This window comes from Felis catus, chromosome E2 (genome assembly GCF_018350175.1).
Source record: "Felis catus isolate Fca126 chromosome E2, F.catus_Fca126_mat1.0, whole genome shotgun sequence".
NCBI classification, from domain to species: Eukaryota; Metazoa; Chordata; class Mammalia; order Carnivora; family Felidae; genus Felis; species Felis catus.
Window position 1 is genome coordinate 7,053,839 of NC_058382.1, and position 140,431 is coordinate 7,194,269.

Below are 140,431 nucleotides of genomic sequence, written 5' to 3' on the forward strand. Positions count from 1 at the left end.
TCTCTCTCAAAATAAATAAACACTTTAAAAAATTGGCAAAAAGACTTGAACAAGCACTTCACACACACACACACACACACACACACACACACACACACAAGGAAATCTGCCAATCACGTAAAAAGAATACCCCACTCCTCCCAGACCTGACAGAATGAATGGATAATCATACTACTTGGCTATTGCCTCTATGCTCCAAAGCCATCCTTTATTACCCGTTCTGCAAAAATAGAGCTGCAACCTTTAAACATTCCCCCTTTGCGGTAAGCAGGTTGCTAAGCTTTGTCAGTAGAGGGAAACTGAGGGACCCTGCAGGAGGAACAGGGCTTCTGCCTTGTTCTGATTTTTCCTTGGGCTTCTTCTTGCTCTTACCGCGTGGTCACCAGTGACACGTGTGGGGTGCATTCAGTGGCGCTCACCTCCGTCAGGTTTCGGGGGTGCCCACGGCGATGGCGTCTCATCAAGTTTCAGTGCTGTCCCAGTTGATGGCTTCCCAGTGGGTCCTAGAAGCTGGCTTCCCAGCTTCACCCGCTGGCCCTTGGGTGGGGTGTTCTCTGCTTACTCAGTATCTGTGGACCAGCTCCGGTCTGGGCAAGCCAGCCAACTTTCCCGCAGTCCAAGGGTCCACACCCACATCTCTTGCAGTGTGGGCTCAACTCCAGCCTTGGCGGGGAGGGCCCTTTCCAGGCTCATTCCTTCCTCCGGCTTCCTCCCTGAGTCCCACAATATTCCTTTACCCTTTTAGAGATTATTACCTGTTATAGTTAATAACTCCTTATATTAAAATTTCCCTGTTCAAATTAGAAAAGAAAATGCTCGGTTGGACCACTTACTTTACAGTTTCTGTGCCTTAGTTGTGCCATCCGAAACACTGAGGGTAAGAATAATTTCTCCACGCCTTCCCCATCCGCCAGGGCTCCCTAGGGCTGCTGGAACAAATTGCCAAAAACATGGAAGCTTAGAACCACACATGCTGTTCCCTCCCGGTTTTGGAGACCAGCGGTCCGACACTGATGTCCCCCGGGGGCCAAAATCAAGATGTCGACAGGGCCATACTCCCTCCGGAGGCTTCTGGGGCTGGGTGGGGGAGAATCTGTCCCCTGCCTCTGTCAGCTTCTGGTCGCCACCTGCACGTTCCTTGGCTTGTGGCTGTGTGGCTCCAAGCTCCGCCCCTCACGTAAGGGTAACTGTGATTGTATTTAGGGCCCACTTGGATCATCCAGGATAATCCCCTCAGGATCCTTCATTCAATCACATCTGAAAAGACCATTTTTCCTTCGTAGAGTAGCGTCCATGGGTTCCAGGGATTAGGATCTGGTATCTTTGGGGGCCATTACTCGGCCTCACACTACATGTCCCCTCTATCCTCCACGCCCCTGGTCCATGCCTGGGAGGCTGACCTCTACTGACCACGTCAGCAAGCTCCCCTGCCCTTTGACCTCAAGGCAGGTTTGGCCAGAGAGAGGCATAGGCTGAACGCCGGAGGGTGGGTGGCCAGAGAATGCTGTCTTCCCTGCCTGCTAGCAGCCTTCCTTGGTTCTTGTCTGGTGGCCCCTGGGGGCCACAGCGCTGCTTCTCAGCGGTGGGGGGAAACACAGGCACCGGGGGCAACGGGTTGTCTCTGGGGACTGGGATGAGGCCAGGGTCTTGCTTTTTCGTTCTGTTCCCCTTTGTAACTTGCTCCCGCAAAACCTCTTTGAAAATGAGTAATTCATTAAAGCCCAAAGTTGGAAGTTCAAATAAAAGTATGTGGTCTTGGAAGGGGCCCACGCCTCGTGTTTGTGGGTTCTCAAGGGGCTCTTGGTTGGGTCCTGAGGGAACTGCAGCATCCTTCTGGAGATTTTTTTTAAGTTTATTTTGAGAGAGAGAGAGTGCACAAGGGGGGACGGCAGAGAGAGAGGGAGAGAAAGGATCCCAAGTAGGCTCCACGCTGTCAGCACAGAGCCCGATGTGGGGCTCGAACCCATGAATCATGAGATTATGACCTGAGCTGAAATCAAGAGTGGGATGCTTAACCCACACTGAGCCACCCAGGCCCCCCTCCCCCCCTTCTGGAGAATTCTGGCATTGGCTTTTTCCTCTCTGCAGACACACCAGGCACTCAGCCCCCAGGCCTTTGCTCACCTCTGTTCTCTGCCTGGATTCTCTTCTTCCAAGATCTTCACCTCCGAGAGGCCTTCCACGGCCACCCTTGGCCAAGCAGGGACACCCACTGTTTTCCCTATCTCCCTTACCTGTCATGCATCCTGCTTACTTATTCTAGTCTGCTTACCTTGCCCAGTCTTTCTCCCTTACCAGGCTCTAAGCTCCCCAAGGGAGCCCCCAAGGGACCATCTCTGTCTCATTCAGCACCACGTCCCCAGTCCCTTACACATAGCAGGCTCTCAATACACTTTTCGAAAGTTTTTAAATTTATTTTGAGAAAGAGCCTGAACGGGGGAGGGGCAGAGAGAGAGGGAGACGGAGGATCCCAAGCAGGCTCTGTGCTGACAGCAGAGAGCCTGATGTGGGGCTCGAACTCACGAACCATGCGATCATGACCTGAGCCGAAATCGAAAGTTGGATGCTTAACCGACTGAGCCACCCAGGAGCCCCTCTATACATTTTTTAAAAGAATAAATAACCCCTGGGGCTCCTGAATGGCTCAGTTGGCTAAGTATCCAACTCTTGGTTTCAGCTCAGGTCATGATCTCTCAGTTTATGGGTTCGAGCCCTGCATTGGGCTCTGTGCTGACAGTGTAGAGCCTGCTTGGGATTCTCTCTTTCTCAAAGGAAAAAAAAAAAAAAAAAAAGAATAACTCCTTACCCTCTTCACCAGCTTCCTCCCCACGAAAGGTCAGGTACGATCACCCACTTTGTAACTGCCACTGTCATGTCCCTGGAAATGTGCTGGGTGTTGTTAATATCAGTTGAAGATACTCACTGCCCCAGGCAGGGCGGGTAGGGGGTGTCCGAGCACTGGCTCCCATGTCTCTATCTGTGCTCATCAGGCAGGCTCCTTAACCTCTCTGAGTCTCGTTGTCCCTCCCTACAGCATGGAAATAATAATAGCATCCACCTCCCAGCACTGGGGTGGGGATCAAACGGTGGGGTCAGTTTTACGCGTGAACTTGGCTAGGGCCAGAGGTCCCCATCAGTCACACCTCCACCTAGTGTTGCCCGAAAGGTATTTCATGGGTGTGACTGACATCTTTAATCAGTCGAGATAATTCTCAATAATCTGGGTGGGCTTGATTCAATCAGTTGAAAGGTCTTCAGAGCAGATTGGATTCCCAGGAGACGAAATTCGGCTGGGGGACAATAGCTTCATAAGCCCGAGAGCCTCCTGGCCGCCTGCCCTCCGGATGTCAGGTGTGCCTAGCCAGTCCCACAGCCACATAAGCCAATTCCTTGCAATACATCTCTCTTTTTCTCAATGTTTGCTTATTTTTGAGAGAGAGAGAGAGAGAGAGAGACAGAGTGTGAGTGGGGGAGGGACAGAGAGAGAGAGGGAGACCCAGAATCCGAAGCAGGGTCCGGGCACAGAGCCCGATGCGGGGCTCGAACCCACCAACTGCCAGATCATGACCTGAGCCGAAGTCGGGCGCTCAACCAACGGAGCCACCCAGGCGCCCCACAATAAATCTCTTCATATGGACCGGCTACTGGTTGTTTCCTGGGCTGGACTCTGGTGGATACAAATGGGAGGATGTTGATGGGCTTAGAACAGGACCTGGAGCAAAGAGCTCAAACCGACGAGAGCTGCCAGCCGGGGCCCTCAACGTCCCGCGGTGCCAGGTAGCCGGGAACACGTTCTCCCCTCACAGCGACGCAGGAGGTTATGGTCCCATTCCGCAGATGAAGCTGGGGATAGGGCAGCGCTGGGGTCCCGGCACAGGTAGCCCAACCCCGGCGGCGCGCGGCGGCTGATCCCGAAGCTCCGTGCTCTCTCGGCCCTGCTGCAGTGACCGCGGGAGATCCCTCCGCTGGAGAGGCAGGGACAGTGGCAGCCCTGTCCTCCATCCTCCAAGCGCAGCTCGGTGCGGGCACACCAGGGGTTAACTGAGTCTGGAACCGGGCTGGGGGAGGGCGTGTGAGATGGATGGGGAGCCAGGGACTCTGGAGAAAGAGGTCGGCCCTGCAACCGCTCCTTGGCCGGGGATGCGTTTTCCAACCTCATCTTTGTTTGTGGAGCTGCTGCGGGCTCCCGCCCCCGCCACCCCCACCCTGCCACTCCCCCACGGGGACAGTCCGTTTTTCCTGAACTAGGTGTCGCCGTGTCTGGGAGTCCTTAACCCGCTGGCCGCTGAAGTTGAACTTGCCATGTGTGCCCTCCAAGCATCAGTCCCTCTAGCTTCTCTGGAGAGCGGGCTGGGTGACTCCTCGGGCCCAGCCGGTGGCGTTTTGCCCGGCTCCTTTCTCCCTGTCGTCGCCCCCTTGCGGGAGCGCTAGGGCTCCTGCCTCCTAGCTTCCCTCCTGTGGCTCCCCTGCCCCCAGCACGTCTGCCCAGCGCGACGGCAATGCTGCGGCTCCCAGCTGGGGCCACACGCTCTCTTCCCAGGGCTGGCCCCTGCCCCTCCCCCTTCCAGAGGCTCCCCCTATGCAGCCCTGGCTGCGCAGCACCTGGACCACACTCATCTGTGTCCCCAGCCCAGGGCCTGGCACACGGGGCCACTGCAGTCATTTGTGGCAGACGAGTGGACGAATTCCTGGAACGTCCTTCTCCACCCAAATAATTCTTCCTCATTCTTCCAGACCCGAGCCTCTTCCCAAGGTCTGGGGATTGTTTCCACTGGGCGAGGCGCTGGCATTCTGAATGACCACACCTCCTTTGGGCAGGAGGTGTGTTTAGAGAAAAGGTGTCTCCTCCAGGTCTATGCTTCTGATCAGACTTGCAAGTGATCGGTCCACACGGGGCTTTACATGGATCTATGCTGTCTTTTTTTTTTTTTTTTTTTTAAGTTTACTTGTTTTTGGAGAGAGAGTGTACGAGTGGGAAAGGACAGAGAGGGAGAGAGAGAATCCCAACACTGTCAGCACAGAGCCTGACGAACCATGAGATCACGACCTGAGCCAAAATCGAGTTGGATGCCTAAATGACTGAGCCACGCAGGCGCCCCAGGACCCATGGTGCTTTTTAAACACTGTTACTAACGTGTGCGAATCCAGAAATTTCACACTAGAATCTAAGTATCTGGATTCTTCTGAAAATACAGAGATAGATAGATAGAGGATGGATAGATGATAGATATAGATAGATAGATCGATAGACAGACAGACAGACAGAGGTAGATGACAGATACATTAAAACAAAACCAGAAGACCCAGCAGTTCAGATCTCATTCCTGCCGGGAGGTAAGGGTTGGAGCTGAGTTCGCTGTTGCTGGCACCCCCTTCAGGTGGGGAGCCTGCTCTCAAGATGGACCAGGTCCCCACCAGGCCAACGGCACCCATTTTGTTACCTGCGGGGCCAACGGGGGCTTTTGATTTTGCAACCTGTGCACTAGAATCTTAGTGCAGGAGAAAATGGCCAGGGACGGGGAGAGCTGCTCCAGGGATCAAAGGTCCTGGGATGGAGGGGTCCTGAGCAGTGCACAGCGTTGCTGAGTGGCCTGAGGCACTCTGAGGCTCGGTTTCCCCGTTTGCAATGTCGGGGTGTGGAGGACGGGCTTCATGATCCCCAGTGTCCCTGCAGAGAGGCCTCTGGGGCTTCTTTAGTGTTTCGGGCGCTTCCCTCCCACAGCTCCCCGTTTCTCTCTGCAGAACGCCGAGGGCGGATTTGCTTGGCAGTGCCCGAGGCCTCAGGAGGGTGACTGGTCACTCTGGGTCACAGTGCCCGCGTGGCCTCTGCCACAGCATTAGCCCATTTCCTAGTGCTGCCTCCCCCCAGGCTCCTCTGTCCATCCTCCGTGCTCCTGCACGTCCGGCTGCCGGCCCAGACCGTGTGGCTTAAGGGCAGGAAGCAGGTGAGTCCCTGGTGGGGGCTGACCAAGAGGCCCAGCACCCAGGAGTCTTTGGGGGGATGTCTGCCCAGGGAATGCGTGAGCTCCTAGCAGTGGTCTCCGGTCTTAGAGTCTCAGACAAAGTCGCTGCTCCTGCCCTGTAGGTCTGTGAGGTCTGGCTGGGCCGGTCGGTCTCCGCATCTTCGATCCATGCGTGTGTCTTGATCCGTCTGGGAGTCTGTCTGTCCATGGTCTGTCCTCTCTCGGGAGCCCTAGACTGTGAGAAAACCAGGTCCTGGTGTTCCCCCTGCCCTGGCCAAGCCCTTCCCCTTTCTGGGTCCCCATCAATAGAGGATACAAATAGCTGAATTGTGCCCGCCCACCGCCAAATTCATATGTTGAAGCCCTAATCCCCAGCACAAGGCGACTGCATTTGGAGACAGGGCCTTTAAAGAGATGATTAAGTTAACATGAGGCCATTAGGGTGGGCCCTAATCCATTATGACTGGTGTCCTCATACAAAGAGGAGATTAGGACACGGATGCACACAGGGAAGGCCATGTGAGGACGCAGGGAGAAGGTGGCCGTCTATAAGTCAGGGAGAGAGGCCTTCAAAGGAGCCAGCCCTGCGGACGCTTTGATCTTGGTCTTCTGGCCTCTGGCACTGTGAAGATAAACTTGTGTGGTTTAAGCTCCCCAGTCTGTGGTACTCTGTTGTGGCAGCTCCGAGCAGACTGAGAAGGCCCCACTCTCTGGTACTGACTGTTCTCTCCCAGCAGGGCAGCAGCCACTTGTGGCCAAGGCTGCCTCCCCAGGTGGGGCAGGGGCTGGGCCTGGAGCCCCTCAGGGTCCTTACCATCCATGGCATGGACTTGGCTTGAGGAACTAGACAGACACTCTGTTCAGGCCCAGCCCTGCCAGTGGCCACGACTCGCAATGCGCAGGAGAGATTGCCGCCCTCTGGGCTCTGACCCTGAGGGGCTGGGTTCACAGGTCCAGGGACCCCTGAGAATCCTTGTTTCTAACCAGTGTTCCCCAGTGGTGCTGCTAGGCAGTGGGTGAGTTCCGGCAGCTCGTGGAGATCAGCTGGCATCAGCTGTGCAGCAGCCTGGCTGGTGGCCCTGTCAAGCCCAGGGACTTACTTCCAATTGAGGCCCAGGAGTTTTGGCTTCAGACTCCATGGCTGTTTCTGGCTCTTCCGGCAGCTCTGGCTTCTGGATAATTGGGGTCTCTCTGGCCTTGGGAATGTGCCTGTCCTCCCACCATTTAAGAATCTTCATTCTAGGGCAACAAGCCTTGTGGTTAATACTGTGCTTAGTCTCCCCCCACCCCTTCCCCATTCCCTGGGCTGGGGGTCAGAAGACCAATTTTCCCTCCATTTGCTGGTTCTGTGACCAGCACTGCACTCCCCTCATCAAATGCAGATACAAATCCCTATTCTCTTGAGCTGGATCCTCTTCCTAGCCTCTTTCCTGGCCTCATGCCCCAGAGATGGCTTGCAACTCCCCTGCTCCTGGCCCTCCCATGGCTCCCCAGCACTCCCAGCACAAAGTCCCAGCCCTCCCGCTCAGTGGCCCTCCACAGCTGTGCCTCTCCTCAGCTTCTCTTCCAGCCCTCTAATGTCTCAATATGATTTTTTTTTCCTAGACAAATCTTTTTTGCACCTTTCCTCTTAGTATTTTTGGCATATGTGTGCATATTAGTACACAGAGAGCTTCCTTCGTCTTTTTTACAGCTGCATAGTGCTCTGTTGTTAAGACGTACCATTGATTACACGACTGGTCCCTTCCTTTCTTGCCCTGGCAATGGCAACCACCCTGCTCACTGGTTCCCCTGCTGTGCCCAGTCTGGCTCTTCCCAAGGAGTGGGCATGCACGTGGGATTTTGTTTGTATTCAGGTATGGTGAAGCCAACAAATTGAGGGATGACTGCCATTGAAGACACTTTGTTATTCAAAGTTTCTGAGAGGGGGCACCCTGTGCCACACAAGGCCACACGGGGAAGCACTGGGGTCAGTCAGGAAGGGGAAGGAGTGAGGGGGAAGCATGTGTAGGAGCTTTAATTATGGTTTCCATGGGACTGGAACAGCACAGTACACAGATTTAGGACTGGCCCACCAAAGTACTTTATCCACCTGGACAGGGCATTAGTTGAGGATGGGCCTGTGACTCAAGCAGGGACAATCAGAGTCTTCTCTGGGATTGATGTATCACCAAGAAGAGGACAAGTTCTATTTCAGCTAGAGTTGCTGAGATCAGAGAATATAATCATGGGGCTGCTTTGGCCATCTTGCCACTAGGTGGAAGGAAAGAGCCTCCAGAGGTCAAGTGAACACAGAAGGAAGCAGAACAAAGACACGGAGACAGCAGACTCTTTTTTAAAAAAAAAATTTTTTTTTTTTAACATTTATTTATTTTTGAGACAGAGAGAGACAAAGCATGAACGGGGGAGGGTCAGAGAGAGGGAGACACACAATCTGAAACAGGCTCCAGGCTCCCAGCGGTCAGCCCAGAGCCCGACGCGGGTCTCGAACTCACAGACCGCGAGATCATGACCTGAGCCGAAGTCGGCCGCCCAACGGACTGAGCCACCCAGGCGCCCCGACAGCAGACTCTTAATAACGTCACGTGTGGGGTGCCTGGGTGGCTCAGTTGGTTAAGCATCTAACTCTTGATTTTGGCTCAGGTCATGATCTCATGGTTGGTGAGACTGAGCCCCACATCAGGCTCTGTGCTGACAGTGCGGAGCCTGCTTGGGATTCTCTCTCTCCCTCCTCTCTCTCTGCTCCTCCCCTGCTTGCTCTCTGTCTCAAAATAAATAAATAAACATAAAACAATTAAAAGAAAAAAAGGTAACTGAGGTAAAATGAGCTCATATGGATGGGCCCTAATTGATAGGGCTGTATTTGGATAGGGCCTTCAATGAGGTGTAAGTTAAATTGAGGCACCCAATTTCAATTATGAGGCCCCCATAATCCAATATGACTGGTGTCCTTGTAAGAGGGACAGACAGGGGTGTGCTTGCACACAGGGATGACCAGGTGAAGAGGCAAGAGGGTGGCCATCTGCAAGCCAAGGAGAAGAGTCTCAGGAGAAACCAATCCTGCTGGCACTTTGATCTTGGACTTCCAGCCTCCAGAACCATGAGAAAATGAATCTCTGCTGTTGAAGTCTTCGACTTAACAGATGGTCAATATGTTCCTGTAGCAGATTACAGATGGCTGCAAGTTTCTGGCCCTCTTCCCATGGAGAAATGGGGTCTCAAGTTTTCTCTTCCCCTTGAATCTTGGCTAGGTTATGATTTGCTCAAAGAGAATATGATGGAAGTGACACTCTGTTAATTCCAGGCATAGCCTTAAAGAGGGCTGGTGACTTCTGCCTTGGAAGAGACCATGATAAAAGAGGCCCTGATACTCCATGGAAAGTGAGAGGGGCCCAGATGAGCCCAGCCTTCTGGCTGTCCCCAGAAAAATGTCAGACACATGAATGAAGGCACGTTGGACTTTCCAGCCCAGCCAGCCCAGCCGCTAGATAAATACCAAGTGACCTCTGTGGATATCACGGAAGCTGAAGAATCATTCAGGTGGGACCCCATTGTTTAAGGTCACTAAGTTTAGGGGACTGTGATATAGCAACAAATAACTGTTCTTCGTTCCTTGAGCTTGCTGAATTCAGCTCTCGTCACTCACAACTGGAAGAATCCTGACTAATGTGACTTATCTCCTTAAATCATTATCCCATATGCATCATCTGTTGAAACTTCCACCTATGACAGTTTAAACCATAATAACCCCATGCTCTGCCTAGTTCTGTTCTATTCAGCTTTCTTTTTAAGTTTATTTATTTTGAGAGAGAGTAGAAACGTGCACGTGAGCAGGGGAGGGGCAGAAAGTTGGGAGGGGGAAGAGAGAGAATCCCAAGTAAGCTCCACGCTGGCAGCACAGAGTCCAATGTGGGGCTCAGTCTCATGAACCATGAGATCATGACCTGAGCCGAAACCAAGAGTCAGACAACTGACTGAGCCACCCAGAATCCCCTATTCTGTTCAGCTTTCTTGGGCTCTTGTCTAGTCTTGTGTTTCTGTTTTTTGATCTCACAGATGGAGGCTTCAGATCCAAGACGCCACACTCTATGCTTGTGAAGGCCCTCCTGGTTTCTCTTCCTTATCGCCCACCCCACCGGGTACAACAGCTGTCCACTTGAGTGCCCTCTTCCTCCGGCTTCCACAGTCTCTTTGGTCTCCCATCCTGTCACCCTTCCATGGCACCCTGCCTGTAAAGACCCGAACCCAGATCAATGCTGCCATTCACCCCTTTTCTTCCAATGACAGCTGCTGGGAGGAAACATGACATAGCAATGATGCTTGGTGCTGCTAACAATGAGCAACCTGCAGTCACCACTGGGCCTCTGTTGCTGGTCACCAATTGTTTTCCTTGCTCTTGTGTGGATCCCACTCATTCTCTTCAGTGGCCATTCCAACCACCTCACCATCATTACCATTCTTCCTGATCCCTTCCCCCCACCCCTGCCCCCACCCATGTCATTTTCAGCAGACAGCCTCGCCATACTTCTTCGCTGTGAAAAAAAAAATACCCATGTGTAGGAGGGCCTTACCCCCACCCCAACCAGAATCATAAATGCCACCTAAAGTGAACAAGAAAGATACAGAACATCTGCCATTGGATCCTGAGAATAATTTTGAGAGCAAGGATAACTGGCTGCCTCAGACAGTGCCATTTCAGTGGCTTGGTGCTGGAGAGCAGACAGCAAGGGACTGAAGAATGTAAGAGTGAGGAGAATCAGGCAGCGGGTATAAGCTATTCTCTCTCAAAAAAATTGGATGGTACACAGGAGGAATTTGTGGGGCTGACGCAGGAGAGATTTGGGCATGTTTATATCTTTCAGAGAAAGAGCCAGTAAAGAAAGAATGACTGAAAATTTAAGAGACAGAAGGGATGATTAATGGAGTGTGGAGGAGATGGATTCCCAGGCAAAGGAGGTGAGGCTAACCTTGGACAGGAAGAGGGATGCCTCTTTCTCTGAAAAAGGCAAGGAGTAAATCACCAGTGCCAGTGGCAATAACTGTAGGTGTTGGGGAGTTGCTTTTTTTTTCCTATGAAGTAGGTAAAACTTATTGCTGAGAGTGAGGGGGAGGAGATAAGAGAGTTGGAGAAAGAAAGAAAACATCTGTGATACTGACAGAGTTGTCTGTTGGGGAAAGCTCCCCAAGGGTGGGTGGGAAGATTTCTAGCCGGTATGGATGCTACCCTCCCCTACAAAGATGGAGATTCTGAAGCAGTGGGGTCCTCTTGGTATCTCCCTTGTATGGACCTCTAACCTAGCACTTGTTCGCTTGTCTACGTCCCTGGAAAATACGGGACACAGGGTAAGAGGTAAAACAGAGAAAAAAAAAAGTCTGAGAAATATTAAATGAGAAGCCCACAGTGAAAGGAAAGGGTGGATGCAGTAATGTATGCAACAATGGCTGAAAAATTTCCAGAATTGATAAAATACACCAAATCACAGATGAAAAAGGCCAGATGTACACAACAACAAACAAACAAACAAACAAAAAAAAGATATCCACATTTAGTCACAATAGAGTATAACCATTAGCACTGACAATATCTGAAAGCCCAGTTGCCTGGGGGGAGGGGCTTGAAAACGCACCCAGTCCAGGTGCCAGGGAAAGTTTCCTGGAGTGCATGATGGGAGGGCTGTGAGCTGAGCCCTAAATGATGACTAAATTTCAGCCAGGTGAGAGAAAGGGGCAGGGATGCGAGGTGACGTGCAGAGAAGGGCACCGAGTAGAGGTCACAGTACAACTAGAGAAGATGTAAACATGATCAGTAAACCTGATTTAGAGGCTATATATCAATGGAACACTTCCTTCAACAAATATAGAATATACATTTCTTAAGCCTATGTGGAATATTTATAAAAACTACACAAAAATTATGCCACAAAGAAAATAAAGAATTGAAATCATGCATAGTATATTCTTTCCACTTACTGGATTTAAGGTAGAAATAAAGAAAAGAATTATTAGAGAATGCTGTTGTGCCTGAGGAAAAAACCCATGGGTCAAAAAATCGTAATGGAAATTAGAAATATTTACCCAAGTGATACTAAAATACTTCATATTAAAATTTGTGAGATGCAGCTATAGTTGTGCTTAGAGGGAAATTTATAGCCTTAAGGCAAATACTGGAGAAGAATGGAAGGGAATAAGGGACATAAATAAATGTAGTAGGTGTTGGAAAAGGCTTGATGATGAATTTCAACCTGATACTCACGCAAGGAGGACAAGGAAGAAGAAGAACAGTGCCGATGCAATGGATCCATACACAACGCCCTGGATCAGCCCCTTCGTGAACACACTGTAAACTGAACGTTTATCTGGAATCAGAGGGAAGTGAGAGTGTTTTTTCTTCTAAGGCTGTGAAGTCTGAGCTACTCCTCTTCCCTCTGGCCCTGTGCCCATCCTCATCTTGGTCCCCAGGTGCTGTCATTCTAGTTCAGTCAGTAGTCCCCTGTGTACTTACCTGGTAGGAGGAAGATGCTTGAAGTATGGGTTCCATACTGGTTCTTCCCCTCACAGCGGAGACTCATGACTATTTCTGGCTCCCCTATGAGGCTGATGGTGCTGTTGGTCCAGGGGCCAATTATGGTGGAAGTCACCTGGAAGATGTTGTCTGTGCTGTTCACATCCACAGGAACACCTTCCATCAACCACTGCACAGAGGGTGTAGGGATCCCATGGAAGGAACAGTTGCACTGTAGAGTCTTCTCCAAGGAACAAGATGAATAGAGCAGCCTAGTGGGTGCTACGGGAAGGGAAGGTCAGCAATCAGCAAGGTATCCTGACTTCCCTTTTCTACGTCCTTCAGGACCCAGCCTTTTCCTTATTCATGATTCTCAAGAGCTTTGGAAAGACTTTCTGGAAGCCCAGAGGAGTAGGACTTCACAGACCAGTTACCCTACATCCTCCTTCCTCATCTATCTCTGACTCTGGCTCAGCTCTTACCTCTGGCCTTCCAGCCATAGAAGCCCTGAGAAGATGTGACAGCTTCCCAGACTCCTCCCACCCAGCCCCACCCCAGGACTCAGGAATTTCTCTTGAGCCCACCAGTTCTCTCAGACTCTGCGTCTTCCTTTGCCCACCAGCACTTACAGACCGCCTGGAACATGACCATGCTACTTCTGGTCAACTTAGCTAGGGAGAAGTTCAAATAACATCTGAGAGTGGTGCCATAATCCTGAGGCTTTGGGGTGAAGTGCGGCACCAGGAGGAGGAGTTGCTGGAGCCGTCTGTGTTGGAGGAGAGAGCGGGCCAATTCCAGGAAAGGAAAAAGGCTTTGGTTTCTCTGCACAGGTGCCTTTGATGGTACAGGTCAAGGTCACAGGATCTCCAACCACAAGAATCTCTAGGTCGTGGAGCTCTGGTTTCTGGGTCTGGTCTGAAGGGAAAGACAGACTGGGACTGAAACAAGGGATCCTCATGGACATTTAACTGATGCACAGTATTTCCAAGTTACAAAGTGGTTTCTCACCCATTAGCTTACTTGGTACTCCTCCCCTCCACCCCAATAACCTCATGGAACCCGGGATTGTTGGATTTTCACAAGTATATTTCCCTTCTCTGCACTTTGTAGGTGAGCAAATGGAGGAGACTTGCTGAAGGAGGAAGAGCTTGAACCTGGACACTGCACTCTGAAGACTGAGGGTGAGTGCATTTTCTGAGGATCTACATTGCCTATGATTCCTTACCTGTCCCCCCATCCAGACCTCCTAGGGCCAGCTCCTATGCTGTCTTCCTTCCCAATCCAACTCTCCCTTCAAGCTCTGCCCCTTCCCAGCAGATCTGTGATCATTTCCCACCTCCACCTCTTATCTGCTGGATGTTGTTGGCTAAGTCACTTCCTTTCTCTTTGCTATTTCTACTTGCAAACATAAGTTATCAATTATACCTATGTCATTGTATTATTGTAAAAATGAAACACCTAAGGTTTAAAAAGCCCAGTGCCCTGTGAGGTAAAAACCACACAATTACCAAAATGTCTTCTTGGAGTTCTTCCTTTACAAACCACCCACTGCATGAGACTGAATATCACCTGATATGGAGAGTTCAATATCCTCTCACAGGAAGAACTCTTGTGTTCTATATCTGTACAGAATAAGTGTGTCATGATGTCCCTTTTAAGTACATTATGGATCAGCAGGGTACACGCTTGTGCTTCAAGATTCCAAATAGTGTGGAATGTGCCTTTGGTGTTATCATCTATGGTAGCACTGAGTTGATTTATAGCTATGGGGGACATGATATTTTTATTAAGCCAGTAGGCCACAGGCACAGAATTGCTTGGGGATTCCTTGGGAAGTTCAAATATTCAAAAGATTATACTTCTTCCACTGGTACCTTCTTGACTTCCACCAAAACACAGAATGTAACCCCGTAGGAGAGAGATTCAAGTTGAAAAACTGACGCTAGTGCCCTCCAATATCCGACGTGTACATTAAAGGATTAACCTTACCCTAGAAAGGTTTGGCCCTTGCCCAGCTCCAGGGAGGTAACCTCTAAGCCCTTGGGATGTCTTACCTAAGAGTGTCTATTTACTTAGGGGAATGGACCATGCCAGATAGTCTACGTGAACAGTGTGATTTTTGGTGGGGACCTTGGGTCACATGTGGTATCAGCTTGGCCTCTGAAGTAGCTGGAGACTAAGGTCACCCATGCCTGTGGGACCAGGCTCCCAATAAAAACCCTGGACACTAAAGCTAGGTGAGTTTCTCTGCTTGGCAATACTATGCATATCGCCAAGCATTACTGCCAAGAGAAGTAAATACTGTATGCACAACTCTACTGGGAAAAGACAACTGAAAGCTCATTCTTGGTCTCTCCTAGATACTGCCCTACATGCCTTTTCCCTTGCTGATTTCAATCTCCATTTGTTTGCTATAATAAGCCGTAACTAAATGTAACAGTTTTTGCTGAGTTCTGGGAGTCTTTCTTGTGAATCATTGAACCTGAGGGTGGTCTTGTGGACCCCTAACTGCACCACCCCAATTTGGTCTTCTGGGTTTTTTGTTGTTCTTATTGTTGGTAGTAATTGTATCTTGTGAAGTTGGCCATGTAGCCCCACTTCTGAATCTCGGTTTCTCAATCAGAAAAACAGGCACAACATTACCAGTGCTGCAATGTTGTGAGAATGAGATACATTAACCAGATGCACATGGTGCCTTATAATAACTGTAGATTGGAACTTAGCTGTTGGCTCTTAGGTCAACAATTATTCTCTTCCCTTCTTCATTTACCAGATGACAGCTCTCTCTTGTACAAAATGGATGGGTGGTGAACTTCATGGTTCTTGAGGCTACTTCTAGCAATGCCATCTTAAAATTACGGTAGTAATACTGACTTGTGTAAGTGTTCACAGATTTCTCAATACCTTCATAGAAATCAGCTTAAGCCATCCTCATGATGATTTTATTATAGTCCCTTAGACACACTGGGTAACTGGGGCTCAGAGAGGTTAAAGGCATTGGTCCAGGTTACAGAGAAAGGAGTCACAGCATCAGGCCTGGGACTGGCTTTTCACATGTTATTCACCATGCTATTTCTCTGCTCTAAGATGTGACTTAATGACACCCACCACACAGATGATGGTGTTGAGAGAGAAGATGTGTATACATTTATTATCACTAAAGTTCTAGAGTGGTGTGGCACTAAAATGGCACTAGGAGTCAGAACACCTGGGTACTCCAACAGAGAAATTTCTAGGCAAGTTGCTGAATCTCCCAGAGACTGCTTCTTCATCTGTGAAATGAGGACAATAATTCCTCATGGAGTTATTGGGTAGATGAAATAGGACCCACAGTGGGTCACAGAATATGCACATGGAAGATGTCTATTATTTATTATTTATAAAGTACTTAATTCTCTATGTCTAACCTCTTCACCTTACTTCAGCCCTGCCTGTCTTCCACCCCCACCCATACCCACCTCACCCCTACCCTTTCTTAGCTTCCTCAGACACTTCCCACCCTACCTCTCATTCCACTTACTGAACCATGACAGTGGCAATGCCATCAGCACTAACGGTCTCAGGGAAAAGAGAAGGCCAGGTCCTAGCCTGCTGCTAACTCTGGCCTCAGATCTGTATGTTGTGGAGGGCAAGATTTGGAATGGATGAGGAGAGAGTCAGCAGGAAGAGGCATGAGGTGGAGGTAGAGGTAAATTCATAGCCCACTAGGGGTTTTTGTCTCTTCAATCACTCCTAGGTTCCATTTGCCTAGAGAATCAGGAGTCTCATGGAAACAGAGGCTGAGGAGCTTCAAGGCTAGAGCAGTGTCTCCATGAGTCTCTCTAGAGTCCAAATACCATGTCTTTCTTCTTTCCCCTCCAGCTGTCACCTCTGAGTCCTCCCCCTTTGAAGGACCTCACATGCCAGGCTGAGAAGCTTGGCCTCTCTCCCAAGTTGATTAGGAAATCATGGGAACCACAGAAAGTTTTGAACCATGGGGGAACAGGTTTGAACCATGGGGTGTCATAAAGATCACTATGGATCTGCATCAAGGAGAAAGAAATAGTTTAAGAGAAAGATAATGCATCCTGAGCTGGAACCGTGGCTATGGAGGTGGAGAGGATGGGATATATTTAAGAGGTATTTGAACAATGGGGCACTAGGGTGGCTTAGTTGGTTAAGCATTTTGATTTCAGCTCAGGTCATGATCTCATTGTTTGTGAGATGGAGCCCCACATTGGGCTCTGCGCTAATAGCACAGAGCCTGCTTGGGATTCTCTTTCTCTTCCTCTCTCTCTGCCTCCACCCGACTCTCTTTCTCTCTCTCTCTCAAAATAAATAATAAATAAACTAAAAACAAAGGTATTTGAGCAATAAAAGACATTTCTATGGCTGACAGGATAAATTCCAAACCCCTTTGCCTTGCATTTGAGGCTGTCCATGATTTTGCCCCACACTTGGCCTATCTCCACTGCCCCCTTCCCTACGCTCTGCCATTCTTTGCCTGACAAAGAGGAAAGTATCTTTCCACATATGGTCCACACATTCCTGTCTCTGTATATTTACTCAGGCCACTCCCCTTTCCATGGCATCCTTCTGCAACTCTCCCTTCTGCCCACATTCAAATCCTGTCTCTCAGAATTTCTAAGTCCAGGTCAAATTTAACTTCTTTCAAGTAGCCTTCTAGGATCTCCAGAACCACAAAGAAGTCTCCCTTCCCAGACTCTCTTAAGCACCCCTATATGTCTATCTCTTTTGCGGCAATGTCTCAGACAAACTCTGAGAACTGTCCTCCCTGATAACCACTCTCCTGTGTATCCCTTTATTTCAAATTTGTTCAGGTGATTAATTCCCCAGTTAAAAAAAAACCCAACAACTATATTTCTGCCTCCTGTACATCCAGAGGTGGCTCTATGGCAAAGCTGTGGCCAGTGGGCCAAGTACAAGAAAAAGGCTATTAAAATATCGACAGCAAATAAAAGCCTATCCAGCCTTTACCACATTTTCTTTACCGTCACAATTGAGCTCCGAAGAACTGTTTTCTGCATATAATCCTAGCTAATGGAATTCCAGAGCCTGGTTTTAAAAAAATAAGTTTTCATAATAAAGGAAACAAGTCTCAGAAAGAATTGAAAAAGATGTTCACTTCCCCTGCAGCTATAAATCAAAAGATATTGTTCTGTGTTATAAAAGGGCTCAAGGAATCTGATTTGATATTGTACAAAACCGAGAATGTTTATAAGAATATAATTTATGTTCTCCTTTGCAATATACAGTTTTGTATGAATATTCATGACTGTTACTGACTTGTTCTGTTCTCTGTTGATACAAATCCGCCCTTGGAAGAACAATTTAAACAAAGTGGTCTTATGAGACTCTAAAGACATTAGAAATTATTCCATGTCTTATGAAAATGATATCCAAATAAAATGGAATTCTGACCAGTTGTCTTACTTGATAATTTCTTGCTCTGGTAACAATAACATTATAACTGACAACTCTGTTTTCTTAAATTGTATACCTATCTGTTAGGATTGTACTCTTCTCTTCTCCCAAATGTACGATGCAAAATAAAAACCTTGGACTCTGCTAGATTTATTATTAAGCAAATACTTTGAGAGACTTGTTTTCTTAAAGTATCAACCATGCTGAAGACTTTGGGGAGTTCTGCTTTTCTGATACTAACACCACTTTCTGCTTGTTGCTTTCTTCTCCTTCCCCTTCCCCTCTTGCTCCTCCTCCTCCTCCTCCTTCTCTTTCCCTGGAATATGGATGTGATGCTGGAGGTGGAGCAGCCATCTGGCAACCATGAGATAGCCATAAGGATCAAAACCACAGACTGAGGATGTTGTTGACAACAGCATGAGGGTTCTGGTTCCCTGCCAGCCTGATGGAGCCGCTACATTCACCGCACACAGCCTACTGTCATGCTTCCTCTTCATTTGGTTGTTTGTCTAGCTGGGAAATTGATGAAATATCCTACCAGGGGAACTATCCAAGAGTGAGATCCTTGAGAGAAAGCCCTACATCAAACAGATCTTTGTGTCCTCCACAGAGCTTAGAAAGGTTCTTGTCTGATAAATATTCACTGAAGAAAAATGTACAAGCACAAATCGTAATGATTTTCCAACTATTTGTTTCTAGTTTAATTCCACTGTGGTTAGAAAACATACTTTATACGACTTCAATTCATTTACATTTGTTGAGACTTGTTTTATAGCTCAGAACATAGTCTAAGTGTTCCATGAGCCCTTGACTAGAATATGTATTCTATTATTATTGGATGGAATATTCTATAAATGTCACTTAAGTCAATTTGGTTGATGGTATCTATATCCTTACTAATTTTTTCATCTGCTTGCTCAGTTACTGAAAGGGGAGATTTGCATTGTCTAGTTCTTTCTTCGGTTAGATTGGTTTTTTTTAATTTTTGAAATTAAAAATTCTAGTTATAAATTACTTCTCAGAATCTAATTGAATATAGTGATTTATTTACAACCTCAGGTGGAAGACTGAGGAGAGCTCTGTGGTGGTTCCACACTGGGCTTTGCAGGTTACTCGCTGGAAGTTTTAGGCAAGTGCTGTTCCCTTTCTGGTTTCCCTCCCATTTCTCCCATCTATAAAATGAGAAGGTGTTATAGCCCAGTGTGTAATGGTCCTTCTGACTTTAAAATTCCGATGTCTCCCAATTTCTCATTCCCTTCTCCAGGGCCTGGTGCAGCCACGGGTTGTCTCCACAGGAAACCTCTTTCCCCTCCCGCTAAATGATCATTTCCTTTTCCAGACTTACCCCCTTGTCTTGGGTTCCCACAGCGCCAACCAGGGCCCGCCTCAGCAGGTCTCTGCTAGGCTACTTTCCAGACAACTGAACGTCCTCCTCGAGTTTGGCCGAGTGCATCACGTGATCGATTGGCCGACTCACTATCTACGGGAACTTCCTGTTTCCATAAGGAACAAACTGATTGGCTGATTTAAAGCCTCCCGACCCGCCGGATCCACCCACTGATGCGTGGAATAAGCATGTGTACAACTACTGGATGACTCACCGTGAAGGGACGAAGGGAGAGGAAGGCTAACGCATCAGGCTGACTCATAACAAGTTCATTAGGCGGCCTGGGAGTCCCCAGCCTCACCAACTTCCGACCAACCAGAGGTCACGTGGGAAAGCCGCCCCGCGAAGTCCCGCCCCTCAGGCATGCCGTTAGCACACGTGAATCCGTCCGGAGCCAATCAGGGCCTAATGATGCACGCGGGGGCTGCTGGGACGGGGAGGGACCGTGCAGTAGAACCCTTGAGTCTCCCACGCCTGAGGCAGTCTGGAGCCAGCGGCAGTTCGTTTATCTTGAGCAGAAGGTTCTAAGACCCTACCAGCCCTGTGAACTGCAGGCCTAATCAGCCTTTAAGAGACACTCCTTCTTCAAGCCAGTACTGTGGGCGAGCAGGTGATAGGCGGCGAATTGAAAGCCATCGACCAAGGAACAAAAATGCCATGTGCTCGACCCTCAGGGCCGATGAGAAGGCATCTTGTGCCCCATTTCCCTTCCTGCAAGCAAGATCCCTATCACGAACAAAGCGAGACACGCGAGGAAGACCCAGCTCTTCGTTCTCTTGTCCAAACCCATCCCTGACCTGTTCCCAGCCCAGTTCCCATCCTCTCTCCCATTTCTCGTCTAGATGGCATTCTCCGCTCCTTAGGACCACACGTTCCGAAGTTACAGAGCACGTGAGGAAATAACCCTCTGTGAGTGAGGATAGAACTTAAAACTTCTCACCAGAGCCTTTGAGGCCCTGAAAGATCTGGTACGTCCGGAGCTCACCCTTCCACCTGAGCTCCGGGGCATAGACCTGGACTCTTAGACTCACTAAACTTCTCCCATCACAGAGCCTAGAATCTGCTGTCCCTCCGAGTAGCCCCTGATAATCCTTTTGGTCTCTCAGCCCAAATGTCACTCTCAGAGAGGCCTTCTCTGATTCTCTAATCCAAACTGGGTTCTTCCCCTTGTCCCTCATACTTTCTCATAGTATTATATCCTTTTTCTTCCTAGCACTTGTCAACATTGTAAGCTGCAGTTTTGTGTTTATTTCATTGTTGTTTGTGTACCTGTGTGGACCACGAGCTCCACGGAGGCAGGGCCAGTGTCTGTCTGGTTCACTCCACTACCCGGCACAAGGTGGATGCTTATATTTTTGTGGAATGTGTGAACTGCATGCCAAAGGAGTGCCCGTGCATGGGGGCTTATATAAACATCTGCTCTTGAGTACGGGATGACCATCACATTGGTGCTGGATGGAGAACCATTGGATTTATGCACAAATAATGCTTCAGGGAAGAGATGACCCTTTTTTGCAACCTCTGAAAATTACCAGCATCTGGCTCCAGAAGGGAGGATGTCATCCATTCAGCGGGGAACAATACACAGCCATCGTCCATCCTCTTGCCAGATCCCTGTTCTCATTTCTTGTATGCCTGTCTATCAGCCAAGAAATACTGCACTAACCTGTTAACTAGGCTCTTTGCCTCCAGTCTTGTATCTTCTGAGTTCCATAACTACTCCTAGTATGATTTCACTATGTATCATTCTTTGCTTCAAACCTTGCAACAGCTTATCATTCATTCATTCATTCATTCAGTTATTCGACAAACATCTTTGAGAGTCTTATATTTTAGGAACCATTCTAGGTGCTGGTGGTTCAAGTAGAAACCAAGACAGACAAGATACCTGTTCTTGTGGAACTCACATTCTAAGGGAGTCAAGATTAAGGCTCCAATGCCTTGTCTTGGCATTCAGGGATGGTCTTTGTGTCTTTTCTCCACCTGGACCTCTGGATACCACTTTTCACTCACTATCTACCTACATATGCCTCAGGTCAGGATACCGAAGTTCAAAGGGTGCAGTGGTGAAAAGGTTTCATCCAAAGACATATAGCCACTAAGCATTAAAGTTGGGATTCAATCCATATATGATGGCTCCAAAGCCTGGTGCTCTTGTATGTATATTCCAGGTTCTGGGCATACAGTAGGGGCTCCAAAGCTACTTCTGGACCATAGTCTCACATTTATTTTTCCTTTCGTTGATACCATCCTAGGCCAGAGCATACTTCTTCTGGTTAACCCGAACAACAGATTGTAGAGTTTGCTTGCAAAGATTCTAAGACCAGGTCCCAGAGTAACCCTACTCAATGGAGAACCAGTCAGTGTGAGGGACAGGTGGGGCTTGAGAGGGCTTTGTGAGCTGAGGAGGCTCCAGGGATCCGGGTTTGTTATAGACTCCAGGGTTTCTGGGGTGCCTAAGGATTCCGTGGACTTTGGTAATCCTGCAGATATTGGGACTCCAGGTAGGCACGTAGTTTTCATAGGCTTCATGAGCTCCACTTTATCTTGCTTTTTCTGGAAGTTTAAGGTAAGCGGTGCTATAGAGCAGGGCAAAGAAAGAAGAATATTGGAATAAGTCGAGAGGTGAGGTATCCAGTTCTTAAATGGACAGAATCCTGTCTCTCCCTATGAGCACAGAATTACAGCAATGTGGAGCAGACATTGGCTTCACCTTCTCTCAGAACCCCATAACTGGAGCCTGCAACCCGTCTTCTCTCAGTGCCCCTCCCTGTGCATTCCTAGCACTGGGAGCCACCCAATGTTCCCCAGACTCTTCTGGGGAGTTCTGCCTGACTTCCCCAGGGAGGGTCAATCCCTCCCTCCTCAACTATAACCCCTGTCCCAGCCATGTTGCTGCAAGGCTACCTTCCCACCAGCCTGCTTGCTCTCTGAGGACAGGGGCCTGGGTCTGACCCATTTCTGAGACCCCGGCATTACCCAGCATGGAGGTTGGGAGATACTGCAGGATATCTTGGTGGAATTTAACAGCTGCTTGGTTTATCCACCAGTTCCAATGCAGGGTTTAAGGAGGGCAGCAGGGCATTTCCAGTCCTCGAGGATTGTAAACGGTACATAACACTGAGGCCTGTCTCTTCCAAGCCCTGCTGAGGATATGGGGTGCAAGGTAAATGAAGACCTTGGCTTTGGTCTGGTCTCCAAGCACTTCAGGCTAACTTGGGCCTGTGGTATCTACGGACCGTGTTTTCTACAATCTGCCAAACACTCAGAGACCAAAGCCTTTGGCTTCCACTCTGATGCCACAAACACTGTTAGGGATTCTTTCAACCCCGTTCTCAATGGGGACTCAGTGTGAAGGGGTGTGTGTGTGTACATTGCTGATTCTAATGCCCTTTAAGTTATTTGTCTTAATTTTCATCCTTCTTCCCCTCTCTGGGCCTTGGCTTCACCATCTATAAGATGATCTGCAAGCACATTCTGGCATTCTAGGTGCCCCATAGGACTGATGATGGTAATTCCTTTAAACACTGTATGTGCCTCTCCTCGTGAGTCTTACTGCCATTATGCTGATAGTCTAGACTCCAGACGCAGTGGGTACCCACCAATACCTCACTCTCTGAGGATGGAGTGATTGTGGATTTTTCTGGCTCCTTAGGCTTCAGAGACAGCTTGGGTTCTTGGCATGCTCTGACTTTTGGGCTCTTTTCTGCTCTGACCGCTGCAATTTTCTTTGCCAGCTTCATTCTGATATGTTTCACCCTAAGGAAATGACCCCCCCCCCCCCCCCCCCCGCCCCGATCAGTTCCGGCTCTCTGCCCCCCACTGGGCTCTGGTCTTCACCAGAAGTTCTGGTTTAGAGTTTCAGCGACACCACTGGCTTGCTGTGTTATCTGGGGCAAGCCACACAGCCTCTCTGGGAATTGGTTCCATCCTCTGTACAATTGGGAAACCTTGCTTATTGGGCTGTGGGGCTCAGCTGAGGTCAGCCATGAAAGGGCTTTGCAAACTGTAAAGGATTGTTACTGGTCTTTAGGTGCAGCTGATTATACTTTAAAAATAGCTCCCCGGTTTGCCCTGCCACCTTGTGGCTCTTCTTTCTCACTCCTGATAGCCAGTCGATCCCAAGTGTCCCATCATCTCTCTGACTGCCCTTCATCACTTAAACCCAGCTCAAACTGGGCTCTTTATTATGTAGTCTTCCTGCCTGGCCTCATGCCTCTGGCTCTTGCCCTCTGGTCTGTGTACAGACACCTTGCACTAGGAGCTTTTCTTCCCTGCTTAACACTGTTCCTCGGCTCCCAACTGAGGATCAAGTCCAAGACGCTTGGACTGGCCAGAGCCCCCCTCCCCCCCCCCCCACCCCCTCTCCCCCCGCTGAAGTCTCTGGCCTGACCTCTGGCAGCTCTGCCCTTCTCACTCTGGGCTTCTAGCCAATACATTTAGCCAAGTTTCGAGAGTCTTTATGAACTAACACCAAGAAGCTTTCTCAACTTCATGTTCAGCCATTTCCCATCACTGTCAATGCATCTGACATTGCACACAGACACCGGCAATTCCTCAAATGTGTCTCTGGGGTCTGCGTATGCTACTTTCCACCCAGCAAATGAGCACTCAGCCCCTCAGGGCCGCTTTAGACAGCACCCCGGGGAGCTCCACTGGCTTCTCCGTGGCTGCCACTTCCTCCTTTGCTTTCTCCTTTATGAAATTCACTGAAAGCCTCTGTCCCTTGGGCCTTGTTTGTGGCTGAGCATAGTCCTGAGGGCCCTGGACTGTGGTGACCATGTTTGGTGCCTCCTTCCCTTACCAGACCCTGAGCTCCTTGGGGGCAGGGGTTCTGTCTTTCCCTTTCCCCGCCAGCACCCAGGCCAGGGCCTGCTGGGTACGGTTTTAGCCCTGGTACTCACATGAGTGGGATGAGGCAGAAAAACAGCAGTGAGGCTGCAATGGCTCCATAGACAACACCCTGGATCAGCCCTTTCATGAAAGTCTGGGGAAGAAAAGAACTCTTTCCTGGAAGGAGAGAGCATGTGAGAAAGTCTTCTGTCCTGAAAGCTTGGAGTTGGAGTCCGAGCTCTGCTCCCTCCCCAGCTCACTCCCTCACCCAGAGACCGGGCCCCCTCTACCCTCACTTGGCATCAGTAGGATGCTCAAAGCATGGGTTCCATTTTGGTTCTTCCCCTCACAGAGAAGGCTTGTGCTCATTTTTGGCTGCTCTGTCAGGCTGATGGTGCTGTTGGCCCAGGGGGCGATTATGGTGGAAGTCACGTGGACACTGCTATCCACACTGTTTGCACCCACGGGAGCCCCTCCCATCCACCACTGCACGGAGGGTGTGGGGGTGCCATAGAAGGAGCAGCTGCACAGAAGAGTCTTCTCCAAGGAACAAGAAGAATAGAGCAGCCTGGCAGGTGCTGTGGGGAGGGAGGATCAGCAATCAGCAAGCATCCTGACTTCCTTTCTCCACTTCCTCCAGGACCCAGCCTTCTCCTTATTTGTGACTCCCAAAGGAGCTTCCAAAAGACTTTCTGGAAGCCCAGAGGAGCTGGGCTTCACAGACAAGTTCCCCTTCATCCTTTCTCCTCACCTGGCCTCAAAGTGAACGCTGGACCTGACTAATGGCAAGGGAACTTTCTGAGGATCTGCATTGCCTCTGAGCTGTTACCTGACCCCCACCTCCACCCCCAGGCTCTTCCTCCCATCCCTCAGGCTCTGCTCCTTCCCAGTTCCATCTGTGATCAATTTCTTCCTCTCTCTCTCTTACTGTCCAGATGCTGTTGGGCAAGTCACTTCCCCTTTCTTTAGGCTTTCTCAGTTTGGAAAATAAGGGTATTTGCTGAACTGTATCATGCTATCATTGATGTAAGAATAAATGCCCTGGAGCACCTGGATGAATCAGTCGGTTAAGCATCTGACTCTTGATTTTGGCTCAGGTCATGATCTCACGGTTTCTGAGTTCGAGCCCTACACTGAGCTCTGTGCTGACGGTGTGGAGCCTGCTTGGGATTCTCTCACTCCCTCTTTCTCTCTCTCCCCCCAGTAAGTAAATAAACTTAAAAAAAAAAAAAAAAGAATGAATGCCCTATGGTTGGCAGTGTTCCTAGCTGAGTACATGGTAAAATGTTTGCCATTCAATAAATAGAGCACCTTTCTAGATTTTCTTCTTCCCAGTCCCAAGTGGACTTTGAGCACTCATCCTAAGCAGAGATTGCTATGGTGTTTTCTGAGTAAGAACATTCGAGCCTGCTTCACTCCACACAGAATGGGTGGGATATGTTATCCACTTGGTGACTTTCATCGGTTGATAAATAAGGAACAGTCACCCTCTTCAGGGTCTTCAACAAGGAATCAGTTCTTAGCGTTACTGACAAAGCATACGTTGTCACCGGGAGTCGTTTGAGATTACTGGAAGAAAGGGGTGATTTTCTCTTGAAGAGTACCCCTTGATCTTGGACTTTTCATCTGGGTCACATGGAGGCAGGGGGATGAGGAAGTTTCAGGGACTCTCCCCGACTGCTGTCCTCTGGATTATGTATTTTTACCATCTGGGAAGGCGTGCCTGTGGACAGTGACTGACAGACATGGGAACACTGACTACCCCTGGGTTTTTCAGCATTTTGTGCTTCTCGTACCTTCAACCTCCTTGGCTGAGCGCCCACCCTCACCCCTAACTCCGCTCCCCGACCCAGTCTGCTCTTTGCCCCAGACATCCCCAGCCCTGCCGGGACCCGACGCACAGATGTCTAATCCATGTTGGTTATTTGGTACCCTAACCCTTATGTCCTCTTCTCAGACCTCTGCAGCCTAGCCCCCACCCTGGTCCTGGCACCTCAGACACCTCCAGCACTGCCCCTCACCCCACTCACCCATCTGCAGCAGCAGTGGTCCTCAGGAAGAGGAGGGGCCCGGGGTCTTTGCCTCAGCTGGCTCTCGCGTCAGAGCCGTGTGGTTCAGAAGGGACGAGACGGCAGGTAACTGAAAGGATGTGGGTGGGAGAGCAGAAAGTATTCTTAGCAAGCTAGGGGCTTCTGTTTCTGGTCATCCTGGAGGTCTGTTCATCCTCAGAAGCAGGAATTACATGGGGTGAGACGTTCAAGAGCATCTAGGGACAGGAAGCACCCCGATGACCTCTGGGGGGGGGGTGCCCAATGCTGCATCTCCTTCTTTCTCCCCTGGTCTTTCCCTCCCAGACCCAGCCCACTTGGGAGAAACTCAGTTACCATGTCCCTTGGGTTCTCTCTCAAAGCAAATGGGGTTTCATGGAAGGGCTGTGTGCCTCAGAGGCACAGGACCAGTCCGGGTGTTTGGCATAACCCACAGGAACCATGAGAGGAATTGCCTAGAGCAGGAGCGACTCAGGCCAGGTGGCCAGGGAGGAGTGATGGTCCAGAAGGACAGGCTCTGCATCAACAGCAGCGAGCCGGATGCAGGGCTCTAACTCACGAACCATGAGATCACGACCTGAGCTGAAGTCAGATACTCAACTGACTGAGCCGCCAGGCGCCCCAAGGATGGGACAACCTTAACACATCCTTTGGGAAAATGGGAATGGACAAGAATTCCTACCGCTGATAGGAGAAGTTCCAAACTTCCTTGCTTTGCAAATGAGATTCTCCACAATTTTGCCTCACCTTTGCTGTTCCCCCCTGCGCCTTTCCCAACATTTTCCACACCAAAGGGAAAGTGCTGCCTTCTCCAATGTTCACCTTACACATCCTTCCCCCTTTCACAGCTTTTCCTCTGGCAACTCTGCTCCGCCCACCTTCAAATCCTACTCCAGTTTCAAAGCTGAGTTGAGTGCCACTTCCTGCATGCAGCCTCTCCTGATCTCCCTGCCCGGTCAAAAGTGCAGAAATCTCTCCCTTTTCCAGAAGGACCCAGTTATTTCCTTTGTTGTTTCTTGAGGAAAGAGTCAGTTTTTCCCTCCTAGTAGAGTTATTTGTTTTTATGCAGCCAAACAACAACTCCTTATCCTGCTCTTCATTACTAACAAACCCAACTTTGTTTAGCGGTGCGTTGTTGCAAGTTAAAGCACTACTTTGTCCTCCTTTGCAGGTAACTTGGGGCACGTGACATTGTTTTATTGGAAGTGGGCTGAGGATTCCCGGGAAAGTCTTCCTTTCCTGATATTGTCATTTCTTTCCTCCTTGTCGCTTTCTTCTCCTTCCTCCCTAGAATATGGATGTGATCCTGGAGGTAGAGCAGCCATTTGGCAGCCATGAGGTAACCACGAGGATGAACGCCACTCATGAAGGATATTCTAGCAGAATAGTTTGAGGAGCCCAATTCCTGATGGCCTTGTGTTACTGCTACACCAGCTCTGCACAGCCTATCTCTGTTCATCTCTTTGGATGAGGAAGACAAATTTTTATTTGGTTAGGTCATTCTAGTTGGGAAACTAACACAATATCTTAGTAAAGAATCTACCTGAGACTGAGCCCTTTAAGGGAAGGCCCTACATCAAACAGACCTTTGTGACCTCAGAAGAGCTTAGAAAATGACCTTGCTTAGGGTGCCTGGGTGGCTCAGTCTGTTAAGCATCTGACTCTTTTTCTGTTTTTTAAGTTTATTTATTTTGAAAGAGAGAGAGAGGGAGGGGCAGAGAGAGAGAGAGAGAGAATCCCAAGGAGGCTGCATGTGGGCAGCTTGGAGCCCAATGTGGGGCTCGCTCTGTGAGATTGTGACCTGTGAGATTGTGACCTGAGCTGAAATCAAGAGATGGACACTTAAACTGAGCCCCCCAGGCACCCCAAGGGTCTGACTTTTGATCTTGGCTCAGGTCATGATCTCACAGTTTGTGAGAGCGAGCCCTGTGTCAGGCTCTGTGCTGACAGTGCAGAGGCTACTTGGGATTCTCTCTCTCCCTCTCTATCTGCCCCTCCCCACTCAAAATAAATAAGTAAACATTAAAAAACAAAGAAAGAAAGTGACCTTGTTTGGTAGTCACTGACAACATGTTCAACTGTCAGTTTTATCTTTTGTGAAACTATCCCCCCCCCCTTTTTTTTTAAATAAAGCATTGACTTAAGAGCAGGGGCCCTGGATTTGAGTACTGATTATATAAGCTATGTCACTGATTCACTGGAGGACCAGACAAGTCTTTTCCCTCTTTGGGCCACGAGTCCTCCATTTCTGCACAAATTCCTGGAAAAGGCAGGATGAGGGGATGTGTCCCTAGTCTATAATACCTTGTGGCAGAACTTCTGGCTTCTGACACAACAGGTATCCCAGCACCATTATCCCTGTTGCCTCCACTACAGAGCCTTAAAATAACAAATATTAATGTTCCCAGGTTCCCTTACATGAATGTCCTGGTAGTCAGGTGACACAGTTTTGGTCAAGGAAAGAAAAAAACCTTTCCAACCATATTGATATTTTACTGTTCAGAAAGGTCACTTAAACCTAGAAGGGAAAAAGAAAGCAAAACCCTAAAATTGAACACAAACGAGATCTAGTAAACAAATGAAAACAATGATAACAGAACCATTCTGGAAGAATGTCTATTTCAAGTAACCTTTGAACACAGTGCTCTGACTCTACTGTCTTGAGGGAGACAAAGAGAGTTATCAATACAAACCCTTGGCTTTAAAGAACAAATGCTATTTCCATATTCTGTTCATTGAAAGAGCCTAGAAGCAACGACATATCCCTAGTGATAAACACGCCTAGCACCTATATCTTGGTTTCTAAACAATATCCATCATTGGGCTGGAGCCTGCATAAACCAGCTTTAAAAAGCTGATTATTAAATTTTCAAAAGTGTTACAAGCTGGTTGTCAAACATGGCCATTATTAAAAATTAAATTATATAAACTTATAAACAAATTGTATTAAAAGCAAAGATGATAATCACTCGAAACTGATTACTCGCTAATTTTTCTAGTGCATTTTACTGTTATCTGTGTCCTTGAGATTATTTGCATCTATTGTACCTGTATGATGGAAATGCCACATAACGGTGTGCTATTGTATCTCTTCCTAACTCTATATGATGAGTTGGTAGCTTGAGACTATCTCCAGTGAGAATGTCTACACAGCAGAGGTTGGTAATACTACAATTCAGGGCTTCTTTTTCCCTTCGGAGATCCGGCTAGTAAATATTTACTAGCATTCCATTGCTAGTATTTCCCACTCAAAGGAACGCCTTCATGTTGGAACAGCCTTCCATAAACCAAGCAGCTCTTTGTTGGTCAACTGAGAGCTATTCACTGTCACCACCCAAGTGGCAATAGGATCTGGCAGCTCCTCGGGTGGTAATAGGAGGGGAAAGAGGCCATCTGCTCCCTAATATGATGACTACCTCCTCACATTCCCCTGGTACCAGGTTCCCCTATAAACCATTTCCATTTTATTACAGAACTCTTCTGGGCACGGTCTTCCTTATTATCGTGTTTATCCAAATTACCAAAGATATCATGGATATTTCAGATTTCAGGATTATTGTACTTCCGTCCGTCCTGTGGGCATTTTCAATCAAAGCTCAATAGCCAGCTAGTTGTCTGTCTCAAATGGAAATTTCCTGATTAAAAAAAAAAAATCCCAGTGGTTGCCACTGGGTGGTGCTGGCTGGCTTTTGCCATAAACTGCAGTCTGCATAGACTCCCAAGACTTCGCTCTAGTGGTTTTATGGTTAGGAGCTGGCCATATTCCCAAATGTAGAATGTGTGCCATCCAAAATCCAAATCAACCAAACGCTGGGCTTCTGACATGTTTTTTTTTTTTTTCCTCACCAGATACCCTATATTCTTCAAATTAACAACCTGTGTGGGCCTGGGCAATTTTATTGGTTCCCATTTAGCATATACTGGCTGAAGGGAGGATTTACATGCCTCCTATTTCATAATACTAGGTAAGGGAGGTGTTTCCCAGTCAGACACGGTACGTACTTACATTCAGATAAAGGAGGAGACACAATGGCTTTACATAAAATCTGTTCAAGTATTCTATTTTTCATCTTAAACAAACCCTCACTTAACTCCTTCAATCCCTCTATTCCCATATCTTCCCAATCTAACTATAACTCCCACTAGCCTCCAGCTTAAGGAGTCCCAGAAACATCTCTTCTCCTGACCATTTCACCACTAATGTGCCTGTGGCTTTGAGTCTCCAGCTAGGCATGGAGCCAAAGAACTGAGGCCCTTTTATTTACTTTTTTAAAAATTAGGGGCGCCTGGGTGGCGCAGTCGGTTAAGCGTCCGACTTCAGCCAGGTCACGATCTCGCGGTCCGTGAGTTCGAGCCCCGCGTCGGGCTCTGGGCTGATGGCTCAGAGCCTGGAGCCTGTTTCCGATTCTGTGTCTCCCTCTCTCTCTGCCCCTCCCCCGTTCATGCTCTGTCTCTCTCTGTCCCAAAAATAAAAAATAAACGTTGAGAAAAAAAAAATTTTTTTTAATTAAAAAAAAAAGTTTTTATTTATTTTTGAGAGAGAGAGAGAGACAGACAGAGCACAAGCAGGGGAGGGGCAGAGAGAGAGGGAGACACAGAATCCAAAGCAGGCTCCAAGCTCCAAGCTGTCAGCACAGAGCCTGATGCGGGGCTCAAGCTCGTGAACTGTGATATTGTGACCTGAAATCAGAGGCTTAACCGATTAAACCACCCAGGTGCCCCAATTATCATCTTTTTTTAAAAGAATACTTATTTATTTTGAGAGAGCGAGCATGAGTTGGGGAGGGGCCACCCAAGAACCCCTGACCAATCATTACCTTGATTAGGTCATGGGACCATCACCTCAAGCCATTTGAAGTTCAGGTCCCATTGTCATATTTGCCTTTGGACTTTTGAAATTCCTCGAAACTAGGGTAACTGGAACAGATTTTATTAGGATCCTTCAAAGTTGGGGGGGAGGTATCTGAGGCTCCCCCTGGTCTACCCAAACTCCAAAAGCACTGCACTCAGACCTTTGTTTTGATCCCATCAATTTCCATTTTATTCATTTATTTTATTTTTTTAATGTTTATTTTTGAGAGAGAAAGAGACAGAGACAGAGCGCTAGTGGCGGAGGGGCAGAGAGAGAGAGACAGAGACAGAGAGAGAGAGAGACAGAATCTGAAGCAGGTTCCAGGCTCTGGGCTGTCAGCCCAGAGCCTGATGTGGGGCTCAAACCCACAAACTGAGAAATATTGACCTGAGCCGAAGTTGGACACTTAACTGACTGAGCCACCCAGGCGCCCCGATTCATAACTATTTAAAGATTTTTCTCTCTGTTGGGATGAGTCCCTTTGACACTCCCTTCATCTTTCTCCGTTCTCTTGTGAATCATTCACTCTAATTTTCTTTGCTACCTATTGTTCCAACATGACTTTTCCCTTTAGTAGCAGCCCTGAGGCCAGCAGCCATAGCTCAGACTGAACAGAACCCAAGCTTGGACCAGCGTTAGGATCCACTCCAGCTCTTTTCTTTCATTATAGCTCTTACAGATAAAAGCAACCAAGGGATTGTTATATTTGGCTGGTTTCTTGAGATTTTGAATTTCCTTATCCACCTAGTGAGTCAATTCCTTCAGAGTTGGATCCATAATTAAAAAAAAAAAAAAAGAAACATTGGTAACTTTAACTTCCTGTAACTAATTGCAGAACAGTTGCATTTTCATGCCCATGAGTGACTTTGGGGACATGTAGGAATCAAAGGTTCCTCATCCCCTGATTTCACATCTTTGTTCTTCCCAAACCATATGTTTCACTGAGTCAGGTTCTCGCAAATCTCATTTCTGAGGCCAACTGCAAAGTTAGGGAACAGTTCCAAAAAGATGGCCTCACTTCTGACACCAACTGCAGATTTCAGAGGTCTCTAAAACCACCCTCACTTCTAACACCAATTGCAAGTAGTCCCCATGACTACTCATAGGTTCGATAATTCACTAGAAATATTCACAGAATTCCTGAAAGCTGTTATACTCATGGTTATTATTTATTACAACTGAAGGATTCGTATTAAAATCTAGCCAGGGAAGAAGCACATAGGGCAGAGTCCAGGAAAGTTCCAACCAGAGTTCCCAGCTGTCCTCTCCCTGTGGAGTCATGGACAGTATAACTCATATTTCCTGGTAATGATGTGCGACAATATGCATGGAATATGACAACCTGAGAAGTTCACCCCAGCCTTGTGTCCACAGTTTTTATTGGGCCTTCATCACATGGGCCCGACTGACTGCTCCCAGTCAGTCCCATCACATGGGCTTGGGTCTCCGTCTCTAGGTCCTTCTGAAGTTGAGCTGGTACCACATGATCCAAAGACCTTAAATCACATTGTTACATGATCTGGTGTGGCCGGCCCCTGCCTTGAATCACATTTGCAGACTATTCAGTGTGATGCAAGGCCCCCAGGCAAACAAAGACACTCCTGTCAGGCATGGCATCCTAGGGGCTTAGATATTATTTCCCAGAAGCCAAGGGCGAAGGCCAGATCTTTCTTCAGGCTGGGTTAAATACCTTACCACAAAGAATGATAAATGCCAAATCCAGGGTAGCAGTAATTTCTAGGTTTGCGTGGGAAATGTTTCTGGGGAATGGGTGTATAAGAGGTATAACACACATTCCTTTTATACCATTTTCACACCTTTCAATATGTCTGAAATATTTCACAATATTTAAATGAAAATCTGATCATTTGTCATTTATGTAAAAGCTTTATGTACGCGTATTACATGAAAATATATATGTTCACATATAATAGTTATATGTTCGTATATAACACATTCATAAATGCACAAACATAAATGAAACAAAGATCTGGAAAGATACATAATAAGCTGGTACCAGTACTTACCTGTGGGGAGAGCAGTGATAAGAGGAAAGATGAAGTAGGATTTTCAGTTTTTATTCTATACACGTTGGCATTGTTTGACACGTAAGTTTGCATTCATGTATTACATTGGGGAACAAATTCTTTTCATAAACATGAATTAGTAAATGAAAACAAAGACAGGATTGCATAATTAGACCATAATGAAATGTTGAGAATCTTTGACTGAGATAAATATTTATTTATGTACTAATACCTGTCAATTCCACCTGTACATCATCTCATTTACTACTCCCAAGAACCTGAGAGACTGAATATACAATGTCCATACCATATATGGCCCTCAAAGCCTCAACTGTACGACATGACTCTGACCCTCACTTTGCAGCAACGAATACAAGAAGCCAAACCACAACCTCTGTGGCAATCGACCCAGTACAGTCAGAACTTGGTCAATGAATGCTAGCTTCCCTGTTTTTTGCCCCTGCTTCCAGCTCAGAACCAACCAAAGAAAGTGGACTCTGCTCCCCAATTCAACCACATAAGATACCCCCACTCTTTCTTTCTTTCTTTCTTTCTTTCTTTCTTTCTTTCTTTCTTTCTTTTTCTTTTGAGAGCAAGAGGGGCAGAGGAAGAGAGAGGGAGAGAATCTTAATCTTAAGCAGGTGTGGAGCCTGACGTGGGGCTTGATTCCATAACTCTGGGATCGTGACCAGAGCCGAAACCAAGAGTCAGACGCTCAACTGACTGAGCCACCCAAGTGCCCCTAAATTGCCCCCACTTCGAATTAGCTAACCTCCAGCTTCCCCATGATAACACTCTCCTGTCAGACCCTATCTGAAACTCTTTTTCCCACTGTGCTGCCTCCCTTTGAGTTGTTGCCACATGCAAGTGATGATGGCTGACTCTCCTGTTACAGCTCTGAATAAGCAACTTGTTTGTTCTCACTTCGGTAGTCTTCACTTATTTCCAGGAACCCTGAGGAATTAAGTCTTACAATGGCCTCCTTATGGAGGAGGAAACTGAAGCGCAAGGTTGTAAGTGATTTCCTTAAATAAGTTAGAGATGGATCTAAAAGTCAAGTTCCGGGGCGCCTGGGTGGCTCAGTCGGTTAAGCGTCCAACTTCGGCTCAGGTCATGATCTCAAGGTTTGCGAGTTTGGGCCCCGCGTTGGGCTGTGTGCTGACAGCTCAGAGCCTGGGTTCTGCTTCGGATTCTGTGTCTCCCTCTCTCTCTGCCCCTCCTCTGCTCATGCTCTGGCTCTCTCTGTCTCAAAAATAAATAAAACATTTTTAAAAAATAAAATAAAATAAAATTCAAGTTCCTCTTGCTCCACACCAACCTCCCAAGGAGCAGAAAAATGTTTATAAACTACCTACATTCTTTGGCCAACAGGCAACAGAGCAAGGGTAGAAAGTAATATTAAAAGTTTAAACATCCTTGCTCTCATCTCAGAAAAATAAAAATAAAAACCAATCACCTAAAAGTTAGGAAACATGTCTCTAAATCAAATGAACTAGCACCTAGGAAGAAATCAAGAGTCGAAAGCTCAGAGTCCTTTGTGACTACCCTCCTTTCTCTCATGGCCTGCAGCCATGTCGGAAAATCCTGTGGGCACTGATTTCAAAATACACTTCCAGTCACCTCCACTGCTGTCACCCTGGCCCAAGACACCAGGCTCACTCACCCAGATGGCTGCAGGAACCGACTCACTGGCCTTGCTGCTCTACCTTAGTCCCTGTCCATTTTATTCCCCGTGCTGTGGCCAGAGGGAACCTATCAACACTTCAGTAACATCCTGCCCCTTCTCTGCTCAAAATTCTCCAGTGCCTCTCATCTCACTCCAAGTATAAGCCAAAGTTCTGCATGAGGTAGGTAGCCCCTCTCCCTTTACCTCTCTGACCTCACCTCCTGCCACTCTACGGAGGCCCTGCTCTCTACTTCAAAGCACAGTCTGGGGGCGCCTGGGTGGTTCAGTCAGTTAAGCACCTGACTCTTGGTTTCAGCTCAGGTCACGATCCCACAATCTCACAGTTTGTGAGATTGAGCCTTGAGTCAGGCTCTGCGCTGACAGCTTGGAGCCTGTTTGGGATTCTCTCTCTGCCCCTCCCCTTCTCCTTCTCTCTCTTTCTCTCTCTCTCTAAAAACAAATAAATGGGGGCGCCTGGGTGGCTCAGCTGGTTAAGCGTCTGACTTCAGCTCAGGTCGTAAACTTGTGGTTCGTGAGTTCGAGCCCCGCGTCGGGCTCTGGGCTGATGGCTCAGAGCCTGGAGCCTGCTTCCGGTTCTGTGTCTCCCTCTCTCTCTGCCCCTCCCCCGTTCATGCTCTCTCTCTGTCTCAAAAATAAATAAAACGTTAAAAAAATTTTTTTAACAAATAAATAAACTAAAAAAAAAAAAAAAAGCACAGTCTGCTTCCTCTAATGAGTCTCAAGAAGCACATTCCTTAGTGGTGGCACTCTCACGCATTCTTTCTAGCAACCAACATTATGAGCACCTTGTTTACGCCAGGCACTGTTTTAGGGAAAGGGAATTAAATAATAAGAATCCCTGTCTTCATTCTAGTAGGGAGGGAAGGCAGACAATGAATGAGTTGGCAATCAAGATAATTTGATAGCTAGGAAGTACCATGAAGAAAAACAACGCAGGATAATAGGATAGCAGGTTATGGGATGGGGGGTGGGGGGCAATGGAGAAACAGCTTGGGTAGAGTGGTCAGAGAAAGCCTCTTTGAGGAAGTGACATTTGAGCAGATACCCGGAGGGAGGAAATCCATATCTGCTCCCCTTTTTGCATTGCCAATATATTCCCCCCTTCTCTGATTTAAAACCACATTTGGGGGCGCCTGGGTGGCTCAGTCAGTTAAGTGTCTGACTTCGGCTCAGGTCATGATCTCACAGTTCGTGGGTTCAAGCCCCGCGTCGGGCTCTGTGCTGACAGCTCAGAGCCTGGAGCCTGCTTCACATTCTGTGTCTCCCTCTCTCTCTACCCCTACCCGCCCCCCCCCCCAACACACACTCTGTTTCTGTCTCTCAAAAATAAATAAACATTAAAAAACAAACAAACCACATTTGGATGTTGGAATGAGCCCTGTCTGGGTCCAGGCCCAGGCTTTGCTAGTAAATCACTGAATAACCTTGGTCGAATATTTTCTCCTCTCTAGTTTTCCTTTGATTTCCTCATCTGTAACATGAGTGCATTTTCTGGTTTGAGGTGTAGTGAGCCGTCTAGCTCTAAAATTCTGATTTCTTCTTGCTTTTCTCCTGCAAGGCTTTAGAGATACAGGGATCGCTCTTCATGCACCCTCCTTTTTCCTCCCCCTTACACTTCCCTTTGCCCATCTTTCCTCCTCTGCATTTTACCTTTGGCTCTCGTTGCAAGGGCTCCAGGATATTTTTCCTCCTCAGCACGCTTCCGACCGTGTATGACCTTGGCAGAGTCTAAATGCTACAAACGGCTTTTCCGACTCGCTGCGGGAAGCACCCCACTTTTGGACGACTGGCCTACTTATGCTCACTGGAAAGCTGATTTTCTAGGGACACCAAGGACAAACAGTGAAACTGATTAACCCGCTTACACTCGGGATAACCGTGGGACTAATGACTGAACGCCTCACAGGGGGATTAATTTATTAAGAGACGGATTCGGAGGGAGCATAATTAACAGATGAGCAGGGCAGTCTACCAAGTGGGTGGATTATCAGATTCACTGATTAATTGGTTTGCAAGGGGACTACCTTTTTGACTCTTAAGGACGCTAATCTGATCCCTAATCAACAGACCGCTTGGTGGGCTTATTAGACTGGTGACCCCCTCCCCTGGCTGCCCTTGAGACCGACCCGGTAACCGACTTGGTGGCGGGCTGAATGCACACAGGCTCCTGGTGAACTGAGCCTCCCCAGACGAGCAACCCAGAAGTAGTCTCTGTCCCACCGACAGGCTCCAAGGGGCCTCTCAGGTTGGAGAGCCGTCCTGGCACCCAACAGACCCCCCCCCCCCCCCCCGCCCCAGTGACTGCCAAGCCCAGGGCCGTCTGACTGCCAGAGAAGCCCTGCGTTATGGAAGCCCAGTTGGCAGTTCCAACGCGCCAGGCCGCGCATTCAACGGTAGCCAGGAAAGAGAAGAGGCCAGGAGAGGGCGCCCGACGCCAGCCGGCTTCCGTCGGTGGCGCGGGGAAGGTCGGAGGGCAACAGGAGTCCCCCTGATCCCGCCTTCCAGCCTTGCATGGGGCGTGTCTACCCTGCAGCCAGTCACCGGCTGCATGGGCGTATCCCGCAGCCAATCAGCGGCTGCACGTGCCTTTCCGCCTCAGCCAATCAAGGAGGCCGCTGAAGCTCGGCAACCCCCAGAAACAGTCTTGAGGACTTGAACCGGTTGTGGTGGGAATGTGGGTGCCCGTGTTCCTTTTAGAGAGGCCTTTCTTCATGATGCTAATGAAAACTCTTCTACTTTTTTTTTTTTTTTTTTTCAGGACTGCCTGGGTGGCTCAGCCGGTTGAGCCTCCTACTCTTGATTTCTACTGGTCGTGATCTCACGGTTAGTGGGTGGGTTAGAGCCCTGTCTGTGGCTCTGTGTTGGCAAGGGGAGCCTGCTTGGGATTCTCTCTCTCCCTGTCTCTCTGCCCCTCACCTGCTTTCGTGCTGTCTCTGTCTCTCAAAAATAAATAAAAACATTAAAAATTTTTTTAAAAGAACTGGGGCGCCTGGGTGGCTCAGTCCGTCAAGTGTCCGACTTTGGCTCAGGTCATGATCTCACGGTGCGTGGGTTGGAGCCCCCATCCAGCTCTGTGCTGAACGCTTGCTCAGAGCCTGGGGCCTGCTTCAGATTATGTGTCTCCTCTCTCTGCCCCTCCTCCACTCATGCTCTGTCTCACTCTGTCTTTCAAAAATACATAAATGTAAAATTAAAAATAAATAAAAGTAAATAAATAGAGTTACCGTATTTGTTGTTGAGTTGCAGGACCTTCTTTTACTATCTGTTAATCCTTTATCAGATATCTGATTTGCAAATGTTTTTTTCCATTCTGTGGATTGCTTTTTCACAATGTCAAAAGTGTCATTAGATGCACGAAAATTTTCAATTCTCATGAAGTCCAATTTATCTACTTTGTTGCCTGAGTTTTGGTGCCATATCTAAAGGATATTGGTCTGTAGTTTCATTTTCTTGTAGTGTCTTTGTCTGGCTTTGGTATCAGGATAAAGTTCATCTCATAGAATGAGTTAGGAAGTGTTCCCTCCTCTTTGATTTTTTGGAAGAGTTTGAGAAAGGGTGGTATTAATTCTTTATTTATTATGTTTTTCTAAAGATTTTATTTTATTTATTTATTTTTTAATTTTTTTTTCAACGTTTATTTATTTTTGGGACAGAGAGAGACAGAGCATGAACGGGGGAGGGGCAGAGAGAGAGGGAGACACAGAATCGGAAACAGGCTCCAGGCTCTGAGCCATCAGCCCAGAGCCCGACGCGGGGCTCGAACTCACGGACCGCGAGATCGTGACCTGGCTGAAGTCGGCCGTTTAACCGACTGCACCACCCAGGCGCCTGGGTGGCGCCCCTAAAGATTTTATTTTTAAGTAATCTCTACAGCCAATGTAGGGCTTGAGCTTGCAACCCTGAGATCAAGAGCCACACACTCTACCAACTGAGCAAGCCAGGTGCCCCTAATTCTTCTTTAAATGTTTGTTAGAACTCACCCATGAAACCATGTGGTCCTGAGATTCTCTTTGTTGGAAGGTTTTTGATTCCTGATTCAATCTTACTAGTTATAGGTCTATCAGATTTTTTCTTTCTGATTGAGTCCTGCTAGATTGTGTGTTTCTAGGAACGTGTTCATTTACCTAGGTTACCCAATTTGTTGGCGTACAATTGATCATAGTACTCTCTTATAATCTTTTTAAAATATTTCTTAGTTGATCTAGCTAAAAGTTGGCCAATTTTGTTGATCTCTTCAAAGAACCAACTTTTGGTCTTGTTGATTTTCTTTATTGTTATTCTATTTCATCATCTCCATTATAATTTTTGTTATTTCGTTCCTTCTGCTAGCTTGGGGCTTAGTCCATTTTTCTTTGTCTTCCTTAATATGTGAAGTTAGGCAGTTTATTTGAAATCCTTCTTCCTTTTTAACATAAGCATTTACAGCTTTATATTTCTCTCTGAGCAGTGCTTTCACTGCATCCCATGAATTTTGGCAGGCTGTATTTTAGTTTTCATTTGTCTGCAGTATTTTCTGGTTTTCCTTGTGATTTCTTCATTGATCAAATGGTTGCTTAGGAGCATGTTGTTTTGATTTCCACATATTTGTGAGTTTTCCAGTTTTCCTTCTTATCATCAATTTCTAGTTTTGCTCCACCGTGATCAGAAAAGATGCTTTGCATCATTTCCATCTTTTCAGATTCATTCAGACTAGTTTTGTAGCAAGAGGAGTCCTTCCTCTTTTGCAACAGTCTCCTTTTCTTATGGCAATAATCCTTTTGAACAAAGTCTTGCTTTGTCTAAATCCAGGTTCATTTTTTTTTTTTTTTAATGTGGCAGACTGAAGGATGAAGTCCAGCCTCCTCAGCCTGGAGACAGGGCCCTTGGAGAGCAGCCTCCAGCCAGAGTTTTGGGGAGGAAATTAATCTTGTCTCTTTCACCCCAGGTTACAGCTAGTGCAGACTGTCTGCTCTTGCCCAAAAGCTACCAGGTCATCTCCCACTTCCTTGTGCCTGATGTTATCACTCCCCGGGCTGCTTTTCCTCTTCTCTGCTTGGCCAACTCCGGAGGGGGGGGGGGGAAGAGAGAGAGAGAGAGAGAGAGAGAGAGAGAGAGAGAGAGAAACAGAGAGAGAGAGAGACAGAGAGAGAATCCCAAGTAGGCTCTGCACCATCAGCGCAGAGCCCGATACAGGGCTTGAACCCATGAACTGTGAGATTATGACCTGAGCCAAAATTGAGAGTTGGACATTTAAATTTTTTTTTTCAACGTTTATTTATTTTTGGGACAGAGAGAGACAGAGCATGAACGGGGGAGGGGCAGAGAGAGAGGGAGACACAGAATCGGAAGCAGGCTCCAGGCTCTGAGCCATCAGCCCAGAGCCTGACGCGGGGCTCGAACTCACAGACCGCGAGATCGTGACCTGGCTGAAGTCGGACGCTTAACTGACTGCGCCACCCAGGCGCCCCTGCCACGTCCATCTTTATACGAGCCTCATCACACTGTGGTTTTTTTTTAAGTTTATTTATTCATTTTGAGAGAGAGTGTGTGTGCCTATAAGTGGGAGAGAGGCACACACACACACACACACACACACACACAGACGGACAGAGTCCCAAGCAGGCTCCACTCTGTCATTGCAGATGCTGATGTGGTGCTCAAACTCACAAGATCATGACCTAAGTCAAAGTTGGACACTGAAAACCTGAGCCACCCAGGAGCCCCCACACTGTGTTTTAATAGGTTGCATATTTCTGTCTCTTCCCCAAACCCTGAACTTGAGCTTTTCTGAGGCAGGAACTGTATGTATCTTCTTCCTCTTGGAAGAAGTGTTCCCATCATATAATGGGCATGCAGCAAAAGTGTAGAGAACCAAGAAATGGAGAGAAAAGCAAGGATTTCCCAAGGTTCCCTTTGTGAATGTGATGTAAAGCTGCAGAAATGTACTTAATTGCTTTGTAACTGGCCAGGAGTCAAGCAGTGTCTGCGGTCACCTTGAAAAGAAGAACTGGGGGGGCGCCTGGGTGGCACAGTCGGTTAGGCGTCCGACTTCAGCCAGGTCACGATCTCGCGGTCCGGGAGTTCCAGCCCCGTGTCAGGCTCTGGGCTGATGGCTCAGAGCCTGGAGCCTGTTTCCGATTCTGTGTCTCCCTCTCTCTCTGCCCCTCCCCCGTTCATGCTCTGTCTCTCTCTGTCCCAAAAATAAATAAACGTTGAAAAAAAATTAAAAAAAAAAAAGAAAAGAAAAGAAGAACTGGGGAAAGTTGTCGGTCATTCTGCATGTGTGAGTGCGTAGGAGCTCAACCCTAACCCAGTGGTTCTCAACTGAGCACATTTGTGCACCCTCACCGTGGACATTTTGAAATGTCTGGAGACATTTTTGGTTGTCAAAAATAGGTGTGGGAAGCCCCTGGCATCATGTGGGTAGAGACTAGGGCTGCTGCTTAACATCCTACAATGCACAGGACAGCCCCCTGCCCTCCCACACAACGAAGAATGATTCATCTCCTAATGCCCACATATCAGTAGTGCTGAGGTTGGTTAGCAATGCCCTAACCCAACCCATGGGAGAATGCAGGGTTGGGGGTGGGGCTCAGGTAGGAAATGCAGCTTGTCTGAGGAAGTGGTATTTGAGCCAGATCTCAAAGGGTAAGTGCGCACTGTGAAGATGGAGAAAGGGGACAATATCACAGTGAGGTGGAACCGTGTGAATAAAGCATGGAGAGCACAAGGGGCTGGGGATGTTCAGGAAGTGGCAAGGATGTGGCCAATATGTGTGAGGGGTGGTGGCTGAGGGAAAAGGGTGAGGCAGGTGACTGTGGGATTGTGGAAATTCTTGAGCAGCCCTCATTGGAGTGGACACCATCTGGAGGGAGAGGGGCAAGGAAGTTAGCAAGTTAGGGACAGATGTGCTGATGGGGAACCCAGAGGCTGGGGAACTGGCTGTTTCAATGGTCCGGGGGTTGGGGAGAGAAGTCAAGTGAGATCTGATCTGGGCATGCAGAGGAGGGGACAAACTGGGAACTTGGTGACTCATGGAAATGGTCACTGAGAGAGGTGGAAGTGAAACTAAATCCTGGCAATGAAGACTTGAAATAAGCCTTACACTTCTTCTTTGCTCACTTGCCTTTCTCTGGAACCACGGGGTTGCCTGCTGGATCCGGGTGTGGGCGGAGAATCTGACATCACATGTCTACACAGGTTGAAGCCTAGAGATGTGTAGCCAGTGGAATGATTACTGGGCAGCGTTTGGCCCTTGGCTGAGTGGACTTTGACCAGGCTCCCGAGGCTGCTCACCACACACTGGGCACAATGCCACCCTGTGCTCATTAATTGCCTGCATTCTCAAATGAGTGAGCTAGGGAGTATTGTTATCCTCACTTGATGGAGGAGCAAGGGGAAACAGCAAGAGGTCAAATGGTGAAGTGGGCATTCGAATCCCAGCAGAATGACTGAAGAACATAAACTATTTTTTTTTAGTCAAGGGGAAATTCATGTAACATAAAATTAACAAAATTTAAAATTAATTCATTTTAAAAATATCTCTTTTGAGAGAGACAGAGAGAGATCAGGGGAGGGGCAGACAAAGAGGGGGGCAGAGGATCCAAAGTGGACTCTGTGACAGCAGAGAGCCCAATGTGGGGCTTGATCTCACGAACCGTGAGATCATGACCTGAGCTGAATTTGGACACTTTACCGACAGAGCCACCCAGGAACCCCAAAATTAATGATTTTAAAGTGAATGATTCAGTGGCGTTTGGTACATTCACAATGTTGTGTAACCTCTGCCTCTATCTGGTTCCAGAACATTTTTATCACCCCAAAAAGAAACCCTTACACCCATTAAAGCAGTCATTCTCCCTTCCCCCCCTTCCACAGCCCCTGGCAGTCCCTCATCTGCTCTCTGTCTCTATGAATTTACCTATTTTGTATATTTCATATAAATGGAATAATATAATATGTGACCTTTGTGTCTGGTGTATTTCATTTAACGTATTTTTGAGGTTCGTGCATGTTGTATGTATCAGGGCTTCGGTCCTTTTTATGGCTGAATAAAATTCCATTACGTGGATAGACCACATTTTTTCACCCATTCATCCATTGATGGACATTTGGGTTGCTTCTACCTTTTGGCTATTATGAAGGGCCTTAAACATTCAACTGCTTTCCCCTACCACCTTCATAAAGACCACTTAGACGGTCTCTAGATCCTGTGATTAAACTACGGTGGAGAGATGAACAGGGTTTCTGGGGTTCCAGAGGAGGGAGTTCCAGAATCTTCTCCAAGATAGCAAGAAGGGGTGGAAGAAGGTTTCATGCTGGAAGTTGGGCCTTGAGTACTAGTGGGCCTTAGGGACACTTTATACCCTGGCCAAGGGGACCTCATAGCCTCCAATGCGGGAGGAGAGGATGTGGACTCACCAGATTCAAGAAGTAGTTCAGACAGTGGCCTCTTAAAGGAACAGGCAGAGAAGACCCTAGATTGGGGCCTGTGAGTGTGGAGAAGGGGAAGAGGTCTGTTTTGCAAGATCCCACTGAGGGCCAGATCAGAAGTTGTGCCCTGGTGGGAAGTTGCAGCTAATACAGGCACAGGGGTATGAGGCTCTCCTTGAAGAGATAGCAGGCACCATGCCAGTGGATGGACATTCTCACACCCTGGGTGGAGAATTGAAGGGAGAAGCCGACTTGAGGGAAGGCACGGAGCCAGTTTGGGATGCATTGAAAGTGAGGAGCCTGTGGTCCTTCAGGGAGAGATGTCCAGGAAAACATAGGGATTTAGAGTCTAGTTTCCTTGGGCTGGAAATACAAGTTGAAGGCCCTATGCACATCATCCCCTTGCACTCAAGTGCAAAGCATTTCAGAGGTTTCCTGAGCCCACTGCATGTGCTGTGGCCAAGGCTGGGCTCTGAAAACATAAGGCCAGACATAGTGCTGTCCTTGCCTTGGGGGAGCTTATAGTCTGGAGAAATCAGAGTTAGATATTTGCAAGGATAATCTTTTTAAAAAATGTGAACGTAGGGGCACCTGGGTGGCTCAGTCAGTTAAACATCTGATTCTTGGTTTCAGCTCAGGTCATGATCTTTTAGTTTCATGAGATCAAGCCCCACGTTGGGTTCTGGGCTGGCAGCACAGCACCTGCTTGGGATTCTCTCTCTCTCTCTCTCTCTCTCTCTCTCTCTCTTTCTCTCTTTCTCTCTCTCTCTCTCTCTCCCTTCCTCCCTCCCTCCCCCACTCACGTGTCTCTACCTCTCAAGAAAGAAAGAAAGAACGATGAATGCAAATTTTGTTAAAGAGTACTATTCATGTAGAAAAGGACACAAATCACAGTGTGTTACTCAAAAATGTTGCACAGAGTGACCACATCTGAGCAGTTAGGACCCAGATCAAGACACAGATCTTACCTGGAGCCCTCACGACACCCCCACTGCCCCCTTCCAGTCACTACCCACCCCCGCCCCCCAACAGTAGCCAGTATCTTGACTTCTAACAACAAAGATTAGTTTTGCCTGTTTCTGAACCTTATAACAAGGCTGTCACATAGTGGGGACTCTTGTGTCTGGGTTCTTCCACTCCACATTATGTTTCTAAGATTCTCCCTTGTTGTATGGGTTGCTCATTTCCTTCTTCCACTGCATGGATACTCTGTCGACTATCTACCTGTCTTAGTGCTGGTGGGCATTTAGACAGGTTCCATTTTTCAGCCATTACAACCACAGCTGCCATGAACTTTCTCACACGCATTTGGTGAAATGTTTGTGCGCCCCTCTGTCGGATACACACGTTGCAGTGAAATTGCTGGCTCCTGTGCTCAGTGTTAGTAGAGAGTGACAAACATTTTTCCAAATGGTTGTACCAATTGTCACTCCCTACCCTGGCCCAGCGATATATGAGAGTTTCAGTAACCGTCTCCACATCCTCACCGACACTTGCTATTCTTGTCCAGGGGCCATGCTAATAATCTTCTCTGGATCTTCCCAATTTTAGTATATGTGCTGCTGAAGCACACTTGGTATTCTTCAAGAAAAAAAAATTTTTAAGTTTATTTATTTATTTAGTAATCTCTACACCCAACGTAGAGCTCAAACTCACGATCCCGAGATCAAGAGCCGCATGTTCTTCAGACTGAGCCAGCCAGGTGCCCCAAGGGAAAAAAAAATGTTTATTGTGGTAAAGTATACTGTTTTAAAGGTACAATTAGTGGCATTAAGTACATTCACATTGTGCAACCATCCCCACCATCCATCCCTAGAATTTTTTAAAGTGAAATTCTGTGCCTATTAAATACTAACTGTCCACCCACTCTCCCAACCTCTCAGCTCTTTGGTAACCACTATGTACATCACTTATTTGTATTGTGGTAAAAAACCAAACCAAAACAACACAACATAAATGTCTACCATCTTCAACATTTTTTTAGAGAGAGAGAGAGAGAGAAAGCACACACATGCAAGAGGGGGAGGGGCAGAGAGAGAGAGAGAGAGAAAGACGGAGAGAGGGAGAGAGGGAGAGAGGGAGAGAATGTTAAGCAGGCTCCATGCTCAGCTAGGAACTGGGGCCCCATCGCACATCTGTGAGGTCATGACCTGAGCTGAAATCAAAAGTCAGACACTTAACCGTCTGAGCCACCCAGGCGCCCCACTCTTAAACATTTTTAAGTGTACTAGCTGCATGCACATCATTGATCCCTAGAAAATCTTCATCTTGCAGAACTAAAACTCTACCTATTACATAGCAGCTTCCTATTTCCCCCTCCCTGGGGGTTTCCCAAATTTCTAAGAATTGGATTACTTTAGATACTTTGTATAACTGGAATCATGCAGTATTTGTCTTTTGATGGTGGTTTATTTCCCTTAATGTAATGTCTCCAACACTTGATATTCTTGATATTGTTATTATTTTAGCCAATGCGGTCGTTGTGCTTGGGCACAGCATTGGGGGGTTTATTTGCATTTCCTTGGCAGCTACTGAAGTTAAACACCTTTCTATCTACTAATTGGCCTTTTGACTTTCTTTCCTTTTTATTGAGTTGTCTGCTTTTTTCTTACTGACTTTTGGAAGATCCCTATATATTCTTTTTATACTGTGGATGGATCCTTCATTAGATACATGTATTGGGAAATATCTTCTGTTAGTTACATGCAGAAAGAGATTTACTAGGGCACTTGGGTGGCTCTGTCAGTTAAAATCTAACTTCAGCTCAGATCATGATCTCACTGTTTGTGGGCCCATGTGGGGCTCTGTGCTGACAGCTCAGAACCTGGACCCTGCTTTGGATTCTGTGTCTCCCTCTCTCTCTGCCCCTCCGCTGCCCACGCTCTCTCTCTCTCCTTCAAAATTATTAAACATTAAAAAAATTTAGGGGCACCTGGGTGGCTCAATCGGTTGAGCATCTGACTTTGGCTCTGGTCATGATCTTGTGGTTCATGGGTTCGAGCCCCGCATCGGGCTCTGTGCTGACAGCTCAGACCCTGGAACCTGATTCAGATTCTGTGTCTCCCTCTCTCTATTCCCTTCCCCTGCTCACCTGTGCTCTCTCTCTCTGTCTCTCTCTCTGTCTCTCAATAAATAAATAAACATTAAAAAATTTTTAAAATAAAAATAAAAAACATCAGTGCCTGACACGCATTTCCTCAGAGATGCCCTGTCTGGGCTCCTGAGGGGGGCTGTGGGTGGGGTCGTCATTTCTGGGTCTTGATCTCTGCATACTCGGTGGTCTCCCGGTCTTGAAAGTTGTGTGGCCTCAGCCCGTGGAATGTGAGGGAGGCATAGTGGAGCTTCCCCTCTTTCTCTGAGGGGAAGGCAGCTGCAGCTGGGGAAAGGGGGTCTGACCGGCTGTCTGACTGGCTGTGATCCTGAGTGGGAGGAAAGAAAGGCATTTGAGCTGGCCTTTGGGTCTGGAGAAGGGAAGTAGGGGCTTGGGGAACACTTAACCATTTATCCACTTCATGCCCATTTCCTGAGCATTTATTCATTCACTCACTCACTCACTCACTCATTCATTTGTAGCTTTAACAAATTTTCATCATAATGGCATTGATTCCTTGCAAATCCCCCCACCACTCCCCTATGGATGATATAACTGTTGTCATTCCATTTTATAGAGTGTGCAAGGTCAAGAAACTCTTTAGGACACACCATCTCTGACCTCAGACAGCCTATCTGACCTCAGACAGACAATCCCAAGAGAGGACCTTGCCTATCAGAGCAAGGAGACAGTATCACATTGTCTCTCTCACACACACATGCAAATTATCTAATTGCACATTGTGATTTGGTGGGCAGAAGAAGGGTGCTAAGGGTGTGGGTGAGAATCACTGAGGCGTGTAGGAGCTCTGCCTCACCCCCCGCCCCCACCCAGAGGCTCACAGGGTGCTGGGGACAGGCCTGCGGTTATTACAGGGAGGCATGATGAGTTTCCCTGCATAAGGCAGGGCAATATTGAGACTGGAGTGTGAAAGGCGATTAGGGGTCTGGCTGGTACAAATGGGGAGGGACAGAGGAAATCATGCATGCAAACGCACAAAGTCACAGAGAATGAGTCCTGCCTGGGGATAGGGAGCTCCTTTTGAGGGCATGGGACAGATCACAGAACACCAGCCCAAGGAAATTGTGTAAAATACGGTCGCTCCTAGCCACATGTGGCTACTGAGTACGTGAATCATGGCGATTCCTCATGGAGGTGTGCCATGAGTGTGAAATAAACCTTGGATTTCAAAGACTGGGTACCAAAGGAAGGAGAAGAAGAATTAGAAGAAGAAGAAGAAGAAGAAGAAGAAGAAGAAGAAGAAGAAAGAATGCAAACTATCTCATTAATAACCTATACATTGATTATTGATGACGTGATGGTGAAGTAATATTTTGAATATACTGGGTTAAATAAACATATTAAGATAGATCTCATGCTTCTCTCTATTTAAAATTTTTTAGTGTTTATTTTTGAGAGAGAGAGAGAGAGAGAGAGAGAGAGAGAAACAGAGCACGAGGAGGGAAGGTCAGAGGGAGAGGGAGACACAGAATCTGAAGCAGGATCCAGGCTCTGAGCTGTCAGCACAAAGCCCGACATGAGACTCGAATGCAGGAACTGTGAGATCGTGGTCTGAGCCAAAGTTGGATGCTTAAATGACTGAGCCACCCAGGTGCCCCCTCTACCTTTTAAATGTGGCCATTAGTAACTTTTAAGCTACGCACATGGTTCACAGTATATTTTTGTTGGACTGTGCTGATCTAGACAGGGGGGCAGGCACAGGGGTGACAGCTGTTTGGGAATTTCTTGCCCAAAGCTTGGGAGGAGAGGTGGAGTTGTGGAGAGTGAGGCCAGTGCCCCAAGAGGGAGACAGTGGGGGCTCGGCAGGGAAGGGTCTAAATGGAGGAGAGGGGAGAGGAAAAGGTGTCTCTCCAGTCTTTGAGATGAGAGCAGCCAGAAATCCCAAGAGAGGACCAAATTTGGTGGGGGGGAGGGGTGGTCAGGGAGGGACTCATCTTTTGGCATGCCGAGTGAGCCACCTCGTGACCCAGCCCAGGACACTGGATAGAAAGATGCCCACGCCACTCACCTGGGAGACTGTATTCAATGTGGGATGGACGTCGTTCCTATGCACTCCTTTCCCGGTTGATTTCTGCCTGTAGGTCTTCACTCTGAGGAGAGAGATCAAGGCCTTTCAGCCTGGCTGGCTCACTGCTGGGACCCAGGAACTGTCTGGCTGCAGGGACCATAATGAGAACACATCTTCCCTCCTTGTAGACGGCAACCACCCACCCCATATGGGGAACAGACTACTGGCCCAGGGGTCAGGAGGCTGAATTCCTGATGCAGCTTCAACCCACTGTGCTCCTCCAGCTCTGGGCTTTGAGTCTGGGAGGTTTTTCTGCGTCCCCTCCCTGACCCAAACTTGCGAGGCCCTCGCCCAAACCGGGGCCACCACTCACGCGAAGAAGATGATGAGGCAGAGACACAGAGCAAGCAGGGCCGTGACACCAGCTCCCCCAATGGCCCCCTGAAGCACACCTGTCCTGGGCCCTGGTCTCCCTGCAGGTAAGAGGCACCTGGGGTGAACTCCAGCACCATGAAGCAGGCACCTAAGCCTCCAGCCTTCTGGAATCCATGACCCCGGGTTGTGCCCACTTCTATCCAGGACTGGCTCCTCTGTCCCCCCGTCCCTCTATGGGATCCCAGCCGCCTGTTCCCCCAGCCTCTCCCCCACCAACCTTCCGGTGACTTGGACCTCTGGCGCCCTTTGGCCCAGAGTCAGAAGCACTTCTCTGCTCAATCCTGCCTCGTGCACCTCCTTCCTCCAGGCATCACCCTCCCCTCACCCCGACACAGCCCCCTGACCTGGCAACAGCAGGATGGTGGCGCTCTGTTCCCCATGCACATTCCTGGCCTCGCAGCTGAGTCTGAGGCTGGAGCCCAGCGGCTCCATGAAGCTCAGGTTGCTGTTTGCCCAGGGCCCCTCGGAGCTGGAGGTGACGGTCAAGGAGGCATCGCTGTGGTTCCCCTCCAGCAGCCCCTCCCCCAGCCGCCAGTGCAGAGAGGGGGGCAGCTGGGATTGAGCAGAGCAGGTGCAGTGCAACCCCTCACCCTCCCAGGAGCAGGAGGGACCAAACAGCTTCGGGGGTTCTGCAGGACGACAGGAGAGGGATCAGAGGAGCCCCACCTCCCAGGACCCAGGCATCCTTCCCAGGTGTGCTCCAACTCACTCTTCACAAGGAGGCTCAGGGATGCTTCCAAGGAGCCCAGCGGGTGCTGAGCTCGGCAGACGTATATCCCATGGTCCCCCAGTTCCACCCGGGGCAGTTGCAGGATCCCGGGATTTGAGGGTTGTGAGGGCTTCAGGGTCAGGCTGCCCCGGGTCCAGCTCAACTTGGCAGGAGGGTTACTGTTGTGGTCACAGACCAGGTGTAGGGACTGGCCCTCCTGGACTGGGAGAGATGAACCGTTGCCCAGAGCCTCAGGTGCTGGCAAGACAGAGAACAAGTTAAGCCCCGGCCCTCACCAGGGGTATTCTGTCTCCGTCTCTGTCTGTGTCTGTGTCTCTCTCTGTCTCTTTCTTTTCCTCACATCATTAAAGTCTGTTTCTTCTCTTCCACAGCATGATGGGCTCTTACATTTGGGGTCAGCCCAAGGGGACAGAGCTGGGAGCGGGCACTACAGCCTTTCTAAGAATCCCTCTTGTATTCGTCTGAATTGCCTTGTTTCTCACCCACCTACCTCAGCCATCTGTGCCAACGCAGATCCCAGATTTGCCTCTAAGAACCTGGCCGTTCTGTCTTTCACTAAGTTCACAAAGACCCGTCTCATTTAGCCGGGTCTGAGAGTTCACAGTCTTGTGAGCGAGATGCCCCCAAATCACTGTGATGTGTTTTGTGACAGGGGTCCGGTGTGCGGAGGGAGCCCTGAGGATGGGAGTTCAGTGACACTGTCAGGGCAGGGAGGGCTTCCTGGAGGAGGAGAGGCTACAGCAGAGCAGAAGAGGGGCTGGGAGCTGGCTGGAGGATGATGCTGGTAAGGAAGAGCAATTGAGGGAGGCAGACACAGAAAATGCAGCTACAGCTGGGGCGTGAGAAGACCCTGCACGTCAGGGAAAATCAAATAGTCTTGTAAGGCTTGAGTGAATGTGTATGCTTGGGAGTGTTTACATATGAGGCTTCTGGAGGTTAAAAAAGTAATATTAGATGACAGAAAGGCAGAGGTTTGAAAGGAAATATTGGTACACACAACATTACTGGTAAATGGTTAACAACCAGCTCATTGGGGAGGGAGGAGGGGAGGGAAAAAAAAAAAAACCCAACCCTGACTTGTGACATTTTCCAATTTCCTTAGTGTAAACACATCCCTCCCGGCCAATTTCTAGCACCCAACTAGATGTCACTGAACCCAGAGTTGAGGAAGCATGGACACAATTGGCTCCCGCCTACCAGTGAAAGCCAACTCCAGGAAACCAATGAATGCAACACTTCCCCTCAAAAGAAAAAAAAAAACATGTTTTTGCCTAACAAAGTCACCACATGCTAAGTCAAAGAGGCCATTATTAGGCTGCAAATAAATCCTTTCAACTAACATACAACTGATTTCCTTCATATAAAAAGAGCTTCTTCAAATCACTAAGAAAAAGTCCACAAAGAAATACAAATGATTCTTAAATGTAACGAAACACACACAACGTTGTTTACAAAATGATCATTCAAATTAAAATGGCAGTGAGTTCACGTAAGATATCAGCAAGGATGAAATGAAAATGTTCAGCAGTTTGGGATTATAAACAGAACAACTTCCATACCAAATGATTTGGCAGTCTCTGTAGAAATTACAAACACACCCTTTGATCTGGGACTTTTCTTCTTGAGACAATTATCTTATAGACACATGTACACATACGGGGAATGTTTGTACGAGTTATTTGTTGCAGTATTATTTGTCTTATCAAAAGTCTGGAAACACCGTGGCTTTCCACCAATGGGGACTAATGAAGTACTTTACATTGTAATATACTTCGAATTAGAAGACCATGGAGTCGTCAGTAAGCATGAAGAAGGTTTCCTACGTACTCATAGACAGTCATGGACTAACATCACTTAGTTGGGACAAATGCATCATGGCGATGTAAGACTTTTAACAACAAGCAAAGCTAGGTGAGGGCTTTACGGAAACTCTGTGTACTATATAAACCTAAAATTATGCCACGGTGAAAAGTCTATGAAAAATAATAGCCAAGTGAAATAAGTCAGTTTGAGAAAGACAAATACCATGTGATTTCACTCATATGTGGAATTTCAGAAGCAAAACAAACGAGCTAAGGGGAAAAAGAGAGAGAGAAAGACAAACCAAGAAACAGATTCTTAGCTATAGAGAACAAACTGATGGTTACTGGAGGGGAGGAGGTGGGCAATGGGGAAATAGGTGATGGGGATTAAGGAGGGCACTTGTGAGCACCAGGCGATGTATGCAAGTGTTGAATCACTATTTCATACACTTGAAACTAATATTACGCTATACGTTAACTAACTGGAATTTGAATAAAAACCTTAAAAAAATAATAAAGATGTAGAGCAGCGTATACAATATGGTGTGTATGTATGTGTGTGTTTTTAAATGGAGATGCGTAGATTACGTTTAGAAAGATAACCAAGAGGGGAGATACACAGGTGCTGAACAGTATTTTATTCTTATTCAGTTTTGCCAGGGACTGGAATGGGTTCCCTTCAAGCTCAATGTCCAAGCCCTAACCCCCAATACGGTGGTATTTGGAGCCCTTTGGATGGGCCTTTGGGAGGTGATAGGGTTAGATGAGATCATGAGAGTAGGGCACTCAGGATGGGGTTAGTGCTCTTATAAGAAGAGACACCAGACAGCTTTCTTTCTTGCTTTTTTTTTTTTTAATAATTTTTTAATGTTTATTTATTTCTGAGAGAGAAAGGGAGAGAGAGAGAGAATGAGCAGGGAAAGGGCAGAGAGAGAGAGAGAGAGAGAGAGGAAGACATAGAATCCGAAGCAGGCTCCGGGCTCTGAGGTGTCAGCACAGATCCTAATGCAGGACTTGAACCCACGACTGCAAGATCATGACCTGAGCCGAAGTCGGACACCCAACCGACTGAACCACCCGGGTGCCCCAGAAAGCACTCTTTCTCTCAGGTGCGCTAGAGAAAACACGGCCGAAAAGCCACCCTCTCACCCGGAGTGAGCTCTCCCCTGGAACCATATTGGCTGGAACCTTGGAAGCTTGACCTTATATTTGCCAGTCTCCAGAAATGTGAGGAATAAATGTCTGATGCTGAAGTCCCTCAGTCTGTGGTATTTTGTTCTGGCTGCCTGAGCAGACCAACACACTTTACGCTTACTATTTTAAAGAATATCATGTGAATGTTGAAGGAAACTGCAGGAATAGGCAGGGTCCAGATCCTAAGGGAACAGGGCGAGATTTGGGAGGAGGACACAACCCTCGCACCAGGGAGCGGCACACCCATCAGGCATGGAGGTTGTGCAAAACCCCTTGGGAACAGGGTCAGGAGTGGGAGGAAGCCAGTTTGTAAGCTGAGGATCCAGTGGGGGGGCTGTCCCACCTCCGCTACCCCACACCTGGCCTGAGCCTTTCTCCCACCTGAGTTCTAAAACCCCAGCTCTGCTCTGAGGGTTGGAGACAGACTCCCCTTCCGCCAAAGCCTGAGAGAAGAGGTTGCGTCCTACCTGTGCCTTCTCTCGGGAAAACGCTGATGGTCAGGTTCTGGGGCGCATCTGGACAGATAGACATAATTGTTTTCAGAGACAGGAAGATGAGGGTTGGCCCTATTCTCCCAGAAACTACAGAAATAGGAAAAGGGTGGAGTTGCGTGTTTCCTTTCCTTCCTCCCCAGAATTCTAGACCCTGCCTCCCCCACCCCCAGCACCCACTGTCCTCAGGGACCCTGGCGTCCTGGCCTGGCACTCACAGGACACGTTGAGCTGGATGGTCCTCTCTGTGCTCACGTTAGCTCCAGGGAAGGTCACTCGGCAGGTGACGTTGGTGCCATGGTCCTGGGGCCCCGGGGTGAGGGTGAGCACCGAGGAGAAGTGTGTCCCATGGCCCAGGGAGGTGAGGGCATCCCCGATCCAAGAGAAGATCGGGGGTGTCCCCCTCTTACAGGCCCAGGGCACACTACAGGTAATGTTCTTGGGCTGGCCAGATTCTAGGGGCCCCTGGATGTGGATGTCAGGTGTCCGTGTGAGAGCTGAGGGAGAAAGAGAGACAGACACCCAGGCCCTGCGTGTGCCCCCAGAAGCAGCCTCTACACCAGGCTAGCCGTCTCCTCCCAGCCAGGATTGAAATCAGGGGGTCCCCTCCCGGGCCTGCCCTGGGGCCTTCAGGACCCATGCATGTCCTCTCTTTGACCCCACTCCTTACTTGTCACATGCAGGAAGAGCCGGTAGTTCTTGAAATGATATTTCCTCCCTATGTAATTGTATTTCACATAAGACCCTCTCTCCACCCTAAAGAAGTATGTCCCCGAGTCCCTTTTCTGTGTGTCTCTGATGTCCAGGGAGCAGTTGTAGTCCCCGAGGTCTTCAGGGAGGTGGAAACGGCCTTGGGTCTCCTGCTGCACTTCACGATTGGGGTTGTTTGTGGCCACTGGAGCACCCTGCTCTGTATTGGTCCCTTCCCGGAACCAGTAGCCGTGAGTTGGGTCCTCCTCAGTGTATTGGACTGGGGGGTAAGAGAAACTGCAGGGCACGAATGCACATAGACCCTCCTGCACCATCATGGGTGTCTGCACTTGCAGCTGAAATCTGGAATCTTGAGACTGGGACCCTGTGGGGAATCAAGGGTCAGTGGCAGCCCCTGCCCACCCGGTCCTCTTGCCTCCGGCCCTGTCCTCTCACCTTGGCCCACTCACCTGAACACAGCAGCAGCAGCAGCAAAGGTGGCATCTGTGGGGTAAGAGTCATGGTGCCTTGGTGTTACAGGACGGGGAGGAAGCCCCGATAGGAAGCCCAGGGCTGATGTCTGAAAAGTGACTGCCCATAGAAGAGGAACTTGTCTCCAGCATGCTTTCGGAGGTGGCGTGACCCTTAAAGATTAACCACTCCTACTTTCCAGATGGGGTTCCAGCAATCCACTGCCCCCCGCCCCGGTCCCTGTCCGTGGCCTGTCCCTCCTGCCCCTCTGTCCCCACCAGGAAGGCAGGCACTACCCGGCCAATGACAGCTTCTAGAAGCCCAGAGGGTCAGTCCTGCCAGTTGTGGGGCTCAGGAAGGGGTTTAACCGCTCTGCGCAGGGGAAGCTTGAGGCAAGAAGGACGGGGACAGGTCCCACCCCCCCCCACACACCCCAGGTGAGGGAGATGATGATTAATGAATGAATGAACGTGACAACTGCATCATCACCATCTCCTTTCAGGGGAGTGGAGTCAAAGGGGAGAGTGTCAGACTTTGTGTCTGGTCTTGAAAACTTCCCTAACACCCAAAAAGACGGAGACACTCCAGGCCACGCGAGATCCTATTGGTAGAGCGTGAGCTGGTAAGAACACAGGCAGGGTTTGTAGGAAACCCCATTGCTCTGTGCAGCTAGGAGGTGAGTTCCCAGGTCTGAATGGCCTGAGTGGACGGGACCAGGACTCCGAGGGGGATCTTGAGCTTCTTGATCAGCTCATAGCCCCCTGCCCCAGGCTTCCCTGGGGTTGCATGCACCAGGCCATGCCTGGGAATTGGGCGTTTGCTGCAAGATGATAGCACAGCATGATGTTGAGGGAGAATGCCCAGGTGTGCCTGGCCCTCCCAGCCTCCAAGCCTCAGTTTCCTCAGGAGTCCCATGGAAGGATCACAGTCAATACTTTGTCTGGGGGAGAATCCCACAGGAGGACAGGGGTGGGCATTTTCGGCAGATGCGGGTGTGGCCATCTTGTGTGTCAAATGCCTGGTCCTGTCCATTCCTCAGTGGTCATTCTGAGTCCTGCCTTTAGTAAGAAGCTCCTGGTGGTCAGCCCTGCCCTAAAGCTTCTTGGTGGTACTGTGTTGTGATAACCCTAGCAAACCAGTGCATGGGGTTTTTGAGAAGATGGATGTGTTCATACAAGAAAAGTGCTCCCAGCAGGCTGGTCTGGCCCACACTGGGCAAAGTCCGCACAGTGACCAGTGGCGGGCCTGTAGGAGAGGGCTGATCTGAAGACGGAGGAAAAGGGAAGGGACAGATTTGGTAACGGTCTCTTCTGTGCTCGGATCTCTGCCTCACTCTTACTTAACCCCAGCCACACTTCCCCTTCTCTCCCCAGGACAGGACAGGCTCTGTGGGCCTCTGTTCCAGCTGGTCCCTCTGCTGGCTGAGCTGCTCCTGAGCAGGGAGTCCTGGAGGCTGGGCTGAGTTAAGGCTGACCTTGGGGGAGCAACAGCCAGGGCCAGGATGGGGGAATCAGAGACACAGTCACAGCCTGGGGTGGACAGGGCTGACCCAGGAGGGAGGATGGGGCTGTCGGAGCCCGGAGGAGGGGGTGAGGATGTGCCTGGACGATGGGACAGCTGAGCCAGAGCTGGAGGGTGAGAAGGGTTTTCTGGGAGGCAGGCTTGTCTTATTCCAGAGAGCAGGTGGTGTGAGCAGACGGGGGTCTGCCTGCAGCTCTGGCTGTGTTCTGGTCAGCCCCTGTGCATGTCAGTCATCAGGCTCTCTGCTCCAGGGGCCAAAGAAATCCAGTCTGATCTGAACCACCACGTTCCCCCACCCCCTCCTCCGCCTCCCATCTTCCTCCCTCTCCTCCCCCTCCTCCGCTCCTCCCCCTCCTCTCCTCCTCCTCCTCCCCTCACCCCCTCCTTCTTCCCCCCTCCCATCCTTCCCCATCTTCCTCCTTCTCCTCCTCCCATCTTCTTCCCCCTCCTCCCCTTCTCTCCATATTCCTTCCCCTCCTCCCCATCTTACTCCTCCTCCCTAACTTCCTTCCCCTTCCTCTTCCCATCTTCCCCCTCCTCCCCCTCCTCCTAACTTCCTTCCCTCCTCCCCTTCTCCTCATCTTTCTCCTCCTCCTGTCTTCCTCCCTTTCCTCCTTCCCCACTCTTCCTCCTTCCCTCCTCCCCTTCTCCTCCCCATCTTCCTCCTCCTCCTCCTCCTTCTGTTTTGGGAAAGAGAACGGTAACTGAACCACCCGATGAGCTCTGCAGCCAATGAAGCTCATAGGTGTCCCAAGCAGGGGACCCTGGTTCCTCTGACCAGGTCTCTTCATCAACACCCAAGTTATCAGGAAGACACCCCAAGGGCTTCCTCAGGGAGCCTAGAGTCAGGGTAGAAGGTGCTGGAGTATCCAAAAAGATGTTCTATTGGGTTGGGATGGGCCCAGGACCATGGGAAGATCTTTCCAAGCACCCTTGGGGGGCTCCTAGTATGTCCCATGAACTCCTCTCACACCCCCATGGGGCCCTCAGAGAAGGATTGAGAGGGAACTCCAGGAACAGAGACACTTTGTAGTGCACCTGGGCCTCCCACATTGGCCCGTGACCCCAGAGCCCAGCCATTTTTGCCCCCTGCTCTTTCACTCCCCGCTCCCCTTAGGTGACTTCACTTTGCTTCTCACTGGTCCTGGCTTCGTGTCCATCTTCCAAAGGCCAAGAGATGTTTCCATCTTCCCTGTCCATTCCCTGGTGATTGGCCTCAGTTCTTCCAGACACAGGCCAGCAGCTGGGCTGGCGAGGTCTCTGGATCTGCCGATTCAAGGACAGCAGGGACAGGTGGATGGTGATGTTGGTGGGCAGGGGAGGTGCGTACGAGAACAAAAAGGTGGCCCACATGGCAGAAAGTGGCACAGAGTCACAGGGCACCTCGACCTTTCTCTTCTGCTGGGACATTGGATCTGTCTGGTCTGAGAACTAGGACCTCAGCCTTCCCAGAGCAAAGCTCCCTGCGTGAGGAGTCAGTGGCTAATGCCTCATCTTGTGTGGTTGTGGTGTTTGTGTATCTGTAGTGTATGTGTCTGTGTATATGCATGTGTACTTGTGTCTGTAGTCTCTGTGTGTGCCTCTGTTGTGTGTGTGTTTCTTTGGTTTGTGTATATATATGTGTGTGTCTGTGTTTGCTGTCTGTGTGTGCATGTCTGAGGTATGTGTGTCTGTGTATATTTGAAGTGTGTATGTGTCTGTGTATCTATGCGTGTCTGTGGTTTTTGTGTGTATTTCTGTATTGTGTCTGTATATATGTGTGTGTGATTTCTGTGTGTGTATTTTGAGCTGTGTCTGTGATCTCTGTATATGTATCTTTGAAGTACATGCGTGTCTGTATTTGTGTGTATGTGTGTCTGTGTCCTCTGTGTGTGCATATTTAAGTTGTGTGTATGTGTCTATATAAAGGCTTGTGGTGCGTGTGTGTATATGTGTGTGCACTCAAACGTCAGTTTCTCAATGATAACATCCACGGACAACATATTGAAGAGTATAATCCATTTCATATCCCTTATATATCTTTCTCTTTTGTTTTTCTTCAAACTCCTTATCATAAATCAATATAACACATAATCTGCTTAATTATTGTCTGTCTCTCTTGTCATTAAAATGTAAGCTTCACAAAGGAACTTGTATCTCCCATCTACTGCTGAATCCACTCTGACTATAAAGATGGTTGGCATAACATTAGGGGATCAATGAATACTTGCTTTGAGAATTGTAAGGATGTTGGGGTGCCTGGCTGGCTCGGTTGGTGGACCACGTGAATTTTCATCTTGGGGTTGTGGGTTCGAGCTCCATGTTGAGTGTAGAGATTACTTAAAAAAATAAAATCTTAAAAAAAAAAAGAATTGGGGCACCTCGGTGGCTTGGTTGGTCGAGTGTCTGACTTTGGCTCAGGTCATGATCTTGCAGTTCGTGGGTTCCAGCCCAGCGTCGGGCTCTGTGCTGACAGCTCCAGAGCCTGGTTCCGATTCTGTCTCCCTCTCTCTGCCCCTCCCCTGCTTTCTCTCTGTCTCTTTCTCTCAAAAATAAATAAACATTAAAAAAAAGAATTGTAAGAATATTTAGAATAAGTGAAATAAGATTGCTGGCTGTCTCCAATGAAAAAGTATGCATTCTTTTTTTTTAATTTTTTAATGTTTATTTTTGAGAGAGAGAGAGAGAGACAGTGCAAGTTGGGGGGGTGCAGAAAGAGAGGGAGACACAGAATCTGAAGCAGGCTCCAGGCTCCAAGCCATCAGCACAGAGTCCAATGTGGGGCTCAAACTCTCAAACCGGGAGATCATGACCTGAGCCAAAGTCAACACTTAACCGTCTGAGCCTCCCAGGTGCCCCAAAAAGTATGTATTCTTTAGAGCATACCCTTTTGGGGTTATCTGATTCTAACATTTTATTGCCTTTGAACTATTTTAATTTAATTTAATTTAATTTTAATTAAAATTTTTTTTAACGTTTATTCATTTTTGAGAGGGATAGAGAGAGCATGAGAGAGAGAGAGAGTGAGAGCATGAGCAGGGGAGGGGCAGAGAGAGAGAGGGAGACACAGAATCCGAAACAGGCTCCAGGCTCATGACCCATCAGCACAGATCCTGACGTGGGGCTCGAACTCAAAAACCGCGAGATCATGACCTGAGCCGAAGTCCAACACTTAACTGACTGAGCCACCCAGGTGCCCCAAAAAGTATGTATTCTTTAAAGCATACCCTTTTGGGGTTATCTGATTCTAGCATTTTATTGCCTTTGAACAATTTTATTTTAATTTAATTTTAATTTTAATTAAAAAACTTTTTAACGTTTATTCATTTTTGAGAGAGAGAGAGAGAGCATGAGAAAGAGAGAGACAGCATGAGCAGAGGGAGAGGCAGAAAGAGAGAGGGAGACACAGAATCCGAAGCAGGCTCCAGGCTCATGACCCATCAGCACAGAGCCCGACATGGTGCTCGAACTCAAAAACCGTGAGATCATGACCTGAGCTGAAGTCGGACACTTAACCAACGACTGAGCCACTCAGGTGCCCCAAATTTTATTTTATTTTTAATGTTTGTTTATTTTTGAGAAAGAGAGGCAGACAGCAAGCAGGGGAGGGGCAGACAGAGAGGGAGACACAGAATCCAAAGTAAGCTCCAGGCTCTGAGCTGTCAGGACAGAGTCCAACACTGGGCTCCAACTCATGGGAGCCATAAGTTGGATGCTTAACCAACTGAGCCACCAAAGCACCCCTCTCTGAACTATTTTAAATGCTATGATTTATAGATAACTAATAACAGTGCAAATAGTTCTTGTCCACAGACATGCATATACATTCTGTCTGGCTGGGGTGGGGGACCTGAATCTTCCTACCAAGCAAGTTTTACATGCTTCACAAATTCATTTCAATATTCCTTTACCCCATATAAATTTGTGCATCTTTAATTTCTGCCTGGTCCCCTCGTTCATAATGAATTAAATAAAATGCTGTTCAGTGGGTATAAAGTTTCAATCATGCAAGGTGAAAAAGTTCTACAACATAGTGACTACAATTAACACTAATGTACACTTAAAATTTTGTTAAGAGGTTAGATCTGATAGTGTATGTGGGGTTTTTTTTTGCCAAAATAAAAAAATATCTTTTTTTAAATTTAAATTTTAGTTAACACACAGTGCAATATGGGTTTCAGGCGTAGAATTTAGTGATTCATCACTTACATACAACACCTAGTGCTGAAAAAATCTTTAACACATGTTTATTTTATATCTGTGTGAGGGTCATGATGTTGCCTTTAAAAATGTTATTCTTTGGGGTGACTGGGTGGCTCAGTCGTTTGAGTGTCCAACTTCAGCTCAGGGCATGATCTCACAGTTCGTGGGTTCAAGCCTGCTGTCAGCCTGTCAGTGTGGGGCCCACTTCAGATCCTCTGTTCCCCTCTCTTCACCCCCCCCCAGCTTGCACTTTCCCCAAAATAAATAAATATTTTTAAAAAATTTTTATTCTTTGATAGAATAAATAAATTAGTCTGTGCTTCTGTGCATGTGTTGGTTGTTGGCTTATGGTGTGCTGTAGGCATTAGAAACTGGTCCCTGCCCGCCCTGAGCCAAGCAAGGTGGTCCATGTAACAGCTTGAGCTCATCTTAAAGGATTTTGCTATTTCCACTTGGGCAACTGGGAGGCAATGGAGGGTTAGAAGCTGGAAATGACACTTGGGCTTTTAGAATTCTCTCTGGCTTCTCTGTGGAGAACAGATTGGAGGTGGGCAGAAAGCAGGTGAGAAGATGAATTTCCTTGACTGTGTATTTCTGTTCCCAAGATAGAAAGTGAGTCCTTGGGAGCAAGAATGTGCATTTCTCACAAGCAATTGTAGACTTGGTTTGCACCCAGTAATGACAAATTCTATAGGAGGTGATAAATATGTGTCAAGTGGCAATATTTATATAAAGGTAAACACACAAGTAGTAGAATCTTGCATAAAGTATAGCTTCAATTTTGGTGAAGAAGATGACATATAAAATGACTTTCCTCTCCTTGCATCTACTCACTCACAACCATAGGGAATAGTTTGGGAGACCAGAAGTGACAGGTGAACAAAAGTTTATTCATTTGTGTGTGTTCAGGGGCAGAGAGAAATCAGCAAAGTGCCTCCTTATTGTGCAGAGGTGGGTGAGGGGTGGAGAGAAAGGTTTGGGAGACAATGATTACAGTGCCCCCATGTCTGGCCCCTCCTTTGGACTCCCATGTCCAGGACTTTACCTTATCCTAAGAGGCAAATAATCTCCAGTTCTTCTCATCTTTTCTTTTCTAGAAGTTTCCAACTCTGCCTGTGAAAACCTGAGTGTCCTGTAGAATGCTGGCTGTGTGGGTGAATAGTGGTGAACCTTGCTCTGGTGTTTGGGGGACTCAGATAAGGGGTTGCCTGGGTAGGAGCCTTATTGCCTGGTGTAGTAGACCCTGGAGGGGCCACAGGGGAGGAAGCCAGCTCCCATGTGGGCACTCCTGAGCAGAGTGAGGACCAGAAAGAGGAACATATGAGGGGATTTGGGCAGGCATGAAGTTCCTGTTTCCAACCCTATCAACAGGACCCAGGCTTCCTGCCACTTCCCAGCTCTGGGGCTCAAGACATCCTGGGCTAGTAACTGTAAGAGTTGCCGGGGCAGTAGTTGAGGTGCGAGCCTTGGAGTGGTTGAGACCACATAAGAGGGACAAGGAGGCTCCCAGACAGAAATGTGAGGAAACATGGAAAAAGGAAAAACCCACCCCAGACTGAAAGAGTGAAAACAATTTAAATGGAGAAAGAAAAAAAAAAGCATCTCTGAAGTTATTCAGGCTTGGTAGGAAACAGCTACAAAATTAAACAGAAACCTTATTTCTCCCAAGGTCTTACAACAGGTCTAAATACCATAAGGACCTCCTCTTTGAGTGGTTAATACTTTCTTGCCAGAAATTCCCAAGACTGGCTTTATTATTCCATCTAATTACTGGAGACACCCATGCCTAAACCTCACCTCAGGACAGCACCTCAGGACACCCATGCCTAAACCTCACCTCAGGACAGCACAATCCCCGGTTGACACCTTTTTGGGACAAAGCGCCCGAGTCTGAAGAGGGAAGCACACACTACGAGGTCCCAGATGCCTCACCAACATCATTGACCTAGGATGTCACCAGACCCTTCCCTGGGCTCCTCCCACTCTGCACTGGGGGCTGATAAATGGCTCTCCGGGAGGGCGCTCTCCGTCCACCAGGTGACGCTGACGCCTGGAGAGCCCTAGGCAGGGGAGCTGGTGCTGTCCGTGGTGCTGAAACAGGGTCGCACTTTGAGCTCCGGTACCTCCCAGCTCAGCAGAAGGGCTTGACCCAGATGCTTATGTTCCACTTTAAGGCCAGGAGGTCAAGTGGGTGGAGTTGGATGAAGCCAGAGGAGCAGTCAAGAGTGAGTGGTGCTGGCCTCTCTCTCCTTCATCTGCGACCTCTCCTGTTCACTCTCAGGCATTTTTGCTCCTGTGGATGACGTCTGTCTGCCCCATTTGGTTGAGACTTCTTGCTAAGACCCTCTGCTTACTGGCCTCTGTACTGCTCCTTTAATATAGCTTACTTCATCACACACACACACACACACACACACACACATACACACACACACACACACCTTCTGAAAGTGAGGAGGCTAGTCTTCACATTTGACAAAGGAGAACTTAGCATCAGGGTCAGAAGTATTAGACAGCATGCTTGGGTCTCTTTGTCCCTTTCTGCCCATCTGCCTCAGTGTTTCTAAGCAGGAGATATCTCAAGTCTGATGAGGAAGGTAAGCATTTTCTGGATACTTGTTTCCAGTTCTGATTCCCCTTGTGGTGGTGGCCCTGCCTGATTGTCAGAAGAGCTCCCCTTCCATCCAGGAGAGAAATGAGCCTACCTGGCTGCCTCCTGTTTCTCAGTCAGAACTTGGGAAACAATGGGTCTGAGTGTCTTTCCTCTGATAGGTGGGGGTGGGTGGGTGGGGACTGAGATGTTCTGCCTCTGTGTTGTTCCCCTAGTCCTGGGGTCCCAAGCCAATTCACCTTGTACTCACAATGTTTCAGAATCCTCTTTTGGTTCTTGCACAACTTACAGGATTTTTAGTTGTGAGTGGAGGGAGGAATGATGGGTTGATGATAACTTGTCTGGGTTGGAAATCTAACCATTAACTTTTAATGTTTTCAACAGATGGTTGGCTCATGTCACCCAGCTTGACATTAACATAAACAGAAGTCTGACTCAGCTGTCCCTCCTGGATGTAAGGCAGACAGAGTTAGGCCACAGACATTTTTTTCACACCACACCAAAATCCTCCATTTGTTTTTAGGTGTTACTTTATGATTTTATGGCATTATGCTTTATCCTTGACATGGTTTCGGTGCTACTGGGGGGTTTGGGACTGTTTTATTCAAGATGATTTTTATTTTAAGTAAAATATTCATTTTTTTTTAGGAGGAAGATTAAAAATTCCTGCTTGCCTTCACCATCTCAACCCTGACATCTATTTTTTTTTTAAGTTTATTTTGAGGATAAGAAGGTGCCAAATAGATGATGACCTAGTGATGGGTCTTCCTGGAGGAGAAATGTGGATGCAAGAAGATGCTGAGGAATGCGCAAGCATGGGAACACTTAGAGAATGATATGAAGGATCGCTGAGCTAGGATACGGAGATGCACAAATAGACTGGGAAAGATTAAAAACAACCTGGAATTGGGGCACCTGGGTGGCTCAGTCGGTTAAGCATCCGACTTCGGCTCAGGTCATGATCTCATGGTTTGTGAGTTCAAGCCCTGCATTGGGCTCTCTGCTGACAGCTCAGAGCCTGGAGCCTGCTTCGGATTCTGTGTCTCCTTCTCTCTCTGCCTCTCCCCTGCTCAAGCTCTGTCTCTGTATAGGACTCTGTCAAAAATAAATAAAAGTTAAAAAAAAACAACCTGTAATAGAGGTCAAAAACTATAGCTAGTGGGCTGCCTACTTTTGTAAATAAAATGTTGTTGGAACACATCCACTTTAATTCATTTCTAGCATGTCTATGGCTGCATTTGCACTATAAACACAGAGTTGGATAGTTGCTACAGAGACCATACAACTTGCAAAGCCTAAAATATATGCTCTCTGCCCCTCTGAAAAAAAAATTCCTGCCCCCTGGTCTGGAAAGTCAAATTAGAGGCTTGTAAATTAGTCTTTGGGGCTGAGGAGATGGAGATGTATTTTGACTGTGGTCAGCCCTGATTCTTAGGAGGTTCTGTAAATGTTAATATGTGATTTTGCCTCTAACAGGACTAGTAGAAAGCAGGCAGGATGGAAAGGGAGGACTCAGAAGGGGAGAGGGATGATGCTGGAGGCCAAGTCAGGGAAGAGATCCATGGGGAGGGTTTTCTTCGTCTGATAAATATTCAGTAATATTTACCATTAAGTACTATGTATGCATATAGAGTTTATTTTTTCCAGCTTTATTAAGATATAATTGACACATAACATTGTGTAATTTTATTTATTTATTTTTTAATGTTTACTTATTTTTGAGAGAGACAGTGCAAGCCATGGAGGGGCAGACACACACACACACACATACACACACACACACACACACACACACACACACAATCCGAAACAGTCCCAATCCGAAACAGGCTCCAGGCTCTGAGGTGTCAGCACAGAGCCCGATGTGGGGCTCAAACTCATGATCTGTGAGATCATGACCTGAGCCAAAGTCAGACGCTTAACTGACTGAGCCACCCAGGTGCCCCTACATTGTGTAAATTTAAAGTGTACAATGTAATGATTTGATATATGTGTACATTGCAAAATGATTGCCACATGGGAGGGTTTCGAGTACAGAGTGAGGCTGACTCATTGCTGATGTGGTGTCCGGGACAGAACATATCCAGCCTCTAAGTGAAATGTCACTGACACCTTTCTGTCCAAGGGGGAAAGAACCAATGTGCACCAAAGTCTCACAACGCAGCAGGATTTGTGCTGTGTGTTTTCCATATGCACTTTAATCCTCATGGAAGCCCTTACATCCATTTTGTAAAGCAGAAAACCGAGACATGGAGGAGTAAGGTGGCTTGCCTGACATCATAGTGCTAATAAATGAAAGAGCCTTGAATCCATGCCAGGCCTCTCTGATTGCAAAGCCTTAGTGCCAATACAGCAAGAAACTCACATATAGTAGTTTATAAGTCCATTGCCTTTGGGGATGTTAAGTCTCCAAGAACCAGCCTTTGGGTCCCCCTTCCTAGAGGATATGGACGCTCCCTCTGAGGCTGTTTGCTCCAGGTGGTTCGTCACTTTGTATTGACCTCTGAATATTCTGTGCAGGTGTTCTCCTTCATCTTGTGAAAGCTGATGGAGTCATAATGCAGCTCCTCCTCCATTTCCAAGGTGGGGGGCACCCCTGCAGAGCTTGTGGGCTCAGCAGGGAGTTCTGGCTCAGACTCCTGCTGGTAACCCTGTGTGGAGAGCAAAGAAGGGCTCAGAGCAGGGCTCTTGGGGTGTGTGTGTGTGGGGGGGGGTAAGGTGAGAAGGCAGAGAGGGTCCATGAAGTGAATTTGATTCGATAGGACATTGCTTTCTTCCACTCTTTTATCAAACATTTCTTATTTAGCAAATATAACACTATTGATTGTTTTCAAATTTTACTGAGCACTCACTCAGACCTATGCGGAAAACAGTTTACATAGAGAGAAACTAATTGTCAGAGAGGTTAGGTGCTACCCAAGGCCACACATCTGTTGATCATGAACTCAACCCTGGTCACTCTGGCACGGGACACGCAGGAGGGTGTTTATGAAAAGTTGACTTTTCTTCTGGGTATGTCTCCTTTGTTCTCACACTGTTACCTACATCCACAACACTTCTGACACCAGATTTGTCGGGTTTTCCCCACAGCAAGCAATTCTCCAACACCAGCTGAGTGGCCTGCAGTTCACTTCAATTCTGACACTCCCTACCCAGAGATAATGCCGGATCTCACACATTAAGGGCTCAGTCTTACAAGGCTAACCTCACCCCCAATTCACCTGCCAATAGGAAGTCGAGGTTGTAACCTGTGCTTCTGGCCAACTGGCTATAAATTCGTGGTTGCCATAACACCTATCTCAGGTTTCATTAATTTGCTAGAGTGGCTCATAGAACTCAGGAAAGCAGTTTGCTGTTTACCAGCTTATTATAAAAGGATGTGATAAAAGACACAGATGAACATCCAAATGGAAGAGGTGCCTAGGGTGAGGTGGGGTTGGGGAGTGGCAGGAGCTTCCACACCCTCTCCAGATGTACTGTTAGCATCTCCGTGTTGGAAGATTCCAACTTGGAACTTCCTTGAGCTCCATACTTTTGGGATGTTAATGGAGACTTCATCATATAGACATGATGGATCACTAATTTCATTTCTAACATCTCTCCCCTCTCTGGATAGTGGGGAGTGGGGATGAAAATACTGAGCTTCTAATCATGGCTTGATCTTTCTTGTGATCTGCTCATCCAGAAGCCCACCCAGAGTCACCTTGTTAGAACAAAAGATGCTCCTATCACCCAGAAGGTTCCGAGGGATGTAGACGTATGACCATACTTCTACAATGCAGATTAATTTCTCAAGATTTATGGCAACATTTCTCAAGAGCATTTGCACTTCCTCTCCTCCCGTTTTCTCTTGAACTCATTCCAATCAAGAAAATTTCCTCCACTGGGCAACCAGATATGCTTTTCTCAAGACTAACTGTGATACCATGGGCTAAATTTAAATGGTCATTTCTCAGAACTGATCTCACTGGGGTTACTACCATTTGAAACAAATAAGCGTTCTCTTCTCCTTGAAACTTCATCTCCCTTTGGCTACCAGGACCCAAAGCTACACTCTTTTTGTCATCTCTTTTTTTTTCTCAGTGGTCTTCTTGTGGTTTTCACCTTGTATCCCTGTCTCTCCCGGGGCTCTGTCTGTGGACCTCTTCTCTTCCTTGTGGCTTCATCCCCTATCAGACCTTGATGTGTATGCTCCCCCAATCTCTGTGCCTCCTACCTGGACCCCTCTCCTGAGCTCCAGACCCTTGCCATCTAACTTGTCTTCTTCATTTGGACATCTCAGAGGCACCTGAAGCCTATAGTAACCAAAATAAAGTTTGAACCCCCCCTGAGAAATATACTCCCGCAGAGATGGCAATTTCAGGAATTGGTGGTTCAATTATTTATGTTGCTCAAGGCAACCACATCGGAGTCATCGTTGGTATCTATGGACATGTATGGGCATCTATGGGTATTTATGACATCTATGAACATGACTGGACATGCATGGACACCTGTGGATATTTATGGCATCCGTGGAGTCATTTTTGGCATTTATCACATCCATGTGGTGGAGGCAGTGAACTATCTCTGCTCACATCACACACATACTCTACCATTCCATTAGCAAGTCCTGATTCATCATTGTTACCCATTGGACTATGTCTTATGGACTGAATTGTGTCTCCTTGGATTTATATGTTGAAGCTCTAACACCCAATGCGCTGTATTTGGGGATGGGGCTTTTAAAAAAGTAATTAGGTTTAAGTGAGGTCATTAAGATAGGGCCCAAAATGACTTACGTCCTCATAAGAAGAAGAGACCCTGGAGATGTGTGTGCATAGAGAAAAGGCCACGTGAGGACATAGAGAGAAGGTAGTAATCTGCAAGCCAAGGGGAGAGTTTTCAGGAGAAACTAACCCTGCCATCACCTTGATCTTGGACTTCCAGCATAACAAAATGTATGTTTCTGTAGTTTAAGACACTCAGTCTACAGTATCTTGTTATGGGAGCCTGCATTATCTCTTGCCTGGATTACTTGAGTTTCTTCCTTATTTGGTGTCCTCTTTTCCTAGCCTGATATAGGTATTCTCAGCACAGCAGACAGAGAGATCCCATTAAAATGAGCATCGTTCATGTCTGTGAAATAATAAAAGATAAATGTGTATCAGAAGACAGACAGAGAGAGAGAGAGAGAGAGAGAGAGAGATCTGCCCTTGGTTCCTGCACAGCTTTCCTAAGACCCTTTTAAATTTCCTAAGTGATAAGAGTGCTAGGAGCATCTTCTGGTCTAATGTTTGGTCTTTGACCCTGGTTCTTGACACAGAGTTCCTAACTCCCTTGGGATTTCCTGGACAACAGCAGTGTCTTTTGTTCTAATGATGCAAATCTTGGTTGGCTCCTGGATGGAGGCTGGTCACAGAAATACAAAGCTGCGGTTAGAAGCTTGGAACTTCCAGCCCCATGTCCTCATCCCCCAGGAAGGGGAGAGGGGTGGGAAATAGAGGTAATGATCAATCATATCTATGTCCATAAAAATCCCAATAGCATGGGGATGGTGGTTAGGGAGCTTCTGGGTTGGTGAATATGTGGAGGGTGGCATACCTGGAAATAACTTGGGAGCTCCACACATCTCTTCTATCTGGATGTTCATCTGTATCCTTCATCATATACTTTTATAATAAACTGGTAATAAAATAAAATAAAATGCTTTCCTGAGTTCTGTGGGCCTTTCTGACAAAGTAATTGAAACCAAGGAAGGGGGTCATGGGAACACCCGATTTATAGCCAGTTGGTTAGAAGCACAAGTGGCAACTTGAGCTTGCGGTTGGTGTCTTAAGGGCGGTGGGGCTGTCTTATGGGCTGAGCCCTTATCTGTGGGATGTGATGCTAGCTCCAGATAGATAGTGTCAGAATTGAGTTGAGTTGTACAGTAGTACCTCCAGATGGTGTCAGAGAGAATTATTTGGTGTGGTGAAAGCCACACACACATTTAGAGACCAAAAGAGTTAGAAGTTAGGTATTTTGGATGAGTAGTAGTTCTGTGTGGTTTTCCGTTACGTTATCACCCTTCTCAAAATACAAAGGTAATTATGGTGAACTGCAGGGCCTTGTAATATCTGCAGCCCCCATGCCTCTCTCCATCTTCATTTCCTACCCATCGTTACCCACTGCCCCCCTCCCACACAGCTCTGTTCAAACACACTGTCCAACTTGCTGTTTTCCCCACACATCAGGCATGCCCCAACCTCAGAACCCTCAAATCTTGTTTAGAGCCATAGTGATTCTCTCAGGGTTCACGCTGTGCTCCCTCACTTCCTGTGGGTGTCTTCTCAAAGACTCCAGTGCCAGGACTGACACCTCTCATTCTTCCATCTAATGCCCCTCCATAGCACTATTTCCTGACAATTTCTTGCATATTTTCACTACCTATATGTTCACTGTTTTCTCCACACACACACACCCCTCAATAAATGTAAGTCCTTGACAGCAGGGACATTTTATATTTGTAACATACATATTTGTAAAAACAGAGATATTTCCCAAGTATGCAGAACAATCGACAAGGGGAAGATATTTGCAAAAGGAATGAATGAAGGCAAGGTGATTGCAGATCATGTACTCAGAAACCTCAGTGGTGTCCACCTTAGAGTTTTAAATGAATAAATGAAAATTAGAGTTTGGAGATGAGCAGGACTAGGGCAGATTGACATAGACACATGAGAAGGTGAGCACGGCGGAGCAATGATTCTGAGATGCAAAACGCTCGCTATGCTTGAGGCGAGTGAGCAGACTGGTGTCGGAGAGACAGAAGCATTGAAGGGGACCTTGGGTTTCCTGCCCCAAATCTCATACCAAGTTGTGTGGGCAGCCGACTTGCAGCAGTATGGAGAAGCAGTGCTTTTCAAACTTGGTCATGTGGGACAAGGGTTCTGGCTGGAGGTGATGCTAACATGCCAGGGAGGAGGAGCGGGGAGGGCTGCAGCAGGGCAAGGACTAAGAGGGGAGCTCAGCTCAAAGGGAGTGGATGCATTATGCTGTACTGAGGAGAAGCACAGGCCTGCACACCCTGCAGCACGTTGGTGTGAGAAGTGCAGGGCTGGGGCGGGACAGGGTTGGGTCGCTGGCAGGGTATTAGGGACACAAGTGCCATCAGGGAGGTGAGTGATCAGCAGGAAGAGTATGTTTAGGAGCGTATTAACCATATGTTTGTGATGCTTTGGCATCTGGGGCCTTGCTAATCCTAGAGGAACTGCCCCTGCCAGGACTAGCCAATCTCTAGAGATGTTAAAGGACTTGCCTTGCAAGCATCTCTTTCATATGCAAACCAATCCATCCAAATCTCACACCCAAACCCTCCTTTATCCAGCTCTTACATTCTGGGTCACTATTCTTCTGCCTAATCACCCCAGGGCCAAGTACCAAGCAACTAGGGACGGCCCCAACACCCCAGAGCTTGCTGAAATGATTCAAACTAGCCAATCTTAAACTTACTTACCCCTTCTCAGCATGCCTTTCCTGTGGAAACTCCAATAAAGGCTCCCATCTGTGTCTCTCTATGCCCCCTCTGCCTCTTGGTCGACCTCAACCCTGTCCATGTGGTCTTATGTGTGATCATGTGTCCTTCTTCCTGGGAACTTGAGTGACAGGGTGCCTTTTCAGCGGCAATCACCCCTTGATCTGTTGGCCTCAGACACTGAATAATAATAAAACCTACAATTTCAACTAAGCAGGAAGGTGATGAGCTCATTTCTGGATGTGCTGAATGGAGCATGGCTGTGCGCCACCCCAGGAGATGCAGAGGAGAATCTGCACACCAGGATGCCCACATCACTCACCAGGGGAGCTGGCCCTACAGCTGAGTGGATGCCGTCCACGCCCGCTGCTCTCCGGGATGCTGTCTTCCTACAGGTCTTCACTCTGATGAGAGAACCAGGGTCTCTGACATAGGGTCACTCTCCTGAGGCTGGAGTGAGCTACTATGGCAGGTCAACGGTGGAGTGAGCCCAGAAGCCTTCATATCAAGACTTTGTAACAAGGTGCCCCGGCTCCTGGACTTCTGGGACCAAGGCTGGGAACACACTCATGCTTGGCCCAATGGTATCAGCTGGATTCTTACCATGACTGCACCTTTCGCCCTTGCTGTAGGGCCTCACAACCCCTGCAGGTCCCGCTTCTTCCCCTCTCGCCCACATCAACACAGCTCACCCAAAGAAGATGAGGCAGAGGCAGAGACCAAGCAGCGTGGTGACACCAGCTCCCCAAATGGCACCTTTAATCACTCCTGCCCTGGTCTCCAGGTTCCCTGTAGACAGAGGCACTTGGGGTCAACTCCAATCTTGACAAGCAAGACACTTGGGGTCAACTCCAATCTTGACAACTCCAGCATACTGAGAGGGGTACTCGTCCCCTCCCATCCAGGGCTCAGCCCTGAGGGTCTCCCACCCACTGTAGGACCTCAGCCTCCACCAGAAGGACATGGTCTGTGTGATACCATGTAGCCCTCACACTCCTGTTCAGCTACTATCATTTTTTCTAGGACCCAGGTTCTTCTCTGCAACAGATCCCAGATCTGTCTGCAGCAGGATCGTGGGGCTCTGGGCCCCGTGGGCATGCCAGAGAGAGAGACATATGCACACAGCATATGTCTCTGTGGGATGTGGAAAGATCTTGTCCTTCCTTCTCTCCAGGGAAGCTGTTTGAATCTCCTCTCCTGGCCTCCACTGACCCTGTCTCAGGGCCAAAGGTGGTCTCTTATGCTTCCAGAAGTGGGTGGAAGCAGCCAAGTATATATACTGTGAGCCCAACACACTCAGGGTGAGGGATGTGTCTCTGGGCACCACCTGTCAACCATTTGGTGGCCACTGAAAGAGTCCAAAAGGAGCTCACTGTCCAGGTGGGAACCAGATGTCACTGCCAATGGGAATAGAACAGTGAGGGAAAGACTGGGCTCAGAGAGAGGTCAAGGTGAGAGCTGAGGATTCACAGTCAAAAAATGTCCCGGAGACATTTGGGGACAGTGAAACTACTCTGCACGATACCACTAGATGGATACATGTCATTATAAATTGTCCAACCCATAGAATGCACAACACCAAGAATGAACCCTAATGTCAACTATGGACTTCGGTGATAAAGGCAATTACATGTAGGTTTGATTGTGACAAAGGTATTCTCTGGTGGGGGACACAGAGAGTGGAGAGGCTATGCATACAAAAGCAGGGGCTTGGGGGAAATCTCTCTACCTTCAGCTCAATTTTGTTATGAACCTAAAACTCCCCCCCTCTAAAAATAAAGTCTCCTAAAAATGCTAAAAATGCCCAAGGCCTTCAATGACTGGAGGAAGATAAAGAGTATACTCAAGATGGTGGGGAGAAAATAGCAGGTCACCCTGGCAAGACCAGAGTGGGAGGGGATGAGAGAGGAGGGCTGAGGGGGGTTCTCATGTCTAACTACAGCCCACCACACATCTACCCACTGACTCTGAAAGTCCCGCTCTGAAAGAAACTGCTAGTCAGTGCTCCATGGACAGGAGGCTTCTTCCCACCTTTGTCATCCACTAGGCAGACATCAGCTGTCGAGTTCTGTGTGGCACCTAGGATGGGAGGACGGGATTTCCCTCTTTAGTGAGGAAGGGTGATGTGAGATGCATGTGGACATCCTCCCACGCCCAGAAGCCACAGAAACACAGGAGGGACAGGACTTGAGTCATTCGAGGTCCCCTCCTCAGCCAGGCCTCCAGGACTAAAGCACCAGCATCCAGAACCTGGACTTCATGCCCCTCACCCCCTCAGGCACCCAGGTCATCCTCAATGTCACACTCACAGGTGACATTGAGCTGGACGGTCCTTTCCACCATCACACCAGCTGCAGGGAACTTCACCTGACAGGTGAGGTTGGTACCATGGTCCTGGGGCCGTGGGGTGAGGGTGAGCACTGAAGAGAGGTGGGTCCTGGGGCCCAGGGAGGTGAGGGCGGCTGACATCCAGGAGAAGATGGGGGGCGTGCCCCGCTCACAGGCCCAGGGCACAGAGCAGGTCAGGTTCCTGGGGTGTCCACACTCCAAGGTCTCAGGGATGAGGATGTCAGGTGTGTGGGTGAGGGCTGGTGAGGAGAGGGGGAGACACAGGGATCAGAAAGAGGGTCTGAGGTGCCGCCCTGAAAGAAGCCTCTGGCTTCGGTCAAGGTTGTCCCGGGACCCCTATCCTTCCCCTGTGGCCTCCCCTGCAGTGTGTGCTCCTTACCTGTCACACGCACAGAGAGCTGATTCTGTCTGTAACTATACCTTATATTAATCCCTGTCTCCACCCTAAAGACGTACGTCCCGGAGTCCCTTCTCTGTGCATCTCTGATGTCCAGGGAGCAGTCGTGGTCCCGAGGGTCTCCAAGGAGGCGGAATCGGTCCTGGGTCTCCTTCTGTACTTTTCGATCTGGGTTGTTTGTGGCCACTGGAGCATCCAAATATATGTGGGCCCTTCCCCGGAACCAGTAGCCATGAACAGGGTTAGTCAAGTAGCTCATGGGGTTGGAGAATTTGCAGGGCACGTATACACACAGGCCCTCCTGCACTGTCAGCGACTCCTGCACTTGCAGCCAGTATCTCTCATCCTGAGCCTGGGACCCTGTGGAGAAGGCAGGGTCAGCGGCAGTCCCCAGCTTCACTCTCCCCTCGGCCCACTCACCTGCACATAGCAGGAGCAGCAGCAGCGGTGGCAGCAGCATCTAGAGACAGAGGGTGTCTGGGCTTCCTGTGGGTGAAGGAGAAGGGAAGGCAGAGGGAGGGAAGCTGAGGAGGACCCACGGGAAGCTGGGGAGGAGCATGAGGTTTCACGATTTCACAAAAGGGGAACTGCCGCTGCGGAGCTCACCCCCTCTCTGCACAGAGCCTGTGACCCCCGCACTCCCAGTCCAAGACCCGGGAGACCCACCCAGGGAGGAGAGACCAAGAACAGACCCTGTATCCTGCCCCCCATCTCCACTCTTCCCTCCACCACTGGAGCCTGGACCAGGACCTCTGAGAGCATATGAGGCATGGGACACAGTGAGTCTCCTAAGATCTTCCCATCTGAGGTGCTTGTCTGAGCAGCATGGTCTACACCAAGGAGCTAATCAACTCTTGTCTACAGCTGGAGGGTCACAGCCTCATCTGGACCGAGTGGTCAGTCCTGCAAGGTGGAGGATTCTTTAGGTGTGCGAGCATCTGGGGCATAAGAAAAGAAGGGGGCCACGGTGAGGTGAAGGCAGGATTCCTTCATTGATTCACTGATTGATTCTCCAAATACTTGGTGAACATCTGTGTTGGGGGACCTGAAGACAAGACACATGGGGCTGACCTGGTCCATCCTGCAACAGGGACCCCACCCAAGGCGCCACTTCCTCTGCAGATACACTGTGTTTTCACTTTGTCCCTGTTAGGTTCACAGCTGCAGGCATGTGTGACTTTGCAATGTCTCTGCTGGCCTACTGGTGGTTATTTTCTAAATATTCAAGGATGAGTCCATTTTTTTTTTTTGCTTTTATTATGCTGATTCATGAAGTTTCAGTGGCATCTCCAAATGGAAAACCATGTAGCATCTTCACGTCAAACAAAAGGGAGAACACAAGTTCATGAGCCAGTGGACATTCTTTTCCATGAATGCTGTCTACACACTCATTTGTGGACTGAAGAAATATGTTTGATTGTTCATCATACAGATTAGCATTTCCCGTCATGTAAAAAATCTGATTCTCAAGGTGAAATTGGCTCAAAACACATAATATTCCAGAAAACATGAGTGGCATGAATATACGGCTGCAATTAAAATTTTAGGTTCTGCTCATGTATTTTTCCATCTCACTCTGTGGAGTATACATCTGGCAAATCCTTGATGTCTCTATTTACAATATGCATATATAATAGCATTTGCCCTCAACCATTTGTAAAATCTTCAAAACACAATAGTATCTAAATACATGTTCCATAAACATTACTACCATAGAGACACTTTTGCACCTTATCTGATAAGTGAGGAATTGAGTCTCCAATAAGTGAAATCATACCTTATTCTGGATTATTAAAAATGTACGATTGTGGGGGCGCCTGGGTGGCACAGTCGGTTAAGCGTCCGACTTCAGCCAGGTCACGATCTCAAGGTCCGGGAGTTCGAGCCCCACGTCAGGCTCTGGGCTGATGGCTCAGAGCCTGGAGCCTGTTTCCGATTCTGTGTCTCCCTCTCTCTCTGCCCCTCCCCCATTCATGCTCTGTCTCTCTCTGTCCCAAAAAAATAAATAAACGTTGAAAAAAAAAATTAAAAAAAAAATGTACGATTGTGGCACATAATGGAGAAGCCAATGCAGTTGGTTTTACAGTAAAGAAAGTTATACCATTTTCATGGATTGGGAAGATCTGCGAGTTCTCATTATGTTTCTTTAGTGAACTTTGTGCTTTTTATAAGACAGAATGTAACTACTTCAAGTGTGCCTTTCTATGAATCCTGACAAATGTAGACCTCCACAATCAGGACGTGAACGTAACCACCATCTCAACTGGGTTTCTGGCACCTCTGTGCAGCTCACCAAGCCATCTCCAGCCCCAGGTAACCATTGATCTGTTCCCCTCATGGTGAATTAATTTTGCCAATTTGAGAATTTCCTAGAAATGTACACTTTGTGTCTTCTGTATTCTCTCACTCAGCACAATAATTTTGAAATTGATCCAAGTCATATTTATAGTTCATAATGCATTTATTACTATGTATTATGCCATTCATGGGTATACTGTAATCTTTTATTTACTCACCTATTGATAGACATTTGAGATTTTCAAGTTTGGGCTATGAATAGGAAGGTAAAACCTTTTTATGGACATGTTTATATACTATATAAACTATATATATATATATGTATATACACACACATATATGTATATACATATATACACATATATATGTGTATATATATATAAAACACCCCCATGAGTATATAAAAGAAGGATATTTGTGAGACTGACATAACAATGTGTGTCAACTATACTTCAATAACAAAATAGACATAAAAACTGCTAAAAGAGAAAAAAGAGTCCCTCCCCAAAATGTCATTATTAGGTCAAAGAGTAACTGCGTGTCTCACACTAGCAGGAATTGCTACACTACTCTCCATAATGGTTTTAACCTTTACTACTCCTATCCACAATATTTCAGAATTCTGGTACCTCCACACTCTTGTTAATATTTGGTATTGTCAGCCTTTTAAAAATTTTAGCAATTTTGCAGAAGTTTAGTGGTATCTTGTGTTTTTTAATTATTTTTTTGTTTATTTATTTTTAAGAGAGAGAGTGTGTGTGCAGGGAAAGGGCAGAGAGAAAAAGAGAGAGAGAGAGAATCTCAAGCAGGCTCTACCAGGTCGGCGAAGAGCCTGATGTGGGCCTCGAACTCAGTAACTGTGAGATCATGACCTGAGTCGAAATCGAGAGTTGAACACTTAACTGATCGGCTACCCAGGGGCCTCTTTAACTCTCAATGCATTTTAATTTTAGACATAGTGAGATTCACCTGTTAACATGTACAATTCTGTGAAATTTGACTGATACATAGAATTATGTAACCATAACCACAGTCAAGGTACTGAAGAGTGCCATTCCCCAAGATCTTTCCTCCTGTCGCTTGGTGGCCAAGTCCTCCCTCCTCCCACAACCTCTGCAAAAATGCTGGTCTGTTCTCCATCCCTCTTATTTTGCTGTTTACAGAATGTCATAGAAATGGAATCATGCAAGAGTCTGGCTTCATTCATTTGGCCTAATGCATTAGAAGGTCCTCCATATTGTTGAGTATGTATGCTAATAATTTGTACAATCTTGCATACACTAACCCCTGGGAGACCACTGGGGTTGTTTCCTGTTTTGGGGTGACTATGAATAAAATAACTGTCAACATTCACATGCAGGTTTCGTGGGAACGTGTTTTTGTTTCTCCTGGGTAAATATCTAGGCATTAGGTCCTCAGTCCCACATTTGGTGTAGGTTTGACTGAGACACGATTGCCAAACTGTTCTCCACAGTGGCTGTACCATTTGGTGTTTCCACCAGCAATGTGTGTGGTAGGTCCTGGTTGCTCCACACTCTCTTTCGTATTGGATATTACCAGGATTTTTCTCTTATTTTCATTTGGATTCTTTAGCCTTTGTAAGAGGAGTGCACTGGTATCTCATCCTGGTTCTAATCTGTGATTTCCTAAGGACAGGTGATGCTGGGCATGTTTTCATGTGCTCATTCTCCATCCATTTTCCTTCTTTGGTGAAGTGGTTGATCGAATCTTTGGCTGCTTTGTTTTTACTGAAGCAAAATATGCATAACAGAACCTCTACCCTTTTAACCATTTTAATTGTTTAGGTCAGGGGCATTGTAGGGCGACCACCACCACCACCATCCACCTCTACAACCTTTTTCATCATCCCAATGTGACATTTTGTGCCTATTAAATTAATAAGCCTCCATTCCCCCACCCATCTCCTGACCTTCACAGCCATCATTGTATTTTCTGTCTGTAAACTTGAGCTCTCTAGATACTTGGGGTAATGGAATCATACAGTATTTGTCCTTTTGTGACTGGCTTATTTCACTCACAGTAATGTCCTCAATCCACATTGTAGAATGTGTCAAACGTTCATTCTTTTTAAGACTGTGTAATATTCCACCTTTTGTTTTTGTGTTTATCTGTTGTTAGACCCTTGGGTTGTTTCTGCCATTTTCACTGTCATGAATCATGCTGCTATGAACATGGATGTAGAAATATCTATTCAAGTACCTGATTTTGAGCTTTTGTGTATATACTCAGACATGAGGTTCCTATCTCCTATGGTAATTCAATTTTTAATTTAAAAAAAAATTTTTTTTAACATTTATTTATTTTTGAGACAGAGAGAGACAGAGCATGAACGGGGGAGGGGCAGAGAGAGAGGGAGACACAGAATCGGAAGCAGGCTCCAGGCTCTGAGCCATCAGCCCAGAGCCTGACGTGGGGCTCGAACTCAGGGACCACGAGATCGTGACCTGAGCTGAAATCGGACGCTCAACCGACTGAGCCACCCAGGCGCCCCTCAATTTTTAATTTTTTGAGGAACTGCCATACTGAATTCCACAGCCAATGCACCCTTTATAATCTCAAGAGTAAAACACAGGACTTCCACATTCTCTGCATCCTTGACAACACTTGTGATTTCCTGGGTTTTGTTTTGCATTGTTTTTTATGATACCATCACTGTGTGGTTGTAATCTGCATTTGGCTGGTATTAGATTTTGACCATCTTTGCATGCACTTAGTGGTCATTTGTACACTTTGTGAAAAAAATCTATTCAAATTCTTTGTCAATTTGTAAACAGGGTTGTTTCGTTTCTATTTTTTCACACAGTTAGGTTTCGTTTGTTTACTCATTGTTTGGTTTTGAGAGTCCTTGGTATATACTGGATACAACTCATTCATCAGATATATGTTTGTAGGTATTTTCTCTCTGTCTGTCACTTCTCTTTTAGCTCTGTTAAGAGTGGCTTTTACAGAACAGCAGGTGCCTGGTCCCCAAGATGTGTGCCATGCCTGTGGTGACCCACTAGTGTATCAGGTCATGGAGGAACAAAGTAAAGGAAGTCTGGGGACCAATGGAGGCATTTAGGGGTGCAAAAATCACTTGATCAGTGCTGTGGACTGAACAATGTCCCCAAAGTAACCTCTGTCTTAATCCCTGAAACCTGTAGATGTTACCTTACAAGGAAACAGGGTCTTTGCAGATGTGATGAAGTTAGAGATATGCACTTGGAGATCGTCCTAGATTATCTGGGTTGGGCTCTAAACCTATCACAGTGTCCTTCTAAAGGGGAAGCAGAGGGTGACCTGCTACACACAGAGTAGCATGAGGTGACATGAGCAGAGAAACCCTGAGCGGAACAGTGACACCACAGATTAAGGGAGCCAGCAGCCACCATCACCCAGAAGAAGCAGGAGGAGTCTCTCCTTGAGCCTCAGGAGGGTGTGGAGCCCAACCAGTCCCGATTTCTGTTCAGCAAAACTGAATTGGGATTCTGGGGTTCAGAATACAGTACCCCAAGTTGTGTCCCTTGGGCATAATGACCCTTTCAGACTGAAAGAATTTTAAAAATGGCAGTTGAGTATGGAAACCAATTTGACAATAAACTTCATATATTGAAAAAAAATTAATAAAATAAAATAAAATGACCCCAAAAAGCTAAAAAAAAAAATGGCAGTTGAGGAAGGACTTTGTGACCTTCCCCTGCAGTGGGTCTCACTGAGAGGTGCCCTCCCCCTACCCGGAGGAAAGGAGCATCGCATCTCTGAAGACAGATGGACAAAAGACAGATGAAAAGATGGCCTTGCCAAGCCCTCTGTTACTACCCACAGCTCAAACCCTGTTCTTCTGGGTGTGGCCCTGAGTTTCCACTCTTCATCAGATCTATCTTTAAAAAACCACTGATGGGGCGCCTGGGTGGCGCAGTCGGTTAAGCGTCTGACTTCAGCCAGGTCACGATCTCGCGGTCCCGGAGTTTGAGCCCCGCGTCGGGCTCTGGGCTGATGGCTCGGAGCCTGGAGCCTGTTTCCGATTCTGTGTCTCCCTCTCTCTCTGCCCCTCCCCCGTTCATGCTCTGTCTCTCTCTGTCCCAAAAATAAATAAAAACGTTGAAAAAAAATTTTTTTTAAAAATAAAAAACCACTGAGATTTAACCATTTATTTGGGTCTTCATTTCCTTATGAGGGCTCCTGTGCCACATAAATCTCATATTAAATACACTTTCATGCTTTCCTGTCCTTCACCTGTCCTGTGTTACAGGTCCCAGGGGAGAACTTAGCAGGGCAGAGGGAAGAAATGTGCTTCATTCCTTACACAGCTTTCTGGCCTCCTTGTGAGGGATTGATTACATTTCCTTTGTTTTAAGACACTGAGAGTGTGTCCTTTGTGACAAAGGCCCTCAGAAGCTGATACAGGAGGGAAGTCAGAGACGCCCTCTCCAGGAGCAATGCAGAGAAACACAGAGAACAACCCTCTCCAGACCCTTCTTGGCTCTCTCTTTTTCCCCCCCACACCACACCCATTACCTCAGAAACAAAATCCTGTTTGTTTTATCCTCATAATGTGTCCAAAATAAATGCCCACTCTCTTTGGTTCGAGCCAACATCACTTCCTGTCTTCAATAGGCATCATTTCCCTTCCCCATCTCTGTTGTGCTGTCATGGACCCATTCAGGCCAGTCCTGAGCAGAGCAGCCACAGGGATCCTATTGAAAGGAAAGTTCTATCATATCTCTGCTCTCCTCAAAGGCTTCAGATTGTTGCATTTTCAGCAAGGCTCACATGGTCTGCACACCCACTGGGTGTCCACCCCCTCTGGGTCTCTTCCCCTATGAGGTCTGCACACCCACGAGGTCTGCACCATCCTCCCAGCATCCCCACCTGACGCTCCTGTGCTCTCAATCTTGGCCACTTGTTTCCAGTGAAACACCAAGCCAGCTCCCACGTCAGAGCTCTTACACTCACTGTGCCTTCTTTTCCATTTTCTTGGAGTAATTTTCTTTTAAGCAAACACAGAACCTGCCTTGTCACTGCCTCAAGTCTTTGCTCAAATGTCACCTCCTCCTACTCTTGGTTGTAGATCATGCTCCCCAATATGTCACGTGCCGCTCAGTCTACATGGTTTCTCTCAAAAAACATTTTCTACCCAGTGTGCTCTGTATTATTTCCTCTTTGTTTCTTTTGATTTCTATCCTTCTTGTCTACAGAATGACATCTTCTTGATTATAATGATTTTTTTTTTTGCTATGTTCACGGATGCACCTTGACACCTACAAGGTGGTGTGTCAATAGTACTTGTTGAAGGAGTCTGTAAATAGCTGAATATTACTTCACTCAAAACCATATGAGACTCTCACTCTCACACACACACTTGTGCATACACACAGCTGGGTGGCATCTACTACTGAGCCTGAAGGTGACCAGGACTTGGAGATGCAGGAATGGGGAAAGTCTCATGCAAAGTCTTATAGTCAAAAGATCTCTAACATGGCTGGGTGTGGAGAAGTTGCAAGATGCAGGGAGAGGTAGGGATCTGGGTGGGGAGCCCAGAAGGGAACAGACCATGCCAGGTCTTCGAATGTAGCCTGTTTGCACCTCGGTCTTGGCCATGGAGAGGAATTGTAGCTCTTCATACTGTGGAGGAAGTGGACAATAATGGCGTCCTGAGACTCCTTCTGGAGGCCTGTGTTGAGGAGGCAGGTGGGTTAGAGGCCTAGAGAAGAGACCACAGGAACAAGCAGGGTCAGGATGGGGAGGCGACGAGCATGAGGATGAGCAGGAGGAAGGATGGACAAGACTGAGTGATGTGTTGGATCAGGCAGAAGGGAGGGAGGTCATGGTGGAGAACCACACCCCAGTTCTGGCCTTAAAGATGAGGCCATGCCAGCCGTGTGAGGGAATCCCAGTGGAGATGAAGGTTCAAGAGGAATGTGGCAGCTCAACCTTGGCCATGCTAAGTGAAGCAATCCTGGGGCCATCCTGGAGGAGGTGATGGTGGGATGTTGGGTGGTGGGCTGCCCACATCACTTACCTGAGGGATTAACTGGGGGTGGTATTGGCCTCCTCCACGCCCCCTGCAGGCCTGGCTGTCTCCTTCCTGAGGAATCTCAGTCTGAAAGAAGACACCAGGGCCTTTCGGTCTGGTCCTGGGAATGCAGGGCCAACCGATTCACTCCGGTTCCCAGCTAAGGGGCTGGAGGGCAGACAAGGTGGGAGAGTGCAGGTATGGCCCCATAGACAGCCGTGAGCACAGCAGGCGCAGCCCGTCCTGTCCTGGACACTGTGGAATCCTCACACCTGGTTGCCCTCCCCCCTGCCCTGCCCTCTGACCTGTTCAGTCCCTCCTGCACTGGGCCTGAGACTCAGCCACATGTCCTCACCCTCCCCATGCTTCTCCTCCCCCTGGGGCAGTGCTTACATGAGGATGATGAAGCAGAGGAGGAAGAGTAGGGTCTTGACAATCACTTCCCCAGTGGCTACTAGAGCCACCGTGTCAGGGACCCTGACTGTCCTGTAGGAACATGGGATGAGGACAAATTCATGTGCTTGATTGCAACCCTGAGTCCTCTGCTCCCTGCAGTATTCTTGACATTGGCTCTCAAGTCCTTCCTGCACCATTGGATGGGGGACCACCTGTGCCTGGGCCTCACCCCACCCTGTGCCCTGGCGTTCCAGCAGTAGGATGGGAAAAATATGCATAAGTGGGACTTCATCGAAATGAATCCTTTTATTCATCTATTAGCCCTATTGAGAAAGTAAAAAGCCAACCTATTGAGTGGGAGAAAAAAAATTACCAATGATAGATCTGATAAGGGAGTAGTATCCAGCACATAAAAAGAACACTTACAACTCAACAACAAAAAGACAAACAACCGAATTTAAAACCGTATGTTTGCAACAACGTGGGTGGAACTAGAGTGTATTATGCCAAGCAAAATAATCAGAGAAAGATATTGTATTATTTCACTCATATGTGGAATTTAAGAAACACAACAGATGAACATAGGGGAAGGAAAGGAAAAAGAAAACAAAAACAGAGAGGGAGGAAAACCATAAGACACTCTTAAAAACAGAGAATATACTGAGGGTGCTGTAGGGGAGGTGGTTGGGGGATGAACTAGGTGGGTGATGGGCATTAAGAAGGGCACTTGTTAGGATGAGCACTGGGTGTTATATGCAAGTGATGAACCCCAAAATATACTCCTGACACTATTATTACACCATATGTTAACTAACTTGGATTTAAACTTAAATAATAAATAAATAAAAAATAAATAAATACATAAATAAATAAATAAATAAATAAATAAATGTCTGGAATGGGGTCCAGCAACCTACAGTTTACAGATTTGCCAGGAGATTTTCCTCCACAACAGTGTTGGATAATCACTCTCTTTTTTTTTTTAATGTGTTTTTTTTTATTTTTTTTCAACGTTTTTTATTTATTTTTGGGACAGAGAGAGACAGAGCATGAACGGGGGAGGGGCAGAGAGAGAGGGAGACACAAAATCGGAAACAGGCTCCAGGCTCCGAGCCATCAGCCCAGAGCCCGACGCGGGGCTCGAACTCACGGACCGCGAGATCGTGACCTGGCTGAAGTCGGACGCTTAACCGACTGCGCCACCCAGGCGTCCTGGATAATCACTCTCTTAAATAACATGTAACATTTTACAGTAGCAAACTCAAAAATACACTGAAAAATAATAACATAAAATAAAAATAGGAACAGGACTTAAGTAAGTTCTGCACAGAAGATATACATATGACAAATATGTCCAAAAACAAAAACAAACAACAACAACAAAAAAACGACATCATTAGTCATTACGTAAACGCAAATCAGACTGCACTGACCTACTCCTTCACACCCACTGGTAGGCTATCATTATTTTTTAAAGGAAAATAACAATACTGGTGAAAATATTTAGAAACTGGAAGCCTCACACACTGCTGGTGGGAATGTCAAATGGTGTTGTCACTGTGGCAAACAGTCTGGTATTATCCTCAGAAAGTTAAGACATAGAAACCACCTTTTGACCTAGCATTTACACTCCTGAACATATGCATTTGACCTAGTATTTACACTCCTGAAATGGAAAACAGTGATCAACAACAACATGTCCTCTGATGTTCATAGTAGCAGTCTAATAGCCCCAAGAAGAAGCCACCCAAATGTCCATCAGCTCATAAATGGAAGAACAGAATGTAGTACATCCATACAGTAGAACAACAAAAGAGAATTAGTACTCATACATGTTCTACGTGTGATCCTTGGAAAGGTTTTGTAAAATGAAAGAAACCAGACACCGAGGGCCACGCTTTGGGGGATTTCATTTAGTTGACATATTCCACAGTAGGCAAATCACCAGAGACAGAAGTCAGATTAGTGGTTTCCTGGGGTCAGGAGGAGGGGGAATGCGGGGGTCATTGCCTAACAGGTATGGGTGTCCCTTTGGGGTGATGACAATGCAGGGTGGATGGAATCAGGCAGTGGTGATAGTTGCACAACATTGGGACATCCTAAAAGCCATCTATTGTGCACTTAAACATGGCTGCAATGGAGAGTTACCTTTTAGGTGAATTTTTCCTCAAAAAAAAAAAATAATAATGTATATCCATAAAAATACCATATGGAGAGATTGGTTCCCACCTGGTTCTGGCAAAGATCAAAAAGTTTCACCCCATTCAGAGTTGGTGGAAACACATACTTTTCACCCCGGCTGTTGGGAATATAACCTTGTCCACCCTCTGTGGAGAAAACTTGGCCACATCTCTCAAAAGTAGAAAGAACGTAAGGGGCACCTGGGTGGCTTGGTCAGTTGGGCATCCGACTTCGGCTCAGGTCATGATCTTGCAGTCCGTGAGCTCAAGCCCCACGTCGGGCTCTGTGCTGACAGCTCAGAGCCTGGAGCCTGCTTCGGATTCTGCGTGTCTTTCTATCTCTCTCTGCCCCTCCCCTGCTCGCACTTTGTCTCTCTCTCTCTCTCTCTCTCTCAAAAAAAAAAAAAAAGGGGCGCCTGGGTGGCGCAGTCGGTTAAGCGTCCGACTTCAGCCAGGTCACGATCTCGCGGTCCGTGAGTTCGAGCCCCGCGTCAGGCTCTGGGCTGATGGCTCGGAGCCTGGAGCCTGTTTCCGATTCTGTGTCTCCCTCTCTGTCTGCCCCTCCCCCGTTCATGCTCTGTCTCTCTCTGTCCCAAAAATAAATAAACGTTGAAAATAAAAATTAAAAAAAAAAAAAAAAAGAACATAAGATCCTGCTCTTCTGGTTCTAGGAATTTATCCCATAGACCTAGACACACATACATGGAATGAGATACAAGATGATCAACTGCAGTTTTTCTGTTGGTGGAATAAAATGGACACCGTGATTTTCCATTAGTAGATGATGCATGCAGCAGAACCCATCCATGTGAAGGAATACTGCACAGTCACGGATAAGAAGGAGGACAGCCTGTGCCACTGATAGCAAAGGGCCCCTATATCCTTAGTGCAAACACAGCAATGCTCAGAGCAGCCCACGGACCCTGGTCATTTGCCAGGAGGGGACTGGGTATCTGAGGACAGATTCTGCTGTGCATTCTGAATACTTGTCCATGTGAACATATTACCTGTACGGAAGTATTAAATAAGTACTTGTTAGGGAAAATAAAAGACAGAGCAGGAAGAGTCATCAGGAGACGCATGATAAGGTGCCTGGAGAGGCAGATGGCCAGGTGGCCCTGTTCTACTGGTTCGCCTGGTAACAGGGGGGAGAGCAGAAATGGGGGAGGGAGGGGCCGTTGGGGACAGCTGCTCATAGGGCATGGGAGCTGGAGAGGAGGAGGGACCACTGGGTTCACCCACAGGGGTGCCTGGTCCCCAGAGTCCGTCAAAATGAGGCAGGGACCCAGCTCTTTCCTGAGCTTGGAAGAGGCCCAAGTCCCTACAGCCTGGGAGAAGGCTGCTTCCTACCTGTGCTGTGTCCCAGGCAGACCTTGAATGATGGGTTCTGTGTGGCACCTAGGATGGGAGGACGGGATTTCCCTCTTCAACGGGGTGGGGTGATGTGAGATACATGTAGACATCCCCCCACCGCCAGAAGCCACAGAAACACGGGAGAGACAGGGCTTGAATCCTTCCAGGTCCCCTACTCAGCCAGGGCTCCACGACTAAAGCATCAGCATCAGCACCCAGACCTGGACCTCCTGCCCCCCATCCCCTCAGGCACCCAGGTGGTCCTGGCCCCACACTCACAGGTGACATGGAGCTGGACGGCCCTTTCCACCATCACACCAATTGTAGGGAACTTCACCTGACAGGTGACGTTGGTGCCGTGGTCCTGGAGCCGTGGGGTGAGAGTGAGCACTGAGGAGAGGTGAGTCCTGGGGTCCAGGCAGGTGAGGGAGGCTGACGTCCAAGAGAAGATGGGGGGTGTGCCCCGCTCACAGGCTCAGGGCACAGAGCGGGTCAGGTTACTGGGGGGTGTCCAGACTCCAGGGTCTTAGGGATGAGGATGTCAGGTGTGTGGGTCAGGGCTGGGGGGAAATGGGGAGACACGGGGATCAGAAGGTGGGTCCACAGTGTGGCCCTGAGAGAAGCCTCAGGATTTGGTCCAGCTCCTGACTCTGAGGCCTGACATATGTTACCCCCAACCCGTCCCAGGTTGTCCTGGGACCTTACCCATCACTTGCACAGAGCGCTGGGTCTGTGTGTAACTATATCTCAAATAAGGCCCTCTCTCCACCCTAAAGACATATGTCCCCAAGTCACTTCTCCGTGCATCTCTGATGTCCAGGAAGCAATTGTAGTCCCGGGGGTTTCCAAGGAGGTGGAATCGGCCCTGGGTCTCCCGCTGCAATTGTTGACGGGGGTTGTTTGTGACCACTGGAGCATCCTGGTGTATACTGACCCCTTCCCGAAACCAGTATCCGTGAGCTAGGGCACTGTCACTGTATTGGACCAGGGGGTAAGAGAAACTGGAATGCACAAAACACACACAGGCCCTTCTGCACCGTCACGGACTCTCGCACTCGCAGCTGGAAGCTGGGATCCTGAGCCCGGGACCCTGCAGGGAATCGAGGGTCAGTAGCGGCCCCCGCCCGCCTGGCCCTCTCCCCTCCGCCCACTCACCTGCCCACAACAGAGGCAGCAGCAGAGGCAACAACATCTTAGAGACAGATGTCTGGGCTTCCTGTGGGTGAAGAAGGGAAGGCAGAGGGAGGCTGAGGGGGGCCCACGGGAAGCTGGGGAGGAGCACGAGGCCTCACGATTTCGCAAAAGGGGAACTGCCGCTGCGGAGCTCACCCCCTCTCCGCACAGAGCCTGTGACACCCTGAAAGAGCAGACCCAGGCCGGCCGACTAGTGACTATGTCCCCGACATGGCCGCAGAAAGAAGTTCCCGCTCTAACCTCAGACCACGCATCCTCCCCTTTGAGTAAATTATGTTTTCTAAGATGAAACACAGGGGTTTCATCAGGCTACTGATTGATGCATTCTTCCGAAGTCTGAGGTGGGAGGAAGGGGAGTGTGAGAGGCATGGAAAGCGTGAGTTGAAGAGGGAGGGCTTCTCTCAGGGGCCAGAGGCAGGAGCCCTCAACCCTGTCCAGGCTTAGAATGACCTGGGAGCATTTTAATAACTGACTCCTCCCCAAACCAGTTAAATCAGAGTCTCTGGGGATGGTGTTTGATGCTAGGTATTTATATAGCACAGCAAGGCTGACAGCCAATGGCTAATAGGTGACCAATGAGAAACGTTCTGTATACACCGAGGCCAAACATGTTAGAGATCCTCAGACACAGTGGTTCTTAAACTTCAGGTGCATCAGAATCTCCTGGAAGACTTGTTCAAACACAGGTTGCTGAGCCCCACCCCCAGAGTTTCTGATTCAGTAGGTCTGTGACCACCAGGCCCAACATTTGCATTTTTAACAAGTTCCAAGTGACTCTGATAATTGCTGATCTGGGACCACACTTTGGCAGCCAATCGGCTGAGGCCACGACCCTTCCCCAGCCAATCGGCTAAGACCATGATCCCTATAAAACCTTTGTGCTTTTGAAACTCGCTCTCTCTCTCTCTGGTATCTCACCACTGCCTCAGGTGCAGGTAGGGGATTGAGCTCGAGCTAGCTCGAATAAAGGCTCTTTGCTTTTGCATCAGACTTGGCTCCCTGGTGGTCTTTGGGGATCACGAATTCTGGGCATGACAACCCTTTGGCCTGAGACATGACAACCCTTTGGCCTGAGACCCGGGAGACCCACCCAGGGAGGAGAGACCAGGAGCAGACCTCCAGGCACTTCCCTCTGTCACCGGAGCCTGGTTCACAGGGATGTGGGTCCTGCCTGTGGGGGCGGCCTCGACTTTGCTGGAGGCCTATCCTGATGGGGAAAAGTGCAGCAGTGATGTCTGAGATCTCCTCAGCACGGGTGCTGGAGAGTGGGTGTCCTAAGTCCTGCTGCTCAGGCTGTGGGCCCATTTGCTCTGGGGAAGCAGTCACTTCTTGGCCTGGCTCGATTTATAGCCTCTGTGTGTCTACCCCTGTTATTCTTTTTTTGTTTTCTTTCCAAAATAGGAAAGGCTTTTTTCTTTTCCTTTCTTTCTTTCTTTCTTTCTTTCTTTCTTTCTTTCTTTTTCCTTTTCCTTTTCCTTTTCCTCTTTCTTTCTTTCTTTCTTTCTTTCTTTCTAATTTAATTTACATCCAAGTTAGTTAGCATACAGTGCAACAATGATTTCAGGAGTAGATTCCTTAGTGCCCCTTCCCCATTTAGCCCATCCCTCCTCCCACAAGCCCTCCAGTAACCCTCAGTTCTCCATATTTATGAGTCTCTTCTGTTTTGTCCCCCTCCCTGTTTTTACATTATTTTTGTTTCCCTTCCCTTATGTTCATCTGTTTTGTCTCTTAAAGTCCTCCTATGAGTGAAGTCTTATGATATTTGTCTTTCTCTAATTTCGCTTAGCATGATACCCTCCAGTTCCATCCACGTAGTTGCAAATGGCAAGATTTCATTCTTTTTGATTGCCGAGTAATACTCCATTGTGTGTATATATATATATATATATATATATATATATATACACACACACACACACACATATATATATATATAGATATATATATATACACCACATCTTTATCCATTCATCCATCGATGGACATTTGGGGTCTTTCCATACTTTGGCTATTGTTCATAGTGCTGCTATAAGCATTGGGGTGCATGTTTCCCAGAAAGGCTGTATTTTTAAGACTAAACAAATAGTACAAACGTAGACCTGTCATTCTTAAGCAGGGGCGTTGCCTGCACCCCACCCCACCCCCTAGCCAGGGGACCATTGGCAGTGTCTTGACACATTTGATGGTCATAGCTTAGGACGAGGGTGTGTCTGGCAATTAGTGGGTTGAGACTAGGGATGCATTTAAATATACCTCTGATGTGCAGGATGGCTCCCACTGCAAAAAATCCTTCAGCTCCAAGGTTCAGTAGTCCTGAGGTTCAGAAAGCCTGGTCTAGAGGCGCCTGGGTGGCTCTGTCAGTTAAGCCTCCGACTTCAGCTCAGGTCATGATCTCACGGTTCGTGAGTTCAAGACCTGCGTTTGGCTCTGTTGCTGACAGCTGGGAGCCTGGAGCCTGGTTCAGATTCTGTTTTCTTCTCTCTGCCCTTCCCCTGCCAGCACTCTGTCTATCTCTTAAAACATTTCTAAAAATGTAAAAAAAAAAAAAATTCCTGGTCTAGACTTGAGAGACATCTTCCAGGAGTGGGGTCTTGGACGTTCTGCATGAGTGTCCAGCCTGTGAAAGATGAGTAAGGGTCTTGGGTGAAGTGAAGAAGACAGCCGCTCATTCACTCACTCAACAGGTCCAGGGTGAACATCTGCTCTGTGTTAGGGCTGGAGGCACAGCAAACCCAGCTCCTGCCCTTGAGATGCGCCCCATCGGGGGCAGAGACACACGGTCCACAGGCACCTGCCTGGTAGAGGCCATGAGGGCCACGGGGCTGCAGACTCTGTCGTCAGGTGCTTCGGGGGCACGAATGACCAGAGTGGACATGGCCTGGACTCTCAAGGGACAGGAAGGAAGGTTCCCTGCTATAGGACCCTGCTGTGGACCCAAGGTCAATGCAGAGGCAAAATTGGGCCGAGCAGGGCAAGAGCTGTTTGCACCTCACGCTGTGGTCCCGCTGCTCACATGGCCCTCCAGGGCCTCCAGGTCTCATGTGAACCTTGTTTCCCGCCCCCTTGCTCCTGCCCTGCCACATGGCCATCCTGCCAGCCCAGCTGGAGGCCACCCCTGCACCCACTGAAGGTGTTAGCTTCAGGCAGTGCAGGTGTCTAAATGCCTTCCAGACGCTGCTGGCTCCTTGCCGTCAGCTCTCTGACCTCCTCTGTGGACAGACTGGCTTGTCCATTCCACCCCATCCATTGGACATCTGTGAGTCCAATGTCGTGCTCGCCGCATTGGTGAGGGAGGGCTTCCTACCCGAGGGTGATGGGGACACTGAATGTGTGACACCCACTGTTGGACAAATGACGTCAATAGCAGTTTATCAGTCACATGTATTCACTGCCTTGGGGACGAGGACGCACACAACGCAGACCCCATGGGGGCTGCACCCAGGAACACAGTGGACAACCAGGGCACGTGGGAGGCTGGCTCTGTAGTGACAAGAGTAAGTGGTGACTCATGGTTCCTGCTGGCGGATTCGAAGGGCTTGTTTGAATAATTCCACGGGCTGAAAGGGAACTCATCTTAGTCCGCTCAGGCTTCCGTAATAAAACACCATAGTGGCGCCAGGGTGGCTCGGTTGGTTAAGCGTCCGATTTTGGCTCAGGTCATATCTCATGGTTTGTGGGTTCCAGCCCCACGTCAGTCTCCACACTGTCAGCACAGAGCCTGCTTGGGATTCTCCCTCTCTCTGCCTCCCCTCCACCCTCTCTCTCTCTCTCTCTCTGCCCCTCCTCCTCTCTCTCTCTCTCTTTCTATCTCAAAATAAATAAATAAACATTCTAAAATAAAATAGAACAAAAGAAATACCATAGACTGGAGGTGCTTGAACAACAGAAATTTATTCCTCACAGGTCTGGACGGTGGGAAGTCTGAGATTACAAAGTCAGCAGATTGGGTTCCTGGTGAGTACATACTTTCTGGCCTGTAGGCAGCCACCTTCTCACAGTGTCCTCACATGACCTTTCCTCTTTACAAAGATGTGGTGACAGAGGAAAGAAAGGGGGGAGGGAGGGAGGAAGAGGGATCACTCTCTCTTCCTCTTTTTACAAGGTCACCAATCTTAGGACTCCCCTCCTACGATCTCATTTAATCTTAATTATCTCTGAAAATACAATCACATTGGGGGTTGGGGCTCCATCGTATGAATTGGGGGTGGGGGGTGGGGTACAATTCAGTCTACGTCATTCAGGTTCCATGGGGACCCCACATTCCATCCTTGTCCTCTCTGTAGGCAGTTTCATATCTGTCACATGCAAGGAAAGTAAGCCATGTAAGTAATTATATTCTGCATTTCCTCTTTTCACTCGAAAGACTTCTGTCGCATCTTCCACCATCCTGTGGTCAATGATGCTCAAGGCACAGTTATATTTCCCAGGGTCTCCAAGGAGGCAGAAGCATCCTGGAGTCACGACCTGTCATAGGTGGTCCAAGTGGGTCGTGGCCACTGGAGCATCCTGACCAGGCTTGTCCCTGCTCTGGACCCAGAAGCCATCCTGAGGGTAGGAGATGTTTCAAGACGCGGGGGCGCATGGCTTTCTTGTATCATCACAAACTTGCTGGTCCGCTTCCAGCTTGAAATCCTGATGCTCAGCCTGCGACCCCGGTGGGGTGGGGGGAGGCGAGGGTCTCTGCCTCAGCCCCCCTGCCATACCTGCTCACCCCTGGATGGCAGGGACAGCTGCAGCTCTGGGAAGCGATGGGCCAAATGCTTTGCTGGGATTTTCTCTCTCAAGGAATCATGAGCCGTGGGACCAAGAGGAAGTTCCGACAGGAAGGCGAAGTGACATTGATGTATGTGCGCAGAAACGGAACCTCAAACCCGTTCTCTGTCAGAGCTAGACTGTCTTAGGAGATTGTGCTCTCTCCCCATTTTTCAGAGGGGGCTGCTGAAATTCAGAGAGGGCAACAGACATGCTGCCCTAAGGCACCTGGTAAGGCAAGACTGGCTCCCCGTCTCCAGGCTGCCTGCCCATGTCCTGACCTTTGGTACCTGCTCTAATGGGCAGGTATCAGTGAGTCACGTGATTTTTGCTGAGGATTAGTTCTGGAGTGGCCCAAGGTGGAGTTAAAGGCAGAAGGCTAGGAAGAACCCCGAGTGAGTTGACGGGAGATTTCCATGCATTCATTTATTTAACAAACAGAGTGAACACATTCACTGTGTCGGGGGCTGCAGCTAAGACCTGGCCTCACTTCTCCCTGCTTAGTGGGGTGGTCCCTAGGCGATTCCGGAATTTCATGACCCAAGCAAGAACCGGGAAGACCAGGTGAGGTCGGGCTTTCTTTCCAGGTTTTCGCCTGGTTCACCAGGCACTGGATCCCAACATCTGTGTTTTGAGAGGACAGGACCCGCCCGTCTCCTTGGTCATGTTGCTGGCCGTGCTCCATGACCGCATAAGGGCAGGGCTCATCACAGGACTCAGTGAGCGAATGCTTGAGTGAATGAATGAATGAATGGAGGCTGTTCCAAACGCTCCTCCCGATGCACAGCGCCAGACTGCTCCTGATCCGGCTTCCCAAGGCAGTCTTTTCCTTACGGATGTTTTCGCTTCAGACAGTACCTCCTCTTGTCACGGTTCACACGTGGGGCTGTTTCTCTTGTTTTTCGCACACTCTGAGCAGCCTGTATGCGTCTGCGCCCCAGAGCTGCCTGACATCACCCAGCGCTGTGTATTCTGTGGTTGGAAGAACAATTTGTGTCCTAGAAAATGGACTTGTACCAGTGTGCAATGGGGTTTTGTTACAAAATATCCTGTGCAGCCCAGGATAAAAAGCCATCCTCTCTCTTTGCGGTTGTGCCTGGAATGTTACTTTTATTAAAAAAAAAAAATTTTTTTTAACGTTTATTTATTTTTGAGACAGAGACAGAGCATGAACGGGGGAGGGGCAGAGAGAGAGGGAGACACAGAATCCGAAACAGGCTCCAGGCTCTGAGCTGTCAGCACAGAGCCCGACGTGGGGCTCAAACTCCTGGACCGTGAGATCATGACCTGAGCCGAAGTCGGATGCTTAAGGGACCAAGCCACCCAGGCGCCCTGGAATGTTACTTTTAAGCAACCTCCCCTCTAACGCTGAGCAAGTCAAAACAGAGGGTGAAACCTCAGCACAGCCAACAGAGGACAAATGAGTGTGTCCTTGACTGTTGAGATCTTCTTCCTGGGGGAATCTGCAAAGGCAGAAACACAAGTTGTGGCCACCAGAGGATAGTCGTGATCCCTCAAATTCTTGAGGTAGTAATGATCCCTCTCCATTTTAACAGCAATGATGAGGTTCACAGCTGTCATATTCTTTTTTTTTATTTTTTTAAAATGTTTATTTATTTTTGACACAGAGAGAGACAGAGCATGAGTGGTGGAGGGGAAGAGAGAGAGGGAGACACAGAATTTGAGGCAGATTCCAGGCTCTGAGCTGTCAGCACAGGACCCAACACTGGGCTCGAACTCACGGACTGTGAGATCATGACCTGAGCCAAAGTCGGACGCTCAACTGACCGAGCCACCCAGGTACCTAAGAGCCACAGTTTTAGGTTCCAAAAATAAACATAAAAAAAAGAAGAAATCGTGGATGACTATGAACTTAAAGACTATTGTAGAAATTACAACTTCTTTTTTAAAAAAATTTTTTAACATTTATTTTTGAGACAGAGAGAGACAGAGCATGAATGGGGGAGGGGCAGAGAGAGAGGGAGACCCAGAATCCGAAGCTGGATCCAGGCTCCGAGCCATCAGCCCAGAGCCCGACGCGGGGCTCGAACTCACGGACCGCGAGATCATGACCTGAGTCGAAGCTGGATGCTTAACCTACTGAGCCACCCTGGTGCCCCTCTTTTTTTTTTTTTTTAAAGACAGTACCTAGTGTACCTATTGAGGTACGATTGCTATATGAAAAAATGGCACATATTTAACGTGCTATTTGAACTTCTGCATACGCCCGTAAAATCATGACCATGATCCTGACGATCCTGGTCACAAACATGCCTACCACCTCTCAAGTTCCCCTGTGCCTCTATGCATTTTTTTTTTTTTTTTTTTTTTTGGTTTTGGTTTTGTCTGTTTGTTGTTGTTGTTGTAAAAAAAAAACAAAAACAACAACAACAACAGAATAAAACTTAACATGAGCATCTGACTCTTGATTTCGGCCCAGGTCATGATTAGTTTGTGTTCAAGCCTCTTATTGGGCTCCGTGCTGACAACGTGGAACCTGCTTGGGATTCTCTCTCTCTCCCTCTTTCCCTGTTCCTCTCCTGTTCACTCTTTCAAAAATAAATAAAACTTAAAAAAGTATTTTAAAAAAAGAATAACTATGACTAAAACAATTTGTTAATGGATACTTAATATGAAAGGATGTAAATTGTGACATCAAAAATATAAAGCGTTGGGGCACCTGGGTAGCTCAGTTGGTTGTCCGACTTCAGCTCAGGTCATGATCTCACGGTTCGTGAGTTCCAATCCCACGTTGGGCTCTGTGCTGACAGCTCAGAGCCTGGAACCTGCTTCCGAGTCTGTGTCTCCCTAGCTCTCTGCCCCTCCCCCACTCATACCTGGTGTCTCTCTCTCTCAAAATTAAATAAAACATCAAACAAATTTTAAAAAAAAATATAGTGTTGGAGGGGTTGACGTGTAGTTTTGTATGTGATTAAGTTAAGTTGCTATCAGGGTACAACAGACCGTTACAACACTGAGATATTTCATGATCTCCTTTTCTGGAGAGCAGATTGAGCTCCTGCTGGAGCCAGGATTTGAACCCCATCTTCCTGTCTCTGGAGCATCTGTTTGTTTTTTTTTTTTTAATGTTTTTTTATTTATTTTCTTTTTTTTTTCAAAGTTTATTTATTTTTGGGACAGAGAGAGACAGAGCATGAACGGGGGAGGAGCAGAGAGAGAGAGGGAGACACAGAATCGGAAACAGGCTCCAGGCTCCGAGCCATCAGCCCAGAGCCCGACGCGGGGCTCGAACTCACGGACCGCGAGATCGTGACCTGGCTGAAGTCGGACGCTTAACCGACTGCGCCACCCAGGCGCCCCATTGTTTATTTATTTTTGAGAGAGTGAGCTCTCTCCTCCCAGTGGGGGAGGGGTAGAGAGAGACACAGAATCCAAAGCAGGCTCCAGGCTCTGAGTTGTCAGCACAGAGTCTGGCGTGGGGCTCGAACTCACCAACTGTGAGATCATGACCTGAGCCAAAATCAGAGGCTTAACTGAGCCACCCGGTCGCCCCAAGGAGCATCTGTTTTTAACTGTACTCTCCAAATCCCCAAACTCCAGAAATTTAGAAAATATATAGTAAGGGACACAATGTGGTTATTTAATGGGGAGTAATTATTGACTTGGCCACCAGGTCTGGGGCACCTGTCTTTGTATGTCTCTGCCTTCGAGTCCCCTTTGGAATTCAGGACATAATTTGAACTGGCTGTAGATGAGGCGGGTTCCAGGGTTCATATGATGGAGGCCCTATTACCCTCCTTGCTTTGGTTTGCTGTTGTTGCTGTTGTTTGGTGGTGTTGCTTGATTTTACTCCTCCTGCCTTTTGTTCTCAAATCCGTAAAGGTGGTAGCTGTAATGTCCACGCTGCAGTTTCCTGCAGAAACGGGGGTCTGTGCACTTCCCCCGCAGCCTCACGGCGCCCCCTGGCGGCGGCGCATCTCTCCCGACGTTCCCTGCCCAGTTAGGGCGCCCTCTGCTGCTCACCCAGAGAGTTACCCGGATCGCTGCACCAGCCACCTCCTCCCTCCATCCCTCTCTTTCAAGCCGTCTGCTTTCCCACCAGCTGCTCCCAGGCACCTGACTCCCACCCTGCCACTCAGAGACCAATCTCTCTGACAGTCTCGCTACACAGGAATGATAAAAGGGAAATAATTATTACTGTGACCAATGTTGTTATTATCCGTGTTACTGTTATTTTCCCATTCCTCTTCCTTCTCTGAGAGCTGATTGGGGGCTTCTGCCTCCCAACCTCTCTAACCCTAACCCCATGAGGATGTAGACCAAGATCAAGGTTGCTGTGATTCACAACTCTGTGGCTCCCCCTGGTTGTCTGATGCACTTGGGGTAATGAGTTTGCCCAGACAGGGCCACGGGGACAGGGCTGGGGGTGTCAGGGCTCCACATGGTTTGCAGTTCCACAAAGATCCACGGTAGCATTCCCTGTGACCTCCAGGCCTGGTGAGCAGGGAGGGGTGGATGTTTCCTAGTGTCCAGTCTGGCTGTACCAGGCAGAACCTTGCCCTGGGAAGGGCAGTCATGTTTTGCCATCTTGATAAGAAGGCAACAAAGATGGGCTCCAGAAAGACATTAAGGGCTCCTTGGGACTGCTTCCCAGGCTGCCACCTGCCCCCAGGTGAGCACTGGAGCTCACTAAGGGGAGCTACACCCGGTATTGGTACGCCTTTCTGGAGGGAGTCAATGCCCCAACATCTGTCAGACTTCACACTTTAGGAATGTTCAGGGGCTGACAATGTAGGAAGCCCCCAGTTCCTGAATAAAGAGACAGGGTTTCAGATGAGATACTTAAAGTTATAGGGGATCCAGGGTGGACTGAGCAAGGTCCAAGTCTGGGGTCACCTTGAGGGAATGAGAGTGAGTCTCTGAAGCCTGAGGTGTAGCCGAGCCTACAGTCTCCTCTTGAAGGTAGGGGCCTCCTGAGGGTCTCACTGCATTAAATGCTTGGAATCTCACCGTGGGCTCTGAAGGAAAGCAGTTCTGCCATATTGGTCCCAATTGACTGGACCAAGCATCACTTGCTACATATAGTCTGGATACAAGGAAGGGACATTCTCCTGCAATGATTTCGCACAAAGCTCTGTTGGATAAGGATGCTTCGTGCTGAGTGATCAAGTAGATACAATCAGAAGGTCTCTGTGGGCAGAGATTGCTGGTCTCATACTATTAACCATCCCCCCCTTTTCCTTCATAAGGACAAAAGAGGTAATAAGGACACAAGCCCTTAAGTAATGGGTAATTTAAGTACCTGTGAAGATTTTTGTTGTTAGGTCATACAATTGAAGTGTTTTTTAAAAATCTGGGGTGCCTGCATGGCACCAGCTTCAGCTCAGGTCATGATCTCGTGGTTCGTGAGTTCCAGCCCTGCGTTGGGCTCTGTGCTGACAGCTCAGAGCCTGGAGCCTGCTTTGGATTGTGTGTCTCCCTCTCTCTCTCTGCCCCTCCTCTGCTCATGCTCATTCTCTCTCTCTCTCTCAAAAATAAATAAACATTAAAATTTTTTTAATCTATAAATGCAGTTAAAATTTTTTTCCCCAAAAAGTTGTAAAACATAAAAAGGCTTACATATGCTCATAGGGGTTAACATTTCCTGAAACTGTGTGGGAGGCATTGGTTGCAGACATTTTCACATATTACCTCATTTAAAGCTTGAAACAGCCCTATGGAGAGGAAACATTGCATATCCCCACTTTACAGGTGGAGATAGTGAGGCTTAGTGAAGAAAGTCACATTCCTGAGATGACGTGGCAGGAGTGCTAGACTTGGATTTGAGCCTGGGCAGTGTAGTCTGGGATTCTCTCTCTCTCTCTCTCTCTCTCTCTCTCTTTAATTGTTTTTTTATTATTTATTTTGAGAGAGACAGAGAGAGCATGAGCGAGAGAGGGGCAGAGAGGGAGGGAGAGTGAGAATCCCAAGCAGGCTCTACAAGGTCAGCACAGAGCCCAATGTGGAGCTCGACCTATGAAACCATGAGATCATGACCTGATCCGAAATCAGGAGTTGGATGCTTAACCGACTGAGCCACCCAGGAGCCTCTGGGATTCTCTCTCTCTCTTTTTTTTTTTTTTAATTTTTTTTTCAACGTTTATTTATTTTTGGGACAGAGAGAGACAGAGCATGAACGGGGGAGGGGCAGAGAGAGAGGGAGACACAGAATCGGAAACAGGCTCCAGGCTCTGAGCCATCAGCGCAGAGCCTGACGCGGGGCTTGAACTCCCGGACCGCGAGATCGTGACCTGGCTGAAGTCGGACGCTTAACCGACTGCGCCACCCAGGCGCCCCTGGGATTCTCTCTTTTAACCACAGGGTCTCTGTCCCAGAGGGCATCCATATGACCCCCTTCACTTGTGACACCATTGCAAGTTCAGGGTAACCAAGAGAAACCTCAGTTTCTATCACTCACTGGAAGGACTCACATAACACCCTGAAAGCTGTTATCCTTGTGGTTAGGGATCATTACAGCATGAGGATACAGATTGATGTCACTGAAGGGGGCAAGGGTATGGGTCGGGGTCCAGGGGAATCCCAAGTGTGGGGTTTCCACTTGTCTCCAGTGGAGTCATGGACAGCATTAGCTCCTCCCAGCATGACTTTGTGACAGTGTGCTGATTAGGGAAGATTGCCTAAGCCTTGACGTCAGAGTTTTTATTAGGGCTCTGTCACATAGATATGTTCCACTGCTCACATAGCTGAACTTAGTCTCCAGCCCCTCTAAGGGCAGAGCTGATGCCATGTGACTCAAAGCCTTCATCATAATTTCCACTGTAGACTATCCAGTGTGCCCCAAAGCCCCCAGGTAAATAGACACTCTTATCAGGCAGGACATTCTGAAAGACTTAGAGATGCCTTCTAGGAGTTGAGGACAAAACCAGATTTGTCTTTGACTAAGGTTAAATTCATTATTACAGAGGTCTGTCTCTGGAACTCATCTAGCTCCACAAATGGGACTGGCCAAAAGTTGTTATACTGCTGTTTGTATGGAAAGAAAATATTTGGGTTGCTGGGGTGGCTCAGTCAGCTAAGCATCTGACTTCAGCTCAGGTCATGATCTCAAGGGTTGTGGGTTCGAGCCCTGCGCTGACAGCTCAGAACCTGGAGTCAGCTTCGGATTCTGTGTCTCCTTCTTTCTCTGCCCCTCGTCTGCTTGTGCGCTCTCTCTCTCTCTCAAAAATAATAAATAAACATAAAAATAAAGTATTACTTCTCTGAGGGAGAATATAATATATATAATATAAACACCTATATTATATATATGTGTGTATATATATATATATAGAGAGAGAGAGAGAGAGAGAGAGAGAGAGAAAATGTTGAAAGAAGCGAAATACTCACAAATGGGGTATGGGTTGAACAAATCAATTCATGGCCAGTTCAGTGGAATAGTACATGGTCATGAACAATGAAGATACAGAAGGAAGGGTTTCTTGAGCTAAGGGCAGAAAAACAACTTCATGTGTTTTCTGGGGGCATCACTTACAATCAAATACCAAGAGGGACCAATTGAAGAATTTCAATGGTAAGTCATTTATTATTTTCCTATTAAAACAAGCCCAGATGTGTTTTGCAGTAGGCTGCAAATATTCATATGGGTTTTTAGAAAACAGTAGGAGACTTCAGAGATATTGAATGGACCACTAGATACCCTAAGGTGTATATTCACCTGTCTCTGACTAAAGTTGGGTTTAACATTGGAGAAGCCCAAATAAAGGATATTTAATGGTGTGATACCACCTTGGTAAAAATATACATGTGTGCATGAGTATGTATGACACATCATATAACATGTAACATATCAAAACTGAAAAGTTTCAGACAAAAAGCCTGGATATCTCTCCAGGTGGTCAAACCATTACAGGTGATTTTTTAATAGTATTAATCAAGTTAGGCTAAATCGTTATGTATTTTATTTATGAAGATTTTTTATTTACTTATATTTTTATTTATATTTATTTACAAATGTAAACATGTATGCTTGCATAAATATTTATATGTATATTTAGATAAACAATTATCTGTTTATTTATCACAAATATGAAAATATTTACAAAGGTATATTTAGAGGGGCTCCTGGGTAGCTCAGTCGGTTAAGCATCTGACTTCGGCTCAGGTCATGATCTCGCGGTTTTTGAGTTCAAGCCCCCCCCCCCACCCCGCCCCGTCGGGCTCTGTGCTGACAGATCAGAGCCTGGAGTCTGCTTCAGATTCTGTGTCTCCCTCTGTCTGCACCTCCCCCAGTCATGCTCTGTGTCTCACTGTCTCTCAAAAGTGAACAAACATTGAAAAAAATTACAAAAGAAAGTCTGATGTCTTCTATTTATTGTGCTTTTTGGTATTTTCCAGTTTTCCTAAAAGTAGCATAAGGTGTTTGTGTTGTTGTTGTTGTAACCAGGGTAGAATAGTATTAAAAAATTTTTTTAAACTAAGGTGGATAAATAATAAGCTACAGCCACCATAAAGTCATTAAGATAACATCCAACTCCCCAGCCCCGCCTGTGCTGTGGTTCAGAGTCCATCCTGGGACGCAGAGGGGGATGGGGACCAGCAGCCCAGGGCTGGAGACACAGGTCCGTGAAGGGGCAGAGGAGGCTGCCCGATCCCTGGAGAGACACCTAGCCCAGGAGAACCTGAGAAACCCATGGACCTTTCCAGACCCCGATGCAGACATTGGAGGGAGCTGGTTCTCCTAGGTAAGAAAGCTGAACCCACAGGACAGGGGAGGGGTAGAGGAGAGGTGGGCAGGAGTGACACCAGGACTTTCATGAGCTCACACACCGGGGCATATCGCGCCCATAGACACTCTCTCTGTCTCTCTTTCTCTCTCTCACACACACAGTGTTCATCCCCATCTGTACCCAGGAGTGATGAACTTGGACCCCCACACGCACTTGCTAGAAATGACCTCCTCTGTGTGCCAACCTGTCCTGACCCCTTTCCCCACCTCTCCAGCTGGACCTCTTCCCAACCACTCTTTCCCCCCAGGACCCTCTGAGCCCCCCTGACAGGGACAACTATCATGTCTCACTGGCCACCCTGGGTCCTGTCCTCAAACACCACCAGTGTCCTCACCTGGAGGCCTGAAGCCGGGGGTCTCAGGTGTCTTTGCCCCCTCTATGGAGTCAAGGTTTAGGGTACACAGAGAGTGGATCTCCGTGTCTTAGGTGATGACAGATCCCCACCCACACGAATGCACTCCACTGAACTTAGATGCTAAGTCAAAGACGTGTGTAGACAGTCTTGGGGGACTTGATGTACCCAGATATCACCCGAGCTCATACACTGGGTTCTGCCTCATGATAAGGGATGCTGCGACATGGCGGTGGCTGAGACAGCCCCCCTGGAGCCCAGAGTCCAGTGTGAGATGTAGATCTATCTCCAGATTCTGATGACCCAGAGTGATGGGGACAGGGATGAGGGGGTCCAGGAGGCTGGGGGAGCCCCAAGGGGCTGCCTGACCCGGACTGACAAGGAGGGGACATCAAAGCCAAGAACAGAAGGATGAGTAGAAGTGAGTAGACAGACAAGGGGGGGGGGGCGGACATGAAGAGGAGGGAGCAGGGATCAGTGTGCCAGAAATGGGGAACAGCAGGTGTGAAAGCCTGAAGTCAGGAAAGAATGTGGTGTATCAAGAAAGCTCTCTAGGGGCGCCTGGGTGGCGCAGTCGGTTAAGCGTCCGACTTCAGCCAGGTCACGATCTCGCGGTCCGGGAGTTCGAGCCCCGCGTCGGGCTCTGGGCTGATGGCTCGGAGCCTGGAGCCTGTTTCCGATTCTGTGTCTCCCTCTCTCTCTGCCCCTCCCCCGTTCATGCTCTGTCTCTCTCTGTCCCAAAAATAAATAAAAACGTTGAAAAAAAAATTAAAAAAAAAAAAAAAGAAAGCTCTCTATGTCTGGGGCACACAGTGTAGATACTGCGTCTTCTGATAAATGAATGCACGAATGCGTGCATGAAGGAATGCCTGACTGAATAAGGGGGCTCATGGGGGAAGTGGGGTAGGGTGGGTGTGATCCGAAAAGAAGCTAGATGAATCATACAGACCAGGTCTCTCAAAGAGTGTCTCATAAACCATGCTGAGTGTGAAATTTATCTATAGAGTGCTGGGGAGTCATGGAAGGTACCTGAGCATGGAGAGAGCAGGGTCACATCTGAGACTTTATAAAGATCCACGTAACTGTCATTTGAGGATGGATTGGAGACTGAGTATCCAAGGAGGAAGCCAGGCTGGAAGAGGGTGAGGAAGAAAGGGGCTGAGGGGATGGGAAAGAGGAGACAGGCTGGGGAGTTAGAAACCCTTGGTGTGCTCACCAGCATCCCTGGTGATCATTGCCTGGACAGTGTAAATCAATCTTTTCTCTCTCTTTCTCTCTCTCATTCTCTCTCTCTCTCTCTCATTCTCTCTCTCTCTCCTCTCCCTGTCTTTCTCTCTCTCTCTCTCTTCTCTCTCTCTCTCTCTCTCTCTCTCTCATGTATGTGTGTTTTGTTTGTCTTCTTCAGCCAGTCTACTGGCCTGTGGGACCCGCCAAGCCTACAGTCAAATCTCCATAGACCCAGAATCACTCTTAGGAATCAAGGGATTTCGGACCGTCCTGGTCCTCCAGAATGTCACCCAGGATGTTCAAGAATACAGCTGGCACCGAGGCGCAAATGATACTGCGGAAAATATGATTGTCAGCTACAAACCTCCCTCCGATACCTGGCAGTCTGGGCCCATGTTCAGTGGACGGGAGAATGTGACCAGGACAGGTAGCCTGGTGATCAGGAGGTCTGCATTAAATGACACAGGGAATTATACCGCGAGGGTGGACTTTGGCAACAGGACCGAGAAAGCAACAGGCTGCCTCAGTATTCAAGGTGAGTTGGCAGGTGGTGAGGTTCCTTGAAGATCATAGTGTCCAAGTGTCTCCACCCCTAGGTGACACTGGAAGGCTTGGCAGATGGTAGCCTAGCTTCTCCTGCAGAGATGGGTCACTCATTCCCGTCAAGGGTCCTGTTTCACGGTCAGGGTGTCAGTTATCTACTGCTGTGTAACAAACAGCAGCTTCAAACAGCATCCATTCGTTATCATGCTCTCCTGTGGGTCAGAAGTCCAGGCAAGCGCTGCGCTCTGAGACACACAAGGTGTTGACCTGGGGCTGTGTTCTCATGTATGGCTCTGTCCACTGGCGTTTCGCATCATGGCTGTTTGCTTCTTCGGGGTCAGCCGAATTCTCTCCCCATGGTCTGCTAAGCAGGAGTCTTAAATAACAAAAGGTAATGTTCAGACTGACAGCCCATTACTTTTGCTTTATTACCTAGGTTAGAAGAAAGTCACGGGTTTCACCCAAATCTGAAGAAAGGGGATTATACAGGCTGGAGATCATGGGGCCATCTTGGAATTCTGTCTACCACAGACAGTTCCTGGGGGCACCACAGGGCTGGAGGGGAGAGTGTGGGTTTGAAGACAGGAAGTCCTGTGTTTATCTCTGACTGTGTATATGTTGCATGGCCCTGAGCCTTTGTCTTCCCTCTGCGGTGTCCTCAGTTTCCTCATCTGTAGAATGGGGCTAGTATCTACCATTGTCTGTTGTAAAATTAAATGGAATATTTGTCAAGCGAATGGGACTCAGATAATGGGAAAAGTTATTATGGAGAGTCCAAATGCTAGCTGTCACTCTGAATTCTACCCATGGCTCCTCAGATGGGGGTGTTCTGGCTTTAGGGTCAGAGTTCAGAAACAACCATTAGGTCACATGCCCATGCCAAGAACTCACCATTATTGCAGTGGATGCCACAGGGATGGCTCAGTGCATAGGACAGTGGGCTCAGGCTAGTGCCCACACATCAACCACTCATGCCTACACCTTACTTCTCTGTCCCTCTCAGTTCCAGGGCTGCTCTCCTGCCAAGACCCCAGTTCCCAACTTACAACTTATGGCTTCTCCCCAAACCTAAAATTCCCCTTGGAGAGAAGCAGAGCTTGGGGAGGCAGACCCCACCCTTAATGTCTCCTTTCTGCTTCCCCCAGAGTTGGAAAAGAAGCCGGACATCTCGGCTAACGCCAGCTCTGTCGTAGAATATATGGATCCTGTGGCCGCCATTTGCTACACCAATGCCACCAATGTCAACTGGTATGTGGATTACACACGGGTATCCAGCAATGACCGGATGACAATCTCCCCGGACCTCAAGACCCTCATCATCCACAGGGTCAGCCGCTATGACAGAACACTTCAGTGTGAAACAGAAAGCATTCCAGAGTTTCCTCGGAGAAGTGAACCTCTCTCTCTCTCCGTGGACTGTGAGTGGTCTGGGGTCACAGGAGTGATGCCAGGGGTAGGCCCAGGGCCTCCCAGAGATGTAGCAATGAAACAGAACTGAAAAGCGGGAGCACCATAAGCCAGCCTGTAGCCAGCTGGATCTGGGTTTGAATCTCAGCTCTTTGGACTCAGAATCACCCTCACTGCACAGAAGGACCTGCTATTCAAGATGGGAACCCAATCCCCACTCCCCAGATTAGAAATAGTGTGACTTTGTTCAGATCTGGCTTTTGTAAAGAGGGGCCTGATTACAACTAATAGTTTCTTTTTTTTTTTTAACGTTTTATTTATTTTTGAGACAGAGAGACAGAGCACGAGTGAGGAGGGGCAGTGAGAGAGGGAGACACAGAATCCAAAGCAGGCTCCAGGCTCTAAGCTGTCAGCACAGAGCCCAATGCAGGGCTCAAACTCACAAGCTGTGAGATCATGACCTGAGCCGAAGTCAGATGCCCAACAGGCTGAGCCACCCAGGTGCCCCACAACTAATAGTTTCTTGAAAATGACATTCAAGGGGCGCCTGGTTGGCGCAGTCGGTTAAGCGTCCGACTTCAGCCAGGTCACGATCTCGCGGTCCAGGAGTTCGAGCCCCGCGTCGGGCTCTGGGCTGATGGCTCGGAGCCTGGAGCCTGTTTCCGATTCTGTGTCTCCCTCTCTCTGCCCCTCCCCCGTTCATGCTCTGTCTCTCTCTGTCCCAAAAATAAATAAACGTTAAAAAAAAATTAAAAAAAAAAACGCGGTAGGTATGGGGCACCTGGGTGGCTCAGTCGGTTAAGCGTCTGACTTCAGCCAGGTCACGATCTTGCGGTCCGTGAGTTCGAGCCCCGCATCAGGCTCTGTGCTGACAGCTCAGAGCCTGGAGCCTGTTTCCGATTCTGTGTCTCCCTCTCTCTCTGACCCTCCCCCATTCATGCTCTGTCTCCCTCTGTCCCAAAAATAAACGTTGAAAAAAAAATTAAAAAAAAAAACAGTTTGATTTTAAAGCTAAATGACACATTTCATACATTCTCTTTTCTGCATGACCCTCTTTGGTCGTCCACCAGGGCAAGTACGCAGCCCCGCCAGACCTCCCCAAAATCTCAAACAGGTCTTGTAAAACCGAAGACATTACTTATAAATACAACGAGCCTTGGGTCTTACAATGGGCCTGGGACCTTTCACATTGACCAAACTGTTTCACATCTCTCAACTGCGAAAAAGCACAAATCTTGAACAGTTTTCACGTCTAACTCCGGAACCACGTGGAGTCCGTCAGATTTCCTAACAAGCATGCTGTGGCAATCATGTGAAGAAAGTGGTCACAGAACAGATAGCTTCTGACCTCTGTACATGGCTTACTGGTCAGAGGCTTGCAACCAAGAGCCAGGACCCTTGGCCTGTAGCTGCTCGGGGAGATTCCTCCCGGGCCATAGAGGGCATTGGCTTTGTCCCTTCGTGGGTCAGTAGGGGACTACGGAATCCCTAGTCCTCTCTTTTCATCTGTAAAATTGATCACAAGGGTTGTTATGGGAATGAAGCCAATGTGTCAGCCTGTAAAAGAGTCTGGCTTGCAGGGGGCCTGTTGTACGGTTTCTACTCTATCCCTTTTTACTGTGATGTGAAGGGCAATCACAGGGCTGGCTCATAGTAGGTGCAGGTAACGGAAAACATTATAGTTGTTTTTGGCACAGCCGCCTTGTATGTGTTGGCTCTAGGGGATGTTTGGGGTGCAGAGTGGGGGCACCTGCTGGTCGGCGGGGGAGGGGGGGCTGCATGCGGGTTGAGGGAAGGAGACAGGATCCCGAGGGGTCAGAAACACGGTTCTGAGACTTCTGCCTTGTCTCTGCAGATGGGCCAGACAAAGTGCAGCTGAGAACCAGTCACATCATCTTAAATGGCATCTTGTCTGCTAAGATCGGCTCCGAAGTGCACATGGAGTGTAACGCCATTTCCCGACCCAGTCCCAAGTACCACTGGACCCACAACGGCTCCCTCGTGAGCCTCTCAGGGGCAAAAATCATCCTCCCAAGTCTGGCCTGGGAGCAGATGGGCAGATACAGGTGCATCGTGGAGAACCCCATGACTCAGCTGACCATGTACAGGGAATTTCAGATCCAGGTGCATAGATCAGGTGAGTACAGCAGCCCCCCTCTGGGGCTCATGCCCCACAAATAACTCCCACTTCAGTGCTTTTGCCTCCGTAGTGCCCGTCATCAGAAATGCCATCTCTACCTTACAATGCCATGCCCACGACGGTTGGGTAAAACCCCCGTCCTCTGAGTTCTAAGTCTGAAGCTACCCCCTCTGTGAAGCCCTCAGGGACCTCAGATCAGAGCAAGGGTGAGCTCCAGGGAGATATGGCCAGCCAACATTTACTGAGCACCCTACTAGCTATGTGACCCTCACAGTCTCCCTTCAGAGCAAGTGACTGTTGTTAACACCACCTCCATTGTACAGGTGAGAAAACTGAGCTATGGGAAGTTTAAGTGCTTTATTCAAGGTTCCAGCTCCAATCAGCAGAGGAGGCAGAGTTCAAATTCTGGCAGTCTGACCTTACAGCCTGTGCCCTGTTTTGCTGGACTGCCTTGAAATGAGGCGGGGTGGGGGAGCGGTGGTGGTGGAGGGGAAACAGAGATCTGTTGTGGACGTGGTGTCTGGAACTTGGCTTGGGAATCAATCTGTAAATGGGAAGAGCACCTCTCTGAGCCTCAGCGTCCCCATCTGTAGTGTCAAGATAATAAAGGTCCCTGTATGACAGGGCCTTCTGGCAGAATTAAAGCAGACAGTGCATGAGAAGCAATCAGTCTGGCTCATCCCAGAGAGCGAGCCACAAGCACAACTCAGTGTGAGCTGGAGATATTTATTCTGGTCTCTCCACACTATTTACTAATCACCTGCTATGCACCAGACATGACTGACAAACGTGCACAATTATGCACTGATTCATAGCTTTCTACTCCGCTGGACCGTGAGCTTTAGGAGGACAGAGCCTGGGAGAACTCTTGGCTCACCATTTGCCTCCAGTGCTTAACATGGTGCCTGGCACGTAGTTGGTGTTCAGTGAATATCTGTGCAATGAGTTAATGACCCTGTGTAACCAGCACCTCTAACCCTGTCACTCTCTACCACCTTGAGTGGGTTTATTCTTTTCCACAGCACTTCCTGCCACCTGCGATGATATTAGACATCTCTTTGCTTAATTGTCAACTGTCCACTTGCCAGCTGGAATGTTAGCCCCATGAGGGCAGGAAGGGTTTTTGTTGTTGTTGTTGTGCACTGCTGAATCCCTAGCACCTAGAACAGTGCCTTGTACACAACAAATATTGATAAATTTCTGAAGAACGAATGTGTGAGTGAGTGAAGGGTTGAGTGATGGTGTTCCTAACCCTCATGTATCCTCTCCTCCAGAGCACAGTCATGTTGTGAACAGAGGCTTCTACATCTCAGGAGCCAAAGTGGTGTGGCTCATCGTGATAACAGTCCTTAGCAGCGTCTATCTCTGCGGAATCCTGATCTACATCTTGATCAGCCATTTCTCCACCAGGTGCCTGTTGCCCTGGGTCAAGGGTGGGGTGCTGGCTGGGGACTGGGTCTCAAGAGCACTGCCCTAAGAGGGGGAGGCAGAGCCAGAAGGGAGAAGGGACAAGCCAGGGACTGGTTGTCAGGAATCATCCGGGGCAGACAGAGAGGTCGAGGACCAGAAGCCAGTAGCAAAGAGGGAGAGCGTAGAGGTGGTCATGCCTCCAAAGACCAATGGGGTTTCACCCAATGACTTCAGCCCATTTCCTTTGTGTTTACGATGTGGATATGGAGGCCCACCTAGAGGGGCAGCTGTGAGAATGAGCGGGGTGGGTGCCAAGCATCCAGCATGAGTCTGGTACATGGTAGTCACTAGTTAGCAAGTGAAGCCGGGGAAACAGATAGTAAACTATGCAGAGGAGGAGACTGGGCAGAGGGAAGGTTCTGATCTGGGTTCAAATCCCAGCTCTGCCTCTAGCCTGCTGGGTGGCCATGAGTAGATCACATTCCCCTCAGGTCCTCTTAGCCCACCTGGAGCATGGGAAGGGGAACGCCTGCCCTGAAGGGTAATGTGGGGGCTAGAACTTACCTGGGAGGATGAAGCAGTCAGCAGCATTCTCAGTATAGAGTAGATCAGAATTTGTCAACCTCAGCACTATCAATATTTGGAGCCAGATAATTATTTCAGGGGGGGATGGGGTATATGGCTATCCTGCACACTGTACCATGTTTAGCCACATCGCTGGCCTCTACCCACTTGGTATCTGTAGCAATTACCTCCACCACTCTAAGCGTAGACAACCAAAAATGACTCTAGGCATTAGAAAGGCCCCAACGAGGTGCCTGGGCGGCTCAGTAGGCTAAGCATCCAACTTTGGCTCAGGTCATGATCTTGCGGTCCGTGGGTTTGAGCCCCACGTCGGGCTCTGTGCTGACAGCTTGCAGCCTGGAGCCCGCTTCAGATTCTGTGTCTCCCTCTCTCTCTCTGCCCCTCCCCTGCTCGTGCTCTGTCTCTGTCTCTCTCAAAAAAAAAAAAAAAAAAAAAAAAGAGGGGCGCCTGGGTGGCTCAGTTGGTTGGGCGACCGACTTCGGCTCAGGTCGTGATCTCGCGGTCGGTCCGTTGAGTTCGAGCCCCGCGTCGGGCTCTGTGCTGACAGCTCAGAGCCTGGAACCTGTTTCAGATTCTGTGTCTCCCTCTCTCTGACCCTCCCCCATTCATGCTCTGTCTCTGTCTCTAAAATGAATAAACATTAAAAAAATTTTTTTAAATAAAAAAAAAAGAGAGAAAAGGAAAACCTTTAAAAAAGAAAAGAAAAAAAAGAAAAGAAAAAGAAAAGAAAAAGAAAAGAAAAGGTCTCAAGGAGAACAAAATTGCCTTGATTGAGAACCATTGAGGCATGATGGAGATGATGGTGATGTTAATGCCGTGGTGACAATGGTTTTGATGGTAATGATGGTGGCAGTGGTGGCTGTGACCACAGTGAAGATGACTGTGGTGGTATCGACCGAGGTGATGATGAAGATTTTAGAAGACACATTCTTTTTTTCAAATCATTTACTTTTTCGATATGGAACCTCTCTGTGATCATTACGTGGTCTCTGTATCATGAAGCTTGCAGTATCGGCCATCAGTGTGACAGCCCATTTGTGCTGTCCCATTTGCCATGTGTAAAATGGGTGTAATACTGGCATTGACCTCATAGGGATATCTGTGCTCAGGCTTTTTGATTTTAGCCATTCTAGCCGATGTGATAGGGCATCTCATTGTGATGGATTTTCGTCTCCCTGATGTCCAGTAGCGTTGACCAGCTTTCCTGTACTTGCTGGCCATTTGGATCTCTTGTGAAATATATGGCTGTGTCTTTTCCCCCATTTTAACAGTTAGGTTATTGTGTTATTAACTGGTAATAATTCTTTATATATGCTAGGTTCAAGCCCCTTTTCAGAGATATATATATATATTTTTTTCCTCCCAGTTTATGGCTTGTCTCTTCATTTTCTTAATCATGCCTTTTGATGAACAGAAGTGTTTAATAATATATATATTATATTTCTGTCAGACAGCATTGCTCCAGAAGAAAATCTAGGAGAATATTTATGCATATGCATAGATTTCTTATAGGACATTCAAAATAGTAAGCATTATGTATATATTTACATATATATGCTTACTATTATGTATATATATTACTTACTATTACTACTTACTATTACTACTATTATGTATATATATTACTTACTATTACTATTAGCATATATACAATGCTTACTATTATATATATATATATATATACGCACACACATAATGCTTACTATTATGTATATATATTACTTACTATTATATATATATATTACTTACTTACTATTAGCATATATACAATGCTTACTATTATATATATACACACACACACACACACACACACACACACATAATGCTTACTATTTTGGATGCCCTATAAGAAATCTATGCAGGGGCGCCTGGGTGGCTCAGTCGGTTAAGCGTCCGACTTCGGCTCAGGTCACGATCTCGTGGTCCATGAGTTCGAGCCCCGCGTCGGGCTCTGGGCTGATGGCTCAGAGCCTGGAGCTTGCTTCCGACTCTGTGTCTCCCTCTCTCTCTCTATCCCTCCCCTGTTCATGCTGTGTCTCTCTCTGTCTCAAAAATAAATAAACGTTAAAAAAAATTTAAAAAAAAAAGAAATCTATGCACATGCATAAATATACTCCTAAATTTTCTTCTGGAGCAATGCTGTCCAATAGAAATATAATGCAAAGCAAACACGTAATTTCAAAATTCTAGTAGCTATAATAAAAAAAACTAAAAAGAAACTGCCATGAAAAAATGCTCAACATCACTCATCATCAGAGAAATACAAATGAAATTACTTTTAATAATAGTCTAAAAGAACCAGTATATCCAAAGTATTATCATTCCAACAGGTAATCAATATGAAAAATTGTTAATGGGATCTTTTATCTTTTTTTTTTTTTTTTTTTTTGCATACTAAGTGTAGCACCTCTCCAGGGCCATGTGCGGCTAGTGGTTACCATATTGGGCAGCACAATAATAAAATATTTATAGTTTTCACTTTTACTTTTAGGTTTACGATTCATTTCAGACTAATTTTTTGCACGTGATGTGAAAAAGGGGTCAAGTTTCATTGTTTCTAAACCTTGACCTACTTGTTCTCCCACTACTTGTTGAAAAGTCCCTCCTCTCCCAACTGAATTGACTTGGTGCTGTTCAACTGACCATATACACACACTCTGTTTACGGACTTGATTCCGTTCTACACCACAGTGTCTTGATTACTCTAGCTTTATAGTAAAGTCTGATTTCTCCAACCGTGTTCTTCCTTCACTAGATTGTTTTGCTATTCTAGGTCCCTTGCATTTCTATATAAATTTCTCACCATGAGCTTACAGGTAGGCTTCTCATCCCTATTTCACAGAGTAGGAAACTGAGGCACAGAAGGGCAGGGATTGGTCTGTCGCTTACTTGGTAAAGGCACAGCATATGACTTTGCACTTGAAATACTCTGTTTACCAAGCTTGTGTTCTTTCTGCTGTACTCACAGCTCATCACCTGGAGGGCTTCTAAGTCTACAGGAACTGGCCCTGACTTTTTCTTTGCCCTTCAGGGGCCAAGATCTCTCAAGCCAGGGCGGGGTCTCAGCAGTCTCTCATTTGTGAATCCTGATCTCTGAGTACTCAATACTAGGGGCCACCTGTTCCTGTGGGCAGCAAGCCTCTGTCTGGTGAAAGTTGAGTGTTGCGTAATGGAGCTCTTCTTCCTCCCGTAAGGAGGGGGTGGCGGCATCTGGGGGAAGACTGCCTGCCCAGGCTTCAATCAGGAGACCCTGCGTGAAGGAAGAGAAAAGGGAGTCAGAACCAAACAGTGGGGGATAGAGTGAGGCAGAGAATACCCAGGAGAGAAGTCCATAAATTCCTTCATCCATCTCACATACATTTTTGTGGAATTCCCTGCATTCACGCCTTCCTCAAATATTTAATACATAGCACTTTATTTGATGCTTGTGAATCTCATTAATTTGCCACAACAACCCCATAAGGAAGATATTATTACTGTCCTCATTTTATCGATACGAAAACTGAGGGTGAACCAAGAAAACAGCGTGCTCAAAGTCCCCGGTGAAACCAGGATCCAGCCCAAGTCCTTTCTGACCCCAAAGCCTGGTGTCCTACTGAGGCCCCCTGTGTACGAGGCCCTGAGCTGGGTGCTGCATATACTGTAATGAGTAGAAGAGATGTAGGCACTGACCTCTTGCAGCTGACTCTTTAATCGAGGGAGGAGGCAAGAAGCGAGTTAAACAAGTAAGTATCTAATGGTGAATTATGATATAATGGACAGGAACTGGGTAAGAGAGAGAGAGAATTACAAAGCCTCAATTTGAGCCAGCACCTGTCCTTAGGGAGCTCACAGTTTCGTGGATAGACAGTCAAAGAAATTATGTCCCTATGACATAGACAGAAAAATAGCCCCCCAAAGATGCCCACACCCTAATCCCCTAGGACCTATGAATGTGTTACCTTACATGGAAAAAGGGATTTTAAGGATGAAGTTAGATTAGGGATATTGAGATGGGGAGTTTGCCCTGGATTATTGGGGTGTGACCAATGTAATCACAGGGGTCTTTATCTTTACAATTAAAAGGAGGCAGAGAGGGACTTGAAGATGTTATACTCCTGGCCTTGAAGACAGAGACCTGGGTCATGAACAAAGGGATACAGATGCTTCTGGAAAAAGCAAGAAAATGCCTTTGTCCCCTGGAGCCTCCAGAAGGAACTCAGTCCTGCCTGCCAACGCCTTGGTCTTAACCCAGTGAAAACTTGTGGACTTGGATTTGTGACCTCTGGAACTGTAAGATGATAAATGTATGGTGTTGGAAGCCACTAAATGTGTGCTGGTTCATGACAGCAGCATGCTGTCCCCGCCCTTGATGCTCTGCTGCTCCCCGCCCTTGATGAGAGAACACTTCAACGGAACGATTCCTGTTTTTGTTGATTGTTCAGAGTAAGAGTTACACACACACACACACACACACACACACACACACACACACACAAAACCACCTCCTGACACCGTTGTTACCAAGGCCTCTGCTTAGTGAAAGCCACATGGGCCCCTTTCAGTCCCCGCCTTTCTGGACTTTGCAACAACAGAAAGGTCATCCAATTGCTTGTCTTCCCTAAACAAAAGCGCTTCTTTTCTGGACCGCAAGGTGTCCATCAGCAGCCTCTTTGCTGCTTGCTTTGCATTTCCCTGACCCCTAAGTATTAGAGGGGTCCCGGATACCTCCAGCCCATTCTCTCCCTTGAACTGTAGACTTTGATCCAGTGGTGTACTTGAAATCCCCGTTCCCTCGTCCAAAACTCACACAGAACATATTCAAACGGAACTTCTCCTTTACTCCCCCAAGTCTCTTCCTCCTACAACCTTCTCAAGCACGATGATTGGAGCCTCTGTTCTTCTGGCTGCCCACAAGAAAGATCTAGGAGTCATCCCGGACCCCCCTCTGTCACTCATATCCCACCCTCAATCCATTAGCAAACTCCATTTAGCCTTAACCTCAGACTTCATCCGGAAGGCAATCAAGCCCCACCCTCATGACATCTTGGTTCCGGCCACCATCATTTCCAGCCGGGAATGTTCCTCTAGCCTCCTTTTTCACTTCCCTGCCACACATAGTCTCTTTTGCACTTAGTGGCCAGAGGGATCTGTGAACTTGAAAGCTGGATTGTGTCCTTCTGCTTCAATGCCTCCAGACGTCCACAGTGGACTATATGTGCAGACATGATTTACCCAAACACGCTGACCTCTTCAAACTCATGTCCCATTTCTTGGCACTTGCCTCTCTCTGTCTAACTACACAGACTTCCTGCTGGTCCTCCATTCACTGGTCTGCCTCCCATTTCTGAGCATTTGCACCTGCTGTTTCTTCTGCCCGGCATGCTCTTTGATCACAATAGATTGCAAACTCTTGAACCTCCTTCATGTCTTTGCTTAATCATCTCTAACACAAGCCACAGGCCAAACCTATGGAATGGGAGAGAATATTTGCAAATCATATATCTGAAAACACCCAGGATATTATCCAGGATAATATCCAGGATATATAAAGAACTCCTACAATTCAATAACAAAAAAAAAAAATAATAATAATTCAGTTTTTTAAATGGGTAAAAAAACAAAACAAAACCACTTTGAATTAGACATTTCTCCAAAGAAGATATACAATGGCCAACAAGCCTATGCAAAGACACTCACCATTGCTAATCACTAGAGAGATGCAAATCAAAAGTACAGTGAGCTATCATCTCACATCCATGAGGAGTGAGATGATGCCCACTATAACAAGCAAAAAAAAATGAAAAATAAAAAATAGCAAGTGTTGGCAAGAATATGGAAAAAAATGAGCCCTTGTGCACTGTTGCTGGGAAAGTAAAATGGTGCAGCCACTGTGGAAGACAGTATGGCGGTTTCTCAAAATTTAAAATGGAAACTCCCATGACCCAGCAATTCCACTTGTGAGTGTCTATCCCCCCAAATTGAAAGCAGGATCTCAAAAAGATATTTGCATGCCCATGTACATTGCAGCATTATTCACAATAGCTGGGGGTGGGAGAAACTTAGTATCCATCTGCAGAAGAATGGATAAAGAAAATGTGCTATATACATTATTATATACAACAGGATATTATTCAGTCCTTGGAAAGAAGGACATCCTGTTACAGGCTACAACATGGATAAACCTTGAGCACATTATGCTAAGTGAAATAAGCCAGTCACAAAAATACAAAAACTGCATGATTCCACTTCTGTGATGTATCTACGAAAGCAATCAAACCTACAGAAGCAGAAAGCAGAATGGTGGCTTCAAGGGGCAGGAGTGTCAGGGGAAGTGGGTACTCGCTGTCCGATGGACACATACAGAGTTTGTTTTGCAAGACGAAAATGTTCTAGAAATCTGTTGCACAACTATTCACTTAAAAATGGCTAAGATGGTAAAGTTACCACAAAAAAATAAAGCACGGAAAAAACACAAGCCATCTCCCCAGCACCCCTGGTCTCTGTGCCCTCCACTTTCCCCCAAGTACACGTCTGCCTTTCACATTGTAGTCACTTATTTGTTGTTTGATTGGTTGTTTATTTGGTTTGGTTGTATCCCTCTGTCTAGACTGATACTTCACGGAGCCCAAGATGAACAATTTTTTTTCAGAGATGAATCCCCGGCACCGGCAACCCCTCCCCTGTCACATGGGAGGGGCTCAATAGCACTTCCCAAATGAATTAGTAAATAAAAGATACATGGTACTCTGCTCAAAACCCTCCAAAGACTTCCAGTCTGAATACAAATGAATGAAAAGCATGACATTTACATCAGAGCATGAAGGCTGAACAGGAATGAAGAAGTGGAAATGGGAAGGAAGAGCATTTGAGGAGAGAATAACAGTCCATGTAAACACCAGAGGCACAAATAACCTTGTTCAGAGGAGTCCAGTGTGGATGGAGTGGAAAGTAAGAGTGACTTTCTGAGCCAACTAGAGCCTAAGGCAGAAGAAAACACGTGTGCTTATATATATATAAGCACACACACACACACACATATATATATATATATATATAAGCACAAGCATATATATATATATATATATATATATATATATATATATATATAATATTTCTGTGTTTCTAACAGTTTTTCACCCACATTAAAATAATTAAAATATTATTGCAAACTTGAAGAATGCATGTAATAAAACATTACTTTCAGTTTAAAGATTTTATTTATACCTGAACCAGAATTTATGATAATTTTGCTTTCCTGGTTTTACTGGAAGCAAACGGAGAGAGGACATTTTCAAAATCAACGTCTCCGTGGGGCGCCTGGGTGGCTCAGTCGGTTGAGCGTCCGACTTCGCTCAGGTCACGATCTCGCGGTCCGTGAGTTCGAGCCCCGCATCAGGCTCTGTGCTGACAGCTCAGAGCCTGGAGCCTGCTTCAGATTCTGTGTCTCCCTCTCTCTCTGGCCCTCCCCCCATTCATGCTCTGTCTCTCTCTGTCTCAAAAATAAATAAATGTTAAAAAAAATTAAAAAAAATAAAACCAACGTCTCCACTCCTTTCATTTTCAATTGAGAATACTGCCATGTTTGACAATTTCTCTGGGTTCAGTTATGATCTTAGATAATTTTTTAATTTTTCTTTTGAAGAGAGAGAGTGCATGAGCAAGGGAAAGGGGCAGAGGGAGAAAGAGAGAATCCTAAGCAGGCCCGTGCCACCAGTACAGAGTCCAACATGGGGCTCAATCTTGTAAATAAAGTTTTATTGGAACGCAGCTGTGCTTATTCATTTGCATATGGTCTATGGCTGTTTTCACACTACAACAGCAAAGATGAGTGGTTACAACAGACTGTAAAGTGTGCAAAGCCAAAAGTATCTATCTCGCCCTTGATAGAAAAAGTTGCCAGCTCTGCTTTAGACAATGGGGGCAAACAGGTGTTTAAATGCAGGGGAACTGGATAATGGTGGCTTTTGGATGACTGCTTGGTGTAGGACAAGGAAGGTGAGAGGCAAGGAGATGAGGAGGTCCAGGAAAAAGATTCTGAATCCTTGGCAATGATGGGGGTCAAGATAGAGAGAGGGGGCGAAGCTAGCTGTCCTTAAGAGGAAAAATGGACAAGATGTGAATTTGGGGCTGTAGGAAAGACAGGGAGGAGAGACAGAAGGTGACTCCTGCATGCCTGACAAGAAAGAAAGAGGAGGGAGTGGTTGTGCTGTCCCAAAGATGGGGAATCCCCAAGGAGGAGGAGGAGGAGATAAGGAGAGGAACTTTGGCCATGCTCAGTAGAGCAATTCTAAATGCCATCCTGGGATAGGTATCCAGGCGGGATGCTTGATGGCAAGATGCCCAGGTCACTCACCTGAGACACTGACCTCGTGACAGCGTTTGCACTCTCCATGCCTGTATTCTTGGTGCCCACTGAAGGCTTTGTCACTTTCTTCCTGTGGGATCTCACTCTGAAAGAAGAGACCAGAAAGCCTTTCAGTCTGGCCAGCTCAGCATGCTGTGGGCAGACTGACCCCCTCCTCCATTCTCTCTTAAGGGGCTGGGAGGGTGATGGAGGTGGGAGAGTGGTGATCCCATTCTAGAGATCCTAGTGTTGAGAATGCAGGCCTTCCTATCCTGGACAATGGGGACAGAGCTCTTTTTTTTTTTTTTTTAATTTTTTTCTTAATCTTTATTTATTTTTGAGAGAGAGACAGAGTGTGAGCAGGGGAGGAGCAGAGAGAGAGGGAGACACAGAAGCTGAAGCAGGCTCCAGGCTCCCAGCTGTCAGCACAGAGCCCGACACAGGGCTCAAACCTACGGACCGCGAGATCGTGACCTGAGCCGAAGTTGGACGCTTAACCGACTGAGCCACCCAGGTGCCCCAAGAGTTCCGTGACAGACTCACCCAGGTGCCATCGACCTCCTTCCTGCCCTTGCTTCAGATTCTTCACCCACCCAGGTCCCTCCATCCTGTGCTCGCCTGCCCTTCCTGCCCAGGGCTATCCCTCCCTCCCCAAGGTCAATGCTCACAGGATGATGATGATGCAGAGAACCAGGAAGATCAGAGCCGTTGCACCTGCTCCCCCGACTGCCCCCAGCAGCCTTTCTGATAAAGGCCATGCTTTTCCTGCACACAGATTGAATTATTGGTGATTCCTCTCCAAGGACTCGGTATCTTCTCCCACTCCCTGTGGGACCCTAGATTTTTCCAGCCCCCCTGCCAGCCTCAAAACACAGGGACATGGGGCTGGGGGAGGGGATTAGGACCAGGTGAGTGAGGCATACAGGGGCTGGATTGCAGCCTGTCTTTATTTAAAATGCAGTTACTTTGTCCATTGAGATATTTATTTTATGTTCGTGTATATTTCTTAAAAAATACTGCGTTGCAGTATTACTTCCATTACTGAGGTTTTTTGGCTTCTCCTTAAATTAAAAAAATAATAATGTTTATTGGGGGGGGGAGGGGCAAAGAGAGAGGGAGATACAGAGTTCCAAGCAGGCTCCAGGCTCTGAGCTGTCAGCACAGAGTCTGACACAAGGCTCAAACCCAGGGACCGTGAGATCGTGACCTGAGCCCAAGTCAGACACTTAACTGAGCCACACAGGCACCCTGGCTTCTCCTTAAAGTTTGGGCACATGGTGGCCTCCTTCCTGCCCCACAAATCAAGGACCTTGTGTTCTCAGACACACCTGTGCAGGCCCCAGCCCCTCTCCTCCAAGACCCACCCCTTTCCCCTGGCTTCCCCTCTCAGCCTTCACCCCACCCTACAGCAGGGGTCTGGCTGGGAGAGGACAGTGATACCGGAGGTAGCAGGGAAAATCCAGGCCTCACAGGGAAGCACAGACCAGAGCTGAGAGCCCCTTTAAGGGCCAGGGGGCGCAGCTGGGGAGCCCCGGGGTGGGGGGGGCAGGTGCTGTTGTTCTCACAGATGCACTCACTCTGTAGCAAGAGGCTCAGGGAGACGTGCTGGGAGCCCACCGCGTTCTGAGCTCGGCACGTATATTCCCCTTCATCTCTCTCCTGTACCCGAGGCAGCTCCAGCACCCCCGGGTTCGGGCTGCACAGGGTCAGGTGCCCCTGGGCCCAGCTCAGCCTGGCAGGGGGGTTGCTGTTGACGGCACAGACCAGACGCAAGGACTGGCTCTCCAGGACTGAAAGAGATGAGCCATTCTCCAGGGCTGTGGGTGCTGGAGAAAAAGAGACTGAGGGTCAGAGAGACAAAAAGAGAGAGAGAAAGCAGAAGGATATGACAAGAGACCGGAGGAGGGGACGGGGAACAGAGGTCAATTGAAGTGCAGCAAAAGGCACACTTTCTCCCCTTGATGGTGGGAATTTGCACTTGTCCACCCTCCATGCAGGACAACTTGGCCGCATTTCTCAACTTGGAAAGAACATAAGAGCTACATTTTGCTTTTAGGAACTTACCCCACAGACATACATACACTTTGCTGTGAAAGGTGACACAAGGTTACTTACTCATCATAGCATTTTGGTTAATACAGTAAAATGAACCCCATGACTTTCCATGAGTGGAAGGCGCATGCAGAAGCAGAACCCGCCCACGTGAAGGAACACTGTGCAGTCACAGAGCAGAAGGAGGACAGTCTGTGCTACTGACGGCAAAGGGCCCCTTAGATCCTTAGCAAACACACTGAGGCTCAGAGCAGCCTCTGGACACGAGACACTTTCCGGGAGGGAACTGGACATCTGAGGCCGACTTTGCTGGGCGTTATGAATACGTGTCCGTGTGAATAGATTAGCTGTTCAAAAGCACTCAGATAAACAGTTGGCAGGGAAATAAAAGGTGAGGGCATCCGGAGGTGCACGATAAGGGGCAGTTCTGCCGGGCGAGTGTTGCCCTGTTCTTGCTCTCCTGATAACAGGGGGGAGGGCAGAAGTGGGGGAGAGAGGGGCGAAGGGGACAGCTGCTCACGGGGCCATGGGGGCCGGGGAGGGGGAGGGCCCCTGGGGGACCCACAAGAGGGACCCGGCCCTGCCCTTGCTCCCTGCACCCTAGGAGGAGCCCCTATCCTACCTGTGCCGTTTTCTTGGAAGACAGTGACGGTCAAGTTCCACGGAGAATCTGGGACAGAAAGACATGGCAGATTGACGTCAACGGAGAGGGCTGGTGGACATTGGCCCTCAGTCCCCACGGGAGCTGCAGGAATGGGAAGAGGGTGGAGATCCTCCTGACCCCCTCCCAGCCCACATTCCAGGACCCGACACCCAAGGTCCCAGGCCCTGACCCCCCAGCCAACTGCCCTCAGGACCCCATCAGGGATCCGGGTGGCCCTGGCCCGGTTCTCACAGGACACGTTGAGGTGAATGGTCCTCATTGTGGTCACTCCGGTCCCAGGCAAGGTCACCTGACAGGTGAGGTCGGTGCCGTGGTCTTGCAGCCGTGGGGTGAGGGTGAGCACAGAGGAGAGGTGGGTCTTGGGGCCCAGGGAGGCGAGGGCCGCTGACGTCCAGGAGAAGATGGGGGGCGTGCCCCACACACAGGCCCAGGGCACAGAGCAGGTCAGGTTACTGGGGCGTCCAGACTCCAGGGTCCCCGAGATAAGGATGTCAGGTGTCTGGGTCAGGGCTGGGGGGAGATGGGGAGACACGGGGATCGGGAGGAGGGTCCGAGGTGCAGCCTTGAGAGAAGCCTCAAGCTTTGGTCCAGCCCCTGCCTCTGAGCCCCAACATGCATTACCCCCAGCCCCTCCCGGGTTGTCCTGGGACCCCCAACCTTCCCCTGTGGCCTCTCCCACAGTCTGCTCCTTACCTGTCACACGCACGGAGAGCTGGTCCCGTGTGTAAGTATATCTCACAGAAGGCCCCCTCTCCACCCTAAAGACGTATGTCCCCGAGTCCCCTCTCCGTACATCTCTGATGTCCAGGGAGCAGTCGTAGTCCTGGGGGTTTCCGAAGAGGCGGAATCGGCCCTGGGACTCCTGCCACACTTTTCCATCTGGGTTGTTTGTGGCCACTAGAACATCCTGTTGTACACCGGCCCCTTTCCGGAACCAGTAGCCGAGAGCTGGGGTAGACTCAGACCAGCCTTCCCGGGGATAGAAGCATCTGCAGGGCACTCGCACACACAGGCCCTCCTGCCCCTTTGCGTCTTGCACTTGCAGCCAATAATCCCCCTGTGGCCCCCTCTCGGCCCCCCTCTGGCCCTCGGCCCCCTCCTTCCCCCAGAGCAGGGCCAACAGCAGCAGAAGCATGTCTGGGCTTGGAGGCGCCAGGTCCCCGGGGAGCCTGTTTCTCCGGGTTTGTCTCTCAGAAGCTAAGAGCTGCAAGACTGAGAGGAGGCCCCGACAGGAAGGTGACAGTGATGTCAGAACAGTGGCCCTCCTCAGAGAAGGAACCTCGCACGCAGACGCTGTCAGGGCCGGGACAGCCCTTGGGAATCAGCCATCCACCACCACATCTCCACTGCTGGGGACCCTGGGCCTAGAGGCCAGAGAGGGTGAGAGCCTCGCCCAAATTCACACCCTGTGCAGGGCTCGAGCCCCATCTCCTGCCTTCCTGCCAATGCCCCTCCCTTCTGGCGTCATTTTTTTGCAAAGTGAAAAAGGGTTCCTTTGGGCCTGAATCACACCTGAATCACAGGCCGTACATGTCTGTGGAACTCATGTGGGGACATAGGGATCTGAGAGATGGGGGAGGCCAGGGGTGGAGGTGTGAGGAGGTCAACTGTCCTCCCTCCCTTGGAATCCACATGGTAGGCCTCCCCTCCCTGCTCATGAGACCACACACTAGCCCCAGGCACTGCCCCTGGAGTCACTGTCCAGCAAGGAAACAGTAGGTGTCGGTACCCAGAGCTCCCTGTGACAGGGGACACACAGGCAGAGGGAGGTGTTGTTCATAGGAAGGTTGGAGGTTGGAGGTCGTGTCCTAGGAAGACTGGGCGCAGGGGACACTCAAGCAGGGGAGACGAAGATTCCAAGGACATTGAGGGGAGACTGACACAAAGGACACATGGGAAACTGAAGCTGTGGCTGTACACAGGGTTGGTAGGGGGGAAGGGCAGAGGAAAAGGGACCAATTTTGAAAGGGGTAGAAACTTCCCCCTTTGTTGCGGCTGTCTGGGTGCCAGGACGATTTCTTCACCGCTGGTATCTCACCCTTTTTTCCATTGCTCCAGAGGGTGGCGGGGTCTGCCAACCTCTAGGGCTTTGCCCGTGAGGGCTCTGGTCCCAGGAGTCAGGTGTGCAGGAGACAGGGAGTGAGGAATGCCAGCTGGGTGTCATCCACTCTCCAGGTGGGGATGCTTTGGTGAGAGAAGAGACGTGCACCTGAATTCACAGAAGGTTATGTTTAACTGTGTGGCTGGGGGCTGGGAGGAGGTTCTGGGAGGTTCTGGTGCCTCCTTCCACCTATGTTGGTTCTCTTGACACATTTGGGTGGGGGGGACATAAGATACAAAGAATAGGCTCCAACAAGAACAACTCAGTGGTTCATCACAAAATAGAAACAGAGCATTGCAGGCACCCTAGACCATCCCTTCGATCCCCATCCCTATTGCACACCCCACTCCTCCCAAAGGAGTCCCTAGACTCACTTTAATGCTGATTGTTCCCTTGCTTTTTTCTTCATGGTTTCATCACCCGAGCATGCTGCTTGTACTATGTAGTACTATGCTCATGTTTTTCTTAAGACTGTGTGTGCACAGAGAACATTAGTCTGTTTTCTTCCATGCAACTTCATGAATCTGCCCCTCCCACGTTACCCCTGCCCTGAATCTTTACCCATAACCAGGGGCACAGTCAGCACTGGGGTCACCAAGAAGGGAAGGGGCAGGATTTCGGCATGCATAGGCACTCCTGCACCATCATCATTCCTGCAATGCTGCCACGTGTCACCCTGCAGCCCCATCCCCCTGTGCTGGACTACACACAGCAGGGTCAATTGCAGCCTCTCTATAGTCAGAAGGGTTGGGCCATGTCCAATCTGTTTCCCATGGTCCCCAGTTTGCAAAGAAAAGCAGAAGAATGAGAAGGAGAGATACGGGGAAACCACAGAGAATCTAGCTGTGTGCAAAGGAGGAACTTATAACCCACAGGCCATCAGAGCTAGGAGGCCTTCTAGCCCCACTTCTCTGATTTTCAGAGGAAGACACTGAGGTCCAGAGTGGGCGAATGAATTGCACAACTCATACATGGGTGCCCTGTCTCATACACCACTGTCTACACAGGGAACTACTTAACCAGACCAGAATTCATTGAGCTGGGAGATGGGTAGTTTATGTTAATCTGAGAGGGAAGAATTATCAACTTTTCCCATGAGATGGAGAGAAAATTTCATTCATTCATTCATTCATTCACTCATTCGTTCAACAACCATTTACCTTATGCCTTCAGGTTTCCCGTAAAGGGGTGAATATGAGAGATGTAGCTCTTGTCTTTGAGGGGAGTTGCATCTGGCTGGGAGACAGATTCCTGACAATTCCAATGTCACAGGGTAGGTGGCTGGGATGGGGGAGGTGAAGGCTAGGGATGGCTGAGGGGGATGGGTGGGGGGGGACAGCGGGGCTCTTGCCCTTTTGAACTGCAAAGTGGGTCCTCAGAGACAAGTTGACATGGTAGGGACTCTCAGGCAATCTCAAGGGATGTGAGTTCCACAGGTGATCTTGGTACCCTGAGAATTCCTGGACTCTCAGGTATTGTGTTCTCAATCCTACTCAGTCTCCTAATGTGCTGGAAATCCTCCAGCTACCAGGTTTTGTGCTCTGTGACCAACATCACCTCTGCCCCAGCAGAGGAGGGGCCGCCACCCACAGGGGGCGCTATCTCCAAACAGGACTTACCTGGCTGGGGCTAGGGGGTGGGCCCTGGGAAAGGGTGGTGGTGCTGTCCGTGGTTCTGAATCAGAGGGGAGTGCTGGCTTTGGGCATGTCCACAGCTCTGCGGAGGGGCCTGATCACACAGAACAGGGATCCTAGGTCTGGAGTCAGTATAGTCAGCATGTCAGATGTGCTGGAGAGGACTTAGGTCTACCTGGAAGGGAAACTCCAGGGGAAGGGAACTCCCTCAGGGGAAGGGAAGGTGTCAGTCTCTCCTCCTTATCCTTCTATCCACCCTCAGAAATGTCCTATGGACAATGCCAGGCTGTTGCCACTAGTTCAAGAGCAGGGAAAGTGAAGGTTCTGTGTTGCCCTTTTACATATCCGGTTCCATTTCATTTTCTGAACATCTCTGACAGAGAGGGGTAACCCCCTCATCACATAGAGCAGGCAGCCAAAACTCAAGACAGATGGGCAGCTGTAGGAACTAGCTTCCAAAGACCACCCCAAACAACCCTGCCCTTCCTTATGCAAACATGGAGCTCCTCTCATTATGAGACAAAGTTGTTATTATTATCTCCTCCTCTTGAATCAAGGTCGGGTCCATGACTACTTTGATTAATAGAATGTGGAGGACAAGATGTTCTAAGACTCATACAGCTCAGATATTAAGAAGGCTTGGTAGCTTCTGCTCCTGCCTCGCAGAGTCCTGGGCGTCTGTGTAAGCAACCCGAGGGACTCTGATGGAGAGAGAGGCCACATAGAGGAACCCTGGGCCTCAGACATCCAGGCCCAGCCCTGGCCATCATCACAACATAACTGCCCAGAAGAGCCCAGAGCAGGACAAGGGATGAAACTGTCCAGCTGGGCTCTGACCAATTTACAGCACTGTGAGACAAAATACAATGATTGTTCAGGCTACTGAGTTGTAGGGTGGCTTGATGTGCAGCAACAGGTAACTGAAACACTAGCTTGCACAAATCATAGCTAATAGGTAAAAGGTAACGTTCTGGAGGTTTACAGGCCTGATGAATTTTTCTACATACTGTATTTCTTTAGAAATGTTTTAAAAATGTTTCTTTACTTATTTTGAGAGAGCAAGAGAGAGCAAGTGGAGGAGGAGTGGGGGCGGTGGTGGTGGAGAGAATCCCAAGCAGGGTCTGTGCTGTCAGAGCAGAGCCCAATACAGGGCTCAAACCCATGGACTGTGAGATCATGGCCTGAGCCGACATCATGAGTCAGAGACTTAACCAACTGAGCCACCCAGGCACCCCTTGTACGTACTGTATTAAAGGATGGCTCTTAAATGGGGATCTAAAGCCTTCAGTGAAGATGCCTGTGGAGCTTTGCCAGGCTGGGACTACATTTCCCAGAATCCCCTTCCACGTTTGCATCCGGGTTAAAGCTGGCTACAGGAGAAGAGAGAAGTTGAAGCAGCAGCCATGGGGCTCCGAGGGTCAGTGGAGGAGCAGGAACTACTGCAGCTCTCACACCCTATGGCTGCTCTGGTGGCTCACCTTTGTTGGCTTGACATTCCAGCTGCTCAATTGCTGGGAGCGAAGAAGGTGTTGGGGGAAAGTGGCTGAATTTCCGGGAGCAAGAGCCATTGAGCCCTGGTACATTGATTGGTCCACCAATCCAGGGGGACACAGGTGGCCCAGAGAGAAGTTCACAGTGACATGCAAAAGATCCAGGAAAACAGTGTGCCTGTTTCTCTCCTTCTAAGACATTGTCCCAGGATCTCTTTAACCTGACAACTAGGGCCATTTGCCTATTCACAGGAGCCCCATCTTCCCTGAGCAAAGGACAGGATATGGCCAACGGTCTCAGTAGTCAGAATGACCAATGCCCAGTTGTGTGTATGTGTGTGTGTGTGTGTGTGTGTGTGTGTGTGTGTCTGTCTGTCTGTCTGTCTATGCTGATTAATGCCCAGATTAAACATTATTTCCGGGTGTGACTGTGGGGGTGTTTCCAGATGAGATTAGCGTTTGAATCGGTTGACTTGGTTGACTCAGTAAAGTAGATAACCCCTTCCGGCTGCCAGTGGGCATCATCCAAGGTCTGAAAAGAACAAAAAGCAGAGGAAGAGCAGACTCATTCCCTTCGTGAGCTGCGACATTGGTGTTTTCCTGCCCGTGCACTGGGATCTGCAGCATCAGTTCCCCCCGGTTCTCAGGCTTTGGGACTCAGACTGGAAGAATTACACCTCTGGCTTTCCTGGGTCCCCAGCTTTCAGGTGGCAGATTGTGGGTCCCCTCAGCTTCCATTATTGAACCAGTTCTTCATAGTAAATCTCTGTTTGGTTCTATTCCTCTGGGGAACCCTGTCTAGTACAGTCAAAAGGGGGACCAACAGATGAAAGCAAGACCTCATGGGCCATATTTCCTACTTTCTCATCACTTCCATGAGAAATAGAAGCCACTGAAAGTGGAAAGCTAGAGAATTAGAGAGTGAAACGTCCAGATTTGTGTTTTCAGGTGTTCTCTCCAGCTGCCCTGGGGGAGGGGGCGGGTTGGAGGGGCATCTGGAGTGGAGTCAACAGTCTGGGGCCGCTGACCATCCAGTATTTCTGTTGACAGAGACTCCTGTCACTAAATGCAGCAAGGCCCTCTTGCACAGTTGTGACCCCTAAGAATGCTGGGCTTTACTCTGCCCATAGTGTGTGATAAGTAAATGCTTGTGGAATGCAGACCATTAAAAGTACAAATTTAGGGGGGAAAGGTGACAAATGTGGTATACAATGGGAACCAAATTTTGAGTTAAAAACTGTATAGTATTAACAAGATGACAAAGGCTAGTCCCTGCATCAGAGGGCTGAGACTGGGTGGGACAGGAGGGAACAGGGAAGGGAGAGGAGGTGCATAGATGGGGGTAGGGGCAGGTAGAACACAAAGGAGCAGTCACAGGGTGTGTGGGCCAGGTGTTTCCAGGAAGAAGCTGACCATGATGTCCCCATATCTGTCCCTCTGGACTCCAGATCCACACCTTAGTTCCATCTCAAGAAGGGCAGAGACTCGGTCAGGCCTCTCAGCTCTGCTCCCTGGGGGCCCCCACACCTGCAGGGACAACATGGCTCTCAGATCAGAGAGTCACCCCTTTAATTCTAACTACAGGTGGGGTGGGACAGCTCAGCCCCACCTGGAACTCAGGGACTTCCTGGAGACTGCCCTGGGGGGGTGGGGGGTGGGGACGGGCCCACTTACCTTGTGTAGTAGATCCAGGTGAGGCCATAGGTGAGGAGGAAGCCAGACCCCATGAGGGCCCCTCTGAGCAGGGTGAGGACCGGGGGCATGAGCCCTCCTACTCCTCAGTCACACAGTTGCCGGAAGAGGGGCTTTCTGGGGAGGTGGGGTGGGGGAGTGGGGTGGGCAGGGGATGAAGTTCTGGCCCTAGGCCCTTCCACATCCTAAACACCTGGCCAGGCTGTCCACTCCCAGAATCTGTGTTGCAACTCACTTTGCACAGAGAGGCTGAAGGAAATGTTTTGGGAGCCCAGCGGGTGCTAAGCCTGGCGGGTGAATTCTCCTTCATCTCCAGCCCCTATGTGGAGCAGCTCCAGGACATCAGGTGCTTAGGGTTGGGGGGGGGGGCGGCTTGTTAGGGCTTTTCCTTCCTGGGACCAGCTCAGCATGGCAGGGGGTTGCTATTGGACCAGGATCCAGTGGGGGGTGAACAGGGATGGTGGAGCTGAGAGGTGTGCCTCTCCCACTTCCCAAACAGACACAGAGGGTGCACGACTATTTGACCCAAGCCCATGTATAGACTCCAGGAGTCTAGAGTGGCTGAAAGATCCTGGAGGGAGAGAGGCTTAGCTGAGACTAGAAGGAGGAGAGGAACTGGTCATATTAACATATGGAGGAAGGCACCTCAGGTAGAGGAGTGACAAGCAAAGGCACTGAGCCTTTTATCCCCTGGAAAAAGATGTTTCCTACTGAATCAATTCCTTTATGGACAAGTGGCTATGAGCCTGGTAGATGAAAGGAAATGCAAATATCTCTGGGGCCTGCTAGAGAGGACAGGGAAGTTTCTGCACCTGATAAGCTGAGGAAGTCACCCTGAGGTGCAGGGGAGCCACCAGAGGGCTCTGAGCGGGGAAGGGGCAGGGTAGGCTATGGGGGTAGGGAAACCTTTCTGGGCCTGTTCTATGTGGGACACAGACTTGACGGGAGATACCAGAGACCAGGAGGCTGGGCAGGAGGAAGGAGCAATGGTCAAGGCCATATGGGTGAAGGGGAGGAGGCAGGACAAAGAGGGGATGAGGAAGGGAGCAATTTGGGACATTTTCTGGAGATAAAGCTTACAGGACCCATTGATTCATGGGGGTGGGAGAGAAAAGGAGGCATGTGGAGTTAGTCAGGAGTCCTGACCCAGGTAACTGGGGGATGGAGACCCATGTCCCCAATTTCTGCACTTCAAAGTCATATTTGGACCCTGCACCAAAGCCGTTAGAGAGACTCAGACTCCACCCTCATTTCCCACCCTAGACTCTTCTGGCTCCTGGCCCACTCACCTTCCTATAGCATGGATTATAGCAGCACTACCAGCAGCAGAAACATCTCTTGAACCATAAATGCCAGGCACTGTCTTGGGACAGTCTGGTCACCACGGTCTCAGTATGGGAAAAGTGGTTAAAAAAACCCACACACACACACAGGAGGAAGCCAGTGGATAGGAAAAGGATAGTAATTGTATGCATTAGTGCAACTTCAGACCCCCAGTCGCCAGAGATGAAGAGGTTCTTGGTCCTACTCTGCAGGACTCAATGAAGTCTGGAGAAAGCAAAAGACCCCCAAAAGTCATACTGGCTGATGTATCTTTCATACTTGGCAAGCTTCATAGAAAATCGGTATGATTCTGCCATTCAGAACTTGCCAGTGAATTTTTATCCCCTGGACAAAGATGTTTCCTACTGAATCAATTCCTTTATGGACACATGGCTATTTGGGGGTTTTGTTTCTTCTTGAGACCGTTTCGGTAAATGAATTTTTTCTTATAATTTTTACACGTCATCTGAATTTTAAAATGAAATAGCATATATTTGAGTGAAACATCCCCTTATATTGTTCTTAAAGCAAAAGACATTGAAGCAAAACATACACGGAGAAAACAGTTCAGTTTATAAAGATAAGCTTGATCAATTTTCGTATGATGATGACATTCCTGGAATAACCACCTAGATCAAGAAACCCTACCAGCACTCATTCTCAGTTACTCCCCTCTAAAAAAGTAACCAGTATAAGTAACTTCTATCATCATTGATTAGTTTTCTCTGTTTTTGCCTTCGATGTAGTTGGGATCTTAGTGTCTGGCTTCTTGTGCTTAATATTTTATTGTGAGAGTTACCCACACAACAGCTATCCATTCATTCTCACTGCTGAAAGAGTTTCATTGTGTGCATATGCCATACGCTATACAATAGGATATTTGGGTTGTTTCTAGTCTGGAACAATTAGGAAGAGTGCTCATACAAACATGGCTTTGATGTGAATATGCACTTTTGTTTGGTGTATTTTTTAGAGTGGGATTTCTCAGTAATAATCGAGAGGGTCTGGGTCTCCAGGCCCCTGGGTTACTGGACCTCTGAGGCTCCAGGACCCCGCGCCTAAAGACTACTGAGTCTCAGGGGTCTGGGCCTTTGGATCCCTCAGTCTCAGAAGTCTCGAGGGGTCAAGCCCTCTCTCACCGGCTTGCCATCCCGGAGCTCCACCTCCTGGTGAAGGGAAGTGTGTACTACCCGGTTCGCTGGCCGGGACCTCAATCTCACCCACTACCCAGAGCCAGGCACACGTCCACTAACCACCCCCCACCCCCCCCCCCAACCACTAACAGCTGAGGCACGCGCAGAGACCTCAGCTCACACATACTGCTACCTCTCCCTATCCGACACGCTCATGCGCACCAATACCACCCGCACGTGCACGCACGGATCCACTCCGAGCCCCGACCCTCGGACTTCCTGCCCTGCGCATGCGTCACCTCCACCTTTCGCACTCTTGAGCCGCCGCAGCACTCCCATCCTCAATTCCCAGCTGCAACGCCACCCTCAAAGGGTAGAAATCAATGCTCCACAGTGTCTTTAAAAGCCTGTAATAATCCCACGAAAAGAGATAATCCGAATACAGCTACTTCGCCTTTTAAGTGTCCGGCACGGTGACGGTGACAACGCACTGCGACAGAAATTCTTTCTCTCTCTTTCTCTCACCGTCATAAAAACCCTCTCTTTCTTTCTCTCTCTCTCTCTCTCTCTCTCTCTCTCTCTCTCTCTCTCTCTCGGCTCTGCCGCGTCCTAAGCCCAGGCGCAGGCGCATAAAGGAAATCAGGCAGTACACTTTAATAATCGGTAGAAGGGGCCGCAAGGGTTGCTGGGAGTTGTAGGACTGGGAGGCCTAGTAGCCGCAGGAATTTTGGAGTTGCCGCATGGGGTTCTAGGAGCAGTAGGCAAGACCGCCCCAAAGCCTTGTGGGAGTTGTAGTCTCCGGAGCCACTTCCGTGCCAGACTTCCGCGTGTGGGGCTGTTGGGACGTCCTAGTACCGCGTTCTGTCCAGGTGAGTAGTTGCTCCTGGAGCGTGTGGGCCCATGGGCCCCCGCTCGTTATTGCGGTGCCATGTGAGGTCGAGAGCCTCGGGGAGTGGTGACACTAGCCCCTGTGATTCCCTAACGCCTGTGTCCCAGAGGCCTTCTGGCCAGGATCCCCACTCTGGGCATTGTGGTCCATCCTGTCTCTTGCCCGTCCACCCCTTCCGCCAGGTGGGGATTCCACGAGCTCCCTCCCCAACCCCCATGCCATTAGGCACATCAAAGAGGCCCCTAGTGTGTCCTCGAGCTTCTGTTCTGATAGAGGGTTCACACACTATCATCCTGACGAGGCTGTAATCCGGAGGCATCCCTGGGGTCCGCGTCTCTTCTGGGGGCATCTATTATTACCTCATTCTACAGTTCTTTAGCGAGTGCCGACACTGTTCCAAGCCCAATGTGAGGCTGGTGGACGAGGCAGACCCAGTCCCTGACATTAGTACCCCGAAGGAGACAGGTCGGCCACCATGACGGGTAGAGCCATGGTCAGGCTGGGATGGAGACATCGTAGCGGCTCTGTGAGCCTAGAGGGGGCGCCTGACCCAGGCTGGATTCATAATCTTCAAGGGGAAGACACTTAACAGGCATTTCAAACCTGATGTGTCCAAATGGAATTCCTGGGGACCCTCCTGACAAAATGGCCCCATCTTCCTCCCCGGTGCTCTGGCCAAAACCTCCAAGTCACTTTGCACTCACCTTTTCTCATCAGCCCCGCCTCCACCACAATCCAAGTCTTGTGCAAGTCCTATGGACTCTGCCTTCGGAACAGATCTAGAATCCCACCCTTCCCACCTCCACTGCCACCACCCCCACCCAGGCCACTTGCATCTGTCACTGGCTATTGCCATAGCCGCCTCACTGGCCTCCCTGCCTTTGCTCTTGCCCCCTAAAGGATGTTCCTCACACAGCAGTCAATGGAATGGGATCGTTTTAAAATATAAATCAGGGGCACCTGGCTGGTTCAGTCAGTTAAACATCTGACTCTTGATTTCAATTTCCGCTCGGGTCCTGATCTCAGGGTTGATTAGTGATGTCGAGCCCTGTGTTGGGCTCCACGCTGGGCATGGTGCCTGCTTGGGATTCTCTCTCTCTCTCCATTTGTCCCTCCCCTTCTCTCTCTCTCTCTCTCTCTCTCTCTCTCTCTCTCTCTCTCTCTCTTTCTCGCTCTCTCTCTCCAAAACAAAACCCATGTCAGTTCATATCCCTTTCCTGCTCAGAATCCTCCTGTGGCTCATATCTCCCTGTGAATAAAATTCAAACTCCATATCATGGCCTATGAGCCTCTGACAATCTGCACAGACTCAACACCTGCCAGGGTCTTCCTCCTTCAGGAGGCAGACCTCCAAAACTGGGTGACTGTAGATTTAGGGCAAGAGGAGGGATGAGTCCAAGGCGACTTTATGTCCTGTCCTGCGCAGGGGCTAGGTGGAAGGTGGTGATGCTCTCAGGAGACAGGAAACAGCTGGGCTGGAGCAGGTTTCTGCCTCGTGGAATGGAGCCTGGCCAGTGTGGGTACTTGGGATCTGGGAGAAGGCCTAGCCAGAATCCTCAGCGGGGCATTTGGAGGACCAGCTGGATGGACATCACAATTCAGAGTCACCTACAAGGAGAATGGGCTGGGTGGGACCTGAGGACCATGATGAGGATTCTCCAAAAGAGACTGAGATTCAGCAGAAGAGAAACGAGGGCAGCAGAGAGAGGATCAAGTCAAAAGTCAAAGGAGAAAAAAGTTTCAAAGGGCTGTTGCTCAGCGCTGACAGATGCACCTGATGGTCACCATTGATGGCTCCTAAGCATTACTTGCTGGCCCCGTGACAGGGAGGAGTTCTCTGAGCAGAGGAAAGAGCTGGTGCAAACACCTTCCAGTAGGTGCATCATGGAGTGTTTGAGAGTAGAGACCAGCATGACTGAGGACAGTGGGACATGAGGTCAGAGAAAAAGGGACCCAGATCACAGAGAGCCTCGGAGCCACTGGCTTTTCCTAAAGTGAGAAGGGTTGCATGGGACGATGTATAGAACATACCGGGCAGGGTCCGCTGGCTGTCCTGTGGAGAGGAGAGGAGGGTGGGCAGAGTGGAGGCAGGGACTCTGGTGAGGAGCCTCCTGCAGTATTGCTCACATGAAGGTGGCAGCCGTGGAGATGGGGAGACGCATCGCCTCCTGGGTTAAAGCTGCCGTCAAACAGGATTTGCTGTATGCCATTTGGGCATTTGGGGTTTGAGGTCTGAGGATGTGGAGAAATGGTCAGGACTTGACATTGCAATTCGGAGTCACCGGCAGGGAGAGGAAGAAGAGTGGCGAGAGCAGGTCAGCGTCCCGGAGCCCAAGGCATCTTGCCTGGGCAGCTGAAAGGATGGAAGTGCTCTTTACAGCAGGAGAAGCAGGCGTGGGGAGAAGAATCGGGAATCTGGGTTTTGAGGTGCCTGTTAGACATCTTGAGTGGCACTGGTCCCTTGCCTCAGAAAGTCACAGACAGTAAACAATAGGTCACATGAGGTCATTCCACATATGGTGGCACATCCTAGAAGCAGATAACCTGCTGGGAGGCTCCTGCACTAGGCCAGGCTGGAGGCGATGGTAGCTTGGGGAGGGGATACCGGGTTTAACAGGCATGTGGGACCAAGGAGGGTGTAGCTAGAGGATTGGTTTTGGCTGGGGATGGAGGAGGTTGGAGGAGAGGGACAGAAAGGGGTCAGGGATGGGCTTATCCATGTTTTGATACATCCGTAGAAGCTTGTGGGAGATTCTGACACCAGAGCAGAGTTGAGCCCGGCCCTGGAGGCCCAAACACCCCACCTCGAAAACAAAAGCAACCCCAGATAGTCTCCTTGGAGATGTGATCCAGCAGCCTCCCCGGAGGCATCGACCCCGCAATCCGGAATCCGCACGTAACCTGCCTCCCCTCTCTCCCTGTCCAGGGGCAGCCAACTCCTCCCCGCCCGCCCGGAACCCGCGATGCCCGCCCCGCAGTGCGCCTCCTGCCACGCGGCCCGCGCCGCCCTCCGCCGCCCGCGCTCCGGCCAAGCGCTGTGCGGCGCCTGCTTCTGCACCGCCTTCGAGGCCGAGGTGCTGCACACGGTGCTGGCGGGCCGCCTGCTGCCGCCCGGCGCCGTGGTGGCCGTGGGCGCCTCCGGCGGCAAGGACTCCACGGTGCTGGCGCACGTGCTGCGCGAGCTGGCGCCGCGCCTGGGCGTCTCGCTGCGCCTGGTGGCCGTGGACGAGGGCATCGGCGGCTACCGGGACGCGGCGCTGGCGGCCGTGCGGCGCCAGGCGGCGCGCTGGGACCTCCCGCTCACCGTCGTGGCCTACGCCGACCTCTTCGGGGGCTGGACGATGGACGCCGTGGCCCGCAGCACGGCCGGCTCCGGCCGCAGCCGCGCCTGCTGCACCTTCTGCGGGGTCCTGCGGCGCCGCGCGCTGGAGGAAGGGGCGCGCCTCGTGGGAGCCACGCACATCGTGACGGGTGAGCGCGGGCGCCGCAGCCGAGGGGCGCGGGGCGGGCGCTGCAAGGGGGCTGGGCGCGTGCCCAGCAAGGGGTGAAGGAGACGCCGGGGGTGCCCGAAGTGGGGGATCTCCACGAGAAGGGGGTGCGCACGCCCGCTGAGGGTGCGTGGGCAGAGTGTGTGCGCGCCGGGGCTGGGCGCGGCAAGCCTTGAGTCTCTGCCTTCGCTTTGGCCGTGGAGGGGTAGAGGGGTGCTCTCCGGGGGCTGGGGCTGTGTTCCCTGCAGTTTTCAAAATGACATTCTCTGTGTCCCTTCACAAAAGGAGGCGAGTGAAGTGACACTACCCATCAGAAGCCATCTGTAGTCTGAAACGCAACTCTTTAGACCCCCCTTCTCTGTCGGCCTCTTCTCTCTGAGAACTTGAGAACTTACTCTCTCCCAACCGTTGCTTCAACGCGTGATTGTTGACCATCTCCTCTGTACCAGACGCTTTGTAGCCTCGAGCAATACCTAACCTCGGTTACCTCATCTGTAAAACAGGGTTATTAATAATATCGAGGTCCCAGGGTCGTTGGGAATAAAGTGAGTTCTGTGTGAGGCACTTAGACCAGAGACTGGCAAACAGCAGACCTTACAGAAATGTTTGTGTCCTAATGCTGCCCAAGACAGCCCCTGCCCCTGCCCTCCCATCATGTCCATAATTATAACCCGGTAAGTGCTGCTAAGGAAAAATCACACAGACTTTGCCAGTTTATAACAGGAGGACCCAGTGAAGGGGGAAGCCTGGAGTTAGGAAGTGGTTCCCGAGTGAGCCTGACCTGAAGGCCGCCTGAGTAACCAGTGAAGGGCAGACCCAGTTGTCGGGGTCTGAGCAGAGGAGGTGGCTGGTGCAAAGGCCCTGAGGAGGGGAAGTGTGGCCAACTGGAGAAGCCCCAAGAAGACCAGTGTCTGTCGGACCAGACAGACTCAAGTATCAGACGACAAGATGCAGAATAGGTAGACATTTAGGTGACGTTTATGGTGACTGTTGAGTGAATACTGAAGCTCTCGCTGGCCTTCCTGCACGCGGTGATCCGCATTCCCCGGCACTGGGACAGCAGCCTTCTTGACAACCTCCACTGACCGTTAGAGGCCGCTTTGACTTCTCCGGTGCCGGTGCCGTGTGACGTACACCTTCAACTGAGACTGAAAAGATATTTGTAGCATAAAGCACTTCTGCCACCCTCCTGAAAAAGCAGCCGGCACAGGGCCTGGCTGGCGATAAGTGGGTGGCAAATGAGGGCACCCCGGGTTGCCTCCTGGAGGCCTGTGTGTCCCCTCTCGTTTCTCACTGTGCCCACCGCCCACCTCCACCAGGCTGTCGCGCGGTGCCCAGGGGTCTCCATGGCCCTGTCCGGCCCTCCCTGCTGTTCTCCACGCACCGCCCCCCCCCCCATCTCTCTCCTGGTCCTGGCGTCCTGCAGTGTCTGGGGGTGGGGTGGGGGTCTCCAGCCCGGGTCGCCCACTCTGTGCCGCTCTCCAGGGCCCCTCCCCGTCCGTCTGGGTCCCTGCTGCCCCACGGCGGCGCCCCCATCTCACCGGCTCCCCGTCTCTCTCCCCCAGGCCACAACGCCGACGACATGGCGGAGACCGTGCTCATGAACTTCCTGCGGGGCGACGCGGGGCGGCTGGCCCGGGGCGGAGGCCTGGGCTCGCGGGGCGAGGGGGGCGCGCTGCCGCGCTGCCGCCCCCTGCAGCTGGCCTCGCAGAAGGAGGTGGTGCTGTACGCGCACTTCCGCCGCCTCGACTACTTCTCGGAGGAGTGCGTCTACGCGCCCGAGGCCTTCCGCGGCCACGCGCGCCACCTGCTCAAGCTCCTGGAGGCGGCGCGGCCGTCGGCGGCGCTGGACCTGGTGCACTCGGCCGAGCGCCTGGCCTTGGCCCCGGCCGCGCGGCCCCCGCCCCCCGGCGCCTGCTCCCGCTGCGGGGCGCTGGCCAGCCGCGCGCTCTGCCAGGCCTGCGCCCTCCTGGACGGGCTGCAGCGCGGCCGGCCCCGCCTGGCCATCGGCAAGGGCCGCGGGGGGCGCGACGAGGAGGGCTCGTCGGGGCCGCCACCCCCGCCTCCCAGCGACCCCGGCTCTGCGCCGGGCCCCGCCGCCGGGGGGTGCGGGGCTGCCTGTAAAGAGCGCTGCGAATAAACCCAAGGGACCTCCGCCCGGGCTTCGGTGCGAGGCTGGGAGGGGGACGGACGGGACCGGTCGCCGCCGACCCCGCAAAAGCTGGGGGCCGGGACTCCTGGGTCTGAGGGAGGAGGGGCTGGGGGCCGGGACTTCCGGGTCTGAGGGAGGAGGGGCTGGGGGCCTGAACTGGGTATGAGGGAGGAGGGGTTGGGGGCCGGGAGCCCTGGGTCTGAAGGAGGAGGGGCTGGGGATCAGGACTCCTGGGTCTGAGGGAGGAGGGGCTGGGGGCCAGGACTCCTGGGTCTGAGGGAGGAAAGACAGGGGCCAGGACTCCAGGGTCTGAGGGAGGAGGGGCTGGGGGCTGGGCTCCTGGGTCTGAGGGAGGAGGGGCTGGGGGCCTGGACTCCAAGGTCTGAGGGAGGAGGGGCTGGGGGCCTGGACTCCAAGGTCTGAGGGAGGAGGGGCTGGGGGCCAGGACTCCAGGGTCTGAGGGAGGAGGGGCTGGGGGCCTGAACTGGGTCTGAGGGAGGAGGGGCTGGGGGCCTGAACTGGGTCTGAGGGAGGAGGGGTTGGGGGCCGGGACCCCTGGGTCTGAAGGAGGAGGGGCTGGGGAATCAGGAATCCTGGGTCTGAGGGAGGAAGAACAGGGGCCAGGACTCCTGGGTCTGAGGGAGGAGGGGCTGGGGGCCTGGCAAAGGGGCTGGAGGGGCCAGTACTCCTGTGTCTCAGAGCCGGTAGGAATTAAGGGGCTGCTTGCGTCACACTCTGCCAGGTTCTGGGCATGCTCAGGAGAGTCCTAACGCTTCTGTAGGACCTACTATGTGTCATGTCTGACTGTTGCACCATAAGCAAAACTGCTTCACTTGAGGGACTCTCATTTACAGTAACCATGTTTACCTTTGAGCGCGGCGCACGGTGCGGACGCTGCACCATCCGGTTTCATCCACAGCGCGATCTCATTGGCTGTGCGGTCACCTAGGGGGAGTTTGTCCCTCTGAACCAGGGTGGGGGGAGGATGGCCAGAGTTCGCCTGTGGCTCAGCACCATCCTATAGAAATACAGTGTGAGTCAAATGTGTAATTGTCAGTTTTCTAACAGTTTATTTTTTAAAGGAGGGGGAACAGGTGAACTTTTAGTAATATATTTTACCTGACCCAAATAAATATATTTGATCTAAATATCCAAAATATTACCATTTTAACACGTAGTCGCTATTTTTAAAACTATGAGGTTATTTTACAGCATTTTTTTTTTTTTTTTGTACTAAGCTTTTGAAATATAGTGTGTCTGTTATAGCCCGTCTGCCTTCAGATTCAACCACTGTTCAGACGTCCCATTTGACCCGAGGGCCCCCGCACGGGAACTGGGAAGATGCTGTCCTGGGCCTTGGCCACAAGAGGTCACTGTGTCCACGTCTGTGCATCAGGTGGCCATTGCTGGCAAAATCAGGTCTCCGCTGTCCACTTGGGAGCTCTTCTCTCTGCCCCCCCACCCCCACCCGGAACCCCCTGGTCTGAGCCAGCCGCCAAGGGCGAGAGGCGCAGTCTGGCAGAAATATTAGGGCCCCATTGGAAGCCTCCCTTGACCTCAAGACCTGTGTGTACATGCACTCATTCATTCTGCAAATATTTATTGAGCACTTCATTTGTGACAGCCGTGAACACATAAATACCTTCCCTAATGGGAGAGGCCAAAAAGAGAAAGGAAAAGAATAAGTTGAATATATAGTATGTCAGATGGTGATAAATCAAGGGATGAAAACATGCCCACATTGAAGCAGGTGTACTGTAAGCCCTGGCAGTTGGGTTTTCTTTTTTCTTTTCTTTTCTTTTTTTTTTTTTTTTTTTTTTTGTAACTTTTAAATGTTTATTCTTGAGAGAGGGGGAGAGTCAGAGAGAGGGGGAGACCCAGAGTCTGAAGCAGGCTCCAGGCTCTGAGCTGTCAGCATTCAAACTGCAAGATCACAACCTGAGCCACCCAGGCGCCCCTGGTTTTTCTCTTTTTTGTAATCCAAGTGCCTGACTTAAGCTTTGCTCGCCAAGGCTTCCTCTTCAAAGATGGCTATCTCAGTAAACAGATTTCCAGTCATACAACTAGATAAAAAAAAAAAAAAGCCTGGCTCCCTCCCCCCACCCCCTCCAGGCACCTTTGTTTTAGAGATCTTAGCTGATTTCCATAAATCACCAGCAGCCTGTTTTTCCTCTTCCCAAGCTTTAAATTCCCCACTCTTCTGTGTTTTTTTTTTATGTTTATGTTTATTTTTGAGCACGAGTTGGAGAGGGACAGAGAGAGGAGGGAACAGAGGATAGGAAGCAGGCTCTAGACTGACAGCAGAGAGCCTGATGTGGGGCTTGGGAACTCATGAACCAGAAGATCATGACCTAAGCCAAAGTCTGGCTTAACTGACTGAGCCACCCAGGCGCTGCCCCCGCCCCCCAACTCTTATGTTTTAAATTCATGAATAGTGAACCCTTGAAATCCTAGGCACCCCCCCTTGATCCCAATAAAAGCAGAACCCCAGACACCCATGCACCCACCCTCCACCGTGACTTTGCTGTATGGCCCGTGGTATGCCATGTGATTTCCAGATCCTATAAGTAATAAACCTTTTTTTTTTTTTTTAAGTTTCCTGGTGGTTACTCTGAAAGGGCGGGCCTACGCCAGCCGACTCCATCTTGTTCTGTGTCCTTCACCTTGACCACACCTCCTCCCCTCGCCATCTTGTTCTGTGTCCTTCACCTTGACCACACCTCCTCCCCTCGCCATCTTGTTCTGTGTCCTTCACCTTGACCATACCTCCTCCCCTTGAGTAAACCCTCCCTCACCTGCCAGACCCTTCCCCAGGACCCCTCCCCAGCCAATCAGCTGAGGCCACAGCCATTACCTCACCAACTGCCCCCAGGCCCCAATAAAACCTTTGTCCTTTTGAAACTCGCGCTCTTTCCCTGGTATCTCACCGCTGCGTCGGTGCAGGTAGGGGATTGAGCTCGAGCTAGCTCGAATAAAGGCTCTTTGCTTTTGCATCGGACTCGGCTCCCTAGTGGTCTTTGGGGATCACGAATTCTGGGCATAACAACTCTTGAGGGCAATCTTGCAATCTGAGAACCCGGGTTATCGATGGGCTGAGACCCACACAAGACAGTGAGGTGGACAGAAAGGCCTCGAGGAGAAGGTGGCATCTGAGCCAAGACCTATCCAACGTGAGGCAGTGAGCTCTGCAGATGGCAAGGAAGAGCCTTGTTGGTGGCAGCACAGCAGTCACAGACCGAGGCAGGGTAACGGTGGAAGAGAGGGCTGAGAGGGAGCAGAGCGTATAGGCTCAGCTTTGGTTTTGAGACAGAAGCCACAGAGAGTTTTGAGCAGAGGAGTGAAAAAGGCCGTGCCTTTATTCACGCAGCAAACATTTGCTGACATCTCCCAGGGGCACTGAGGCAGCCCCAGTCCCGGCCCTCAGTGGTTTCCTCAGGTCTCCCCACCTGTCTGGCGGGGAAGGCAGACATGGACTCGGAGGGACGCGTGCTACGGTCAGGGGAGCTAGCCAGGGCACCAGGGAGTCCAGAGGTGAGGTGCCCAGCTCAGCATGGGGTGTCACAAAATGCCTTCTGAAGGAGGCAGTGTTAAAACACCGAGGGTAAGAATGAGCACGAGAATGGGGTGGGAGGGAGATGGGGCTGAAAGAATGGCAGATAGAGGCCTGCAGGCAAGGAAGGACCTTGAACCTGTTTGGAATGGCTGCTAGCAGGCCAAGATGGTGGGGGAGGAGCTAGCCCAGGGGGACTGCCAGGGGAAGCCAAACAGAGCAGAGGCAAAGGGGTGGGACGGTGGGAATGGATGGGAGGGCTATTTAGTGAGCACTCACCATGGGTTGGAAAGCCTACTATGTTTGTAAGCATAAGAGCTCCTGCATGAACCCCAATACAAGAGGAGTCCTTCCCAAACAGACTGAACAGAAGTAAAGATGTTTGCCAACGTACGCAGAAGGCCATAGTAAACACGGGGCAGCCTTTTGCTGAGGGAGGAAACCATAGTAAGCATGGAGGGCAGAGCAGGGATGTTGCTGAGGCAGGAAGCCCCAGTCATCATGGAGGGAGGTTTTGCTATGGTTTTGGCCTTGGTAAATGCAGCCCCTACGTAAGCACAAGGGATCCTTCATTCTTGTTGAGGATTGCACTGGATCTGTGAAAGGATCAAGGCTGATGGGGCGGACACCGCATCCTCCAGAGTCCCTTGGAATCTTTCTTCCCTGGAGGGCTTTAAAGCCCAGTCTCAGAAAGATGGACTTTCCCTGTCTTCTCCTATGTTTTGCTCTCCCAAGGCTGGATAATTGGAGATTCGTGCCAGGTCTGAAGAGGTAGAAGCATTGGGTACAGAGATTCTGGAGGGAAACAGATTTCCGGAGAGAAGCAGAGATCCTGGAGGGAAGTAGATTTTTAGAGAGAAGCAGAGATTCTAGAGAGAAGACGACTTTGAGATAAACTTACTCCTTCAGCCTGTTTATACAGAGCCCCACTTCATGCCAGGTACCAGACTAGGCTCAGGGGTTTCAGCAATGAACCTGCTAGACGAGGTCTCGGCCCTCATGAAGCCTCAGTTCAAGTGACAGAGATTTTACTTCATTCCACAAATGTTTACTGTGTGCCTACTATGCACCAGGGCACAGAACCAGATAAGGAAGGCAAAAACCCCTGCCCTGTCAGAGATGACACTCAAGTTATGGGAGACAGAATCCATAAGAATGAAAGTAAATAAAACGTGAGGGACATCTGATGGTGATAAATGCCGTAGAGGGGGGAAAAGAAGAGAGACAATAAACAAGGAAGCAAACACATAAAGCAATTTTAGATTGAAATAAGGCATAGGAAGGAAACTAACAAGAAGAGAATGTCTGCTCCAGACAAGGTGATCACAGTGGCAGGAAGGGTATCCCAGGCAAAGGGATCAGCAAAGACAAAGACCTAAAGTGGGACAAAGACCCTCAACTACCACACTGGGAAAATCAAAGAAGTGCAGGGGAGCTGAGGCACAGAGCATGACGGAGTGATGAGGTTGGAGGGATGGACATAAGCCAGACAGAATGCCTTGGAGGCATTTGGGTTTTATTCTATTTGCAGCGGGGGAATCATAAATGGGTTTGAAGCAGGTTTTAACATGATACTGTTTAAAATTTTAAGAACGCATTGGCTGCTGAGTGGAGAATGGACGTGGCATTGGTAGGGGGGTAGGAATAGGGGTCAAACGTGGAAGCAGTGAGACTAGTTAGGATGCTATTGCACCTGTCCAGGTGAGAAATAAACACGGCTTGGTGAGAGAAGAGGGCAGTGGGTGGATTCCATGGCTATTTTGGTGCCGAGATGACAGGAATTGCCAAAGTGGGAGGTGGGTGTGAGGGAGGGAGCAAGGACCACTCCCAGCTTTTGACCCAAGCAACAGGGAAAAGGATGGTGTTGGTGTCGTTTACTAACAAGGAGAAGACTCAGGGGGAGGGTGGGAGTGGACCCACGTTCTCCCACTTTTTAAACTGCAATAAATGAGAGATAATAAAGACAGAAGGAGGTGGGGCAGAAATGTTCTCTGGCTGTTGACCTGGCATCAGGGGCGCCCAGGTGTGCAAACAGAGGCTGCCTGGCACGTAGCAGATACAGGTGCTGACTCAGAGCCATCTGAGAGATTACCCAGAAAGTTTGGGTAATCAAAGAGACACGTGAGATCAGCATCAGAGGGGCATCAAGTCGGACGGGCTGAGGTTTGAATCCCACCTACACCACTTGCTCACCATGCAATGTTGGGCAACTAACCTAATTTCTCTGGGTTTTCCCCATCTGTAGAATGGGAGTGATGGTGTGTGGGCCAGCGGGGGGATTAAGGGAGATGTGGCACATGGAGGTACTAGAAAAATTGCCAGCCAGGAGCTGGTCAGGGCCCAACAAGGCAGAGTGAGGGTCCATTTCCTCATCCCACAAGCATCCATCGCGTGCCAGACCGTGCCAGGGGGATGGGGATCCAGCAGAAGGTTCCCTGCCCTCAATGGCATGCAAACAGATTTGAAGACAGAATGGCATGGGCTTTAACAGCTGGATGCCTCAGGTTCCAATCCTGGCTCTGCCCCTTGCACAAGCGACTTTTGTCTGAGACCCCGTTTCCTCACCTGTAACACGGTGCTAATAAGAGTCTCTAAACCTCATGAAGCTGCTGGGAGGATTAAACATGATCATGTTTATGAGGTCCTTGGCAACCTGCCTGATGTTCATTATAGGTGCAGAGACAGGCATTCCCTGACACAGGGACTCAGGAGCC

The 140,431-nt window shown here is 48.9% G+C and overlaps 5 protein-coding genes, 1 long non-coding RNA gene and 1 other non-coding gene across 24 annotated transcripts; 2 read left to right on the top strand and 5 right to left on the bottom strand.

Moving 5' to 3' along the window:
• Window positions 1-4,958: 4,958 nt before the first annotated feature.
• Window positions 4,959-37,383, bottom strand: SIGLECL1 (SIGLEC family like 1). Of its 16 annotated transcripts, XR_006590449.1 has the most exons (11): window positions 36,850-37,383; window positions 36,374-36,543; window positions 26,140-26,248; window positions 24,181-24,286; window positions 19,491-21,855; window positions 19,235-19,382; window positions 13,095-13,380; window positions 12,466-12,747; window positions 12,217-12,307; window positions 7,064-7,202; window positions 4,968-6,198 (listed from the first exon to the last, which is right to left on the bottom strand). XR_006590449.1 is itself a non-coding variant. In XM_045046297.1 (10 exons), exons 5-9 carry the CDS (start codon window positions 26,141-26,143, stop codon window positions 22,300-22,302), a joined length of 666 nt encoding a protein of 221 aa, XP_044902232.1. In that variant the 5' UTR covers window positions 26,144-26,248; window positions 27,036-27,618; window positions 33,037-33,155; window positions 36,374-36,543; window positions 36,850-37,183; the 3' UTR covers window positions 21,090-21,855; window positions 22,256-22,299. The 16 variants fall into 16 exon arrangements, 15 of the variants coding, with proteins under 15 accessions (XP_044902229.1, XP_019674181.3, XP_019674182.3 ...); XM_045046297.1 differs by lacking the exons at window positions 4,968-6,198; window positions 7,064-7,202; window positions 12,217-12,307; ... (1 more) ...; window positions 13,095-13,380; window positions 19,235-19,382 and adding exons at window positions 22,256-22,422; window positions 22,885-23,035; window positions 24,406-24,687; window positions 27,036-27,618; window positions 33,037-33,155 and having other exon boundaries at window positions 21,090-21,855; window positions 36,850-37,183; XM_045046299.1 differs by lacking the exons at window positions 4,968-6,198; window positions 7,064-7,202; window positions 12,217-12,307; ... (1 more) ...; window positions 13,095-13,380; window positions 19,235-19,382 and adding exons at window positions 22,256-22,422; window positions 22,885-23,035; window positions 24,406-24,687; window positions 36,148-36,282 and having other exon boundaries at window positions 21,090-21,855; window positions 36,850-37,184.
• A 7,216-nt stretch (window positions 37,384-44,599) lies between these two features.
• LOC111558189 lies at window positions 44,600-44,706 on the bottom strand. The gene has a single exon (XR_002738775.2). It is a non-coding gene; the product is annotated as a U6 spliceosomal RNA (small nuclear RNA).
• Window positions 44,707-46,190: 1,484 nt separating this feature from the next.
• On the bottom strand, window positions 46,191-73,123 carry LOC101096188 (sialic acid-binding Ig-like lectin 5). The gene is made up of 16 exons (XM_006940936.5): window positions 72,606-73,123; window positions 72,187-72,465; window positions 71,909-71,956; window positions 70,570-70,666; window positions 70,200-70,281; window positions 64,873-65,033; window positions 54,783-54,888; window positions 54,068-54,101; window positions 53,578-53,982; window positions 53,126-53,404; window positions 52,884-52,931; window positions 49,400-49,657; window positions 49,035-49,319; window positions 48,629-48,728; window positions 48,256-48,337; window positions 46,191-46,554 (listed from the first exon to the last, which is right to left on the bottom strand). Exons 1-16 carry the CDS (start codon window positions 73,081-73,083, stop codon window positions 46,381-46,383), a joined length of 2,916 nt encoding a protein of 971 aa, XP_006940998.4. The 5' UTR covers window positions 73,084-73,123; the 3' UTR covers window positions 46,191-46,380.
• Window positions 73,124-79,057: 5,934 nt separating this feature from the next.
• Window positions 79,058-81,325, bottom strand: LOC123382299. The gene is made up of 2 exons (XR_006590489.1): window positions 80,944-81,325; window positions 79,058-80,625 (listed from the first exon to the last, which is right to left on the bottom strand). It is a non-coding gene; the product is annotated as an uncharacterized LOC123382299 (long non-coding RNA).
• An 18,016-nt stretch (window positions 81,326-99,341) lies between these two features.
• Window positions 99,342-113,042, top strand: CEACAM18 (CEA cell adhesion molecule 18). 2 transcript variants are annotated; one of them, XM_019818607.3, is made up of 6 exons: window positions 99,343-99,514; window positions 101,317-101,673; window positions 102,827-103,099; window positions 104,944-105,225; window positions 106,503-106,638; window positions 111,289-113,042. In XM_019818607.3, exons 1-6 carry the CDS (start codon window positions 99,463-99,465, stop codon window positions 111,305-111,307), a joined length of 1,119 nt encoding a protein of 372 aa, XP_019674166.3. In that variant the 5' UTR covers window positions 99,343-99,462; the 3' UTR covers window positions 111,308-113,042. The 2 variants fall into 2 exon arrangements, with proteins under 2 accessions (XP_044902203.1, XP_019674166.3); XM_045046268.1 differs by lacking the exon at window positions 101,317-101,673 and having other exon boundaries at window positions 99,342-99,514.
• Window positions 109,476-121,549, bottom strand: LOC109494587 (sialic acid-binding Ig-like lectin 8). 2 transcript variants are annotated; one of them, XM_023245546.2, is made up of 7 exons: window positions 118,959-121,547; window positions 118,497-118,775; window positions 118,224-118,271; window positions 117,127-117,375; window positions 116,218-116,314; window positions 115,559-115,655; window positions 109,476-110,473 (listed from the first exon to the last, which is right to left on the bottom strand). In XM_023245546.2, the coding sequence occupies exons 1-7, from the start codon at window positions 119,398-119,400 to the stop codon at window positions 110,297-110,299; spliced, it is 1,389 nt and encodes a 462-aa protein (XP_023101314.2). In that variant the 5' UTR covers window positions 119,401-121,547; the 3' UTR covers window positions 109,476-110,296. The 2 variants fall into 2 exon arrangements, with proteins under 2 accessions (XP_023101314.2, XP_023101313.2); XM_023245545.2 differs by having other exon boundaries at window positions 110,330-110,473; window positions 115,572-115,655; window positions 118,959-121,549.
• Window positions 121,550-128,311: 6,762 nt separating this feature from the next.
• Window positions 128,312-134,308, top strand: CTU1 (cytosolic thiouridylase subunit 1). The gene is made up of 3 exons (XM_045046275.1): window positions 128,312-128,507; window positions 131,454-131,998; window positions 133,581-134,308. The coding sequence occupies exons 2-3, from the start codon at window positions 131,491-131,493 to the stop codon at window positions 134,153-134,155; spliced, it is 1,083 nt and encodes a 360-aa protein (XP_044902210.1). The 5' UTR covers window positions 128,312-128,507; window positions 131,454-131,490; the 3' UTR covers window positions 134,156-134,308.
• The last annotated feature ends 6,123 nt before the right edge of the window (window positions 134,309-140,431 follow it).

Coding starts and splice junctions, on each gene's coding strand:
- LOC109494587 (XM_023245546.2), bottom strand. CDS start 119,400: ATGCTTCTGCTGCTGTTGGCCCTGCTCTGGGGGAAGGAGGGGGCCGAG. Junction 118,776..118,958: donor GCTCTCCGTGCGTGTGACAG/GTAAGGAGCAGA, acceptor ATCTCCCCCCAG/CCCTGACCCAGACACCTGAC. Junction 115,656..116,217: donor CTCTGCATCATCATCATCCT/GTGAGCATTGAC, acceptor CTCTTCTTTCAG/AGTGAGATCCCACAGGAAGA.
- LOC101096188 (XM_006940936.5), bottom strand. CDS start 73,083: ATGCTGCTGCCACCGCTGCTGCTGCTCCTGCTATGTGCAGGTGAGTGG. Junction 72,466..72,605: donor GCTCTCTGTGCGTGTGACAG/GTAAGGAGCACA, acceptor TCTCCTCACCAG/CCCTCACCCACACACCTGAC. Junction 54,889..64,872: donor TATTCAGAGGTCAATACAAA/GTGACGAACCAC, acceptor ATCATCTTGCAG/CAAACGCCCAATTCCCAGGC.
- CEACAM18 (XM_019818607.3), top strand. CDS start 99,463: ATGGACCTTTCCAGACCCCGATGCAGACATTGGAGGGAGCTGGTTCTC. Junction 101,674..102,826: donor AGGCTGCCTCAGTATTCAAG/GTGAGTTGGCAG, acceptor TGCTTCCCCCAG/AGTTGGAAAAGAAGCCGGAC. Junction 105,226..106,502: donor GATCCAGGTGCATAGATCAG/GTGAGTACAGCA, acceptor CCTCTCCTCCAG/AGCACAGTCATGTTGTGAAC.
- SIGLECL1 (XM_045046294.1), bottom strand. CDS start 13,116: ATGGTCATGTTCCAGGCGGTCT. Junction 12,320..12,465: donor AAGCATCTTCCTCCTACCAG/GTAAGTACACAG, acceptor CTCTGATTCCAG/ATAAACGTTCAGTTTACAGT. Junction 6,199..7,063: donor CTCCTGGGCCTCAATTGGAA/GTAAGTCCCTGG, acceptor GTTTTCTCACAG/TCTAGGGCTCCCGAGAGAGG.
- CTU1 (XM_045046275.1), top strand. CDS start 131,491: ATGCCCGCCCCGCAGTGCGCCTCCTGCCACGCGGCCCGCGCCGCCCTC. Junction 131,999..133,580: donor AGCCACGCACATCGTGACGG/GTGAGCGCGGGC, acceptor TCTCTCCCCCAG/GCCACAACGCCGACGACATG.